Consider the following 144179-nt stretch of genomic DNA (forward strand, 5'->3'; position numbering starts at 1 on the left):
AAATTTAACTGTGAGGTAGTAGAAAAATCCTAGTCGAGTAAGGCGGATGGATATGGAACAAGCCATTTCAAGGAGCAATTTCCCAGGATTTTCAGCTTTGCAACAGCAGAAGTGTATCTCTGCAGAGATAGATCATAACCTTTGGAAAGGTGTAGTAATTGTCAAAGGGAGGAATGAGCCAGGAAACTGATAGACTATGTTGCGAAGTCTTTAATAAGCTATACTTCACTAAAAAAAGGCTAGACGTTTGAGAAATGAAGCAAGAACTAACACCTCTCACCAATTGCATCATTTTCTTAGTTCAGTTGATGTGATGAGCTTGTTCTACCACCCACACAAACACATTTGACATCATTGTTAAAGAATCTCTTGCAATCAAACTACAGATTCTAACTACTAGAATAGCTTTTGGCAGGAAACACATTTCAATACTGCACTTTTCTTTTATATGAGAAGCCATCAAAGTTACCTCTTCTGTCATAAAGTTCCTAACTTCTGTTGCTTGGATAATCTTCCACTTCTATGACTTTCCTGACATAATCTGGTTCAAGAGAGTTAATGAGAGAGAGAGAATAGGAGAAAAAAGAAAGTACAAAGAGATTTGGTTGAAATAAATTACATATGACCGACTATTTGTGTCGGCATCTAGTAAATCACCTTGCAAAACTAGACAGTAGAAAATGGAGAATTAAAACTTTTATCTCCAATTTTCAAGTGAAGCTTTTGTATGATGTCCAGGACGATTCTCCCTTGTAATGTTTATCAAAAACCCAGTTGTAGTTGCATCAAATGAGAAACCCCTTCCAGCTATTTCCTTCATGAAAGATGCCATTTCACTAACTTCATTGCACCTGAGAAATCCTCGCACAACATCATTGTAAGTGACGTTGTTGGGAAAACAACTATTGTCTTCCATCTTCCTTTGAATATCTTTAGCTTCATCCAAAAACCCTTCAAGACTATTTTACTATGTCAACCTTTGAATATAATAAATACAATGTCTTGAAAAATGTGATAAGGAAATGACTATGATCAATGGTAAGGGTAAATTAGGAACTAAAGAGTTGTTTGGTGGTCATTAATCTTTTGTTTGGTTGCAAAGGGTGGGATAAAGTATCCCAGGATTGTAACAACCCATAAATTTTTGAGCTAAACTCGAACTATACTTTGTTGTTAGTAGGATTTCCTGAGGAATTTAAAATTTTTTTAAGTGTCAAAGTCAGTAGATGTATCATTGTAACATCCCGCCTTAGAAAGAAACTATTTTTGGAAAGACTAAATTTGGAAATTTTGGAAAGTTATCCCTCCATGGGGGTGGAATAATAATCCAAGGATAAATTAGGTAATCCAACCCAAATCTGAAAAATACTTATGATTTCCTATCCAAACTTAAGTCTACTACAAGAAAATAAGGTTGAGAAATAGACACCAAGCTGGATTTATCGATTATGGCGCAACAAATGGGTTGAATGGGCTGAGTTGAAATCCCATGGCAGAAGTGGTGGCATTCTAATACATCGGCGAAAAAAACAATGGACAGTCCGAGAAATTCATACGGGGAGTGCACCATTTCATGTTTGATGGAGAGTACAAGAGGAGTTCAGACGGGGTTTCACAGGTGTCTACGCACCTCACAACAATCCAGAAAGAGAGCTATTGTGGTATGAACTTGCAGCAGTAAGGGATTTATGGAATGAACTTGCAGAGGATTTTAATGTTTGCAGATACAAGGGTGAAAAAAACAACGGTAGTAGAAGATCCAGCGCAATAAACAACTTCAGTGAATTCATTCTTAATCTGGTATTATTGATTTACCTTTACTAAGGGGAAACTTCTCTTGGTTTATGGGTGAAGAGACTCTCTGCAAGCCTCCAGAATAGACAGATTTCTAATCTCCCCGGAGTGGAATGATACTTTCGACTTAATGAAGTTACCAGAAACAAGTATTACATTCAATACTTACGCATTTTAATATTTGAATACTTTCCTGAAATATCAATTATAGAAATAAAAATAATGAAATAAGGTAATGAGAAGTTGTTTTGCTTTCTACAGCAAATGTTAATCAATGTATTACATTAACTGCCAAAACTGTGATTTGTTTAAAAAGGAGGGAGAGGTTGGGTTATAACCCATTGTTTGACACAGTAAAAATATAGGAAATGGTTTACCTTTTCAATAAGCCTGCCTGCAAAGCCCAAGCAAAGTTCTAATTAGCTTTTCTGCTTCCACGACTGCATTAGAAAGCATTTCTTTTGCAGTGCTAAAAGGAAATTGTATCACAATGATAGTGTAGCCGAATAAATCAGGTCAAAGAATATTCACTTCATAATTTTTGAGTGAAGATCTAGTATCATGTCAAGGACGGACGGACTCTCCCTTAGAACTTCTAACAATAACTCCGTTGTAGTTGCATCAAATGAGAACCCCCTACCCGTCATTTCCTTCATAAAAGTTGTCATTTCAGTAATTTTGCTACACCTGAGAAATCCCCGCACAAGGGCATTGTAAGTGAAGAAGTTTGGCAAAATACCATTCTCCTCCATTTTTCTAAGCATATCATTAGCTTCATCTAACAACCCTTCAAGACAAAATCCATTAGTGATCTTATTGTATGTTCTCGCATTCGGAAGCAATCCAATTAAATAAAGCTTCTCAAAAATAGCACGAGCTTCATCGAGTTTACCAGTTTTGCACAATCCATTGATGACAACATTGTAAAATTCAATATCATTAATTTCTCTGTTTCCTTCCAACTTATTAAAGAGCGACAAAGCCTCTTCAACAAGTCCATTCTTAAAATAACCATTGATCACAATGCCATGAGTGTAAAAATCAGGTATGAACCCTGCAGATAGCATCTCAGCAAAGAATTTTCTCGCATGGACTATTCTTCCAACTTTAAAAGACCTTGCAAGATAGTATTGTAGGTAACGACATCAGGTTTTGATCCCTTTTGAGAAATTTCACAAAACAATTGCATAGCATCATCCACTTCCTTTGTCATACAGTATCCATTTATTAGTATGTTATAGCAAAAAATGTCAGGCTTAATGCCCTTATCAATCATGATATCGAAAATTCTCCTCGCTCTATCGACTTGACCACGCAAACAATATCCATCCATTATCACATTATATGTGATTATATTAGGATCTATACCTTTTCTAACCATGTGTTTCATTACTTCCTTGGCATCTTCAACTTTTCCTTCTTTGCACAGTCCATCTGTTAGTATGTTGAAGGTGTACACATCTGGATACATATTAAGGTTCACCATCTCCGAGAACAAAGTTTTAACCTTTTCCCACTGACCGAGCTTACACAAACCATCAATTATTGAATTATATGTGACTATGTCTGGAGGAATGTCTTTCTGCTTCATCTCGTTCAGAATTTTGATAGCAGCATCAAAGTTTCCATCTTTGCAAAGAGCATGTATAACAATGTTGTAGATATATATGTTGGGCTTGGTATTACCTTGTTCCATTAACCGGAGCAAACTTAAAGTCTTCTGAGTATGACCCCTTTTGCTTAGCCCATTCATTACAGTTGCATACGTGACTTGGTTAGGCTCACAAATCTTCTCTTTCACCAATTTTTTGAAGAACAATTCAACAGCATCTTTAACATTATTTTGAGCAAAGATTCCCCTTATTAGAATGGTAAAGGTGACAGCATTAAATGGAATTCCATTTTGCAAGTAAATGGGTAACACCGAGAATGCACAATCAACACGATACATCAGGCAATAACTATTAATCATGATATTTTAGATGAACCTATCAATTGGTATACCTAATTTCTGCATTTCTCGGAAAAGAGAAACAACATTTGAGTAATGCTTCCTATTTATCAAATTCTTCAATAATTTAGAGAAATCGACAACTGAAGGAAGAGGCTTCATTGTAACCATTTGATGGAAGAGATTCACAGCATCATCTAAATTGCTACTTTTTACACAAATTTTATCCTTAACTGAAATTGATTCTTTACTATAATGGAATGAAGAACAAGTTCTTACAGTAATTGCTGAATCAGCAAAGAAAGAGAGAAAGGGAATACCATTGCCACTTCGCAGAGAAATTCTCCTCATCTTCTTCGATGGCTGTATCTCTGGAGAAAATTAAGGGAAAGGTGTTTTTGGTGACAGATGGACCAAAAATGGTCAAATATTCTTAATTAAGTAAATATAGGACCAAATTAATATTTCTAAATTTTTTTAATCTTTTATAAAATATAAAAAAAGCATCACTTTTATAATTCTCTTCAAATCAAATTATTCTTTTTTAAAAAAAGAATCTTTACATCTTTTCTTTTTTCTTGGGGATTGTTTTTCTTTTACTTTAAAAATTCGGAAATCCGTCTATTTCTCCTTCATTATCTTCCTCTCCAGTCGTTATTTTCTCATCTTTCTGAACTGAAATCATGTTCGATTAAAAATGGATAAATTATTTTTAAAAATATTTTACAATTTTTGATGTTTTTTTTTCTTGGATTAATGAACAATGTAAAAATTGAATAATCAACTTAATGGTGTCTATCATTTATTATTTTTGAAAGAAAATCAACCAATCCAAAAAATCCTCATTTTGAGGAAATGTATATGTGTTGTTATCATTCAGTGAAAAGTTATTTTTTGTTGTTGTTATTGTTCTTTTTGTGGCCATTTTGATGATATGATTTTAGAAATTTAGTCTTGTTCAGTTGTCCAACATATATTTCATTTGTTGAAATATTTATCGTATGTTGCTATAATTTAGTGATATGTTGGTGCATATTCAAACAATCATCATATGTTGTGTTGCTTCATCTTCTAACATGAAATGCTCTTTTTGTCTTTGAGAAGAATGTGAGTAGCAACATTATTATTTTATTAATCGTGTTGAAAAACTCACTGATATTTTTAAGAAAATGTCTCATAATATTAATGTGCAAAGATCCAAGAAGATTCACAGCCTTTGAAGTGTAGGAGGTTGAAAAAATCTATTTTTCGAATACTTTCTATAATTAGTGAGAAGAAAGAAAAGGAGAAGAAGACAAAGGAGGAGAACGAGAAGAAGGGAAAGGAGGAGAAGGAGAAGGAGAAGGAGAAAGAGAAGAAGGCAAAGAAGGAGGAGAAGAAGGAGAAAAAGGCAAAACAGGAGAATGAGAAGGAGAAGAAGAAGAAGGCTAAGGAGATGGAGAAGCAGAAAGAGAAGGAGAAGGAGAAAGCGAAAGAGGAATAAAGAGAAGAAAGTCGAAGTCGTCAGTTGTGATGTGAAGCGACAATATCCATTTGAAGGTTTTAACATTGACGGCGAGGGTCCAAATGAACTAATGTCATCCTTCTCGCAACGGATAAATGAGGATCTTTACAAATATTATGCAAAAAAGTAAGTAAAGTAAAGTCGTTCAACTATTATTAGTATTTCTTCTTGTTGTCCACTAAATAATTATTTATAATGATAGAGGAAACAAGGACGATCACTACTTAGCCAATTGCTCAAAACTTGATTTTGTAGTTGCATTTTCAAGGAATAAGGACTGGTTCTATGTAATGTCTCAACCCAAAAAGTGTTGAAATGATGAGGTAAATCCATGCCAATATTATACAATTAAATTGATACACTTGTTTGATACATGTGTGCAGTATATGAATGTCATATTTTACTATTTGCATAAGAAGTCGAAGCAACAGATTCAGTCTAATTATCAATATATCACCACTAGTTGTTTTTTCAAAACATACATTGACAATGCTAGTGAATATGAGGATAAAATCGTTGGCACAATGAAAAGGTTTGATATACCTTGTGGATTGCCTTGACACTTGGAAGTTGATGTTTATGTCCCTGTAAATAGTAATGGGAAATTCCCTTTGTGTCTTAGTAGTCGTTGCATTGAATAAGTTCCTAATTTTATTTTATTTTGTAATAAGTTTTCATTTGGCGTGATATAGGTGAGTGTGGGTGCCCTAATATATACTACATCCGGTTACTTTTAATTGTAACTAGATAAATTGTTCGTGTTTTACATGGGATTGAAATCTTTTATTAAGCTTAATTATGTTTATTCAATAATATTCATATTTTTGATACATATTTTACATTGTCAATAATATTTTATTAATAAATAAAATATCTCTGAAATCTTAAAGTGTTGTATCAATAACATAAGTATAAACTAATCACAATTAAAAAAACATATCAGAATTTGTAACAGTAGAATGAAATAGAAAGAAAAAAATTGAGCATACTGATTCCACAATGTCCCCTTAAAGAAATAATTCTCCTATAGTACCCGAAGTTTAAAGGAATAAATTCTCTCAAGATAGAACGATTATATTCATATACTGATACATAAAATGCTGTAGTAAGTCACTCAACATGAGCAAAGTACACAGATATTTATTTGTGCAGAAGAAGAAGATGAGCTTCAAAATTTTCGTTGTTTTAAAATGAGAGGAAATCTCTCAATAGGCTATGCTATTTAGTCTTTGGCAGGCCTGGAAATTCAATTAAGAAGAGCAGTCTAATAAATCTACTGTTGATAACATCACGCCATCTTAGATTAGGGATGATAATTCAATATATTTGAAAAATGCTAGGCAAAAAGGTTAGTAAGAATAGAAATTGTTAGATTTCTTGTACCGGAGAGAGAAGCTGAGTCGGGATGAGGGAATTGTTTTTATGCTTTTCTTAAATAATGTGACCATTTTGAAAGGTAACAACCTTTCATAAAAGTCACAATTTTTCATAAAAAGTCGCAACTATTCATTAAAGTGTCAACCATTTATAAATGTCATAATTTTTCATAAAAGTAACAATGTTTCATGAAAGTGGAATCTTGATTTGTGGTGGCACCACGATGTCGACTCATCACATCATGGGGTTGAAGAAGGTCCCAAGGGTTTGGTTGTTCGCCGATTCAAGTGGTACGTGAGTTGGGTTTAGAATGTCGTGAGACAGTTCGGTTCCTATCTACCGTTGGTGTTAAAGGGAGAACTGCGAGGAGCCAACCCTAGTACGAGAGGATTGGGCTGGGCTAACCTATGATGTACCGGTTGTTATGCCAATAGCTGCGCCGGGCAGCTAAGTTGGTATGGAAGAACTGCTGCGCCGCGGAAAATCCTTCTCTATACAAGTTCTCGGACGAGATTTTTGAACAGAACGATATATTACTAATTTCATTTTCTTTTATTATATGTATCTGTACTTTGATGAATTTTTTTAATGATACATCGAATAAAATGTGCCAAGTTCAAAGGGAAAGGTCCTACATGTTGTGGCTTCTTCTTAAAGGGACCTTAATTCGAATAGGAGATTTTAGAAATAAAATTTGAAATATTCTTTAGATATGCCTTTTTTTTTTAAAAAAATACTAAGCTTTTGATACTAAAACTCAAAGGCAACTAATAGGAAATCCAATCCAATCTAACTCCCCCTTACGTGCAAGAATTTTTTTTTATACGCAAGAACGTGCACCCAGTGATCTTAAAGAGCAAAAAGGATTAAATATGCAATAAACTATTTGAAAATGTTTAGAAATATTCCTGTTTTGAAGTTTGACTCGCCCATGCCTTCGCCGTCCAATTTTTCGCATAAATATGTCATTATGGGCGTTAGTTGCTTTGCTAGAAATATCAGCTCATATTCCTTTGTTTAAATAACAAATGAAATGGTCACATCCCCTTTTAATTACCACATGACATTTATATTAAAAATAAATAAATTAATACATCTCTTTTAGATAACCTACTCGATCTCTAAATCAATCCTTTTAACTGACCTATATGTCGTATCCTACCTAAAATTTATCCCTTTTAACCCATTATCAAAGCCTTAACATTTTCTATGTTAAAGATTACCAAATACATATGACAAAGGTTAGAAATTCCTATTTCATCACCCAAAATGTAATGAATGTTGCATAACAACACCGCAATATAACTATGACAATCCACATTTTACAATCTTTTTTTTAGATTTTTGAATCTCATCATTATTATCAACAACCTCCTCACTCTTGGAGACACTGATCTCATCTGGACATTCACAATTTTCTACAATATCATATGTAAAATATTTTTCAAAATCAACCATCCTCCTCTTCAAAATTTTCTTTTCATGATGAAGATTATCGTTTTCCTTCTTTAAATTGTTGTTGAGATTTACAATTCTAGAATGTAGCGGATCATCAACCCATTTAAATAATCACATTTATAACCCTGCACTATTATAAACTTGAACTGAACAATGACCAAAGATATAAAAATTAATGACATTATATGATTAATTTACACAGGCTTAGAACAATTATAAACCGTAAGATATGATATACACGTCAATTAAAAGGGACGATTTACGGAATAGATAGGTTATTTAAAAGGCAAAATGCATAAATATGTTCATTAACTTGGCTTCAAATCATATTTATGCCCTTCAACTTTGGATCTGTACAAATAGACACTTAAATTTGTATAAAATTGAACAAATAGAGACACATGTCCTATGTCTTACGTGTATTATGTTATGTAGGATTCATGTGTTTATTTATTTAGAAAGTTGAATACTTAAAGTGTTTGTTTGTGCATTATAAAAGTTGAAGATCAAAGTTAAAATTTGAAGTCAAGTTTAGAATCTAATATATGTATTATGCCTATTTAAAAGGGGAGTACTAATTTTAAAAAATATATATAAATGTCATGTGGTCATTGAAAGGAGATGTGGCAGATGTCGTCTACAAGATCACATCTATGTGAGAAGTTGGATGGCGAGAGCAGGGGAGAGCCAAACTTCAAAGAAGAGGTATATCTAGACATTTTCGAATAGTTTAGTGACATATTTGACTCCTTTCCCATCTTTAAATAACGTGGTCTTGAACTTTAGTCCCCGTTTGTTCCATGGACAAACCTTCCGAGCCAAAAGTCAGCTTGTTGAACTTGAAGTTTTGCTCGCGGGACAAATGAGGTCAAAAGTTCTTGCTAAAACACCAGACATTTAACCAAGTCTAGATTAAGCCCAAATGGTCAAAAACTCATCCAAGTTAATTCCAAAGAGAAGCTATGCAAGTAAGATACCAAAATCTATCTAGAAATGTTCCACAAATACATAGTAATCATGAATGTAAACCACTCATGCAGATGCAGCAACCAATCCTTGTCACTACTCCAATGCAACTACAGCAAGATACTATTATGAGCCTGCAGCATAACAAATAGGTCAATTAGTTATCCGGAGAATAGGGGCACAGGGAGAGTAATAGCTACAGGTTCGGGCGAGCCCAGTAGCTATTGCTTAGACCCTGTACTTGTGTCAGGAATTTTATTAAATATATATCATTATTTAAGTGCGAGCCCACTAACTAACACAAACTACCAGGTTTTGGTGACAAACTCAAAACCCATGAACTTCAAATCCAGGCTCCACCGCTTGAGTGGAACATGTTCAAATCCAACAAACTGAACATCAAAGATGAGTCATCCGTCCTCCAAGAAGTAAAAGGAAGAATAAACTTGTCATTCTATCATCTTAATAAATCATGGAGTCAAGTTCTGAGGATTCAAACCGAATCAAAACTATAGATATCTTATGAAGAAAAGCAGTAGCGTCTGTTAACAGTATAATGTGGCACAAACAAAAAGGTAAAGACCATATATAATTCGTCAGAAACTTATGGAGCAAATTCCCAAAGCACATTCAAATTAAACTGGGAGGTGGTAGAAAATAATCCTATTAAAAATCCTATTCGGGTAAAGACAGATGGATATGGAACAAGCCATTTCAAGGAGCAATTTCCCAGGATTTTCAGCTTTGCAACAGTAGAAGTGTATCTCTGCAGAAATAGATCATAACCTTTGGAAAGGTGTAGTAATTGTCAAAGCGAGGGATGAGCCAGGAAGCGGATAGACTATGTAGCAAAGTATTTAATAAAGCTTATCTTCACTAGAAAAAGGCTAGAGGTTTGAGAAATGAACCAAAACACAACACCTGTGACAATTGCATCACTTTCTTGCTACAGTTTCTGCTGCGACTGTAATGATCTTGTTCTACCACCCACACAAACATATTTGACATCATTGTAAAAGAATCTATTGCTATCTAACTACAGATCTAGCTTTTGGCAAGAAGCACATTTCAATACTGCACATTTCTTTTATATAAGAAGAGCCATCAAATTTACCCCTTCTGTCATAAAGTTCCCAACTTCTGTTGCTTGGATAATCTTTCCCAGTTCCGTAGACTTTCCTGACGTAATTTTCAAGAGAATTAATGAGAGAGAGGAGGGGACAAAAGAAAGCACAAAGAGTATTTGGTTGTAATAAATATTACACATGACCAACTATTAGTGTGGAATCTAGTAAATCATCTTGTAGAACTAGACAGTAGAAAATGGAGATTTAAAACTTTTAACCTAGCACTTGTCTGTATTAATGTCAGCTGAATATTCATAAACATTAAATGTACTATATTATGTTGATGAAAGAGGGCAACTCATACTTCTGGTTAAACAATTGGACAGGACTGTGTACTTTATGTCAAATCATTCCACCAAATTTTGAGTGTGATCATACAAATATACTAGTCAAAGAAACAGCTGAAAGGGGGCAATGGCAAGAAAATACACTCAGAAGAATTCTTCCTCAAGGGTTGGCAGGACATATTCTAGAAAAGGTGGACCCACCTAAAGAGGGGGAGGAATTAGATAGAGCATACTCGAAGCTAGAAGCAAGAGGAAAACTCACAGTTGTGTCTGCATTCCAGGCAATGAGACAAAAAGGGGAAGTCAATGAAATATATAAGCTGATGCAGGAACTTATACCTACCTGCAGGAACTAACATATAGGAAATGTAATCAAATCTATCACCCCTTGACATGCAGGAACTTACACCTACGTGGTGTTGGAACTTTTGGCTCCCGGCTGCTTGCTCCATGGACAAATCTTCTGGGGAAAAAGTAAAAAATTGTTGAACTTGAAGTTTTTCCCATGGGACAAGTGAAGTCAAAAGTTTAAGACTAGTCGCCTCCAAAATCATCCTTGTAAATCACCCCTGACACGTGAGCAAGTCTGGATTAAGCCCAAAATGGTCAAAACCTCATCCAAGTAAATTCAAAATAGAAGAAGCTATACAAGTAAGACCTCAAAATCTGACTGAAAATGTTCCAATTTATCCAAATTATAAGTTCTCCAACATCATAATTTTAACATATTCATGAAATAAATTTCTTCAAAAATATTTTAGGTTTTCCACAAATACATAATTAGTCATGAAGGTAAAACACTCGTGCAAATACAACCACCATTCCTTGTTGCCGCTCCAATGCAACCAAAGCAAGATACTATTACATTAACTGCTCCAATGCCGATAAACAAATATTTGCCTGCAACATAACAAATAGGTCAATTAATTTTTTGGAAAATAGGGGCGGAGGGAGAGTATTAGCTATGGGTTCAGAAATACCCAGTCACCCTGTACTTGTGCCAGGAATTTCATTGAATATGTATGAATATTTAAGTACGAAGCCAATAACTAAGACGAACTAGTGGGTTCGGTGACAAATTCAAAATACATAAATTTCAAATCCTGGCTCCGCCTCTTGAGAAGAACATGTTCAAATCGAACCAACTGAAATTGGCACATGAAACTTAAACTTGTAGAAGCAGCAGAACCAAATATGAGGGATCCCTTATCCAAGCAGTAAAAGGAAAAAAATCTTGTCATTCTACAATCTTTATAAATCATGTTGTCAAGTTATGAGGATTCAGACCAACTCAAAACCAAAGATATGTTATGAAGACAAGGCAATAGTGTCTGTTTACAGTACAATGTGGCACAAACAAACAGGTAAAGACAATATATAATTTGTCAGAAACTTATGGATCAAACTCCTAAAGCAAATTCAAATTTAACTAGGAAGTGGTAGAAAATTACTATTCGGGTAAGACGAATGGATATGGAACAGGCCATTCAAGGAGCAATTTCCCAGGATTTTCAGCTTTTCAACAGTACAAGTGTATCAGTCTCAACAAGGATAGAACATAACCTTTGGAAAGAAGGTGTAGTGACTGTGAAAGGGAGGAATGAGCCAAGAAGCCGATAGACTATGTTGTAAAGAATTTAAGCTTATCTTCACTAAAAAAAGGCTAGAGGTCTGAGAAATGAAGCAAAAACTAACACCTGTCACCATTTGCATCACTTTCGTACTTCAGTTTCTAATGCGACCATGATGAGCTTGTTCTACCACCCACACAAACAAATTTGACATCATTTTAAAAGAATGTCTTGCAATCTAACTACAGATTTAACTAGATTAGCATTTGGCAGGAAACACATTTCAATACTGCACTTTTCTTTTATATGAGAAGAGCCATCAAATTTACCTCTTCTGTCAAAAAGTTCCCAAATTCTCTTGCTTGGATAATCTTCCCAGTTCTATGACTTTCCTGACGTAATCTGGTTCAAAAGAGTTAATGAGAGAGAGAGTAGGAGAAAAAAGAGAGTACAAAGAGCATTTGGTTGAAATAAATTACATATGACCGACTATTTGTGTCGGCATCTAGTAAATCACCTTGCAAAGTTAGACAATAGAAAATGGAGGATTAAAACTTCTATCTCCAATTTTTAAGTGAAGCTCTTGTAATTTGTATGATGTCAAGGACGGAAAGATTCTCACTTATAACAGTTGTAGTTGCATCAAATGAGAAGCCCCTTCCAGCTATTTCCTTCATGAAAGATGCCATTTCACTAATTTTGTTGCACCTGAGAAATCCTTGCACAACAATATAGTAAGTGACATTGTTGGGAAAACAACCATTGTCTTCCGTCTTCCTTGGAATATCTTTAGATTCATCCAAAAACCCTTCAAGACTACTTTAATATGTCACCCTTTGAATATAATAAATACAATGCCTTGAAAAATATAATAGGGAAATGACTATGATTAATGGTAAGGGTAAATTAGGAACTAAAGAGTTATTTGGTGTGATGGATAAGAGAATTTAATCCAGGGATAATTTTGAAGTGGTCATTAATTTGTTGTTTGGTTGCAAAGGGTGGGATATCTTATCCTAGGACTGACCATTAGTCCAAGGATAAGTTATCCCTCCATGGGGGTGGAATAATAATCCCAGGATAAATTAGGTAATCCAACCCAAACAAGAAAGGAATATTAGAAAACAAAACTGAAAAATACTTATGATTTCCTATTTGGATAGAAATTCTATCCAAACTTAAGTCTATTACAAGGAAATAAGGTTGAGAAAAGGTCACCAAGCTGGATTTATCAATTATGGGGCAACATATGGGTTGAATGGGCTGAGCTGAAATCCAATGGCAGAACTGGTGGCATTCTATACATTGGGAAAAAAGACAATGGAAAGTCAGAGAAATTCATAGGGGCAGTTACACCATTTCATTTTGATGGAGAGTACAAGAGGAGTTCAAATGGGGTTTCACAGTGTCTACGGACCTCACAACAATCCAGAAAGAGAGCTATTGTGCTATGAACATGCGGCATAACGGGATTTATGGAATGATTGGTGGGTAGTTGGAGAGGACTTTAATGTTTGCAGATACAAGAGTGAAAAAAGCAATGGTAGTAGAAGATCCAGCGCAACAAACAACTACAGTGAATTCATTCTTAATCTGGTAATTATTGATTTACCTTTACTAAGGGAAAACTTCTCTTGGTTCAGGGGTGAATAGACAGATTTCTAATCTCCCTGGAGTGGAATGATACTTTCGACTTAATGAAGTTGCCAGAAAGAAGTATTACATTCAATACTAATGCATTTTAATAATTGAATACTTTCCTGAAATATCAATTATAGAAATAAAAATAGTGAAATAAGGTAATGAGAAAATGTTTTGCTTTCTACAACAAATGTTAATCGATGTATTATGTTAATTTCCAAAACTGTGATTTGTTTAAAAAGGAGGGAGAGGTTGGGTGAGTTGGGTTATAATCCATTGTTTGACCCAGTAAAAATATAGGAAGTGGTTTACCTTTTCAATAAGCCTGCCTGCAAAGCCCAAGCGACGTTCTAATTGGCTTTTCTGCTTCAACAACTACAATAGAAAGCATTTGTTTTGCAGTGCTTAGAGGAAATTGCATCACAATGATAGTGTAGCCAAATAAATCAGGCGAAAGAATCACTTCATAATTTTTGAATGAAGATCTAGTATCATGTCAAGGACGGATGGACTCTCCCTTAGAACGTTTACCAATAACTCAGTTGTAGTTGCATCAAATGAGAACCCCCTACCCGTCATTTCCTTCATAAAAGTTGTCATTTCAGTAATTTTTCTACACCTGAGAAATCCCTGCACAAGGGCATTGTAAGTGAAGACGTTTGGCAGATAACCATTCTCCACCATTTTTCTTAGCATATCATTAGCTTCATCTAACAAACCTTCAAGACAAAATCCATGTATCATCTTATTGTATGTTCTCACATTCGGAAGCAATCCAATTAAAGAAAGCTTCTCAAAAATAGCACGAGCTTCATCGAGTTTACCAATGTTGCACAATCCATTGATGACAACATTGTAAAATTCAATATCAGTAATTTCTCTCTTTCCTTCTAACTTATTAAAGAGTGACAAAGCCTCTTCAACAAGTCCATTCTTAAAATAACCATTTATCACAATGCCATGAGTGTAAAAATCAGGTATGAATCCTGCAGATAGCATCTCAGCAAAGAATTTTCTAGCATGGACTATTTTTCCAACTTTAAAAAGACCTTGCAAGATAGTATTGTAGGTGACGACATCAGGTTTTGTTCCCTTTTGAGAAATTTCACAAAACAATTGCATAGCATCATCCACTTCCTTTGTCATACAGTATCCATTTATTAGTATGTTATAGCTAAAAATGTTAGGCTTGATGCCCTTATCGATCATGATATCGAAAATTCTCTTTGCTCTATCGACTTGACCACGCAAACAATATCCATCCATTATCGCATTGTATGTAATTATATCAGGCTCTACAGCTTTTCTGACCATGTGTTTCATTACTTCCTCAGCATCTTCAACTTTCCCTTCTTTGCATAGTCCATCTATTAGTGTATTGAAGATGCACACATCTGGATAAATATTAAGGTTCACCATCTCAGAGAACAAAGACGTAACCTTTTCCCACTGACCGAGCTTACATAAACCATCAATCAATGAATTATACGTTAATACGTCTGGATGAATGTCTTTCTGCTTCATCTCGTTCAGAATGTTGATAGCAGCATCTAAGTTTCCATCTTTGCAAAGAGCATCTATAACAATGTTGTAGATGTATATGTTGGGCTCAGTATTACCTTGTTCCATTAACCGGAGCAAACTTAAAGTCTTCTGAGTATGACCCCTTTTGCTTAGCCCATTCATTACAGTTGCATACGTTACTACATCAGGCTCACAAATCTTCTCTCTTACCAACTTCTTGAACAATTCAACTGCATCTTTGACCTTATTTTCACTAAAGAGTCCCCTTAATAAGGTGTTAAAGGTGACAGCATTAAACGGAATGCCATTTTTCAAGTAAATGGGTAACACCGAAAATGCACAATCAACACGACACATCAGGCAATAACTATTAATCATGATACTCAAGATGAAATTATTAATTGGGATACCCAATTTCAGCATTTGTCGAAAAAGAGAAATGGCAGCAGAGTAATGTTTCATCTTTATCATAGTCTTAAACAATTTAGAGAAATCGACAACTGAAGGAAGAGGCTTCATTGTAACCATTTGATGGAAGAGAGTAACAGCATCATCTAAATTGCTACTATTTACACCAATTTTATCCTTAACTGAAATTGATTCTTTACTGTAATCGCATGAAGAACAACTTCTTCCAGTAATTACTGAATCAGCAGAGAAAGAGATAAAGGAAATACCATTGCCATTGCCATTTCGCAGAGAAATTCTCCTCATCTTCTTCAATGGCTATTTCTCTGTGGGTGAAGGGTATTAGAAAAATAACCTAATATACATTAACTCCGTTTACATTTAATTTTCGATATTTTTTCTTTTATATAATTTTTAAATATTTAAAAAATATTTATTTTAATTAGTAAATATGATATTTAACTTTATCAATCCAGAAGGTGAAATTCTAATTATTTAACATTTAAATATTGCATGTTATATGAATTAGTACGGCTAGATGAAATTTTATATGTATTATATTATGTAAAATATATATATTTATTTATTTAATTTTATACAAATTTATTTATGTATTTTCAATATCAGAAAGCATAGATGTTAGTCAAACCCAAGTTTTAGAACATTTTATGCATCATGTCTTTCCATTTTATTTCAAATTAAAAAGTGGTATTTTCCATTTTATTTCAAATTAAAAAGTGGTATTTTGTTTTTAATTAAATAAATGAATTTTATATAATCAAGAAATTATTTTAATACTGCTCTGCCAATTTTTATCAATTTTACATAAACAATAAATTATTAAGTAGCTATATTTTTTCAATGTATTTATTAAGAATAATTAGTAAAAACACTCTTTTTTAGAACTTAATAGTTTGCTAAGCATAGACGAAGTTAGGATCAAGAGTTTAACGGTTTTAAATTTTCTTCAATTAATTTTGTTAAGGATACATAAATTACTATACATATATTAAATTAATTCTAGTATTAATATAGAGTCTATGAAAAAGATATTGAGTTCGTCTGAACCCATGAACCCCCACCTAGCTCTGCCTCTGTTCCTAACACGAGTTCCAACTTACCTCTATTTTACATCCATTCTCTATATTTGAAAAGTAAAATAGAGAAGGGCTCTCCGAATAGACTTTGATTCACTCTTTATTCTCCATTTACGTAAAGAAAATAACAATTCTCCAAATTTAGAAAACTACTATTCACACTCTCTATTTTAAATTTTTTATCATTTTATAATTAACATATTACTTTCCATACAATATTCATATTCCTTTTTAAATGTAATATTAAATTTCAAAAAATATATTATTTAATATTTGCTACTTTCATCCGAATTAATATTATTTCCAATTAAATTTTCATCATTTTTATATAATTTGATAATATTATTATTTTATTTTCACCGTCAGAAATGAATAAAATTAAAATGACAAAATGAAATCAATTTAAAAATACAACGTAACATAATAATTTAAATAGAAGATAACAATACGACGTGTGACATGATAATATTATTACAAAAAATTTTCTTGCAATTAATTTGTATATGATATAATATTTGCTTGCAATATATGTTAATTGAAAATTTAGAATAATATATAATTTTATATTAAATAGAGAATTCAAAAAATTATATTACATTAAAATTATATAAATTAATTATTTGAAAAAAGAGAGAGAGAGAGAATTTATATAAAGAAATAAGAGGAGTAACTTTCACATATAGCAAACATAAAAATCATATATGTATGTTATAACTATACTTTGCATAATTACGCTTCATAACAAACATAAATATGTATATTTCGCTATATATATATATACAAAAAAAACAGGTGTACGATTCGTTAATCATATACAAAAAACCAATTGTATAATTCGTTATACATATACAAAAGAAAAAAGTTATATACAAATCAATTGTATTTATGTAGATATAAAATGAGAAAGAGAGAAAGATAAAAGAAAATTGGACAGAGAAATATTTGTATTGATTATTATAAGTGTATAGAACGAAGATATATGTAATTGCAAAATTACATTTCATTTCTATTTATATAAGCGATAGAGGCGAAGGAGGCGAGCGAGATCTCGGATAAGGAAGAGAGGGAAACAAAATTATATTATATTATATATATAATTTTTTTTCTCATTTTATACAAAAATAAACACATTTTATACATTTGTGTTTGTATGAAAGCGAGAGGGAGCGAGAAAGGGAGGCGACTAACAAACAGTACTACAGTGCACAAAAAGTGTGGTTATAACATTTAATTTGATTTATTAGTTTGTCATTATTTATAATTTTTCCATAAGAAAATAAAAATGAAAAAAATAATAATAATATAATATTGAGTAAAGAGAATAATTTTGTTTAGAGAATAAAAATAAACAACTATATATTTAAAGATTAAAATAAATGATAGTGTTGGAGACGCCTTAAATAATTTCAAATGATAGGGGTGTGTTCAAAACTTTAAATACCACTTAATTTGAAACAAAAAGAGTAATAAAAGCACCTACAAAAGCATAATTTCAAGTTCATGTTCAAACACCTACTTATAGCAACAATTGCCACACATTTACAAACATGCTGAAAAATCAATCTCTTGCTAACACAATTTTGCAAAATAGCAAATTAGAGTGTTATTACATGAAACTTCTAACAAGAACTAGAAGAAAAATAATGCATTGTTGCTGTTGTCAAGAGTGGACCTAGAAGTCCTGACATAAAGTTCAACCGGATTCAGTAACTTTTGCTCAACATTAAATCTGTGTTTTCTTCATCGAACAGAATGCGTTTTATCTTAGAAAATTAAAATTTACATAATTCCCATCTTAAAAGGTTGTGTTTTCTTTGTTTCTCATACACTGTGAAAGACTAGCAGAGTGCAGCAGCCTTATAGATCTTCCCTACAACTAGCAAGAAGGGCTTCTGCTGCCGAATCCAAATCATGAGGAAAGAAAACCCTGAAAACGTTCACGTGAATGAGCTCAAATCTTCATGAGTGACTCGAGAACATTACAACAACAACAACCCCAACATAATAGAATCCCACTTGTGGGGTCAGGGGATAGTAGAGTGCACTCGAACTTTACCCCTACCTTGAGAAGGTAGAGAGGTTGAAAAAGAAGAGAAGTAATAAGATGATTAGATAACCAAGGCTAAAGGAACATGCAGTAATAGAAATCTAAAAATAACAAGAAATAAGACTAATACTACTCAAGTGAAAGGAAAAGAAATACGTCCGACTACCTTACTAACGCTCTATCCTAATTCTCGACCTCCACACCCTCCTATCAAAGGATCATGTCCTCGTATAGCTAAATTGTGCCATATCCTGCCTAATCACTTCATCCCAATACTTTTTTGACTCAAGAACATTATGTAAAAGAAATTGCTTAGACATGGAAGTGCAAGCAGAAAACTGCCAGGCTCTTTCCCCAGTAATCAATAATATCTGAGATGCCTAAAAAGAACCAAAAATTTGGATTACTGAGATAATCCCAAAATTTTGTGTTACTGAGATAATCCTTTGGCTAAAAAGAACCGAAATTTTCACATCCTACAATAAGAAAGCATTCTTGGCCCCAAAAGTATGAAGAAATTTTCACATCCTACAATAAGAAAGCATTCTTGGCCCCAAAAGTATGAAGAACGGGAATACCTTGAAAGGCATCCAAGTTTTGTCTTGGGAAATGAAAATTAACCCTCATTTTCCAATTGTTCAGCATGTCTTTAGTATAAGAAACCGTCTATTTTCTTGCCGTACAAGTATAGAGATGTGAAAAAGAGGAGACATTGTAATCACCTGCACGTATTATGGTACAGTGTCTGGCTCAGTTGGTCTATGTCAGCGATACCTTTAGTGCCTGCAACAACTTCAAGCACTTGCCTGGGAAGAGGGAGTCGATATTTTTCAAGAAATCAAGATCAAACTCGAGATACAGAGAATCATATGCAGCTAGTAGTACTGCTATATTGCCAAGGCATAAGTAATGGGAAAATATCCCACAACAGAAACAATATAGAGAGAACTAAAAGCATCGGGAACAAAGTAAAATTACCAAAGAATGCATCAGACTGAACTCTAAGTTCAAAATCAAACCCTACAACCCCAAACCACACCTCATTGTTGAAGCAAACAGCCACTTCTTCTAATAACTAGTAATAGTAGAAAGTTCAAAATACGTCTGACAATATTGGAGGCGTTTGTGATGACAGATCATAAATAGAAAGACAAATTTCATGAAAGGTCAAGTATCCCAGATTGAATAGTTAACACTTTCTTTGAGTTTTCTATCTTTTTCTATATTTTTTAAATTTGCTTTTTGTTTTTTAGTTTATTATCTTTTTGGACTGTGGCACTTGCCAATTTGAAGTTCAGTGGGCATGTTTTGTAAGGATAGCTCTTCTACCCCTTCCCTGCTTCCATCCACATCTCAGATATTCTGCTTTTCCAGTTCTACTTGGAATGAGTTTGTCCAAGTCTGTATCCTTTCCCGACTCTAAAATTACTTTTTTTGATTAAATAAGTATTGAAAGTAGATCTTTAATATTTAAAAGTGTATTTAAGGGATAAAAGAAGGGAAACTAATCCAGACACTGGTATCCTACAAAGAATATCTAATTTAGAAATACAAGGAAGTTGACAAGTTGTAGCTTTCATGTTCAATCAACTTCAATCCAGGAACACTGTTTGAATTGATGTCTATTAGAAATGGAAAAAGAATCATATAACTAGCAATAAGAGTGCTATGACACTCACCGAACTAAGCAAGGCTCGTTGCGACCTTTGACAAGGCATTCTTGATCATGCTTATCCTTTTTCTTTGAAGGCCATGAGGATTTCACATACCTTATCCCAGCATGTGTATTCTTAATATCACAGTATGGTGAATCTGTTTCAATCATCATTCGCTCAACAGGTATACCCTTTACAACTTCAAGGTTCTCAGCTGTCTTGAGAGAGCAACCATTTATTCCTAAGATAAGTTGTTCAAACAGAGTGACATAAACAGATTTAAGTAAATCAGTATCGAGCAATTTAAGTATCTCATGGAAAACACATGAACATGACAGCTTCTAAATTAAAAGATAGAATACAATGAACCAGAGATTTCACCTATAAAAACATTACTAAATGAAAGAAGTTTATCACAATCTTCAGCACTTCCAGTGAAAGAGTGTGCAATGCCAGCAACAAACCTGTTCAACGCAACTGGTTTATCAGAATGCCATTTATATCAGTGTTGTCAAAGGCATGCTTAAGCCCTGAAGCAAGGCCAAAACGTATTGAGTTCTTCACGTCGCTTAATGTGCGCTTCAGTGTCATTATCATGGTTATAAGGCATACTTGTCTCTTCTGAAGAAGAGGTGACACTAAACAATTGAATTTCACTTCATCATAAATATTTTTCAATTTTTTTGTTCATATATTTGTCATTCATGCTTATAATTATTAGTCTTGAACTAAACACACACACACACACAAATATATGTTCTCCCTTTGCGCCTTTTTATAATCAAAGCCCACACTTTATTGCGGTTTACACTTAAAGCCCCAACAGACCTTAGAGCTTTTGATAGCACTGATTTATATAAAGCTGCAACAATGCATCAAATAAACTTGAACCATGATAATGTTGTTTAATATCACTTAATCAAACAAAACAAGACTAGGGTACTATCTCCATTCCATAAGACAGATTATCCAGTCAAACAGCATTTGAAGTTTTACATCAGTGTTGTAGCATTAGCAAATCTCGGCATAAGTTGGCCCCATAACAAATTTTGACATGAGGAGGTAACGCTGTCTACATCCGCTTTTCCCTGAACCCACATAGGCGGTACCCTTCTAGTAATGGGGGTCCGGCTCCATCCCAAAAGCAGTGAGATATGGGAGTCAGACATACAGTTGCGAAATCGTGAGATACTGGAGGTTTATTACTTTATTAATTCTTCCCCCCTTTAAGCTGGCTTATGGAAAACCTAAGGACTACAAGATTTTAGATTAATTAACTTGATCTTTCTGCAATTCTTCTGCGGAATACAAGGTGAAAATTAAAGCCGAGCCATTTTGCTTTATCTCCAACAAGTACAAAATGTTACCGATCCTTATTTCGTTGAAGAATGTCACAGAAATCCTGAGAAGCTGCTCGCATGTGAAGAAACATTGGCAGCTTCATTGTATATGCCAACTCAAACTGTTTTTCAAAGTACCTATATTTCAAAATAGAAAGCAAGAGCACATCAGCAAAGTGGAAACAAGGCGAAACTACAAAAAAATAGTCACCAAAAGGTACACCTAGGCTACAAGTTGAGGAAGAAGTAACTCCTTCAGCTAAAATGTCACCAAACACAGGTTTTTTTTTTTTTTTTGGGGGGGGGGGGGGGGGAGTCGTGCGGGGATTGAGCAACACAGCTTCGCCACTTGCTTTTGCTTGGGGGTTGTGAGAGAACAAGAGTGCTGTAAATTAAGGAAGAACTCATTGGGGTGGGTGATTTCAAGCAGATACATACTTCTTCTGAATGTCAGATGGACAAAAGTGAAGTCTATCATAGTCCAACCCACATTCGCCAATCGCAACCACCTTGTTTGAAATGAATTTTGTCGTTAGCAAAGCAAGTAAATAAAGATAAGCTACTGTTATTTTTTAGGCACCAAGAATACATAGTCACAATTAAAATAGATCCAAAAAACTTGCTAGCCAATAAAGAAAAGATTTATGCAGAAGTGTATATTCACGAGAGAAAAGGAACGAATCACATAATGGGTGACTTGCTATATCATTAGAATGCATTACAATGCGCATCTTATAAACAAATCTTTTGTCATTATAAGCTTCTTACAGCGTTCAATGTTTGTTTGCCGTCTTCCTAGCACAATGTAGGAAGTTAGCCCAAAAAGTAGATCTCCAAATGTTAGAGCTTGTAAAATTCTTAAAATCTTCTAAGCTCTTTTAGGGGAAAAAAATTTTCTTCCTTGATTTGGAGTCAATGAAACCTCAAAGCAGTTAAAGGATGAGCTTAAATTGTTAAAAATATCACATCTTAAAAAGTGTGCAAATGATTCAGTATTCTTTTGGATATACTAGTGTCATTATAGGAACAAATCCTTTTCAAAAAAGTTTGGAGCAATTGAAACATAAGATCAGTTAACCCAGGAGCTTAAACTGCTCGTAGTTCACACATTAAGAAGTATAGTATTAAAGTTTCTCAAAAGTTGCTAATTTGAACAGGGAATTTACCAAGAAGGTGTAGTTCAATAATTCCATAACCTTATATACAGAAAAATTGAACATACTTTTCCTTTTTCTTTTCCCTCTTTAGCCAATGTCAAAAGATCCTGCAAATGCTTTTCTGGATCCCCACTGTCTTCAAATTCCTGATTGAGAATGGAAGAAGAAATGACAAAGCATCCAACATATATGAATGGGTAGGGTTTTTTCTGTAGGTCATTAAAAAACAACAAGAGTGAAACCCACTTTGCATCTTGTCGGGTGCACTCCCACAGTACAGAAAAGTCTTGCTGCAAAAAAAGAGTTAGTTCTCAAGGTCAGACATGCCAATATATTTGAGAAGCCAACTTGCTGCAAAAGAATAAAAATAGTCAGAGTAAATCAGCTAAATAAAGACATATGGACAACCATCTGTTTCAGCAATGGCAAGAGCTTCCTTTGATTCTTCAAGAGAGCCACCAGTTACCTGGAAGGAAAATTCTAACCAAATTATGATCTTCAGTAGAACAAGTGAAAGGCAAGTTCATAGAATGGCTGTAAGACCATAAATGTAAAATATGGGAGTTGAATGATTTTTGTTTAAGAAATGTTAATGGGAGTATGATCACATCATGTAGAAGGTATCAGTAGCACATATAAGAGGATAAAATGACAGAAGGTCACTTGAGATAGTTTAGTCATGTCCTATGTCAAACTCCATACAGAGCGATCCATAGACGTGAAACCATGATGATTGAAGAGGGACAAGGTAGGCCTAGAATCACATGATGGTAACTATATCGAAAGGGTAACAATCTGTTGGAAGCATGCAGACTTAGCATAAAAAATATTTGGGTTTACCATTGGGAGACAAACACAAATCGATGAAAATTTGAAATGACGTCCTTGAGAAGATGGAAAAGAGGTGGGCAAATTGGACGAGACAATATCTCTCCTTGGGTGGTACAACCACAATATAATTAGCAGTGTTCTTGGTGCACTACCCACCTATACAATGTCTCTTTTTTCAGCTCCTTCTTCAGTGTTGAAGCACATGGACAAATTAACGAGAGATTTTTTTTTGAGGCAAGCTAATGAACTAACGAAACCTATTTGTCTTGTAAGCTGGAAAACAGTCACCAAAGATAACAGGAAGGGGAATCTAGGAATTAAAAATGTAATACTGAAAGCCATAAGTGGCATTGGAGATTTAACATGGAGGGTAATGCACTTTGGAGGAGAATTTTACTGGAAAAGTTCTCTGGACAATCCATGGCACGCCAAAGAGTCTATAATGCCTCATGGCATCGGGGTATGGGAACAAATTAGAGGGCTTTGGAACAAGTTCGAGACAAATATGGGGTTTACTCTTGTAAATGGAAGGAAAATCAGATTAACATATCTCACTAAAAGATCATTTCTTGGTTTTTTATTATCTATCAACATGTCACAATGGAACAACTGCAGAATTCTGTATATCACAGGCTGGACTTCGAGTTTGAGAAGGGATATATATGATTGGGAAATGGAAAGATTAGGTATTTCAAATGCTAAGCAACATTGTTTAGGACGACTACAAAAGGGACTCTATCAGTTGGAAGGGTCATTCCAAGGGTATTTTTTAAGTTACAAGTGGAAGAAATAGATGTATCTTGGTCTGTGCGCTAGTAAGATATGTAGAGAACTCTTTTTGCTAGAGAACCTAATCTTCAAGTATTTGATTGATTCCAACTATTGAGTAGTAGTTCTCGTTCTTGCTGTAGAACAAGTCCGGTAATTAATTAAAACAAGATCTTTTTGGTACGAGTATAAGCTAATTGAACAAATTCTTTATCACCCAAATCACAAGGGTCTATTCCACGCAGCCTTACCTTGCTTTTCTACAAACAAACAAAAAAACTGTTCTACAGCTCGAACCCGCGATCGTATCGTAATTATTTAAGAAACGTGATTTTACAATGGAGTAGTCCATCTTTTAGTACACACATCAAGGGGTGAATCTTTTGGATTTTTAACACATCAGAATTGCAAGTCAGATTTGATATAAAATGTGGAATATTACAACAAGATAGAAGAAAACCAAAACTTGGTAAAAAGCATTGTAAGATCCTTCAAAAAGCTCCACATTGTATCATAGTCTTCACTGCAACAAAATTCAAACAAAAAGGGCAGTTCGGTACACTAAGCATCCCGCATTAGCAGGGTCCGGTAAAGGGTTGCACCCTGAAGGGTGTGACCTAGACAGTCTACGTCCCCTAATGCAAGCAATCATTAGTGGCTGCTTCTATGACTCACTCGAAACCCATTCAAGCAAATCAACTAAATAACAAAAGAAAAGTAAGTGTGAAGGGTTTTTACTATTATTCTTTCAACTCCAGCACTCCACGCCCTTTTCAACACAGCTTGAATGTCACCCATATGATACTGTTTTCCATTGTATATCCCTTTGAACATGCTATCTGAATTGTTGGGGTTTCTTCAAAATTTAGAATGAACACAAAAAAATTGAATCTTGGAAATAGTTATTGCATTTTGCTGCTTACTTACCAGTGAAATTGACGGCTATATCTGCTCGAATTCAAAAATTTAATTAGATAAAACATCAAAAATTTACTTCTGATTACGAGAAATTGACCCGGAAAATAGAAGGGCAGTAAGATTTTACCAATCATTCGTACAGTCGCCATTGCAGCTGAAGATGTTTTCGTCTGAAGAACAAGTTGGCTTTGTGAAATTTGAGAAAAAGAGACTGAGATAGTCCTTCTCTTATACTTCTCTATTTTTAAAATTAAATTATAAAATTTTTAACTAATATTTTAAGATATATTTTTTCATTATAGTAATATGTAAAAAATTAAAATTTATTGTACTTTTTATATAATTTTAGAATGTCTAATTTTTTTAATTGAAATATTAAATTAATGTGATCTAATTTATCTTTAAAAATTAATTATATTATTTTTTAATAAATATAACATGACAAATAATTTTGGACGGAAAAGTAGCCGTTTTTCCCTTATGTATAGTAGTAAATGTAAAACATCCCTTATTTTTTAAAAAATGGACAATTTCAGTCCAAAGTTCACAAGATCAAAAACAAAGGAGTCGTGAGCTAATTTTCTAACAAAACTAGGTGTGCTCGTTTAGCCAAATAATATTTGTTTGAATATATAATTTTTATTTAAAAAGTTTTACCGTGATTTATGTATATTTATGGATCATATTTTAATATATTTGTTAACGTTAAAGAATATATAGACTTCCTCACATTTTTGCTCTTCTTTCTCTTTATATTTTCTCCAATTTAATTTATAACAAGCTTAAATTATTCATAAAAAAATCAAAAACTGCTATATCTACTCACTCTCTAAAATTCAAGTTGAAAATGCAAATTTTATATTATTGGCCGTATAACTAGGGTTTCACATTTCTTTTTGATCCATTACTGAGTCATTTAACATTATCGACATTGAAAATTTATTCTTCCCTCCATTTGATCGTTAAAGAATTACTTATCTACTTTATTGTATCATGATAATATCACATTCAAAAATATTTTCAAATCATATCATGAATCAAAGAAGATAGCGACTGACCAAGATAGAAGCTATGCATGGCCGATGATGATTAATGGAACATACTTTAAACCCAATAACCTCAAAAATTGAATGGTCTTCAAAAAATTTGACCCCCACCGTTTCATGGACAGACATTCAAGATCAAAAGTTGGTACGATTTATATTTTCATCCATGAGGTAAACAAGGACAAAAATTTTAGAACACTCACCTCTCAGGCCATTCTCGTGATGACCCCGTAATCTTGACAAGTAACTGAATTGACAAAATGCAGAATATACATACAAAACGAAAGCAGGTTCAAAATATAGCGAGGCACCATCAATGGGCATAGTAAGAATCAAAGTTGCTACGGAAAAGAATCTTGCCGTGTATCTTATATTATTAGAACATAGAGACTGGAGGATAGTGCATACAAGATGATGTATGATCCTGAACTTCGAAACCAATACTGGAATTGATTACCAAGAAAATTCAACGGAAGTATACAGACACCAGAGGAATATCAACGTCTTCGTCGTTGTCGTCATCACAGGCAACAACAACATCCAAGTGACGGCGGTATGGTGGTATCTCCATCTTTGCCACGTCCCTCGCCAAATCTACTACTTTCTGGTCCATCCGTTCTTTGTGCCGGGGGAACATGCTGTTAAAGAGCAGGCAGCTTCCACATGAAATGCTGTATGCATTCAGTCCTTTGTCTGCAAGCCATTGGATTAGTTCTCTCAGTGTAGGATTGTCCTTGATGACCCACCTATCCCAAACAGTCCAGCTCAGGTCATTATGTTTGATGATCTTGGGTGGTACTGGCTCAGCTATGGAAAAAAGAGGTAGAGCAAGGTTGGCAAACGTGTTCCGGTAGTCCTCCAGTTTGTGACTGCCATCTAGAACCTTATACAGCTCAAGGCAAACCAAACCTGTAGCCATCGCAGTAGTAGTTGCGATTGCTGGGATGATCCTTCCCGCGATAAACTTAGCTTTCAGTTTGTCAACTTCGGGGATACAGTAGTTCCTTGCTCTCATGTTGGCAAGTGCAGCTATAAGATCCATATGGAAATTAGTGTCATCGTCCTGCAATCAGATGAAACATCAGCAACCGAGACAATTCATCTAAGCATCATGCAAATTTTTAATTAAGAGTTTAAGGGAGAGGGGACATCACAAAAATGCGACCTTCTCAAATTGAATAGGTTTCATCCTGAAGCCTGGTGGCAAATTCTTCCTACCGCACTCCAGCTTTGATATAAGTTCATCGATAACCGCAGCATCATCTATAGAAGCTGATGAAGAGAGACTGGTTGCCTTCTCATCAGTCACAATTTTCGCATCTTTTCTAGGTTGAAAACATGGGACCATAACCTTGTGCACTGCTTCACTCAATTTCTGTGGGTGCTTAACCCAATCAGGAATAGGTATACCAAATGTTTCAGCACGCAATATGGATGCAGCCATGATAAAATGGAGATGACTTGGGTCGGTAGAAGAGAACTGCAAGGGGCGAGGGAAGCGCTTGGGGGCTGACCAAAAAGGGGCTCCAGAGCTGGTCACTGCATCCTCCGGGAATGTGAAAATCAATTGTTTTACTCGGTTTGCAAAATATTCTTCAAACCTGGAAAAGAACAAAGATCAGAAACAGCAGAAATAAAGACAACACGCTACGATATTATATGCAGAAGGACAAATCAAAATGGTAGTGTACTTACTTGAGACGTGCCCATGCAATGCAATCTTCAAAAGTTTCACAGCTTTCTCGATCTAGACATTCGAGAATACGCTCCAAATTGTCTCTGGCTTGAGCATCCCCAGCATTTGTTTGTGCAGATGTATATTCGTTTGGATTAGAAAGATAAGCATTCACTTCGGCTGGTGTTTTCTCAAGCAAACCCTCAAATTCGGATCGTGCCCATGTCAAACAATGATCTATATTATGTGGGAAGGAATGCAAAGTGCACATTGGTGCTTGTTTCTCTGGAGGATCTCTTGATGCACCATAATTCTCAGTCAGATGGGGAATCACCATCTGAGTGTTACATTTGGCTCCAAGGGTCCCTGATTCAAGCAGTGGCTTCTGAAAGTACAAGCATCTCTGATCGACATAAAGTCTTGCATTGACATTGTCAAGTGCGTTAATAACCACACTAAGATTCTCCCAGAAAGTGTCATCAAACACATTTTCAGTTTCAGGACCCACACGGTTCTGCAAAGCTTCAACCCGGAGCTGGGGATTTATTGATGTTGCAGCAGCAGCAGCAACAGTAGATTTTGCCTGGCCGATGTTCCAATCACGGAAGAGAAATTGTCTACTGAGATTACTCTTCTCAATGACATCATCATCAGTCACTGTTAATTTCCCTTGCTCGGTGCATGCAACTCCCATTAAAGCCAAGTTCTTCAGGAACTCACAACCCAGGGCACCAGATCCCACCATAAACACCTTGGCATCTTCTAGTTTCTTCTGGAATTTCTTCCCAAAGACTGAGATTTGGGCATCATACCGAGTATTTAATGGCTTCAAATCACTAGGATCAAGTGGTTCAGTTGGAAGTGATTCCAGGGAGTCAAAGTAAAAGAACTGTAAACAAATATAACAAAAAAACAACAACTAAAGAAAGTCAGTCTCCTTTAAACCCTCATGCATAAATCAAAAAAAAAATAATAAAGCAACCAAATTAATTGTTCAATGTAATGCCTCCTCCACCCCACCCCCATCTTTCGTGTGGGGAATTGGGGGGGGGGGATGGGGAAGGACCTCTCAAAAAAGAACCAAATAGAAAAGAAACCGACAGAAGACAGTAACAGCATTTGTAACCTGATAAAGTGGATGAAACTTCCCAGAGCAAGCCTTCACAACCTCCTGCCCGACAATACCACCAAACATAGCAGCCATGGGATTAAGTTCGGCACGTGCACCATAAGAGAACTTCTGTAGAAGTTTTGGGTTTATATCGTCCAGTTTGACATTCCCATTACTTTCATTTAAATTGGTCGCAATAGATATCAGCGTCTGAGCATCATCTTCTGAACCAGCAAGAGGAAACCGTGCCAAATCTGATCTGAACTTGTCTAATGCTTGGAATGCCAAATGTAGCAGAGGTGGGCGGTCAAACTTTGAAAAATCACTAAGAAGGAAATCGCCAGGATCCATGATAGATTCCCTCAGTGTCTTGAAGTTCAAAATTTTGGGTGGCTTCACCTGAGTAACAATACCACCTCTTACATAGGGACCAAAGTTCGTTGTGTCTTCATCGAGGGTAAAGGAATAAGGTCTTGCACTGCTAATTTTTCTTGGCTTGCCATCATTAAGTTCTGTCATGCCCTGTACTTCTGAAAAGACAACTAGGTCCCCATCCTGAAACTCAAGCCTTTCATCATCCACACACGAAATTAGGGCAGGGTTATCATTACTAATTGATGCAATAATACCCGTATGAGGTTCTTCACCATCTACATCAAAAACTGTAAACTCAGGGCCAAAATCACAGAAGACATAACCAAATAGACCCCTCACTTCAGTTCTGATAAATGCAATAGGGGGTTGATGGTTGTGGCAGTAGTCATTGAATTCTAGTGCGTCCTCTAAGCTGGTGTTAGTAAATACCACAGCCTGCATTAAAACAACATATCGTTCAGTGTTTGGCAGGAAACTATCTAGCCAGACGGCCAGATTGGAATTTTTTAGCAGTCCAAAGTTCAAATGAGTTTGCAACAGGAGATTAAACACATAGCAAATTGATATTCTTCAACAGGAAAAATTGCAAGAATTTGGCATGATTAAAGTAGTGAATAAAATGCACACTACATTCCCAAAAGTCCAAATGCTTATAAACCTTAGCAAATTGATATTCCTCAACAAGAACAAATTGCAAGAATTTAGCATGTTTAAGAGTTAAGGCAGTAAGTGTGCACTACATTCCCAAAAGTATTTCCACAAAGTGGCCAATGCACACAAAAGATGCAACAACATTGATCAACTGATAATTCAAGATGAAACAGTGAAGGATCCAGAGAGAATTAAAGGGGAGATTATTGGTTTTTATCAGAAGCTTTACTCAAAAACATCATATAGAAGACCTTCCAGCAACCTAATCAACTGTGCAATGGTCACTGAAGCTGAAAACGAACTGCTACAAAGGGAGTTTGAGGAGCAAGAAGTACTAGCATGTCTGAAGATGTGTGCCATGGACAAAGCTCCTGGTCCAGATGGTTACACAGTTTTTTATCAAGTGTTGGGATGTAGTGAAGAAGGATATCATGGATACCTTTTAAGAATTTCCATTCTCACAATATCTTCGAGAAGAGCTTTAATGCCACCTACATTGCTTTGATCTAAAGAAGAATGGTGCCAAGGAACTGAGAGATTTTAGGCCCATCAGCCTCATCAGAAGTGTATATAAGTTGTTATCCAAAGTGCTGACTGAAAGGCTGAAGAAAGTGGTTGACAAGCTAGTGGATGCTCAACAGATGGCATTCATCAAAAATCGACAAATAATGGATGCCATTCTAATTGCAAACGAAGTAGTACATTCAAGAATTACCCAAGGAAAGGCAGGAATTTTGTGCAAACTGGACATAGAAAAGGCATATGACCATGTGAACTGGAAGTTTTTGTTGAAGATGTTTGCATGTATGGGTTTTGGAAGGAGGTGGATCAAGTATTGCCTCTCTACTGTCAGATTCTCAGTCCTTATAAATGGTGCACCAGAAGGTTTTTTCCCTGCTCAAAGGGGTCTGAGGCAGCGAGATCCCCTATCTCCTTTCCTTTTTATCATTGTTATGGAAGGCCTAAATAACATGATAAATGTGGCTGGAGAGAACGAATGCATCAGGGGTTTTGAGGTAGCCACAACTCAAACCTCAATATCAAATGGCAACATGGAAGCCACTCATCTACAGTATGCAGATGACACCTTAATATTTTGTGATGCTAATGAGGGACAACTTTTGGTTTTAAGATCAATTTTGGCGTTGTTTGAAGGAGTCTCAGGTTTGCATATCAACTGGAGAAAGAGTCAGTTGTATCCCATTAATAATGTTTCTAATATGGATAAACTGTCATGGATTTTGGGAGCGGAAGTAGGTTCTTTGCCTACCATTTATCTGGCATGCTTTTAGGAGCCAAATCAAAGGCTTTGAACATCTGGAACCCAGTGACTGGAAAGTGTGAGAAAAAGCTTACCAGATGGAAATCTCAATATATCTCCTTGGGAGGCAGAGTCAATCTCATTAATTCAGTTTTGGATGCCTTACCTACTTACATGATGTCCATCTTCCCTATTCCTAACGGGGTGATACAAAGACTTGGACAAAATTAGGAGGGATTTCTTATGGAAAGGGACAGAGGAAAATGATTCCACTGTCAAACATTTAGATAAGTGGAACAAGGCTCTCTGGGGGAAGAAATATGGGGGTCTTGGAGTAAGGAATTTGAAAAAGTAGAGCACAAAACCCTTAGACTAAAGTGGCTATGGAGGTATTCTCAAGAGCCTCAACCATACTGGGGGAAAGTAATTCAAGCAAAATAAGGAGAAGAGAACAAGTGGATGACAAAGGGGGTCCTTACACCATATGGGGTAAGCCTATGGAAGTCCATCAGAATCTTGTGGCCTCTCTTGAAGATCAAAGAGCATCAGAGTAGGAAATGGCATCAAGACTTCATTTTGGGAGGATAAATGGTTGGGGAACTTTAGCTTGAAGAGTATCTTTCCACAGATGCATGACTTGGCAGTGAATAAACAAGCGAGTGTAGCTGAGGTTTGGACACAGCATGGATGGAATTTCCAGTTTAGAAGGAATTTCAATGAATGGGAAATCGAGACCGTGACTGATTTTATTGGTAGGTTGGAAGTTTTTACAGGAACAAGGGATGAACATGATAGATTATGGTGGAGCAGAAATAACAAAGGCACATTCAAGGTAAACTCTGCATATAAGTTGCTAAATCAAGATGCAACAACCTTCTCTTTGGCCTTGGAAGCAGATTTGGAAACCTAAAATCACTTTCAAGGTGTCATGTTTCACTTGGCTTCTGCAAGAGAAGCAATTTTGACACATGAAAATCTCAAGAAAATGAAGTTCTCCATGTGTTCTAGATGCTATTTATGTGGGGAAGAGGTTGAGACAGTCAATCATCTATTTCTCCAGTGCAGAATAACATCCCAGCTATGGAGGATTTTCATTAGTCTCAGGGGTTTTGCTTGGGCTATGAATAACAGAATCACGCATCTTTTATACAGTTGGGGAGAAGTAGGGGTGGGAGCTGCAGATAGAAATAGATGGAAGATTGTCCCAGCCTTATTTGGTGGACTGTTTGGAAAGAAAGAAATGCTAGATGTTTTGAGAGCAAGAATAGTGATCTCCAAAAGATCAAACTAAATTGTATCAGGCTTTTTTGTTTCTGGTGCAAGCAAATGTATTTAGAGGACACTGAATCCATTATAGATATCCTAGGTTCCTGTTAGGATTCAGATTTAGTTTTCTTACTTTTGACAAGCTGTAAATATGGTTTAGTGCAAACCAAGCACTGGTTTCAATGAATATACACAATGTTACCTTCTCAAAAAAAACTACATTCCCAAAAGTCTCAACAGATATAGATTTCTCTGGTTGAAGCAACTTGTTTCTACCGAATAAGTCATATCTCCTTATACAGAAATACTACCTCAAAATCCACGAGTCTATTTGGATAGTCAGGCAGCACCAGCCAAAAATCATACTAACAGTTCAAGTACAGATCAACACGAACGTATGCAAATCAACACAACATCCAAAGATGTGAGCATATCCACTTCCACAATTACAATTACAAACTAATAGTTTCAACCCCAAACAAGTACCGTCAGCTAATATGAATCCTCCCTGACCATGTTTCTTCAATAAATGTTCATCTCAGGCCAGCATAAGGATAAAATACTCTCCTGAATTGTTCCCATATTGTATTCGAAACATTGGGTCTACAGACATCAATCATGTATCATTTCCACCTCTCAAAAAAGTTCAGCCTTGTTTTGATCAATAACCAACATCCATAAAATTCGAGGCATCTCACCAAGAGAAATGATGAACATAATTCAGACAACTATTTCTATTAATTCAAAGAGAGATCCACCACAATACAATGTCAAGAGGCGAATAATAGTCTAGTCGGACAATTTGACCTGATAACTCACTAGATAAACATACCTCCCATCCCAACCAACTTCACTTGGATGGATGACTTTCATGAGGGGACCAAGACGAACGTTTGAACAACGAATATGGTATTCATATTATCTAATAAGTATCTGTGACAGTCGTTCTTACAAGATGCATAATACATGTCAAGTTAAAAAAATACATATGTGCCAGTACCAATAGTTTTTAGTTATTCCCTTCGTTCCTAAATAAGTTGTGTTTTTAGCTAGGGCACATCCCTTTAAGAGAACTACACATTCCTAAAAGTAAGATGTACTTTTACCAACTTACCAGTATTAACTACCTTGAAAAAGACATAGCTCTCTAATAGTTCCTTGGTTATGTAAGACTTCTATTATTTATATAAAGGTAGAATTGGAAGAACATCATAATGACTTCTTGGTTATGTGAAACACCACTTATTTTAAAACACCACATACTTTGAAACGGAGGGAGTAGATTGTTCAAAGATAGTAGGGCCATTCATTGGGGACAAGCGGAAATAGAAATATGGTTAATGAGAATATGGATTAGTAGTTGACAGGGTGATCATAATAAAGGGAGTATCAACACTTACTTCTACCTTTTTATCTTCTAGCATCTTAAATATATACGACAGCAGACACCCTTTTTTTTTTTTGACAAGTAGGATCCACCTTTTGCACGGAAACGCCATACATATCTCGGACTTCTTTTAAACTTTGGGTTGATCAATCAAAGACAATATTATTAATTTGCACCAAAGAACGTCCAAAGGTCTATCACATCTCTTAGGAGTTACCATGCATCAGTGAGAACATATAGTTTTCGTTGAACAACCAAACTTGTTCCTTGAAAAAGCTAAACACAAAGATGAAAGCTTACCTGGAAATCAGAAAGCTTTTCTTTGGTCAATTTTGTCGTAAAACTTGAGACAACCACAGCATTGTTGAGTTCTTGTAGCTTTTGAACAGAAGCAAGCGCTCTGTTCATGCCAACATCACTCTCTGAGAAAATAAAATTGCTAGACAAATCCCACAACTGCACTTCTCCTTCATCATGCAGAGTCACAGACTTTACACCAGCAAGTATAAGATTCTTTGCTGCAATCACATGGAAATACATATATCACACAAATGCAAAGAAACACTAAAATACCAAAAATAGCCTGATCGACAAGACCCAACAGAAAAGGTCCAGTATTCAATCTTATATAATCTACAGTTGTGCTATTGCAACACCGGTTAACAAGTGCAAGTACACATAACTTTTGTAAAACTTTATATTGCATTACACTTTTTAAGAGTTAGTAACAAATACCTATTTCAGCACCAAGCCCTTGGATTCCTGAGACAAGAACGTTAGAAGCAAAGAGCCGCCGCATAGTTTCACGGCCATACACGGCGAGCTGTCTGCTGTGGAGATCCTCATCAATATCATGTGGATTTCCATCATCAAAAGCCATTTCAGTCACTGACCGTTCACCAACACTACCGCTGCTAGTGTTACCGTTTGTATTATTACTTACGACCTTGTTACTACTGCAACCACTGGTATTCTCTTCGGTACCGGAAGAAATCACGCAACTAATTTTATGCTTTTTAAGAGAACTTTCTGGATCACAACTGCTACTGTTACCTTCAACTACCACGCCTTCTGCCGGTCTCTTTCTAGGAAGCATATAGTGCAACAAACTGCTAAACGCTCGTCGAACACCCATTGGAACAGCCAAAATCAGAAAGCAATTCAAAAATGCAAAATCAAAAGACACGAAATGCATATATCTAATGCAGGATAACTATACTATACCAGTAGTATATAAATTCGTGTAGTTTGTAACTTATTCCAAATACAGTATATCAAGCAAAGAAGAAACATAAAAAAGCAAAATAATCCAATATATCATAACATCATAAATACCTAACACTAGCATTTACTTTGTGTCACCTGTAATCTATTCCAAGTACAGTATATCAAGCAAAGAAGAAATGCAAAAACTCAAAGTACAATAACTCCATATATCATAACAATATAATGCCTAAAACTACCAATTACTTTATGTCATTTGTAATTTATTCCAAATACAATCTATCAAGCAAAGAAGCTTGCACTGAAAGACAAAAGCATATTCTTACAACTCAGTTGATCGTGACAACAACAAATATATATAAAACTATCAGTTGCAATTGATTCCAAACTCCAAACACCATATATCAAGCAAAGTCGTTTACACTGAACACACAAAGGCATGACTTATTTAAGTTTTTTCTCACACAAATCCAATGGATCCTGACTGATAAAACATCAAGTTCGCAACTAAGATATGATTACACAGGACAACGATGTGGATCCTGAGAGAAAAAAATATCACAGATTGCAACTAATTCCACAAGCAAAAAAAAAAAGTATGATCATATGGAACGACTTAATCTGAGTGGATCGTGATAACATAAAGTAGTTTGCAACTACATATATCAACCAAGGCAGCTCGCACAATCCAAAAAAAAAATGTAAGATTAATACGTAGTACACAACGACGCTAAATCTCAGAGTATCATAGTTTGCAACTAATTCCAAATACATAGCAGCTCTCAAAAAAGCAAAACAAAAAACTAAATCTCAGTAAATACTCTCAACATCTCAATGGATCGTGAGATATAAAACAGCGCAGTTTGCAACTAATTCCAAACACATACATCAGCTCGCACTAGCAAATAACCAAAAACAAAAAAAGTAGGACTAATATGACAACAACAACGACTAAATCTCAAAAAATCGTAATAACAAAATTCAACATCTCAGTAAATCGCCATAAATTCAACATCGCCAACAGCGAAATTCAACATATCAGTGAATCGCCATAGCAAAATTCAATATCTTCTTAGATCGTGATTTAGCAAAATTTAAAGCGGAGATAGAGAAAATTACCGATTGAACGAGAAGATATGAGTGAAAATGATTGATCGGAAAGATGGAGAAGTAATGGAGAAGAATTTTCATGTGTAGAGTGAAGAAGAAGTTTCAATAGTGAAGAGGTGAAGGGGTATTTATGGATTTAATTTTTTTTTCTCGGTTTAGAGATTTTGAGGGGTTTACAGAAAAAAAATGGGTAGCGTTTCGATTACGTGCATCTCTCTCTGTAATGGAGAAAGAGAAAAGGTTGACTGTTTTTTTTTATTATTATTTTGTGTGTTGTGTTTAACTGGTTCTAGAAACTACTAAAATGGTGATGATTTAAGGCATCACCGCTTATACAAGTTTATCAAATCTAAAAATAATTAATATTAATCTTTTTGTACACTATACTTTGTTGGTCTTAAATTCAGGTGATCTAGTTTAATTTTTATTTTATAAGTAGAAATGATAAGTTTGTTATATAATTGTAAATATTAATATTTTGTTAAATTTTATAAGATGTGTTTAATTTAAATTAGAATTAGAATTTTTGGACATTATTCAATCTTAAATTATATTTTATGCCTAATTTTTAGGTTAAAGTAAACATAAAATATATATTTGTATATTATAGTTATAGTTCAGTATAATTGCGTCTCATAGCAATTTATGTTTGTTCTGGTTGTTAACATGTATATTCGGTATATATAGACATAAAAAATATTTATTTGGGTCTATTTATATAATTTGATATACAAATGAGTTCTGCAATTGTATATTTTGATATATAAATAGGTCCAGCATTTGTATATATGTTGGTGTACAAATGGGTCTTGCATTTGTATATTTTCATATACAAATGGGTCTTGCATTTGTATATTTCGGTATACAAATGGGTTCTATATTTGTATATTTTGATATACAAATAGGTCATGTATTTGTATATTTTGGTCTATTTGTATATTTTGATATACAAATGGGATGACAAAAACCATGAAATGTTTGTTGCAAATTATATTAAAAGACACTATAGCTATAATATTTAACTTGAGTTAATAGTTTGTTATTACATGAAATTTTTTCATTTAAGAAATACGTCACTAACGGTCATCAAATTATATTGATCAAGTTGAAATCATTTTATGTTTGAGAAATACACTACGAACGGTCCTTAACTCGTGGATAAATTATAGGTAAGTAAAATCAAGAGATCAACAAAATTGTACTCTTCGCAATCTTGAAAAATAAAAATCATATTTGTATGTTGTAGTTATAGTTTGCACAATTGGCTCCATAACAAACTTTATGTCTGATATGGAGCATCATATTTGTGACAGTCTCTCATTTGTATAAATAGCTGGAATTGAAATAAAAACGTTTTGTATTTTAAATCTCTCTCTCTCATTTGTGTTTGTATAAAACAAGAAAGAGAGAAAGACAAAAAAGAATTGTGTAGGGATGATCTATGTCCGTATAATTATAAGTGTGTATGACAAAAATATATGTAATTATATTTGTATTCGTACATATAGTTTATTCTTGCTTTATACAAATACAAATGCATTTTATATATTTGTGTTTGTATAAAGTGAGAGAAGCAAATGACAATTATTTGCTATAAATTATAATTAAATCAAATTATAATTTTATGACGTTTAGTTTAAGTTAATAATTTATTATTTTATATCATTTTTCTTAATTAAGAAAAAACATTCCTATTTAGAATATACTATGATAATGGGCCGATAATTTGCATAATATCAACGTCATTGCCTGCATAGTGCCGTGTGCCAATTGCCAAGACACTTTTCAAAACTTGGGCCAAAAGTAATAACATAATGGCCATTCAACAAAGTTGAAGCAGTGAATTTTATATTATATAAATAAAATAAAGTAGTATATAAATTTCACTGTCTCATTTCGTAGATTCATAAATTATTTCATTAAGAATATTTATTTAAATTTAATTAGAATTTAATTATAATAAAATATTAATATATTAGACAATTTTTTTAAAAAAAAACAAGCGTATAAAATGAGATAAAGAATAGTTTCTGTATTATCCATTTTAATAAATTCGAAAAAGTTATTTTCTTTCAGTATACTTTTTATTATTATTATTAAGTAATTATATCAAAAATTCATTATTAAATTTAGAATTTTAAATCATAGTTAATAAAAGTTAAATTCCTAATAAACATTCTCTTGTGGAAAAAGTAAATTGAAACCAAGAGGATATATTAAAGCTTTCAAAATAAACTGTAGGTCAGCTGTCATTTTTCCATCATATTATAAAGGATAAATATGTGAGCAGCCCTCGATCTATTTCAGAAATTTTAGAGACACATTTATATTATATTAAGATTTTATTATTTTTTAAATATATTTTATGAATAATGTTTTATAAAAAAATACGAGTTGATTGAGTTCGCATATTTCCTAAAAGTTTTTTCGCGGTCATCACTCAGCTTTTTTGAATTTTACTACTAATAAATTGATTGTTCTTCTTTAACATATTGTTTGAAAACTTTATTTTTTTAACTTATAGTTTATCTTTTATTTTCTTCAATTGTCATGTTATACTTTCGAAAGTCAATTTAACTAATTTTTAAGATTAAATTAGAGTATATTTATTTGATATTTTAAAATAAAATTTTAAATACTCAAAACTATACCTAAAATATTATAAATTGCAGTTTTCTTTTCACGTAAATATGATAAAATTTTGAATATGAACTGTAAGTTGACTATAAATAACATCTGGCGTCTGTAGCTCAGTGGATAGAGCGTCTGTTTCCTAAGCAGAAGGTCGTAGGTTCGACCCCTACCTGACGCGGTTATTTTTTTTAAAAAAAATCAAGTGGGAGATTAAGCTATTTTATTTGAAAAGCTAAATATATTTTATGTTTGTTTTCGTACTATTATTCTTTTTTGTTAATTTTTTTCTCTTTGCAATAACTCAACACTAAGTAAGGGTCTCAAAATTTAACACTGTAACATGAACAATTCAACATCAGTCGATAATCTCTAAATCCAATAATAACATGTAATCATGTATTTTTATTATATAACATTTATAGTTTGAAAATATCTTTATAACAATTGAGATAAATATTTGAGCGTAATTTCTCCTGTACTTTTACTATTCTGCTTATTTCTAATTTTTGTTTAACTTACTAATTAGCCAAAATAATAATTAAAATAAAACTTGGTGAAGCTTTAGAAGCTCATCCAGTGAGCGTGCCGGAGTGGTTATCGGGCATGACTAGAAATCATGTGGGCTCTGCCCGCGCAGGTTCGAATCCTGCCGCTCACGCCCCTTTGTATTTTAAAAAACATCAACACGAGATTTTTTTTTTGATATCTTATTCGGTGTTCGATATCTGCATTGAATCTCGACTAAGTTTGAAATCATGAAAAGTTCCACTCTAAAGATAAATTGTTTTCTAACAAAAACTTCATATGGTGTTCGATATCAACATTAAAGCTTGACTAAATTTGAAATCATGAAAAGTTTCCCTCTGAAGATAAATTGTATCCTAATAAAGACTTCGTATTCAGAGAAACTCATACATGAAACCTCTAATCAAAGATGAAAAAGTATTTAAAAATTTATCATCTACCAAATGCAAAGAATTTTAAATGTATAACGATTAAATATAAATTCTAAATCCGACAGCAAAATTGCTTACTTGGAACATAATAAGGCAACGGTAAGTTAGTTTTTTGTATGTGCTAAATAGAGTGTATCTTTAGATATATATAAATTGCTTTCATTACTTTATCCGATAACATATAGTAGTAACATTCATAAGGGATTACGTTTAAAGGATACACATATATTAAATTCATAATAAAATACGAAACAAACGTTTAAATGTTAACAGAGAGAAAAAATATTATTAAAATAATCTCTTTTCACTTGTTAAATCGTCTGTTTTAATGGGCTATCGATTTACTCAATAATATTTATTATTAAAAAAGAAAAAATTAAACAAAAAATCTGACTATTATTATAGAACCGTAATTATCCGTTAAACTAATAGTTTAATAACATTTTTTCAGTTTATTTATTTATTGATTCTCTTTTTGCACAACCCTAACTTACAGAAAAGCTCCCAATATTATTTTCTATTTCAAACTTGAACAATTAAAAATACTCAAAATATTTGCACACCGACATTCTTTAAACTATTAAAAACAATAAAAAAATTCCTAAACACCCATTAATATTCAATAATAATAATATAGGATATTTTTTAATATTAGTCGCATGGTAATTTTAGCAACAAAATATATCCCATATCTAATAATAATTGTAATTGTTAAAATTAGTTTAATTTAGTTTCCTGAATTGAATTGTAGAGCTATACTGTTTTTACTGTCCTAATTTGAGTTAGTCTAGGATTAATTTAATTACCTAATTTGAATTGTAGGACTAATTTTTATTTTCCTAATTTGAGTTGGTTTAGGATTAATTTGCTTTCTTAACTTGATTTGGTTTATTGATTTTTGATTTTCAAATATGCTAAATTAATAAGATATTTTTTTTATCGATTTTCAATTTATCGAGTTTGATACTTAACAGTTCGATTTCGATTTAATTAATAAAAATACTTTAAAAATAAATATATGACATCTCCAATAATTTCGGTGATACGACAATGACTTTACAAAATATTCATAAAATAGAAACAATAATATCTAACATGAAAAGAACTACACAAGTGCAACACAAATACGAGATTTAGGATAGTAACGTGAATTGAAGGCTAAATGACAAAGGTAGTAACCAGAAAAGTACTAACATTAATATTTAATATATGTAGGGATAAAGTAATAAATTATTATCGTCCTCGGGGCGGACCAACCCTTACCAAAGGGGTGTTAAGCGATACACTCCTTCATTAAAATTACATTGTATATAGAAGTCAAATTGCCTGTTCTAGTCCTACTAGCCTCATAATTATATTTTTTATTACAACATTGACACTCCTTAACGACAATTATGGGTCCGCTACTGCACATATCTATGATATAAAATCATATATAATATACCACACAAACAAGTTTTAGGTGTTTTAGTACGATTCCATATCTGTTACTTAGATTTTATTGTATTTTATGCTAAATTCATCGTTAATTAATCACAAACAATCTTATTAGAGAACTGAACAGCTTCATTATCATTCAAACTATGATAAATATTTTACAAATGCAGTTCATCATTTCATAAAACATAACCAGCATCAAGTAGCTCTATTATATGTTGACATAACCTGTGGATTATGCAGATGCAGCAAGCTTAACTCTCTGTGCAACAAATGATGTAATTGTTGAACTGATAGTTGATAACTTGGAAGTGAAACTTATAGAATCAGATGAGCTACAACCGGGGATAGGCGCGGTTCCTTTGTAAGCTTTGCAAATGTAGCTTATGAATTCCCTGTAGTCCTGCAATGACGAAAATACATAGTCATCGCGTTAGAAGGATAGTACTTTTGAGGGCTAACGGTCCTCCTTTGGTCTATGTTGTTCAAACACTCAATTGCTAGTAGCACACAGAACGTCCAACGTCACAATGCTACTTTTGAAGGATCCAACAGACACATGGTGCCATTTTTTAAGATTGACCATAGAGCAACATAGCATTTGGATGGTTTAACGCGATTAGCAGACCAAGTCGTGCTCAGAGGCCATGTACTTCTAGGAAACTTTCGGTTCCCCTCCCTCTCCCGACACACGGAGGCCATTTACATTAGTCACAAATCGTACAAAACAAGACTTCCGGAAGCAGATAGATATAGAAAAGACTTATGAAGAACTGTTGAAAGCAAAAGGCAATATCAAAGCAACCACAATATATCCCACAAGGGGAGTCTGGAAACGTAGACGTTATATCTACTTTGGAAGTTAGAGAGGTTGTTTCCGACAGGGACTCTAGCAGGTATATAATATTGCAAATTGCAAGGAATATACAGGAAGAATTAGAAACTAACAGTGTAAAGCGGTTGTCCATCAACAACAACCCATGGCACAAATTTATGCGGAGGTGTCTCAGCTGCGTGGCGTAGTTCAAGCTGCACATAAGATTTAAGCGACGTTTAATTCACACAGCATAAGATATACTACTGCTAAAAAAACATTCAATCAAAGTTCTGTTTCAATCGTAGTTCTTTACAGCAAGAAATGAGGGATACACTACGATGTGAAATCAACAGCAACAACATCAACATACTCCTAGTATCTTCAGAGTTAGAGAGGTTGTTCTCGACAGACCCTAGGCTCAAGGGAAAAATAGAAACAGAAGTACAAGAAAACGAGTTTTTTCTTCAAACAGAACGGGATTAGATGTAAATCAAATCAACAGAACTAACCTCTTTGCCTCTGTCACTGCCAACACAATCAGTAACGAGTTTTTTCCTCAAATTCAGTTTTTCGAAACACGTTTCCCATTGTGTATAATTCTTATGGTAGATCAAACTTTCCACACAGTGAATAAAAGGGAAGTGTTCATTCTGCATCAAATATATCCAATAAAAATGTAACCAGACTTTATAGATATAGTCGCAAAATCAATTTTCAATAACTGAACTAAGTGAAAGTGAATACCGATAACTTACCAAATTTGGCCAGACATCAAGAGCACAAGCCTCTACAGTGTCCAGAAAACATTCAGCTGGACCATGCTGCAATCATTACAACAAAGAGTACATCAAAAGAAGCTTCTTCCGGGACCGTTTTGACTTACCGCCACACCTTGCTTTTCTATTACGTTCTGCCCTTACATCGTAAAAGTAAGGGTGAAGCTATAGAACTAGATACGTAAGAGAAAGAGAGGAGAGCAGAACTTTACTTCTCTGCTGAGGCATAAACAATAGCAAACAATCTCTAACTAAGTAGTTTTTGAGGTTCACCGGATTCCCTCTGGGATTATTAATTACGTATACATAAGGAATATTTAACAAAGCAGACCAGCACTTTTTATTCATTAATAGCCGTTACATGGGAATAAGGAAGCTTACACAACAAAGACACTTAGCATAGGAGTAGATCTCCACTAAACAAAGAAAAAGAAGAAACACACTACTTTGCGTCTACAGACATCCCGTGAAATACCTCCGATTCCAAATCTGATTTTTGCTTTGAGTTGGGACAACCAGCTTAAGTAGTTCCGGTGATAGGGGGTAAAAGGGGCATAGACCCACGTTATAGCTCTCGTAACTCGGTCATGTTTCATACGTTTCGGATATAGCACGCCCCCCCTTTTTTTGACTATATTAAATCCACACTTTGACACCTGAGATTCCGTAACGAGTAGATACTTCCGCAGGAGCATAATCTATTTTCTGGTTAAATACATTACGAGATGTTTTTCCATACTTTCCGCATTCAGTTCTAGCTATTTCTGCACCTTCTAATCGACCTGAACATAAGTCCCTTCCCTTCTTCTTTACGCGCAACTCAACTAATTTCACGAGATACCTAACACCTCCCACCACCAACAGGTACCGGATAAGTGTGCTAGCTACCCCTTATAAAGTCAACCCACATTTGCATCATCTGACTTTTCACCTAACTATCGATACACTAATCGAAACAGAGGTTTTTTTTAACCGCGAATTAATACAAAATTTATGTTATAAAACATGATTTCTTAGATTCATGGAATCAGTTCAATCTTTATTGAAACGTTTTCTAAAACTATTTTTACCTCGTATCCTACTTTCACTCAATTCACAGGGTTCAACAAACAATCAATATATTAACAATCGAAATATGGTCCAAAGAAAAAAAATCTCTACCGAACCAGCTCACTAGGAAAACACAAGGTGGAAAAGAAATTCTCATTGAAACATTGGAAAACTTCTCAACTTTTCGTATGAGAACACTATTGTTTATTATTTTCAAGCTGATTCAATCAAAATATCTACTGAAGCATTTTTTCAGTATGAAATAGTGATTTTTATGTACAAAAGAGATTGATGGATTACCTGGCATTTGAAGGTGTTATTGGGTAGAATTTTAGTATTTCCCCATGGAACAAGTTTAAGATCAACAAAATCAATTATCCCATTTCTGAAAATCTTAGGTAAATAATTAACAATAAAATTTGAACAACCAGGACAAAGGCTTTCATAATACAAAGCTAATGAAACTTTTTTCTCACAAGAAATGGAAGAAAATTGGATGAAACATAGCAAGGAAAATAATAAAAATGATGATAAAATTTTTTGGGAAAAAAACCCCATTTTGAGATGATGGATTTGGGATTTTTTTTTTTTTTACTTTTATATGGTTAGATAAAAGCTGAAATCAATCTTAAAATTATCTCTTCACATTGATCAGTGAAAACAGTCCATACTATTATTTATTATTTTATATAATAAATTGTTAATTTTTTTCACTTTTTAATTAAAATAATCACTTAAAAACATAATGCGAACGCCGTAGGAAATAAGAAATTTTAAAATAATATTATTTGCACACGATTTCACATGACTATTCGTAAATTTCGATTATATTTTTTCATATACTTTTTTCTATTGGAATAAAGTAATGTCATTTTATTAGCTGTCCTGTAAATGAATAATAATTAAAAAAAATCCACGTGAATTATATTTTATTTAAAAGCTAATCAGATCTCATCGATATCACCTATAGTCAAGTGCCACTTTCTAAAAAAAAAAGTTAAAGTCCTTATTTAACTCAAAAAAGAGCTTCTCTTTTTTTTTCTAAATAAATAAATAAATAAAAAGAACGTGTTTTGATCAAATTTTAAAGGAAAAAAAAAGTGATTTTAAGAAATAAAATAAATTTATTTATTCATTTTTGAATTAACACATTTATTAAAAAATAATTATAGTTATAATAAATTTAACATTTTATTCCTATTAATTATGAATCAACTTAAAATTTTCAAAAAAAAAATTGACTTTTATAAAATAATTAATTAAGGATATAATATTTTTAAAAAATCATTCTTTTTTTATTTATCAAAATTAACAAATAATTCGAAACAATTAAAAAAGAATACCTTTCAAAATAAGCTAATATTAGAAGGTTAGCCAATAGTCAAATTTAAAACCCAACTGAATCCCTTATTTTCACCTTCAACTGTGTGCAATGGGTACTAAAAAAAAATCAAAATATAAAATAAGATCATATTAATTCAGAATCAATTTCATGGCTACTTATTAGATGTAGACAACTTATGAAAACCCACACTTTCTATATCCAAATCAAAAATCAACCAACGACTACATATAGAGTGAAATATTACGAATAAAATCTGAAGAGGATAGAATGTACGTACGCAGACCTTATTACTAACTTTTTTTCTGTTTCCGAGTTCTCATATTACCACATTTCCCATCAACAGCTGATTAGAGAGAACTAAGCACCTTCTTCATTATCATCCATCATGACAAGTATATTACAATTGCATAAACCAACTACAGTATCTCATCATTTCATAAAACGAAAAACGTGAATCTGCTGCACCAACGAGTTCTGTGGACTGTAGTATTATGCAGATGCAGTGAGCTTAGCGCGGTTCAACCATGATGTGATAGCCGAACTTACAGTTGATAACTTGGACATGGCTGTCTGCTTTAAACAGAAAGGATTAAACTTCCTTCCAATTTTAATGACGTTAATGGATGAGCTGCAACTAGGGACCGGGGTAGTTCCTTTGTACGCTTTGCAGATGAAGCTAATGAAGTCCATGTAGTCCTGCAACAACGAAATATGTTGTCAAGGGTAAAGAGTTTTTATACAGCAAACCATAATACAATCTCTCAGCCTTCACCAGGTAAGAGGGGGTAAGACGGCGTACACACCACCCTCTCAAGACCCCACTTGTGGAATTACACTGAGTATGTTGTTGTAAGTTGTACAAAAAAGAAAATTTCCATAGCAGATAGATATTGGAAAGACTTCGAGGAACTGTTGAGATCCAAAGCCATTTCGGAGGTAGAGAGCTCTATATCAGGCCAGAAGGTTGAAGTCCGCTCCTTAAAGTGTAATGCTGGTAACTTTAATATTATTGTGAAACAGTATTCAGGGGTAATGCTGGGTGTGTGTGTGCGTCGGGTGGCAGGAAGGAGTTTTTTGTCGGCGTTGATGCAGGAAAAGAACTCGAAAAAATATTTTGACAAACAGTGAGAAAAGGACAACAACACTAGATAATAAACAGTGCAAGTTCTGAAGTGTAGAGTAAGAAGAACTGACATCGTAAAGTGGTTGACCATCAACAACAACCCACGGCACATATTTATGTGGAGGTTGAAGGGCATTCGTCTCAGCCGCATACTGTAGTTCGAGCTGCGCATAAGATCAAGTAACATTAATTCACAGAACATAAGATGTTACTATAAGAAACAAAACATCGGACCATAAAGCTCTTAATAAATCAAATTTGTTTCCGATAACCTCGATAATAATGATTTTCAGTTGTTGGAATTAAAGCCAAACAAATGGAAGCTAGGATTAGCTTTCTGAGTAATTCTACTCAGACTCACCAATCTCAAACAGAGCATGTGAGTAACTTAAATCCTCTCCGGTCACATCATAGCAAGAAACGAGGAAAACGTTATTTGTTGACCTGCGCCACTACAAATTTCTAGATTACTTAACCACTATGTTAGCAATTTTGTCTTGAGTTTCTTAATTAACTCGACTCACTTCCCCTCTATATGTTTACTCTCATAAGTCCTCTGAGAACAAGGTTACAATTACAGTTTTGTTAACCAAGCTGCCACTTGTTTGTCAGAAACAGTGGGCCTATTTCTTGAGAACCAAAAACTAGGTGTTTCAAGTTTTTTCAGAAGTTCCTTGTTCTAGTGGAAAGGGAGAAGTTGAACGTTAACGCATCTCTGACCTGACAACGGAGGTGATTGCATTTCAACAGAATTTGATGAGTATTGTTCAAGTCATGGGATCATACGTGAAAAGACAGTTCCTGAAACCCACCATAGCACGATGGTGTAACTAAAAGGATGAATTGAGTCATAGTTGAGAAGGTGAGAAGCATGCTCACAACGGCTAAATCGCCTAAACCGCCCAAGTCATTATCAGATGAAGCAGTTTAGACTTCAGAAAACCTATTACTTGATCAACAGAACTCTATCAATTCACTTGGTTTAGATATCCCAAAAAGTTTAGATGAATGAGGTGGTGTTCTACTCCCAAGCTAAAGGTGTTCATGTGAGAACTTCTGAACATGAACTGTACGGGCAACGAATGAAGTCGGACAATAAGTAGCTCCTTACATATTCATCAGTTACACATTGTGGGATCCCGAAAAAGAAGAAAGTCATCAGAAACATAGATATACTGCTCCGAGAAAATGGTGTGGAATTGCTAATAATCGGTCAGCAATTGCCAGGGGAAAAAAGTAGTCCATAATCTTGTTACATTGCTTCTACTTCTAACCATCCTTTAGGTGGAGAAAGCACTATAGAAAGAGTAGAGAAGGTTGCTGAGAGAAAGAGAACCCTGATGCAGATGTTGAGGAAGGGAAATCAAAAGGCCAGAGAGTAAAATCATCCAAGTATGCTTCCTTAAGTATGTCCTCATTACTGATGAGAGCAGCCAAAAAGTCTTAAGAAGGTATTGGATGAAAGTCATGCAAAAAGAGATGGAATCTCTACCAAAAAAAAAGTCTCTTTTGAAATTTTCGAACACAACTTTATCATTTTGTTGTAACTAGTATGTGGATAACATAATTATTATATGACAAGGCAAGAAGTTGATCAAGTTGAAGGGAGATTTGTCCAAATCATTTGACATGAAGGACTAGGTTGGCCCCGGCACAATCAATTCTAGAGTGAAGATTGATCGAGATAGAACAACTAAAAAAGGTGTGGTTCTCACAAGCAAATACACCGAAAGTATACTTGAATGAGTTTAACATGAAGAATGTGTCTTACAACAAAGGAAGAGAAAGATAGCATGGGAAAAATCCCTTATTCCTTTGCCATCGGGAGTCTAATTACACAACAATTTGCTACAAAGATGACATTGCTCACGCAATAGGAAGTCAGGGGGTCGAAACAGAACACTGGGAACTGTAAACTGGATAGTCCATATACCAGAGAGATATCTCAAGTGACTGCCTATATTTTGAAAGATCTGATACTTTCCAGCTTTATTTCTTTCTTTATTGAGAATGATTTTCCACATTGGGATCTTGGTGTTGTTGTTTCTCTTTTTTATTCTCGCTATCACGCCCGCTTTTATTCTCGTAATATACCCTGACTAGTATTTTTATGTGCTATTTTTATCAACACATTGAAGGGTATATCCAAGAGGGGGAGAGAGAAGGTACATCCAAAAAGGTGGAACTATAACTATTACGATAATGCAGCAAGACATAACAGAGAATACTTTCTTTTTATTTTTTACAACTATCTACAAACTTAATTTCGTGAAGAACACATTCAAATTCAGTTACTTCTATATACATAGATCCATAACGCAAGCTAGTATGCTCAAGAATGTATATATCTGCAAGCTGACTAGTCGACTTGAAAAAAATCCTCTTTTTCATATTCATATGTTCAACATCTATTGATTAAGGATATAGCACAACAAAGGAAAAGAAAGTTTTTTTAGTTTTTTTTTTTAACATTAGGATGTGAAATTATAAATTTAAATACATCTTTACAGCAAGGTAATTCAGAAATAATACCAACTTGCCACGAAATGCTCAAAAACCCAAAAAAACAAAAACCAGAGAGAAATATAAAGGACATGATTTTATGATTAGCTATAAATCAAACAAGAGAACTAACCTCGTTCCCTCGCCCACTGAGGACACAATCAGTAACAAGTTTTTTCTTCAAATTCAGTTTTTCAAAACATGTTTCCCATTGGGTATAATTCTTGTGGTAGACCAGACTTTCCACACAGTAAATGAAAGGGAAGTGTTCACTCTGCATCAAAAATCCAATAAAAATGCAACCAGAATTTAGAATAGCCTCCTTAAAGAGATATAAAAGTAACATGCTACCTATCATTTATCAAGTAACTCTCTATGTAGTGCTACACATTATCTTTTAAGGGGTTGTTTGTTTCAAGCTATCTTTTAAGGTTGTTTGTTTCAAGCTATGTTGCTCAGACTCTCCAAAAAGTTTTTGACGGTTGCGTGTAGGGTACTCCAAAAGTAGTGCATTTTTGGAGAATAAATGACATTTTTGGAGAGTTCGAGCAACATAGTTTCAGCACAAGTTCTGTAAGGATTAGTAATACAAATATTAGTAACGTATGGATTATTTCCTCCTATACATCAAACTGAAACGTGCTCTAGATGAAATGAGCTGTGATGTTTTTAAGCTTTTCAACTAGCAAACCACAACTTATCGAAACCATGCTCAACGACTTTAATTAGAAGCTCACCAAATCTGGCCATGCATCAATTGCACACGCCTCTACAGTATCCAAAATGCATTCATCTTTTCCATGCTGCAACCATTACAAAGAGAATTTCATAAAATCTCTAGTTTTGCCTGATGCTATGCATTATACAAATATATACTTACGTAACAACAACAACAACAACAACAACAACCACTGTAATCCCACAAGTGTGATCCGGAGAGGATAGAGTCTACACAGACTTCACCCCTACCTTGGGAGTTAGAGAGGCTACTTCCGGTATATATATATATATATATGTATACACATATGTAAGAACCACAAAATAACGTAAACTTAACAAGCCAAACTATACCCCGGATACAGATTTAGTCCTTCTCAAATCTCAATGGGTTCAACTCCACTCACTCTTTATTTGTTCAACCATTATAGTTCATACATACACAAAAATATTACATAATGTATGAACATCATACTCTAAACTCAGCATAGTTTACTTGATTCAAATTTTAACTTAAAGTTGTGTTTGGACATGCATTTTACTTTGAAAAAATTTGAACTTTCATGAGTGGAAGTCCCAGAAATCCAAAACGTCCTCTAAGCCCATTATTGCTAAACTGTCAAACATATAGTTAAAATGTAAATTTTTTCTGAAATCAACCCCTTTAACATCTATGGTCAAACGCTAGCTAAATTTTAGATCCAAATCTAGTGATTTGATGAATATGTACAAATTAAATCCATAAGCTTCAAATTTCAAATAAAAATGGGAATCTTGTATTACCTGGCATTTGAAGGTATTGTCTGGTTGAAGCTTAGTATTTCCCCATGGAACAAGCTTAAAATCAACAATATCAATCATCCCATTCTTGAAAATCTTAGGTAAGTAATTAACAATGAAATTGGAACAGTAAGGACAGAGACTTTCATAATACAAAGTCAAAGAAACTTTTTTCTCACAAGAAATTGAAGAAAATTGGGTGAAACATAGCAAGCAAACAAGGAAATATGAGATTACATTTTTTTGGAAAGAAATTTCCATTTTTTGGAAAAAAATCAACTAGTATTTTATGGGGTTTGAGGTTTCTACAAGATTGAATTTTGGGGATTAAGTACAAAAAATAATATTCTTGGTTCTTGAAATTTCAGGGCAGAATGAGAAACACGTGGAACGAAAAGAGAGGAGACACAAGGAGACTGGTGAATGATGAGGAAACATGACTGACTTCAAGAACCCAAACATAGGCCGCGCCTATTGTTACAGTGTTTCACCCTTAATTCTGATTATATGAAAGAAAGATTTATTGGAGAAAGTTATTATCGAATGAGTCTTGCAAAGCGTGATTCAAATTTAGTCATAGCTCGATATAGACTCTGGACACTTGAGAAACAAAGAAAATGAATTCTAAGGGAAGGAATATATAACACTTTGTTCAGATGATTTTTTACGTATTGTTTCATAATATATTATAGGAAAAATTGTATATAATAGCAAACTAATAACCTAAAATAAATGGAATAGCTAGCGTTCGATTTAATTGTGCTCTTTAGCAAACGTTAGCTAAAATTTGCCAACGTCTCTCTCCCATAAATCTCGCTCGCCTCTTTCGCTTTATACAAAGAAGTGTATAATTCTGTTTTTGTTTTGTATAAAGCGAGAGAAAATTGTATATACACATGCAAAAATATATATATCTTCGTGTTATACACTTAATTATACAATTTACAAACATTTTACTTCAAATATTGCAAAGAAAAAGGCCAACGAATTATATAATTGTGAATTATACAATTGCAGTGAAATACAATTTTCTCTAGCTATATACAACAGAAGTGTATATATTGTGTTTCTGTTTTTGTATAAAGCGAGAGAAAATCATATATCTTCTTGCTATACATAATTATGCAATATACATACATTTTAATTCGATTCAACTGTATGCAAAGCAAATTTTATAAAAACATTGCAGCGAAATAGGCAGCGAATTATACAAATGTGCATTATACAATCGTAGTGAAATAGGATAGCGAATTATACGATTGCAGCGAAATAGGCCAGCAAATTATACAATTTTAGCCAGCGAATTATACAATTGTATATGTATAGCGAATTATACAGTTTTATGTTTGCTATGGAGCGCAATTATGCAAACTTTGCTATAACATACAAATATGAATTTTTTGTTTGCTATCTATGAAAGTTGCCCATTATATATTATCTTATAGTTATTATATTATTTTACTGAATATAGTGTTTTGATAGATTGTATCATTCTTTGTCGTTATACAATCACATATCTATAATTTGAATGATAGATTTATAAGAAAAATAGGCCATGAGATAAATTATTATAAAAAGGTAAGGTCAAAAAATGAAACATATATAAATAATAAATAAAGATAAAATGATCCAATATATATAATTATTAAATAATAAATAAAAATAAAAGATATAACAAAAAAGATAAAGTGGGAAGAGTATTAAGATAATGATGTAATGACATTGTATGTGCCTAAAGTTACAATTATGAAATATAGCAAACAAGAAAGGAAAATAGCAAATATACAATCATATTTGTTAATTTCTTAAAACATGACTAATTAATGCTAATTTGATAAGTATGTTATTAGTTGGTAATAGTATAGGAAACTTACATAAATATATTATAATAAAAAAAATATTTATCATTTACAGTAATAATATTTATTTTTTATTTGATCACTTTTAATTCATTTATAATACAAATTTAATACACATTACAAAGAACATTTTATTATTCACATAAAATACAAGTTTTAATGATAGATAATACATTTAAGACACATTCTAATACACTTTTAATACAATGTGTCAAATTCTTACCAAACAAACATAATATATTTCAAAAACAATTATAATTCATATATATTGCATACATAATTCACTTTTAATTCATATTGCAGATTTAACATAGTATTACTATAAATGATCATAAATACAAAGTATCGCTAAAATCAATAATTATTTATGAAGAATTGACACAAACTTAAAACTATTGAAAAAATCTTTTTGGCCAGAAAATTTTGGCCATAATTTGGAGGAAACCGCTCTTGGATCTTTATATTCCTCTATCATATTTCCAACATATTAATAACAATTAATTGCATCAATTATTGAAAATTTTATAGTGAATTATGTACTATAGAATCCCTATGTCAATTATATATATATTATTAACATGAATTTTAATTGTCTCCTTCTGTAAAAAATTCTGTATTAAATGAATAATTTTTTGAACATGTATATCCTGATGGGAAAATCCTTTTGGCCATAAAAATTTAATGTGTTATTTGTTACGTAGTTATAAGTATCTTATCATTAATTATTTTAGGAATATCTAATTACCAAAATAATATTATTTTTCTCTTGAAAAACATCCATTATATTATAGACTAATCTATTTAGTTGATTATATTTAAAGAAAATTCAATTATTTGTTTTTGAATCTACGCTTAACAAAATAATTAAGTATAATCTTAAGTAGAAAAGATAATCATTTGTACTTATTATTAATGAGAAATTTAATTATTTTCTTTGATAAAGAGATTTAATTTAAATGAAAACTAATTTTTTGAAGGTATGCATTAGTACCTTATGAACATCTTTTTAAGGTACAATTCAAAAATACTTTTTAAACTAAAACGTGCAATATTTTTATTAACTAAATAATATTTATTTTTTTAAAATAAACAGAATGAACTATATAAATACAGAAAAAGATATTCTTCTTATTAACTGAATAAAATATTTAGATAATGATAAGTAAATAAATCCACAAATAGATGTTCAAGGCTGAAATTAATCATTAAAATAAAAATATTTTTTAAAAAATTACATGTCAGTAGTATCAAATATATTCTTATTTTTTATTTTTTTTGATACATAAAATTCATCTAATTATTAAATTTCTCCCACAAAACCTGTCTTTCCATATTTATCACATAAGAGTACAAACTTTATTAAAAAAGATTTGCTATTATCATGAAAAATATTTTATTTATTTTAAAAGACGATTATGAGATATAATATTCGAATGAGTATAGTAGTGATGAAAAAAATAATCAAACCATATTATTTTAAATTTAGTATGATAGTGCATTAAATATACTATAAAGAAATTAAAATAAAGAAAACAAATGTGTATTCCCACAAAAAAAAAATTGTATTATGAAGTTAGATTTTTTTTTGTGTGTTCGATTTGTGTGTCAACGACTTTTTTATTTAATAATTCAATCCATTTTACTCGTCCATATTCAATTCAACTCATCTATTTGACACCCTTTAACTATAGATCATTTTAAAGACTCTACCTTTGAATAGTTGCATTCAAGGGTTGTCCATCGAAAGAGATATATGCAAATATTAATACAAAAAACAAAAGAGGAGAAATGAATATATATATATATATATAAATATATATCAGCTTCATATACCAAACAAAAACAGTAAAACATTGTTACACTTGGCATTTACAAGATGCAGAATCTACTCGTATTAGTTCCGTATCGAAAATAATAGATCATATTTCATAACACTATCATCTCTTGAATCGAACGGTATAGAAAAAAAACGAAACAACGTAAGAGGCCAGGGGGAGGGATAAGAGTCAAATAGACCAGGCTTGATCGATCGGGGAAGCCAAATGAAATCGACATGTTACACTTGGTATGTACAAGGTGTAGCTTCTACTCTTATTAATTCCCTTTTGAAAATAATAGATCATATTCCATGACACTACCATTTCTTCAATCGAATGAAACGAATTTTGTCGACACAAGTGTATACATACTATATAACAAGTATAGATCAACTGTATATAAGTGTATGATAACTATACAAGCAACGTATACTGTATACATATTTACTATACATAGATTATATCGTGAATACAACAATAACAACAACAATATAACAACTACTACTACTATTACAACATCTCAATCTCAAAACAAGTTGGGATTGGCTAAGTTTTATTAGAGATATACAAATTATAAAGTGATTATGTTGGCTAAATTTTGCAAAAATAAAGATTATGTTATTTTATAAAATAATATTTTTTAGATGTTGCCTATTAGCTTGTTATATGGTGTAATAATCTCATTCATATAGAATTATTATATAAACTTTAGGAGCTAATTACTTAGATACCGTCTAGTTTGCAATATTATAAATCTTCTAACATTTTGATGTGTATCGATACATGTATATCGGGATACATGGATCAACATTAGGTGTAATTTGTTCTAGATATAGTGTATCTAAAGGAACTCGCATGTATCTGGGATACATAGGCAAATCTCGCTCACCTCCCTCCTATCTTGTTCATCACTCTCCTATATATTTGGTATCTTAGATTACATGTGAATCACATCAGATACAAATAGATACATACATCTAGTGTGATTCACATATATCTAGGATACAATATGACTACGTCCCTCCCCATCTTGCTCGACTCCCTACCCATCTCGACTCTCTCTCTATCTTAGAGTATATAATAACAAAAGTACGCATATTGTATCTTTCTCAATATATGATGGAAAATTCTTAGTTAGTGGTAAATAACATAATTATTTGAAACCATAGATATAATTAGTGTATATAACATGAATGTGTGTAGTTTTCCTTGGCAAAATTGTTATGGATTTGACCGTGGGCTAAATGTGTACCGCAAGCCCAATTTTACCACTTGCTTTTCTATGTATCTTTGTCCTTTGCCATGAGAATATGAGTGTTGCCGATAGCATTTCGAAATGGATTTAGTTACATACATAATCGTTCAATATAATTTTATAGTGTTATGATTTTATAGTATATGGAGTATATATTTAGTGTTGTAAGTCGCTTGGTGCATATGAAAGTGAGGATTGATACTTAAGTCAATTTAAAGAGAGGAAGTTTCAAGAAGAAACTAGGGAGATCGATGAGGATATTACCTATTGTATTGGAACATAGTGAATGAAATGGAGGCTTACATCTGGGGTCTTGTGTAACAAGAATGTGTCATTACCAGACTTAAAGTACACTAGATCTACATAGTGGTTGTAATTAGATCAACTATATATTGTATAAAGTAGAGTGTTGGCCAGTCAAGCGCTAACTTAATAGAGAAATGAGGATATGTCGAGATAGATGCATGTATGTTCTAGTACTAAGAGAGAGAATTTGGAGGAAAAATATCTTGGAGAAAGTGAAAGTACTCCTCGTGGTAGACAAGATGAGGAAAGAGAGGTTGAGATGGGTCATACATATAAAAAAGAAGACAAATAAATACCCCAATGAGGAAGTGTGAGAGGAAGGTTGTGGTTAGGGGTGTACAAAATCGAATCGAAAATCGAATCAAATCGTAAATCGAGTCAAATCGAGAAAAAAAACCCGACTAGTGGTTGATTTGGTGTTAGAAAAAGTAACCCGACTTAATTTGGGTTGGTTTGGTTTTAACTTAAAAAAACAACAACCCGAGACCAAACCGACCCGACATCATATATATAATTTAAAATTTTATTATATACATAAAAATATTTACTTTGATATAATTTTTAAATATTTCTTATACTTTTTCATAGTTTTAACCTTTTAATATGTTATTTCAAGTTTGAAACTTAGATTTTTGAATGTTGGTAATTATAATAAAACTTAAATCAAAATCAAATTAATACTAATGCAAAAAGAAAATCAATTTAACCCTAAGAATGACAGTAAGATTGAATATTTGTTCTTTATTTTTACGTTGATTTCGACAATTAAAATACATAATATATTAATTTCCTTTAATATTTAGTCATTGACTAATATTTATTAAACTTATATTAGCATGATTTTAGTACTTTTAAATTATGATCATTTTCATTATGACTTGTTAATTTACAATATTTGTTTTACGCGATTTCATTATTATTATATTTTTTTGGGATATTTTAGTGTCATTAAATATATCATTGTTTGTGCTATATTCTTAAAAAACACATTAGATAGTTGTATTTTGGTAGGGTTGAAGAAATATTTGAAGTTCAATTAAATTTTATGTTTGTATATACATTATTTTCTCAATACATCACTTATAAAATTACACATGATATATTGTTGTCGTCATTGTTTGGTGGTAACGACTCAATTTAACCCCTGCGCCTTCCTCTATATACAGTGGCGAAGCCTGAAATTTCTTAAAAAATGTCCAGAAATAGCAACTTGTTATGTTAAAAAGTGTTCAAAATAGGTTATTTAATCATTTCGTATATCATTTTACCCTTGATAGTATGTGGCTACACCACTGCCCATATGTAATAGATGTAACACAATTTAAAAGCTTAAAAAGTCTTATTTTATCTCTAATAAAATGATTTATAACAAAAAAAATTATTTTATTTTCTCTTATAATTTTACAAAATCTTCTTTTCTTAAACTCCGTTACTCGATAAATCATGTCCATAAAAATTGGGAGTAATGATCACTAATTTTGAACTCAAAGATGCGATAAGCATAAAGTTCTTTTCCTAGTTAGGTAGCCCTAGGAAGTGGTGCAAATTTCTGTTCAAGCACATTCTATACCTAACATGAAACTATATAATATAAATAAAATGTTGTTTTTTAATAGTATATAAGTACTAAAAACAGTAAAATCACAAGATTGAAGATAATGTAAACAGGTGAAGTGGTTTCATTGTCTCCATACAGTAAAACACCTAATGTGCCCTAAAGTAAGATCAAACTTCTCATAATTCAATTATAATATACAAATCACTTCCCTCAACCCCCCTTACATATTTATAATATTGATCATTAGGATTATTAAATCAGCTCATGAAAATATCACTCGTTTGATTTGTTACGATAATTTATTAGCAGAAAATATGGAATTAGCAACGGAGATGAACTAACTTAAACCCCATGCTAATCTTATTTAGCTATAAATTATTAAAAAAAATTCAATTAGCCATGAGGGTTTCAACGACTGCTTAACAAATAAATTTTTATAGCTAATTTCATATTTAAAAGATGTTAATCATTAGAGTTATGAAATCAACTCATGAAAATATAACTTGTTTAATTTGTTATGATAATTTTGTTAGCAGAAAATATGGAATTAGCAACGGAGATGAACTAACTAAAACCATATGCTAACCTTATTTAGCGTATAAGTTATTTAAAAAAAAATTCAATGAGCCGTGAGTGTTTCAACGACTGTTTAACAAATAAATTCTATAGCTAATTTCATATTTTCATATAGTGATTGACCCACTTATTTGATTTATTAGTTTAGCCTATTTCAGATTATAAAAAATCTAGACTCATATTTAGCGAATAATATATATTTATCTTTGTTGAAAGCTACAAACATACCAATAAACACACGAAGAATCAAAAGATTCAATATCAACAATACTTATATAAAAGAAAAACTTATATATAATATAACTTTCGACTAAATATTCATCTAAACCCTTTCATTGTACTCTTAAGTCTTAATTCTATCACGATTCACAATCTAAAAGATAAAATACTATAAAAAATAATAATTTTACTCTATGTATCAACATATGTACGTATATTTAACTTAAATGCATATCTTTATATGTAGATCTTATCTTTTTTTTAAAAAATAGTTTAATAAAGCAAGGGAAAACGTGACTTAAACGCTATGGAGTCAACATCTAAATTAAAAGGCCTGCAATAATATTTACGTCAATAGGCAAGTGGATGCTAAGCTAGTAAAAGCATATAATCATTGTGTTTTTTTATTAGCTGGCGTTTTAGCTCAAAATAATTGTTATTTTAAAAATTCGATCTTGATTAATATTTTTAATGACATATTCTTAATCATAATAAAGAAATACGCAAAATATTTGAAAGGAAAATATAGTCTATCCAGGAGCGGCTCAATACTCAAAATATATCAAATTTCTTCTAATAATTCCTTCGTTTTTTCATGAAATGTTTACTTTTTCTACAAATAGTATTCAATATTTGTTAAGAGATAATAACTTACAACCTATTATTATAAAAAAAAATGAGGCCCCTTAAATTTGAAAGCCTAAGATACATGTCTTTTTTTAAACACTGTCGAATCAAACCCCGAATCTACCATTATTCTACATGGATAAACCTTAATGTAAAACTATAATTTATATTTATCTTCTTTTTTTTAATGAAAAATGAAAGGAATCAAAGCGATAGCTATAATAATGATTGAATTCTAAATTTAATATTGTACGTATTAAATGAATTATTAACATTTATTTGAGTAGAATCTATTAAGTTTGACCGAACTTGTATGCAAGCTTTTAGCTCCATGAGATTTAAGCATTATTTTTTAAAAAAATAGTTATTTAGCATAAAAATATAATTGAAAATTGTTTTTAATTATTGTGTCTTCAATTTTTGAAGTGATAATTATATTGATATAATTTTTTTATTAATTTTTAAGTTAGAGGACTAATGTCAAAACCCTAGTCACAACTCACAACTACTTCATCTTTATTGTTCTGCATAACAATAATACTTCATACAATTAAACCTCTCAGTCTCTCAGAGTACTATATATATATATATATATATATATAAAATGATGATAATAGTAAATAAATAAACAGCTATGCATGAAAAAGAAAATAAACATTTAAGAAGTTACCAGAGACACAGACTGAAAAGTCATAATTTTAGGCTAAAATTGAGAAACCTATTATGAAAAAGAGTTTAAATGATAAAGCATGAAAAAATAAATTATGGAATAAACTCAAAAGCTAAGTTGATCGCGTTTTTATTTATTTAATTACATTCTCAATATATTTTTTTACGTATGGATCTGATTCTATTTATTTTCATGGATCAATTAACTCATCAATTTTTTTTATTTTTTTTTACAAATCATATCAAAGTATGTAACTATTTTATTTAAAGACAATAAGTAGAAGAAACATACTTTTATTTGGTTAATTATATTTTTCTAACCCATAATAACTTAAATATCTTAGCTAACATATAATTGCTTACTAAAGTATGATATGAAAAAACAAAAAATAAAATTGGACTTATTTCAATCTCCGGATCGATAAATAATAATAACAATAATAATAATAATAATAATAATATATATATATATATATAAAGAAGAAAAAGAAAGATATATTACATACCTGAAAATTGTGAGTGAATTTTTGTGAAATTTAATTACTTGTATTTTATAGCAAAAAGTATGAAAGAGCCGTAGAACTCAGGATGGATAGCGCCAAATATAATTGATGAATTTATTATACCGAAAATAATAACAATTAAAAAGATGAATTTATGTACCAATAAAATAATTAAAAAGAAAACATCATATTATTTTTCATGGCGCTATCCCTCCTGAGCTTTACAGATCCCTCGACACTCTTTTTCAAGTTAATATCACTTGTATAACTACTATGATACAAAATATACATGTATGTATATATATATACACACTCACAAAAAAATATTTTTGTTTGGTGGTGAAAGAAACTAGAGAGTCCAAAAGTGTTTATATAGGAGGAGAACTTATGGGGTGTTTTATGTTTTGGTGGGGGGGTGGGGTATTAGGGATGGGGTGGGGGTGGTTAAGATTTAAGAACATAACAAAAATAATTAGTATGATACTACTTTCGTTTATTTTTATTTGTTATATTTCGTTTTTCAAAAATTGAATTATTTGAACGTTAATTAATGTATTAAAATGTTTGTTTTTTCATTGTATTAGTGTGTGAAAGATTGCAATTGATCATAGTATTTTTCAACAGTTTATGAACATTTGAATTTAGAGTTTGATCAACATGGATTGTGGTGCACTGGTGGAAGTGTTTCACCCTTAATCAGAGGTTTCGGATTCGAGCTCTGGATATGGAGAAAATCCTGTTGGGAGCGCCACCCCCAAATGGGCCTTGTAGTGCGCGATCCGAATTTAATCGAAACTCTAATGTGAGCTCCGGACACCGAATGAAAAACCAAAAAAATAAAAATAAAAATTTGAAAATTGAATAAATCTTATTTAATTAGACTAAAAAAATTTATCAAATTAACTCTCGTTAAGCAACATGTGAGAAATAAAAGGTAAACCGGGGTACTATTCGTTTTGGGTTCAGTAATCGAGAGTATGTTTGAATGAGTTTTTTATTTATAGTTTATATGTTAAAAGTCATAAAAATATTATTTTTAACCTATAATTTTGACTTATTTTTATTATTTAATTTTAAAATAAGTGTTTAGATTGTTTTTTTTATTTTACCCAAATATTATAAAATTATTTTACGTAAAGCACCTAAAAAAAAGTCAGTTTAAACATGTTATAAAAGGTTAAAATTAGATCTAAGTTTAAAGTGGTTTTAGTTTTGGAGGGACAGGGGATTTCTTTTTTAAAAGAAATAATTCCTTTAAATGTATTGTATTAAATAAATCATTTGACACCATAATTCAAATCTACATCATAAAAGTATAGTAGAAATCAGTGTTTTAAAAGACGATGATTTAAAATAATATTTTGCTTAATAAATCGAGAAATCAAGCTTAAATTTCTAATTTTTTTAAATTATAAATGAATTAAATAACATAAAAACACAATTTATATTTATAGAAAATACACTAAAATTTTAAAAGAATTAAGGAGACTAATGGGAGAAAAATAAATTTAGAGCAATGCGTGCAATAGGAAAACGTCTTAACTAATTCCAAATAATTTAAAATTCAAAGAAAATAAAAATATATAAAAAATAATGGCATTATGCTAAAATATAGTATCATCAACAATAACCATAATAACAATTAAAAAAATACCATTTTAATAAGTGATAATAAAAATTGAGCATTGCTTTACTTGAGTTACTCAATATTCATGAGTTATAATTTTATAAAATCATATTATACCATCAAATAATTATAAGGTCAAACTTAAAATAACATTTTAACAAAATGTTAGTATTTTAAACTATAAAAATTAAGAAGAAAAATAACATTCATTCTAAAATAGTACTATTTTTTGAAAAGGATAAATAATTTGAAATGTTTGGGAATTTTTTATTTTTTTTACATTATGTTTTCTTCCTTTATACGTTTGCCGATTACGTTACCTAGGCTCTCCTCGAGACACGCCGTATTGTTGAATGCCACTTTAGTTTGTACAAAAATATATACTCCCTCCTCCGTTCGATATTATTTATCGTAGTTACTATTTTTAGAGTCAAATTATATAAACTTTGATTAATATTTTAAAATATATTTTTTCATCATACTAATATGTAAAAATTTGCAATATATAGTACTTTTCGTGCAATTTTAAAATATCTAATTTTTTTATTTAAAATATCAAATTAATGTGATCTAATTTGGCTTTGAAAATTAGTCAAATTAACTCTCGAAAAGCGCAACATGACAAATAATTTCGGACGGAGGGAGTAATACAAATTAATTATCAGTTGTGGTGTAGTGGTAAGATTTCTTCGTCTTTAATTAAAAGATCTCGAGTTTTAGCTTTAAGTATGAAAAATATTTTTTTGATACGCGATCTAAATTTTATCAAGACTTCAATGTGAACTCTGAATATCGAGTAGGAAAAAAAAAGACTTTGAAAACACAAATAATATAAAAAAAAAATGGAATATTGATTTATTTTTTATAATTTAGTGATAATTTATATGTGAAGATATATTTTTCATAAAGTAAAATTTGATTTCGTATGTATTCATTGAACTAGTATACATTAGTCACTATATTATAATTTTAGCTACATTGCTTCACATAAATTTATACATCTTATATATCAAGATTATTTTGGATTTAAATGAACCTTACCATTATTTACGATTATCGTCTTTAATTGATATATTATCTGAGAAAATGTAAGATCAATTTTTCGTATATCTAAATTTTTTTAGATAATTTTAATTAATATTAATTTAATATTTTTTTTAATATTAAAAATTATTTGGTGAATCAATATCGATCGAAAAGCTATGAATATAATAGTAGGGTAGGGTAATACATATTACATAGTATAGTGAGTCGTCCATGGTATAAAATTTTGGGTCAAAGATCACAAAATCATGGCTTCGATTGTTGTCTTTCACCATCCCAACATTTTCTTTCAAAGTAATCATAATTATTTTATTATTTTATCATATTATAAAGTAGGCAAAACAATAAGTTCCATGGCTTTTCCTTCGAGTTATTTGTTTATAGTCATAAATATAGTTGTTATACGATTGAATTTGACTAATTTACATAAATCAAAATGAAATGAATTTATAAATGAAATGGATCATAGGTCAATCCACACAATCATAACTATGTATCAATCTTCTTTTTTTTTGACCTTTTTATATTAATACGCAATAAAATAATCTTTATCATCACTATATAACATATTCCTTCTGTCCCTTTTTATTTATCCACTTTTGAATTGATACATTTATTAAGAAAATAATTAATGACGTAGTGAGTTTACTATTTTATCCCTATTAATTATGAAGTGGATGAAAAGTATTATATTTTTCAAAGTAATTAGTCATTTAATTGTGGGTATAATAGGTAAAAAATTTGTTCTTTCTTGATTTATCAAAATGAACAAGTAATTAGGGACAGTTATTAAAGAAAAAGTGGATAATTAATTAGGGACGAAAATAGTACTAGAGAAAGAAAATATTGAAAATATTTTGAAGATATAAACTTTGTATTTTATGTTAAACATAAATTTTAATATATATTAGCTAATCAATATACTATTTCTAACAAGCAAAAATATACTTTTACTTTCTTAGTAACCAATCATTATACAAAGACAAAAATTAGTTAGTTCAATTCAGGTGAAAAAAATAAATAAAATCCTGATTATCATTATTTATCACATTACCAACCATTGCTTGAGATTTGTTCATAACTATTTCATCATTAATGACTTATTTGTATAAATAAAATAATTTGTGTACTATCAATATATACAATTTATTTTTTAAAAATAAAAATTTAAAATATAACAATTATGCATTCGAAAGTAGAGATGAGCATGCAGTGGAAAAATAAATGATTTTCGGAGAATATCATGTTAAGAGCAGTACATGCGAATGAATTTTACAGTGCGTGATTCAAAATTTAATCGAGACATTAATATAGAATTTGAACACAAAGGTGAAATATTATCATAGGTCAGTCAAACTATTATAATTATTTATTTAAATATTTTTGTTATATTATTCTTCAAACTCAAAACAAAATTAGTCAAAGAAGGATTTTGGAATCTTGAACTTGAAATTATCCAGCTAGAATTAAATCATTAATCATCAAATACCAACACACCTTTTCAAAGACACAAAGATTAGCATCATTGCAAATTCACCATAATTCATAAGCATATTAAAACACAATATTTAAAGGAAATTTATACACAAACTTAAATGAGGTATGCAACATTGTCATAATTAATTCTTGTATTAGCTACGACAATAACAAATAAAATACTAAGAAATGTATTTTTTGTTTCTTCAAAGTTCTTTGTATTGTCTTTTTTATGTAATTATGGTGTTATATTTTTATTTGTCATAATTAATGTGGGGTTCTAATTTATCATTTGTTTATCTAATAATGATAACCATAAGTGGATAAAGACACGAGACTTCGAAATTCCATTAAAAGAAAGGTTCCGGAAGTTTCTATTAAATATAAATAATATTCCAAATAATAATAATAATATAATATTTAATAAATTTTATAAGTAAAATGTGAGAAGAGAACAGTATACGCATGCTTTATATCTACTTGTGCCGCAATAATAGAAAATTAAAAAATAAAGAAAAATGGTCTGATAGACTCTTGTACTTGTATCGGTTTGTATTTTGAATTTTTATATTTATATTTTGATCATTTGAACCCTTAAATTCAATAAAACATAATTTAATAAATCCCTCTGACCATTAATCAAGCTTATGTATCTTTAAAATGACTAAGTTAACAAAAAAGCGTGACATTACGCATTTTAAAGGGAGTAAACAACTTTTTCTAGGTTAAAAAAAATAAAATTATAAAAGATTTTTTTAAAAAAAATAATTAATTAAAAAGATATTTTTTCTTCCCAAAGCTAATTGCTTTCCTGGCAACTTTAACTTTCTTTTCTTTCGTATTTTCAATCTTTCACAGCAATTTCTGGATGAATTTTTTAACTCAAGAAAATCTTCTTCTAATCCCTTTAATTTGTCTTTTTCTAATCTCTTTCGCTTGCAATTTTTGGATATCTTCTTCGAAACTCAAGAAATCTCCTCCAAGTCTCCTTCTAATCTCTTAAACATTTCTTTTTCAATCTATTTTGATAACTCAAGAAGCTTTCAGGCAAAATTTGAGTAAATTTCAATGAGTTTCATGACATATATTGGTGCGAAATTGTATTTATAGGCAATTTAGAGTGTGAAAATAGTAGTCGGCGTTGGATTACGAAAATATTTTTGGCCAGATCTGGTCGTGCGTGGCCAGATCTAATGTGTGGTGGCTAGTTACGCCAAATTTCTGTTTCTGTTAAGATTTTCCAAACAAACCTTAAAAAAAACTTCAACACTCTCAAACCCCACCAGCAGCTGGCGACCGAAAAATGGATGACAACAACATTCTAGAAATGATCGGAGTGGGGATCATCGGAGTAATACCACCAATATCCATCTGCATATTGTTGTTATTGTGGAGGTTGGATGAGGAAAGAAAAATAGTGATGGTGTGCATCTGAGATGAAGACGGGTGAGGGAGAAAGTATATGTGATTTCGCCGGCAAAAATGGTGATGAGTTGGCGGCGTTGACTTTCTTTTGGTTGTGAAATAGTGAAAATAAGGAGAAATAGAAATACCAATAATAAATTAAAATGTTATTATTTTCCATTTTCTAAAATAATTTTGATCAATAATTTTTAAAATAGTTATTAAATAATTATGACGTGACATTAATATATATGACGTGGATATGACATGTCAATTATATAAAGGACAGTGGGCTATACACATTGTCGGAGGGGCTCAAAAGTCTCATTTTAATTGAATTTAAGGGTCCAGATGACAAAGGAATAAATAGAAGAGTTCAGAATACAAACTGATACAAGTATAAGGGTCCACCAGACCATTTCGCCAAAAAATAATAACAATACTATTGGTAAGGAAAAGCAAAACGCAAAATTGTTTACTACTTACGACCTTCTATCCTAATTTTAGATTTGTCATGTCTTGTTTAATCGTCTCTCCCAGTTATTATTTATCTTCAATATCTACTCCTCTGTTCGAAATATCATTTATCTCTCTTCAAGTCCTCTCGTATCAGTATTTACCATCTCAATAATAACTAATTATTCGTTTCAATTTATAAGATACAATTCAGATTTTAAGGATCAAATTTCTTTATTTTGATCATGCATCTCGACATATGATCGATTTGATATTTGAAAAATAAATCTAACATATTTAAAAACTACACAAAATATACTATAAATCATATGAATTAACAATTTAAAAATATTTAAATTGCAATAAAAAAAGTTCTTATTTATTGCTCAAAATTCACACTGTCATATAAACAAGGACAAGGAATGATACATAATAAATCAAATAGTATATTTTTTTAAATTAAAACAAAGAATAAGAGCATATTCATTTTCTTACACCACAGATTTCATAAAATGCTTATACATTTATTATTTATTATATTATATTTTACACAGCAATAGAACATATCAGTCGTCTTAGCTCAGTGGTAGAGCGCGTGGCTTTTAACCACGTGGTCGTGGGTCGATCCCCACAGACGGCGATTGTGTTATTTTTTTTTCATTTTTATTGGTCCAACCTTAGACTATGATAAATAATGGGTGATGAAATGTGAAAATTATTTGAGAAACATAATTTAAAATCATATATTCTGAATATATTCTCAGCCCAAGTAATAATCACCATCTTAATAAATAATAATTATTTTTTTTCATTTTAATTTATTCGTTTGACTTAGACATGACGTTTAAAAATAATAATAATAATTTTAAATCTTATACTCTTAGTAAAGATATGTAAAATATGCTAAATTATTCTTTAATTTTGTAATAAAAAAATCTTTTTAAAACAAATTTAAAATATAGTAAGTAGTTCTTATAATTCAGGTGGTTCGGAAGGTAGTAGTCAGTCATCAACATGGATGATCTTGGATCGTGTTAAATTAGATGTCTAACTTACATTCTAAAAGCTAATTATAGGGGAAGAGAATTGTCAAGTATTCTAAGGAGTCTACGTATATTATTTATCACCAATGTGAAACTTTTGCTATTCTTTAATGCATCACACGTGCCTATTTCACTTTAAGAGGAATGAGAGTGACATTTTGGGTAAAAACCATTGAATTTCTGCTAATTCTCTTGCTGTATCATGTACATAATGATAGCAATCACGTATAGTGCTTCTAATGTGGTGCATCGACAATTTTGATTTTTGAAGGGTTCAACATTGGGTGAGATGAACCTTGCTCTGATGTCATATTAAATTATGTCTTAGGTCTAACTTACACCCTTAAAGCTAGTTCAAAGAGAGGAAAATCTTTCCGACCTTATAATGAGTCTACCCAACTCATTAACCTTAAATTTGAGACTTTTATCATTTTTTAACATATCAATCCCCCTTAATGCCTTTTGGGTCAAATATGTCTCATAAAATTTGTCTAGTATGATTTATAGGCTTTTACACTGTGAAAATTTACCTAATGTGCATAAAGAATTTACCTGAAGATTGTGACAAAGATTATATAACAAATTATCTTGGAGTTTCCAAAAAAATAAAAAATAAAATGGAGTAGTGTGACTTATTTAATCGTAGAACTAGAAAGTTCTAATGCATAATTACAGTATAAAATTGAAAGAGCTCCATCAAAGACCAGATTATTATTATTGCAAGTTACTAAAGTCAATGATTATATTATATTATATATATATATATATAATTTGAAAGCCAGAGACTACGTACACGTCTATCCATACTAATAATAATTTTAATTTATCTGGCTGATAACTGATACTAATTTGAAGAATGTTCTTAACATTGGTTTTGTTTATGTTTTTGGCTTTCCAATTGGTCCAAAATTATCAACAACGATCATGTCTAATGAAATTTCACGTTTTCGAAAAATCCTTTGCTCAATTAACACATAATAGATTGATATAAAAAAAGGCTAAAAAGGATATATATTTCAAAAAATATGGAGGTGATTTCATTCGATGAGTTCTAACCACTTTGGACGCCATGTGAAGCGTCAATCCTGACATTAACTTTAATAGCTTTTATTTGGTGTTTATGAATTTAATTGAAGTAACATGACATATTCATATAATCTGATCAAATTATTTATACATAACATGAATAGTTATATATAAACAAATACAATGTACATGAACGCAGTAGCATGGGAAGTATGATTTTGACATACTTTTGAGTTATTTTGAACTTGATTCTTATAGATTTGTTTAAGTAGCTTTATCTACTTTTATTAAATAATGTAAAACACAAAAAATAGAGCTTAAAATAAAATTGCACCAGCCGGGAATCGAACCCGGGTCTGTACCGTGGCAGGGTACTATTCTACCACTAGACCACTGGTGCTTCATTGAAATTATAAGTGTGAACCCTGGTTTTTACACCAATTTTAATATTTAAATCTTATCATTTCAAAATTATATTTGAAATAAATGAAAAGTAAATTAATAATTAATAATTAAAAATATTAAAATGAATCTTGTGAATTTAATGTATTTGTTTTGATCCTTTAACTTTTTACTAGTTTAAGAAAAAATAATAATAATAATAATAGTATATATTACGAAAAGATAGAACAAAAAATTCTTTATCAAAATTATCCTCAACTACCTTAACGAAAATTCTCATTCCATCTAGTTTATGTTATTTTTATTCTATTTTGTTTTTCTTCTTTCACGACTTTTTTTTTTAAAAATAATAATCTTTTTAACATCACACGTTCATCTTCTTTTTATTTTTATTTTTTGGTTTTACTAATATTATTGTTCTCATTTATTTATTTAATTACTTTATTTTCTTCCTTTATCTTAAACTAAAAATTCTTTAACTAAATTTTAAACTAAATTCTATTCCCATTCCATCACAGTTCCTTTGAATTAGCACGACTTACACCCAGAAATATTTTTAAAACACAGACTCATTAGAGAAAAAAACATATAGACAGATATACAAACATATAGACAGATATACAAAATATACAGAAAAAATAAGCAAGAGCAAAAGTAATGAGAAGAAAAAGTGAGGGTTTTTTCTTTTAAGAATTAAGTTTAGAGTTTAAGGTTTTGTTCGTGGTTCCAAATTCGTGGATCTTAAAGTTAACGTTGCTAAACTTTGGAAATCTATAGACTTTTGCATTATTCTTCATTGTTTAGTCAAAAACAATTTGAAGGTGTATTTTTTGCCTTAACCTATTTATATTATTTTATTTGAAATTTCTTTTCACGTAAACTATGTGTTTTCTTATCCTTTTTTATAAAATCATGAAAAAACTTGTATCCCAAGCATTTCTCAATTTTTCTTGAACAATATTTCATGTTCTTCTTTTAGCTTCATGTTATTTTTTTTCTTCCATAATTTGAGAAGATATAAGTATGTTTTGTTTGTGATAATTAGATGTTAATTCTATGTATTTTATCGCATGCTCATTATTTAAATTGTCTAAATATTGATTATTAATCGATGTGATTAGAAAATAATAGTATAAGCTAAAGTTTAATTGATTAGTGATTGAAAAAGGCTTTGTAGAACATATTATTTTGAAAAATAATAATTATATTTTGTCTTTATAATAACCAAGATGACTATAACTTTCATTCAAATTATTAATGTATATAATTAAGAGTATATATGAATATTATTTAGAGATTTATGAAAATAAATAATGAATGATAAAAAAAATAAAAAAGGAACAAGTATAAAACAAAAGAAATAATAATAATAATAATAATAATAATAATAATAATTTGAAAACAACATTAATGGAGAAAAGAGCAATGAAACAAAAAAAGATAGAAAACAAAAAGAAAGCAAAAAAAAAAAAACATAGCGTAAAAAAAGAAAATAAAACAAAAGGCACGATAAAACGAAGAAACAAAATATAATAAAAAAGGAAAAATATATAAGAAAAATAAAACAAAAAGTAATAATAAAAAAAAGAACAGAATGTAAAAAAAGATTTTTTAAAAAATATATAAAATAAGAAAAAAATAAAATTAAAAAATTAAAAAAAGGAAAAAATCTTCCTAAAAATAGTTCCCGGTTTACTTAAATTTTTTTTACAAAAATTAATATTAAATATTGAAAAAATGTATTTCTATTTTAAAATCTAACTAAAAATATAATTCTAAAATACTAAAACTCTAAAATATCAATCTTACACAAACTCTAATTCTAACAACTAGATATCTATATATACTCTACCTATTTATAATAACATATAAAAAATAGTTTAAAAAGTACAAATACAAAAGCAGAAAAATTAAAAATTAAATGATAAATAAAAAAGAAAAAACGGATGTTTCCAGTTTCACATTAATAAAGCACAACAATTAAAAAAAAGATTTAAAATAAATAAGATAATTCGTTCAAATAAATCTGAGAATAAGTAACATATGCTAAGCTAATAATATAATATCCAAATATTAAATCAAGTCATGCTAAAGTCAATAAAATGACCATAATAGAACACGAGATTCGAGAGGCGCCTAATACCTTTCTCTCGTTCAACAGAATTCTTTATCCGATCTTTATTTTTGCAAATCAATAAAAATAAAAATTAAATTTCTTTTAATTAGAGATTTAAATAAGGTGATTTGAAACACTAAAACTGATTCTAAATAATAAAATTATCCTTTTCAAAATGTCATTTTAATTCAAAAAAATTCTTTTTCTTTCAAAAAGAGGAGTGTGACAATAAGTCACTATCCTATTAAGCTAATACAATTTAATAAAAATGACTTTATTTTTATAAATTTTATTTTTAATATCAAACTTAAATAAAAATACAAAATATTAAAATAATTTCATACAGAATAGAGCAAAATTAACCCGAGTTAAAATCTATAAACATAAATTCCTTTTCATACCTTACTTGCGAAAATGAAAAATCCAAAGCAACCAAACGTGGCCAAATGACGTACTCACGTCCTCTGAAGAAATCACATTTTTTACACTGTTAGCCGATAGTGTTAGAAAGAGGTTTGAGGAAACGGAAAAAAAATGGCGATTTCCATTCTCAGGCCTTCGATTTCTCTTCCTCAACACTTTCTCAATTCAATGAATCCCCAAAAATTTAGCTCAATTTCAGTAATCAGAAAGAAACAGAGTTTTCTTCATTGCGTTGCATCGGATTCTGCTCCTTCTCCGGCTAGGTAAATTCACTGTTTTTGCTTAGTTAACAAGTAATCATATCATTTATTATAGTAGTTTTTTTAATCTTAGTTTGTTGTATCCATTATCGTGATGAATTAATGGTTATTGTGTATCTACATTTGTTTATTTGCAGGCAAGAGATGTCATTAAGTGTTGGAATGTACCTAATTCCTCATCCCAACAAGGCAAGTAGTAAAATCATACTCCGTCGGTCTATTTTTACTTGTTCAGTATTGACTTGGTCTATATTTAGTCGTTCAGTATTGACTTGACGATAACACTTTGCTATCCCGCCCTTTGAATATTATAAAATTCAATGTTTTGAGAAACGAGTATAGTGATAAATTATCTTTTGATTTTTCGAATCGAACAATATCAGTAACACTACTTCCCTCTTGTTTATTTCATTTGAGACCGGGTAGTTTTTGTCCTGTGATTTATGCTTCGGTTATTGCACTCTTTGTTGTTGTTGCTATTCCTTTATTTTGTTAATGTCATGCAATGTTTTTTTTTTTTCTATTATTTACTGTGTCCTCGTTTCTTTTAATATTTTCTTTTCATATTGCTTTGATATGTGTTACTTGAGTTGAGGGTTTTTTGGAAACAACCTCACCACCTTCACTGAGGTAGAGGTGAGGTCTGCATGCATTCTATTCCAGTCAGAATTTACACTAAGGATGTTTTAAAATGTAAATAAGTAAACAAGCGAAGAAGAGAAAGGGGGTTAAACATCTACGATGTAATTTTCCTTATGAGGGGGTTGATCAGCCGTACCTGGCTCCACCCCTGCTCTACCATCCTCAGGCTTACTTGTGGGATTACACTAGGTATGTTGTTGTTGTATATTTGATTGAGCATGGAGTTCTCATTAAAAAAGACTTTTGGAACATACTATTAGTAACCTTAAAAGATTTTGGCTCTTGTGCTATATACTGAGTATTGAATTTAATATTTGTACATATTTAGTGGATTTTTAGATGCATATATAAGGTTTGGCCAAATCTACTCATCAAGCTCACACATTCAATCCTACATCCACCCCTGGTCTATGTGCCAATATAACATTTCCTTGATTATAAGGGCATGTAATCAAGTCTAAAATGAGAAATTTTTAGTTAAAAGTGTTTTCAAATACAAAACTGTGTTATTTGTTTATGGAACAGACTATAAATGTAAGAGTGATATAGAATGGATTAAAGGGAGTGTTGTGTTAACTCTGTGTCCACCATTGGTGGTGTTTTATATTTATGTTTTGAAGGTTGAGAAAGGTGGAGAAGATGCATTCTTTGTGAGCAGTGATAATGGAGGAGTGATTGTTGTTGCTGATGGTGTTTCTGGGTGAGATGCTTTATCATGGTTTCTTTTAAAGATACTTCCTCAGTTTGCAAAAGCATGTCATTTTGTTTATCAATAACTCTTTGGCGTAATTTTCGTGAACATACGATTAATGTTAAACTATCTTTAACTATGAAGACTTGTGGTTCATATTAACTTCATGTAATTTCTAAATGTGTAGAACTTTAAGGAATCAATTTTTGTATTATACAAAAAATTATGTGCCATGACTTTCTTTCTATGATCACGTATTTGTGTTGTGGACAAAGAAAGTATGAACTTTGTAGACAATGCTAGTCTGGCCTTCAACCTCACAAGTAAAGTCGGACATGAGACGGCTACAGCCTACATGTATTGTTCTAGTGTTCTCAACTCCTCTATACCTGTGATTTTTGAGGTTTAAAACTAACTGAAATCCCATTTGGAGCTGTCTATAATCACATGCTTGCACCACAATAAACCAACATATTAGTATAACTTCCAAGTCGTATTCGCTCGCCAAGTAGAAACTCTCATCTCAGGTGAGGCAAGAAAATTGAGCACTATATTGGATTTACTGGACCATAGTAATTAGTCAACTATGCCTCAAATCTAGACTAACTAGAAACAAGCTTTATATCCGCTTTACGGCAGAATCAATTGCAGGACCTTCTTTTGAGTTCTTTTTCTTCTGTACTTTCTGGAGGGGAGAATTTTGGAAAAGGTTCATACTAAGAGCTCAATCACATTAACAAAAATTATCTGCGGGCTCGTTGCAAGTTTCGAAGTGTTAAACTTCTTTTTTTGGAAGTAACCGGAGTAAGAAAATTATCTCTCCGTTGCACCTTTTCGGTAATATAAGGTGCACCTTCGAATAGGGCCATATATATATATAAGGATGAACATTACAATACAATATTACTTAAGTTGAATCTTCTAAGTGATACCATCAGAATCCTGTTTATCAACCTGCTGCCTGAAAATTCTTTAAGTTGAACCTCTCTACCTGGTCTATGACTATAAGCCATCAGAATCCTGCTGTATGAAAAATCTTTATTTCAACTTCTGAGTGGTATATTTTTGAGGATTGAAATTTCGTCTTTTAAGAATTACATGCATATATACAAAACTAGTGCATAGACAAGGTTCTCTAGAGAGGATTATGCAATGAAAGGATATTAATTAACTCTCAGGACTAACCTTATCAGCTAATAAGGAACTATGATGATTCCGACTGTTATTCTACTTACACTCAGCAATCAGCAAATTGAAGCTCTTATATCAGTTAGAGTGCAGGCATTATCTCCAAATGACAATGCTTGTGGCTCAGAGTTGCATAAATATCTAAAATATATTTTGTTCCCTTAAATGTTCTGTGCAGTTGGGCTGAAAAGAATGTGGATCCTGCACTGTTCTCCAGAGAATTGGTGGCTAACGTTTCTTCTTTGGTGGGGAATGTGGAGGTACCAACATTATGAAGCCAAACCATCCTGATTTTAAAATTACTTTCATGAGTTTTGTCACAGTAAACAACAGTGACCTGTGTTTCCGTTTAAGTAATCACTTAGATTTAATCAATTGTTATGGATTCTTCGTTGAGACATTCTGGTTTACTAAATTTGCCAGGTCAATGATGATCCTCGGATTCTCATAAAGGGAGCCCATGCTGCTACATCATCTATTGGTTCAGCTACGGTGTAGGTTCATTTTATCTTCAGCGCTATTGTTCTTGAGCATTCATAGTCATCCAGATTGAGGAACTTGATTATTATCATTGAATGTGGCTTTCTATGTGGAAGATAGAATTGTTTCTGTATTCGAGAACGGAATTTTGAAGATAGCTAGTGTTGGGGATTGTGGACTACGGGTTATTCGTAAAGGTGCTAACTCATATTTTCTTTTGTGTGACTTTAAGGTTCAATTTCATCTGATGTCATTATTGCCTATTTGGGTGCAGGTCAGATGATATTCTCCACATTTCCACTCGAACACTATTTTGACTGCCCATACCAGTTGAGCTCAGAGGCTGTTTCTCAAACATACCTTGATGCCATAGTATGGAATGTTATATACGGTGAATCATATTACACTTTTCTTTAGAGTAAAATGAACTTGGTTCTATTTTTCTTCCTGGTCATTATTGGTATTTGGTTAGGTAAAGAGGATAAACTTTATAATCTTTTCTCAGCTGTCAAAATTTTACACAAAAAGCTTTGACCTCCTTGATTTTCTAGTAACAGAATCCAGACTAATTTGGATAACAGCTAATTAAATTTACTCTTTTCCCGGTCACCTGATGGAGACTCTAATGCGCACTTTGGTATCGTTAGAGATCTTGTTACTTGTCCAATAATCCTACATGTCCTAGGGAGTCTTTTCTATCGCCTTACCACATAAATTTTGTGATGTTGTATTTGACTATTAGAGTAAACATGCTCTTTGTCTCGTCTCTGTGTATGTTCTTTTCACAGGTTAGCACGGTGAACTTGCAAGTAGGAGATACAATCATAATGGGCTCAGATGGCCTCTTTGATAATATTTTCGATCAAGAGATTGTTTCAGTTGTGACCACAAATGATGATGTCTCTAATGCTGGTACTTGTTTTCTACTTAAATCTTATTTCTGCTTGGAAACAGTTGACTCATTTCTATGGTATTCTTAGTTGTTTGGTATCAATGTTAGCAAAGGCATTAGCTGATTTGGCGCGCAACCATTCTGTGGATACCAAATTCGACTCCCCTTTTTCACTGGAGGCTAGAGCAAGGGTAAATTTTCAGTCTGATTCAACATATATATAAATTGTCCTCAAATGCATTGTCTGTCACGGTATAAAATGATACTTATTATTAGCATTACTTTGACTAACAGGGATTTGATGTTCCTTGGTGGAAGAAAGTATTTGGAATGAAGTTAACAGGCATGACTAGCAAGAACGCTTTTTGCTTCTTTTTCTATTATTTTCTTGATGACATGCCTGACAAGGTTTCTTTTCCATGTAACCTTGAACAGGAGGAAAACTCGATGATATTACAGTCATTGTTGGAAAAGTGAAAAACACGTGAGCAAGCTGGCCTTAACACCACTGATATTTTCAACAACAAATAAAGGTCGTGAACAAGTCATATATCTTTGGTGTCAAGACTTCGGCAGCATCCCCTCTTCTGAATCTATGGGCAATCCAATGGCGTTTTAAACTACGAGTTGAAGTATGAGGTAAGACGAGAAAAACTTCAAAGTACAGTCAATCATTGTTTGTGTATTGTGTATTGTGTTATTTCAAGATACCTTGTGGATACACCAAACATTTAAGAGGCAAAATTTTATAATATCACAGTTTTTTTTTTTCAATTGCTGTATGTTTACTATATATGCTTATTGAAGCCTTTTACAACAAAGGGTATATATTTTGTTGGAATTTTTTTTGGCCTCTCTTTCTTCGAGGTATGCCTACACGGTACACCTATTGTCCCTAGACCTCACTTTGTGGGATTACACTGGTATGTTGTTGTTTTACTATAAATTTTTCCTGTGCTTACACTGCCAATGTATTAATCTGTATTACATAGCAAGACCTTGGCTCACTAGTTAGGATTCTCATTTGTATATTTGTGGATTATGTCCCATCTAGTGGTTATTGCTTTCATCTTTTCAATAATTTAACTTCCTGTTATGTGTATTTTCTTTGTCTTTGTGCTTTGCTAATGACATATTCAGCATAATGCTATCATTTTTTAAAAACCAATTTTTTTTTCTGCTCTATAGATAGATAATTAACAACATATGCCTCAGCTAATTCCATGAGATACATGTAACCCCTCATCAACATAGGCACCAAATTACTCTGCATGCCAAAAAAGGGACAGACAAAAAGAAGTTCTGCCTATGTTGAAATTAGAATAGGGACATAATATTTTTTCTTCCAAAGTTATCCTTGTTTTAGTGTATGGAGTTTACACCACAAAAAGTCATTTCTTTCTCCAAACTAAAGACGTTAACTATGGAGCCAGTTGGACCTGATGGCCAAAACGACTCATGTTCAAGATTAAACGAGCCCTGAAGTAGGTATATCCCATTTTACGATTTTCATGCACTATAGTTCATGAATTTGGCGGCTGGAGCACCTAAAATTTTTTCTCTAAAAACTTTATGAGAATCTCTGTTATGAGTTGGGAACCTTTACGTATACTCACACTATTTTTTAACACCCATTTTCATTTTTGCAGGCCTTTTTAGAATCTCCTAAATTTTTCAATTTTCTGTGTGTATTAGCCCACGGATTTGGCATTCTGAGCATCTGAAGTTTTTTTCTCAAAAAAATTATGAGGACCTCCTTAATTAGTTAGGAAACCTTAAAGTACACTCACACCATTGTTTTAATAATTATTATGACATTACAAGCCCTTTTTGAAGAATCGTCCAAATTTCGCAATTTTTCGTGTGTATACCCATGGATCTGGCGCACGAAGCACACAAAATTTTTTCGTCAAAAAATTTATGAGGACCTCCTTAATGAGTTGGGAAACATTCACGTATACTCACCCCATTTTTTAACACCCATTTCCATATTTACAAACCCTTTTTTAAGAATAGACCAAATTTCCCTATTTTTCATGTGTAATCACCTTTTTCTCAAAACTTTTTTGGCCTATATCTCTCCTTAAACTCATGATAGCCAACTTATCGCACTTTTTCATTGGGGCATGCACCTGTGTATATTTTCTTCATATATCTGAATTATCTCAATATCACTTTTCTCATCTTATTCTTCACGAAGGTCGGTCTCACTTTATTATGAATATCTTCATTCTTAATTATTTTATCTCTTCTACTATAGCAAATTTCATTAGCTATTTGCCATCATCGTGTAACTTTCTCCAACAAAGCTTCGATAAATGAAAAAGGGATTACATAATCTCTTATACTCATTTCACAATATATAATCTCTTATGCTCATTCACTATAAATAGAAGAAAACGACTCTATCAAGATCTTACATGTTTCACTTCACATATTTTTTGTATGTATTATTATTACTAATCTCCTATGAAAAAAAAGATTTTGCCAATTCAACATCGTTTGCCTCCAGTTTTCCTCTTTCTCTGTAGCCGTAGGATGAGGGCAGCACCTGAAACGCGCCTTTCTGGATATCAGTCATGATTTCTGTCTCCCTGCTGCCTCGAGCATCTTGTCCACTTGAATTCGAGCAACACCAAAGTTTGGAATCTTGATTGACTTGTCAGCAGCAATTAGTAGATTGTCGGATTTCAGATCTCGGTGAATAAGATTCAGACCATGCACATGCTCCACATCCAAGACCAGCTTAACAGCTAACTTCAATGGCACAACTTGGTTTTGCAGGAACTAACACACTGATCCCCCTCTTGTATATTCAGTCACAATACATGACACATTGGCTTTACGACATGCACCAACAAATCGTATAATATTTGGATGCTTTAAATTTGCCAACATCGCGACCTCATGCTGAAATTGCTGCTCCATAAAGTGAGCCTGTCGCAAGATCAAACATAGTGCAGGACGAGATAGTTGGCATGCACCTCGACTGATTCCGGGGGATATCTGTCACTTTCCTCCACCAACATGTACCAAGCAACTCTTTACCAAGGCTAGGACAGATGGAAAGAAATCACCTAGTGTTAAACTTTAATTAAAACACAGAATATTCATAAAAATGAACGATCAAAGGCAAAATCAAGGAAGAAAAAAAGTGAAAATTAATTTACCTCGATTGTGATTATGACTCTACTTGTTTTCCGACGCCGATCAATTTTCAAACTACTGGAGATTTGAAGAAAGATCGAAGTAAAAACTAAGAGAAGTAACACGAGAAAAAAAGAACACATAGAGAGAGTAATGTATGAGTACGAGTTACATGTGTGAGTACGAGTTTATATAGGGACTACTTGTATTAGAATTGTTCGATAAATTTCATTTTGACCCTTGAATTATGGTTTATTTCAATTGAACATCCAAACACATGAAATTGTGTTTTTATTATATACTTTTAGTTCAAATTTTAAAAGAAAAAGAATTACTTTGTCAGGCAATAATAACTATTATAAATATTCTTAATTATTTATAAGCCTAGTAAACATCAAAGAAAATACATGTGCCTGAGATTTTTCCTTTATTTTAACTCTAGTTAATTAGGCAATAAGTTCACACTACAAATGAGATTTATGAGATGTAGATAAAAGTCATACTACAAATGTGAATGTATTTGGTCAGATTTAATGATTTTTCCACTTTTGATTTAAGGAATATAATCATAGTTATCACAATAAAGCTAGTTTTAATAATTTTTTCCACTTTGAATAAAAGATAGTAGTAACAAATAAGAAGAGGCATGAGATGAATTTGGTGGTTTGACTATTGTAAGCTAGATTTAATGAATTTTTCCACTTTGAATCTAAGAAAATAGAAATAAATAAGAAGAAACACGAGACAAATTTGGTGGTTGGACAACTCAAATATTGCAAGCTAGAATTAATGAATTTTTCCACTTGAATTTAAGGAAAATACTAAGAAATACAAAAGAAAAAAAAAAGGCAAATTTTGTGGTTGAACGAATCAAATATCGTATGTGATATTTGATGAATTTTTCACTTTTAATTTAAGGCAAAACACTAATAAATAAGAACAACAAGGCAAATTTAGAGGATGGACGAATCAAATATCTTAAGCTATATTTAATGAATTTTTCCACTTTTGAGTTTTAGAAATTACTAATAAATAAGAAGAGAAAAACAAAATAAAATTAGTGATTGAACGAATCACGGTTATATTTGAATTGACATACTTCCCGCTTCACTAAAAACTTATATCACACCACCCGCCTTCTTTCTCAAACTCCTGATTAGAAGTGTATTTCATATATCATATTTCTAAATATTGACAAGGAAAGTCTACCCTTTCCTCTGGTTATGTATAATTCGAAATTATAATTATTATTATAATTTGTCTGAAATTCAAATTGATAATAGTGATAATAATTTGCAACATGGGTACGTAAGCTTGTTGCAAATTATTAATAATACAAATTAAATAACTTGTTTTGTTCATTTTGTTGTAACATGTAACACAATGTTTTGGACTTCTAACAAATTGATGAAATGTATTGTAGCCTTTTTGAGTATTGGTTAATGAAATTGATTTAAATTTTATTTATTAACCGCGTAAAATTGACTTTTTTTAATTTCTAAATAATTTTTTATGTACGTTTTGATCTTCTTCTTTGTCAGTAGTATTAGTGTTATTTTATTCTTCAATTTCAATTATCTTCGATGTCTTTTGGTGTTTTAATTATTACATTAGTGATTTGTTATTATCGTTCTTTTTTTGTCTGTTGATTCACTTCCTAATATTTCAATTTTATTAATGTTTTCACAAATGTTTCTCGTTTTTAAAATTGTTTGGCATGCTATGATCTATTTGAAACCTCTATATTTTTACGAGGTAGATGTAAGATCTTCGTACACTTTAATTTTTTTACGCCTCATTTATGACATTATACTGAATATGTTATCTTAAAAAGACTATAAATAAGAAACTCAATAATTTTAAAATAAAAATAAAAATTATTTTATCAATTCACTTTATTCGCTTCAAACATCATATATTGTGGCAACTAGGCCTAGCTAATTGAAGAGAAAGTGTTTATTTGCATATATCTACTTGTATATTTGTATATATGCCGTTTATATACATCATATATAATTGAGGATGCGTGAATATATTAGGAGAAATGGCTTTTTAAGTCGATGTATACATATCCTCTTGTTTATATTTTATATGACTGTATATCAATGAAAATTTACTATCATATACAACAATATATAGACAATATAATATTTTCTTACTTATTTCGTACAAGTACTTTTAATGAATGCATTTTAAAAAAATTCAATCCAAATTTAAATGGTGATATTGGTGTTTTGACAAATTGTTCAACAAATAAATCAAGAGGATTTTGTAGTAGTCAAATAAAATTGCAGCTATATACCAAAAATAGTGGAGTTATTCTTTCTTTTAACCAAAAGTCTAAGTTCGAGCCTGAGTATGAAACCAATGCTCACGAGGAAAATCCAACACCCCATAATGCAAGACATAACCTATAGCATTTGTTGGATTAATCAAAATATCAATACGAGTACCACAACTTTTCGAGGAAAATCCCACTTCAGATACATAACATCTTCCACCCTTTGAATCAAAGATTTACTCGCTGCCAACAAAAACATACTATATTTGCTAGTTTAAATCGATTCACTAAGCTAGTTAAAAGCCTTATTACGCAATTCCAACAGTTCACTAGAGGGACGTGTGTCACCCAACTGTAATAAAATGAGTTGGGCGAGTGCTGGTGGAAGATAGCAACTACCTGTGAGAATGATCAAAAAGGTTCAAAGACTCCAAAGGATCCGTCCTAACAAGACCTAAGTGATCAAAAATGCAGAATCTTGACATGCTATGCTCAATGCAGCAAATACAAACCCTCAGCATCTTAACTACTACTCTATGGCTTAAAAGAAAATAGTAATGGAGAAACACTTTCTCAAATCTGGAAATCAAAATGAACAAGGAATGATCCGTAAAGGAGTTTAAAAAACTAGGCATGCTAAAACTAAGAACACGAATATTCAGAAGGCTGCTCGCAGAATAAAAAAAGTGCATCACTAAACAAAGCAAACATTTAGAGCTCAAACTACAAAACTTAACTTTATCACGCTGTAAAGCGTGAAATTGACTTGAACAGTGGATGAAGCAACAAGGACAGTTTGTTTAAGCAGGGGTGGCAGATTGAGCAGCCAGCCTCTTCCTTGCCTCCTCGATGATGGTCAACTTAATTCCTTTACCTTTGGGTAGTGAAACCCACGGCTTAGTACCCTTACCTAGAGTGAACACATTTCCCAAACGTGTAGCAAATTCATGACCCTGTGAATCCTGAATGTGGAGGGTCTCAAAGCTACCCTTATGCTTCTCCCTGTTCTTAATAACACCAACACGTCCCCTGTTTCTACCTCCAGTCACCATCACAACATTCCCAACATCAAACTTGATGAAATCAACAATCTTATTAGATTCCAAGTCCAGCTTTATGGTATCGTTGGCCTTGATGAGAGGATCAGGATAGCGGATTGTTCTTCCATCGTAAGTGTTCAGGTATGGGATCCCCTTCTGACCAAACTGCACAGACCGGACCTTGCAAAGCTTAAACTGCAAATAGGAAGAACCTAACTCAATAAGAGCATTATACAAACCAATAAAGTTTACAAGGTTAAAAGATGAACCTAACAAAGATATACATCACAAACACACAACTTAAAATATTAATCTACCTTGGATTCCTCATCCCTGACCGAGTGAAGACGGAATCGGCCCTTAGTGTCGTAAAGAAGACGGAAGTTCTCATTAGTCTTCGGGATTGAAACAACATCTGAACATAGAAACTAGCATTAGTCATTTTCAAGGGTGAAGAAACAAGCCATACAGACTAAAGAAAGAGAATGTCACGTGAAAATTGAATTAACACTTTTATTTACAAACATACCACCTATCCATAGATAAGTTGTTCGGACTCCAAAAATGTTGTCGCACCCGTGTCAGATCCTCATAAATGCACTATTTTTGAAGGATCCGACACACACCCGATGACATTTTTGAGGAGTCCAAGCAACATAAATCCATAGTACTCCAGAAGTTCCAATTGATGTGACTTTCCCTACTTTAGAATGTTCCCTCGAAATATTTAACACAATTCTCTTTCTACACAATGTTAACAAATCAAATTCAATCGATTGTTCAAAGAATTAAACTTTAATGTGATGTTTTATCTATCAAACTAACTTATCAACCAGTATTTCAGTATTCTTTTCAAGTATTTACTAATAACAAAAGACACATGTTTAAACTCTGTAAAAATCACATACCATTAATACAACATGAATTGACAGTTCATTAGAAAAGATACCAAAAACAGAAAAACGAAGAAATAGAGCATTTACCCATGAAACCAGCAGGATATGTCTTATCTGTCCTTACTTTCCCATCAACCATAACTTGTCTTTGCATCAGAATTGAGATCACCTCTCGGTATGTGAGAGCATATTTCAACCTGTTTCGCATGATAATGACCAACGGCAAGCACTCTCTCGACTTGTGTGGCCCAGAGGATGGCTTGGGAGCCTATAGAGCAAAAGACCAGAATTTTATTAGCTAAAGCAGCTCAAACCATCTCGAGTTACTCGGAAAATACTCAAAAGACAATTCACTTACAAATGCTCCACCAAGTTTATCAAGCATCCAATGCTTTGGGGCATTGAGCCTCTTCAGATGCTTCTTCAAACCTCTAGCCTGTAAATAAATGAAAGAAAGCGCAAGTATTTATATAAATTTTCTTTTGATATATCTTCAACATGCATTTTGTTTCTAAAAATGTAAAGGAACACCAAGTATACAATATGATGCATAACACAAAACCACTTAATGATCTAAGGATCAATAGACATGCGGTAAGGGACAGTTATAGCATCAGACCCATTGAATTGATCCTATCCAAATACCAGTTGGAGAAAATGGCCAAAATCATCACAGAACTATAAAGCAAGCCATATAGATCATGTAAACGGCATTGTAGCAACCACGAAGAAACACTCCATCTTCCGCAAATACGTCATGAAAAGAGTACAACAACGAGACAGTAACGGAACTAAAAATTTTTATTAACTAACATTAAAAGAGATGTACATAACCAATACTCAATCCACAACTACAAGTAGAAACACTAAGCTTATTGCAACCGATCTGGGACCCTATAAGTTTTCAAGTCAACATCTCTATAGCAAAACTACAATACAAGTTTAACTATCAAACAAGTACATTTGGACATCAATAAAATGAAACAAAAGATAACAAAAAAATGGAACAAACCCAATGTTCCTTTCACAAATTTGTTATATTTCCATCGACCCATTAATTAAAATATGTTTCTACATGATATAATCCATGAAAATAAACTGGCCTTCAAATTCTATGATATAATCCATGAAAAAAATCGTACCAACAAAACTCAGCAAAGCATATAAGATTGATAAATAGATACATCACTGTACATACAAAAAAAACTTAATCAGTAAAGAAGGGAAGGTTAGAAGAACGAACCATTTTGTTGGTCTAAGAATTTCTCTTTATTTTATTTTTTTTTGCTGCTTCGATGAAGAACACGAGAGAAATCCTAAAATCCTAATTTTTTTTGGTTTTAACCTTGCAAGCGTATGGGCTATGGATAAATTGGGTTGGGCTTTTAATGGGTTACTAATTTGGGCCTCCACCTACAATAGTACTAGGAGAAGGCCAATTTTCACATATAACAAATATAAAATTTATATTTATATGCTATAACAAAGTTTGCATTAATTGCATTCCATAGCAAATATATAATTGTATAATTCGCTATACATATACAATTGAAACGAATTGTATAAAATGACGTGTATAAAACGAGAAAGAGAAAGAGACTTGGGCTGAAAATTATATAAAAATGAATTGTATAATTATGAGTGTATAGAACGATTATATACAATTTAAATTTGTATAAAATGAGAAAGAGAAAAAGGCAAAAAACACTTGGGCAGGGAATATACAATTGAATCGAATTGTATAAAACGAGAAAGAGAGAAATTATATACAATTTGAAATTGTATAAAACGAGAAGAGAGAAAGGCAAAAGAAATTGGGCATGGGAGTATTTTTATTGTATAATTATAAGTGTATAGGACAAAGATATATGTGTTTGCATGTGTATATATAATTTTCTCTCGCTTTATACAAACAGAAAACAATTTATACATTTTGCTTCCGTTTGTATAAGCGAGGGAGGCGAGGGTGGCGAGCGAGATCTGGAAGAGGGGAGAGAGGGGAACAAAAATAAATGTATTTATACAATTTTCTCTGCTTTATACAAATAGAAACAAATTTTATACACTTGTGTTTGTATAAAAGAGAGAGAAAGTGAGCGAGATATGGAGCGAGAGAGGAGAATGGCGTGCGAGAGTTTGAGGGAGAGAAGTGACTGGCAAAAAGTTTGCTACGAGACACAATTAAATAAAAGGGTGATTATAACAATTAATTTGATTTATTAGTTTGTCATTATATATAATTTTCCCTAAGGAAAAATTACGTGAATTAGTACATTTTAATAAGGAAAAGTGTAACGACCTGTTTAGTCGTTTTGAGCAGCAGATTTTATTTCTGGAAAAACAGGCTGAGACGACGGAACCCACGACGGACCGTCATGAGCACGACGGACCGTCGAGGGGTCTCGTTTCAAAACACTTAGAAATTCTGAAATTGGGTACTGAAAAATCGACTCTCTGAACTTCGTAACGGAATGGCAGGACGGACCGTCACGGGCGTGACGGACCGTCACGGGCGTGACGGACCGTCACAGACTCTTTGGTGGAAATTGAGTCTCTGAACCTTGCGACGACCTGCAGGACGGACCGTCGCAGGCACGACGGCCCGTCACAGGTTGCGTAATCCCAGTCTGGGTCGGATTTCTTTACACGTTTTAAGAGACGTTTTGGACTATTCCTACTTTAATTATAAAGTTAGTGGGTTTATGTTAATAAGTCTAATTACTTGGGGGTTAAAAGAGGTAACCTTGAGTAAATTAGTGGGTTATTATTGCCATCTTTTATTCTTAATTATATGCTAATTAGGGTAAAAGAAAGAGGGTTTGAATAAGAAAAAGAAAAGAACAGAAAGAGAGAGAAGGAGAATCGACAGAGAGAGACGAACGAAGAGAAAAAACACAAGGCTTTGGGAAATTCTTGCTTGATCACTAGTCTTCGGTGGAGGTAGGTTATGGTTTTTACACTATTCGTAGTAAACTCTTAATAGCGAATGATATGTATTGGGTAGTGTTGTAAACCCTTCTATATGCTTAATTGTGTGTTTGCATGTTGTGATTATATAATTGTGATGAAATAAGCATGATGAAGCTATTGAATCTTAAATCTTGAAAAAGAAACCCTAATCTACTTTGTTAATGATGATGTCTTAGTGTAAAAGAAGGCTTGATGAACGAAAGTAGTGAAATTAGGGGATCGGGTGCCACGTTCCGGTACCAGGATAATATATGAGGATCGGAGTGTCACGTTTCGACACCAGGATAGAATATGGATCGGGTGCCACGTTCCGGTACCGGATAGTATATGAGGATCGGAGTGTCACGTTCCGACACCAGGATAGAATATGGATCGGGTGCCACGTTCCGGTACCAGGATAGTATATGAGGATCAGAGTGTCACGTTCCGACACCAGGATAGAATATGGATCGGGTGCCACGTTCCGGTACCAGGATAGTATATGAGGATCGGAGTGTCACGTTCCGACACCAGAATAGAATATGGATCGGGTGCCACGTTCCGGTACCAGGATAGAATATGGATCGGGTGCCACGTTCCGGTACCAGGATAGAATATGGATCGGGTGTCACGTTTTGACACCAGGATAGAATGAGGATCGGAGTGTCACGTTCCGACACCAGGATAGTATATTGAGGAGCGGAGTGTCACGTACCGACACGAGAGGAATAAAGATAATGAATCTTGAAAGATGTTAATATATTCAATCTAATGAACCTAATTCCCAAATGAGTATGATGAGGAGGCGTGAGTCCTCATTGATGAGCTTGGTGTTATAACCAAGGTTATGGTAATTGTAAATGCTGCATGCTAAGGATATTAGTTGATTTTATGATGTTATCTGATATATACTGTTTTCTATTTTGAGTTGGCCGATGATATCTACTCAGTACCCGTGTTTTGTACTGACCCCTACTTTTATGTTTTCTTCTTGTTTAATTGTGGAGTGCAGCAAACGTGCCGTCATCTTCGACTCAACAGTAACTCTAGCCAGTCTTCATTACTCCGGATATCAGGGTGAGCTAATGCTTCTAGCTTGGACTGGATCTTCCTCTTCATGTCTTAATGCCTTGAAGTTCCGGCATGGACTAGCTTTTATGTATTTTTAGCTTCTTAGAAACTCTTAGATTTAGTAATTTGAAGTAGATGTTCTTGTGATGATGACTTTCAGATTTTGGGAAATAATAGTTATTGAATTGGTTTTTATAAATGAGTTTAAGTCTTCCGCATTACTTTATGTTGATAGTACATTGAAATGTTAAGGTTTAGATTTGGTTGGTTCGCTCACACAGGAGGGTAAGTGTGGGTGCCAGTCGCGGCCCGATTTGGGTCGTGACAAAAAGTTATATGAATAAATATATTTTTAAAAATAATTATTGATTTTAGCGATATTTTTTGTTTATTATCATTTATAGCAATATTGTGATAAATATGTAATGTGTATTAAAAGTGAATTATGTATGCAATATATTTGAATTATAATTGTTTTTTAAATATATTATGTTTGTTTGTTAAAAAATTATCACATTGCATTATAAGTGTATGATAAATGTATTATCCATCATTAAAACTTGTATTATATTTGAATAATAAATTTATTTTTATAATATGTATTAAACTTATATTATAAATGAATTAAAAATAATCAAATAAAAAATAAAATATTATTACTATAAATGATAAATATTCTTTTATTATAATATATTTATAGTAATTTTCCTTTTTCAATAACTCCAGTATGAAGCTCCCTTTGAAAGGCCTTTAAAGATCTTACCTCAATAGAAATCACTCGAGTTTTAATTTGTGGTTTGCCAATAAAATAGGGGGCTTTAATTTTTATTGCTGATTCACTTGATCGAAATTGGAAAACTATCTGATTCACAAATATTTTAATTTTTTTATAGATAAAATAATTATATATTTCATATCAAATTTCAAGTTAAATATACTTAGATATATATATTTTCACTATTTGATACATTTTGAAATATAAATACATGAATGTAGAGAGGAGAGAGAGAGAGGAGGGAGACGAGTGTGACACAAATACATGCGAATCATACTAGATATATATTTTGAAAATATAGACACACACACAGAGGTGAGCAAGAGAGGATAGAGACGAGCAAAAGAGTAAGGGATCGTTGGTAGAGTGTACTAGAGAAAATAATGTTTACATTTAGTACTTTGTTTGGTACACTTTTCTAACCTATACATAACTAATACCATCTACTTTTATGCATTAGTAATGCAATGAGTTCTAATGCACCCATTAAAATTCATAAAGACACAATTGCCCTCAAAAATATTTTTTTACATCCTTTACATTATATTTGCTGAGGGTTGTTTTGTAAACAAATATTTTTTCTAGAAAAATTATGTAATGCTTTAACACCAAACCAAACTTTGCATAAAAGAAATCTTATCATATTAATGCAAGCCTAGCTAATATAAGTGAATCAATTTCGATACAATATATCTAAAATAAATTATACCTAATTTTGATCCACATGAATCTGAAAGACTTGTATTTGAATGTGCAGATACATTTATATCAAAATTAAAATTTGATATGAATAATAATTTCACAAATCCATTAGAAGAAATATAATTAAGCCATAAATTAGTGAAATTTGTATAGATAATATTTATTTTCAATACAAATTATGTAATATCAAATTGACAAGACATAAAATTAGTGAACTTTTGCCTATTTTGTTTTATCCAGCAAAAGTTTCCTTTTTAAGGATTTTCATCTTGCTCGATATCAATATTTACTTTATATAATTATTTTCAAAGCCTATGGTATGTATCATTTTAGAAAAATATATAATTTATCTGCACTCAAACTAGTTTCTGTTCTCGCCCCAATGTACGTGTAAAAAAATATATCGATAAATATGAACTTTCATTAGTTTATTTTTTTCTATTGTTGGATCAAAAATTTAACGGATTTAGTAATAATTTTTCTTATAATAGTGCATTCACTCTCCTCGTATTTAATACGATATAAATATAAATATTTTTTTTTGATTAATAAAAAAATATAGTGTTAAATATTTTTTAGAAGGTTCTTTGCCACTACTTTTAAAGGGTCCAAAACTAATATAAACCATAGCGTGTAGAGTTGCCAGCCTAGTTAATATCATATATGGGTCATAGAAATATTTGGACCTTTTTGATGATATGTACCTAATAACTTTATCTTTTAAAAAGTAGAAAATCATGCATTATGCATATTTTATGCAATAAATATACAATATATTGCATTATTGTGTGTTGTCTTATATTTCTCATTTTTTTTCGTAAGCCAATAAACATTATTTTTTGTTTTTTAATGATTCTAATATGTACATTTGATTCAAACTCTACATTTCTTAAGTTGTTAGAGGTTCATTTCTCAAAATAATAATAATAATAATTTAAATAGTTTCTAGTGATTATATATATAAAGTTGATTCCTCAATTGGCCATTCAATAGTAATATTTAATATAATTTCAGAAAGTTACTTTTTTGTTGAAGCAAATTAAAACTAAAAAAAAAGTATGATTTTGTGCCACTTGTAGCTATTTATTATAATGTTTTTTCTAAATGACCAATTTTTTTTTAAAATTATAGTATCTTTTTTATTTTAAAATAAACTGATCTTTTTTCCATTTTTAGTTAAAACTTATTAAAGTAGAAGGATAAAAATGTTCAAAAATAAATAAATAAATAACATAGGCAAAATATCATTTTGGTCAAATCAAAACTAAAAAAAAAGTATAATATTGTGCCACTTGTAGCTATTTATAATAATGTTTTTCTAAATGACCAGAAAATTTGGCCAGAAATTTTTTAAAATTATAGTATCTTTTTTATTTTAAAATAAACTGATCTTTTTTTCATTTTTAGTTAAAACTTATTAAAGTAGAAGGGTAAAAATGTTAAAAATAATAAATAAATAACATAGGTAAAATATCATTCTGATCAAATTGTGGCCAAATTTTTTGGCCAAAAAGGGATTTTTCCTTACAAATTTTATTTTCAAAAATCTTTTTTTCCAATCATTATCTTGGTGGATCCTTTAATTTCTTCAAAATTAACTTCACTTTTTTGCACAAATTCATGCCACACAAAAAATTATAATACCTAGGAGAAAACATGGGATTTTGTATGGTGTTCCAATAAACATTAATATAGTTTTTAGCCAGGAAATAAGTAGTTGTGCTAGTGAAAGGAGGAGCAATATTTTAATTAAAAAGTGGACACTTTCACTTGTAATTCAATTAACTTATATAAAAAAAATGATATATCAGGTTTAACATTAAAAATAAATAAATCAAATAGTATTTTTAGTATGTTACACATACTTTAATTTTTAAAAATTTTGTGCTTAGTCAAGTTAAGACACGTGAAGTGAAAAAAACGAGGTGTAAAATTTTATTGATAAATTTAAAGGAAAATCTATAATTTGAATGTTATGAATTTGTAACAATATCAAGTTAATATACAATATAGAATATTCACCACCCTTTCATTTACATGATTTTGCCTTCAACACGCCTATTCCAGTCTAAAATTTGATTCTTTTTATATTTCAAATATATGATATATATTTTTTATAATGATAACGGTGAGACTCAAACCTAGGTACTGTTTATGTCATCTTAAAATGTATGTGTTTGTAATAAATTTTAAACATATGAAAAATAAACAAATCATATAAATAAAATATTTAAACATATGAAAAATAAACAAATCATATAAATAAAATATGAAGAAACATAATTTTATTGATTAAGATAGCGGGTACAATTCTGTTGATCCTTGATTCTATTCTCCTAGGATTTATCCATAATTCGAGGGCCGTTAGTGGCGTATTTCTCGAACTAGGATGATTTAGGATCTTGATCTCTTTATGGAATTTCCGAGATGGAATTTAGTACCCTTTATATAGGCATAAACTAGGGTTTAGGGTTGAGTGGCCTCCAAGAATCCTTATCTGAGTTGAACACAATTAGTAAAAGTCCCAACTCAAATTGAACGCATCTTATAGAGTCTTACAAAATTTCTATGTCTACTGTATGATTCTCATTAAAACAAAATTATAACTTAACCTAAGTATCATTCAAATTAACTAAACAAGGTTTTAAAAAATATCTTATTGTACATATCTCTAACTAGCAAACACCAATTATCTTTCTAGGGGTCCAAAAATAATTTAATCCACTGATTGGTGAGAGTATATTATTTCCAATGGGTCACACTGACATTTGGAATTTTTTGATAATTTTTAGGGCACCAAACTATTGATGGGCCATATAATTTAACGTTAGTGTAGAATCTTATGGCCTAATGCATATTTTACAATTATTAGCTCATGATTCTTTAATTTTATATTTTTATATCATCATTTAATTTATATTTTTTTTGGTGCAAAGTATTACCTTAGATATGTGACGTCTGAAGTTATACTTAATACTTGATAGAATCAAACTTTGGACATAGTATCTGAAGTTATATATAGCTGAAGTTCAATCATTTTTATCTGTATTGATTATTTTTTTTTCGAAGCTTAGAGAAGAATAAATGACCGGACTTCAAGTCATGATTTTAGTTATTTCTTTTCGAAATTCACCTACTTACGATAAAAATTCAAACAGTAATAACTTACTTCAGCCACATATACCTAATCGTAGCTACATGAAACTACGATTTTACCCTCAATAAATAATTTATAGCTACACAAATACATATGACTTGTTTTAGATCGCAAATCTTAATATTTTTTTTTCTCTAAAAACTTCGTGCCAAGCTAAATAATTACGTCATATAAAAGGAAGTTTTATTATCATTATTACGAAGCTTCGTAGCACTTAGGTTTTGGCACCGACCACACCAAAAATGAGTTGAATTAATTTTGTTTTTAAGAACACATGAGGTTTGCTGTGTAAGAGATTCTAAAATTGTTAAATTGAGTCTTAATTAATGATAAGAGTTAAATACGTAATTATTTTTTTTATTATTAAGACTTATATATGAAGTATAACTTTTGCTAATTTTGTCTTTGTTATTATAAGAGCCAAGGTAGAAGCTCTAATATAAGCATTCTAATTTATTTCGAAATTTTAAATTTATGAGTTACATTCTAAATTATATATAATCTTTATCGTTTATTGAGATTTTAATAAAAATATAGTACATATAAAAATGATTTTTTAATATAAATAAAAGGTTTTTAAAATTCTATTGAATACATAACTTTAGCTTAAATGTGACACTACTTTAATCATATCGTACGTACTTGTATTATCATATGTTAGAAAATACTACATATAAATTAATTATGAAGTGGTCCAAAGTCTAATTACTGCAAATATTATAATTATAAGAATAATTAACTGAATAAATGTATAAAAACTATAATTAATTATTGTAAGTACGGTATCACTATATTTTTAATCTTATTATGAAATTATAATTAGTTTGTTATTATCTCTAGGTAATATTTAACTAATAAGACAATCGACCAGTATATTTATGAGACTTTATTGCTTGATTTTTAACCTAGATTTGTAATTAGAAAATTCACGATTTTACCTAAATTATGAAAAATACTTTACAATATTTTGAACATAAATTTCAATTATGTGACCAAAAGGTTTGTCCCAAATTCACATAAAATAATTTGTATGTGCCTTTTGATATGTGTGTGGGGATCAAATGTAATCAAAATTAAAGTAAGAACATGTATTGTTTGGCTATATTAATTAATTACTTGAGAAATATGTCTAATGCAAAACATGTATTTTTCCTTCATTAATTTAGTATAAATATTGTTTATGAACTACATCTAGAGATAATTGTACCATTTATAATAAACTAAATGTGTTTTTACACACAACTTTTTTCTTAAGTTGAATTAATTAAGAGGATCGTAATATACACAAGTACATAGGTAAATTAAAGTTTAGACCACATCTCAACTTGTATTAGTTTGGGACCACTTCTTAATTTGTACTTTTTATTCTTTCGTACGTAAGGATTATGTCTAATTATTTTCTATATGACTTCAGTTTTATCGGATATTGTCCCTAAAAAGACCGACTTAAATTTAAAATTTGAAATTTATACACAAAAGTAGCAATTAATACGCCGAAAAAAGTACAAATCTATGAACTTAAAATGGTTATATTAATAAAGTTTCCAACTTGGTTTTGGTGTCAAGACAGACTAATCACATGTTATAGTACTTAATAAGTCTAATTAAGGCTTAAGCACATCAATTTAATTCTACATGAACTCTATACATCATTAAGAGTCAATCTAACTATTTAATTTATAATCTTTTGCATGGGAAACATCATGCACATTATTTTTGGTTAATTACTAACAATTCTTGAAAAATAAAAGGAACTACTTAGCTAATTTGGTTCACGAATAAAATTATCTCAAAATTATAGTGCTGGAATTATAATCTTGATTTAATTTATTCCATATATTCTGGTGAAATAAAATAACACCAACTTTGAGGTGAAAATTTATCTTTGTTAATTAGTCGTTATATCTTTAACCAAATTAAATAAAGTACTCTCTTCGTTTCATTTCGTTTTACTTGCTCTCTGTAATAAAAAAATAGATGTGTCATTTTACCTTTTCGATTCCTTTTTATCTATCCGCTATTCTTGAAGTAGTTTTTATATATCAAGGAAAGATTTTAAAAAAAACATTCACGTTTTACCCTAGATATTCTTACTTATTCGTCAAATCATTTTTTAAAAAATAATGCTAAACATCGATTAACAACTATAACGTGACAAAATAGTCATGTTAATAATTGTTTTCTTAATGAATGTGTCAAGTCTGAACGTGACAGAGAATTTCATTTTGTCTTTCACATACCATCCTTAGTAATAAATAGTAGCTAGCTATTTTTAAATAATATCAAATTTAGTGTTCCGAAACATTATTAATAAGGTTGATTTAGTAACTATTCTTCTAATTAAAGCTTTTTTAGGAGGTATCTGATCAACAAGGGTCAAGTAATATAATACAGATGAAATATTAATTTAATATTTAATCATTAATACTACACCTAATTATATATGCAATGAACCCAACAACCTCATAAAACCTTAATTAATCAGCTCATTTTAGCTGTGGTTGGTGCCAAAAACGTAAGTACTAAGAAGCTACGTGCTAATCAATATTAAGAGGCATAATTAATTATCCACACGAACTAAAATCTAAATCTAGGTGGTGATAAACTAGATAGATTTAGGTAAATCATAGTTAGATTGGCATAATTGGTTAGTATCACAAGTTTCCAAAATTCACACAAAAAAAATTAAATAAATACATATTAGATGTCACACTCAAAATTTCTACAAATCACCTATCTGATTGGAATTGGTATAATTAGTAGGATCGTAATTATCAGCCTAGTAATTATATTATCTAATAATTACATTGACATGTTTAATTGCCACATTGTAATTACTTATGATACTAAATTAAATGTTTAAGATATATATTCTTTTTTGGAAATATATTAATTAATAACTATTTATGTAAATAATATTAGGAAAAAGTAATTGATTTATATTATTTTAAATTAATATATTTCAGTTGAATTGATTGTAACAACTAGAAGGATGAAGTTTCTACGGACATCGTAAAATACATGTTTCATAAAAAAATAATATATAAATAAAATATCATAAATTATTAAATATTTGATAATCTATCAAATCTAATTAAAAGTTGACGTGCAATGTTAATTCAATATTACTAAAACAAATGTAACTGAAAATATAACCTAAGTTATAAATTCAAAATAAAAAATATAACATAGTACTCTTATAACAAGTTTCAACATAGCAATAAAGATGATTTATTTTTATTTTTTCTTAATAAAGAAAATATAAGTTTATAACCTTATTTAACAATAAATTATATTTTAATTTAAAAATTAGAATACTAATAAATTATGCTAATGCGAAAATAAGCATGGCATAAAGATATATTTGTAATCTTTCTACAAGTAATCTAATTATATATATATATATATATATATATATATATATTTAATTGTTTTAATTTTTTTTATTGGAGATGGGCTCGTAGCACTATGCCCATATAAACTCCTTAAAACCTAACGATTATTTTTGCGAATTTATCGGTTTGACAACAAATCCAATGATTAACTTTATTGAACAAAGTAATTAGATGACTCTTGGACTAATTGAATGACCAATTTTTATGTTTTCAATTAATAATGGTTCAAATTGTCACAATTTGTTCAACTTCCATGTAGTACTTGATGTACTATAGTTTAAAACACAAGTCACTACTCACCACAACATTTGAGATTATTTTTTCTTTTTAAAAAAGGTGGGGGGTGGGGTGGGGGTGGGGTGGGATGTGTGTGTTAAGCGTCGGCTGTTTGAATTCATACTAATAAGTCTTATATTAAGGCTAAAGTGGTTCAGTCTCTAGCTAATAAAGGCGATCTTGCACCAAATAGTATTCGAACTTGTAAAAATGAAGAAATATTTGCAACTATATCACAACTTTTGTTTGATGTATATTAACATCAATTATACTAATTGAATAAATGAAAATTACTTTAGGGATCGTTTTGACATGTGATAAAAATAAATAATGATGGGATAAGAAAGTAGTGATGCGATAAAATTTATGTATCTTGTTTGATTGACATGTTTGAAATAATTTATCCCACTATTTATATCACAATGATCAGATAAGTTATCAGATATACATGGTGAGATAAGTTATCCCAAAATAACTAATCCAAAGATAACTTATCGTGAAATAACTTGTTCCCAACCAGAATAAGAAACATTCATATACTAAGATCATTTATAAGAGATAATTTTAAGTAAACTTTTATGATAAATACTAACTATGCTAAAATAAGACTAACATATTAAAATATTATTAGGCAGGTTCAATGCATTAAACTTTCGTTATACATGACTTTAGGAAAGAATCATATCATAAGTATCTATTAAACTATAGTAGTAATATAATTTTTTTTTCCTTTTTACACTATTAATAGCACATAATTTAAAATTCAATGAAATATAGTGGTAACTATAGCTAGGTGAAACATGGGATTTTGTATGATTTTGCTACAACAATAATATTGAATTCAGCCATAAAAAAAGATGTAATGCTGGATAAAGGAGGTGCAACATTTGTTGTTTTTCCCCCTATTTTGAGAACCAAAGTAAAAAAAAGTGGACACTTTCACTTGTAATTGAAGGTGCAATTCTAAATCATGTATGATATTTAACTATGGTTTGAAGTAAAAATTAATGTTAACACTTTTTTTGTAAACATCATTTGATATTGCGAAATGAACCGTTCAACCATTTCAGATTCATATTTTATAGAGTCTATTTTTTTTTAAAAAAAAAAATTTACTAGAAATTTCTACATTCTCAAAATTCAAATTTAGAAATTTTAATTAAGAGTAAAGGAATCAAATTTTATTCATTCAATCACATTTTTTAATGATAGAAAACGTATCGAACACTAACAAACAATATTATGATTTCATGGCCAATCGAACGAAAATATAATATATCATAGGAAATAAAGGTTCAAGTCTCATTAGTGATGCAAGAAAATTAAGTGATTTGCTCTGATTGATTGGTTTGGGATTTAATAGATAAATATATTTAAGAGCTATAATTAAAAATAAGTATTTAATAAATTAGTCTTATTTAACTGCTAAATCTGTTAGAACCTGCACTATTCGAAGTATCTTCTCATCCTTACTAATTTAATAAGATGTGTGGCGGAATAAATATATTTTTTAATTTTTATTTAGGGTTATACGTTTAATGGAATTTAATTTTTTCATATTTTATTGGTTAATTCTTATACAAAATAATTAATTTTTTTAAAAAATATGTTTTTTAAAAATAAAAAAAGGTTTTAGCGAAAGTAGAAAAAAATACGTTCTATTAGTGTCATTTTACATTGATACTTAATAACGTAATATACAATTGATTTTTTAGTATAATGTTTTGGAAATTTTGCTTACAAATCGAATAAAAGTAAATAAATAACAAACACACTTATTTTTCTAAAAAAGAATAGCATTTGTCCCTTAGTGATCTTTACACGTATAAATTTAAATTAATCGAAACCCAAATAAAAAAATATCTCACCATTTTACTCGAAGACCAAGATGCTCAAATTTTCAAACTGATCCCATCTTTAATCAGATTATTTGATTTCAATCTTTAATTAGAATTAAACCCTTTGGAATAATTAAGGATTATTTATATTACAAATCGTCTTAACTTTTATTTTTAATTTTTAAAAAAACAAGTATACGTCAGAGAACAGTTGCAATTTTATTTTTTTTATTTATTTATTTAAAAAGAAGTTATTTATTTTTTTGTTAAGAAAAAGAAGATATTTATTTATTTTTTAAAAAAGAAGATATTTATTTTTTTCCTTTTTCCGTACCCAATGACTGACTGCAGAGTTGTAATGCCTATATTCACGGTGACTTGCAGTTGGGATCCATTGAATGTTATTAACACTAGGATTAATTTAATTTAATTTATTAAACTAATCTTTTTCCTCCTAAAATTATGAATTCCATAAATATCCCTATTAGTGTATAGACGGATTTAAAATGTGAAATTTTTGTATTATTAGTTATTACGATAATGTCGAATGAACTAGTTTGACAAATAAATATATTTATAAAATATGACCTTATTAAAAATTATTGTGTTCCCGTGAACTCGTAAAGTTAATCTTTAGTTCTGTCAATGATAGTACGTCCTAAATTACTTTTCAATATTGATGGTAAAAATCAAGAGAAATATCAAGCAATCAGAAGTTAAAGATCGTAACTTATGATACAAATTTGTATTTTTCTAATATTTAAACAAATTAATTTATGCTTATTTGGTAGGTCAATAAGCATATATACACGCTTTGATATGTTTATTAGGTAGGTGCTAAATTTGGTAATTTAAGTAGAGTTCCAAGTTATATGTACCTTAAATTATTTACAAATTAGTTTGGTTACTTAAAAGGCATTTACATATAACTTATGTTGTAAACTTTTTCTTATTTTGTTAGATAAGAAAACTTCTACTCGTTATTCTTCTAGTGTGTATAAGGTAAATTCTGTTTTAGTATAATAGTCCACGAATAATATAGAAGAGCTAAAATGCATTAGATAACCTGTTATTATTCAAATTATTTATTTATGTTAAATAAAAGAGAACAATAAATAATCATCCATATATAAGGGTTCAATAGAATCGGACCATTTTTATTCAAATTATATATTTAGGTTAAACTTCACTGAATATATACACACAAATTAAATCTAGAAAGTGGATATTTAACATTTCAAATCGTCATCCTATAAAATTCAGAATGCATAAATTTAAATTTTTGACTTCGCCTCAAATTATATATTTAGGTTAAATTTCACTGAATATATACACACAAATTAAATCTTGAAAGTGGATATTTAACATTGCAAATCGTCATCCTATAAAATTCAAAATGCATAAATTTAAATTTTTGACTTCGCCTCAAATTATATATTTAGGTTAAACTTTACTGGAATATATACACACAAAATAAATCTAGAAAGTGAATATTTAACATTTCAAATCGTCATCCTATAAAACTCAAAATCTAGAAAGTGAATATTTAACATTTCAAATCGCCATCCTATAAAACTCAGAATGCATAAAATTTAAATTTTTGACTTCGCCGGGTAGTTATTGCTCAAATTATAGTTAAATTAGATTATTTCTAAAGGGGTATTTTGGTCATTTCTTTACACATTATTGTTTGTCCACACATGAGTATGATTGTTGCTATATAACATGCCCCTTTCCAATCCAATCAACTCAATGTTATCACATTCAAAAAAAGGATATTCATTCATTATATTTTTTCTCTTATCAACAAAAAACTTTGATTTGATTAATTTCATCAAAAATTATGGGAAATAGTTTAAGGTGTTGTTTGGCTTGTGTTCTTCCTTGTGGTGCACTTGATTTAATTCGTATTGTACATTTAAATGGTCATGTTGAAGAAATTACAAGTCCAATCACAGCCTATGAAGTTTTAAAAAATTACCCTAATCATGTCTTGAGTAAACCATGCTCTCAAGGTACAATGGCTCGCCGGATTCTGATCTTATCGCCGGAATCCGAGCTCAAAAGGGGTAGTATATACTTCTTAATTCCCGCATCTTCTGTCCCGGAGAAGAAGAAAAAATCCGGGATCACATCCTCCTCAATCAACAGACTACCAAAAAATAATAATAAGAAATGCCACGTCACCATCAACGATGGTGATCGCGATTTTTCGAGTGATAGTACAATGCCAAAATTAAAGAAGTCATCATCTCACCGGAGGAGTAAGAGCGGCAAGGTGGTTGTGTGGAGACCTCATCTCACCACTATCTCTGAAGACTAAAGTTTTTTTTTTTTTTAAAAAATAATCTTTTTTCTTGTTTTTATTATTATTACTTTTTATTATTTGTAGATAATTTTTATTTTTATTTATTTTCCACTCTGCATTTAATAGTAGCAGATTTGGATTGAAAGGGGGATATTATAAGCCCAATGAAATTTACGAGAGAGAGATTGAAGAGTGCTTATGGAAGTTGTACTCAAAGATGAGGAGATTGTACTTTAAACTCTCTTTCAAAAAATGGAAGAGGGTGAAAAGTATTGTTTTTTTTTTGTTTTTTTCCTCTTTCTTGTAAATTTTTGGGGCTTCACAATATGAACTTTTTATAATGTTATACAAGAGTTTCCTCCTTTTAAGAAATTAATTCAAACTTTAATATATATGTATACTTTAATATATATATATATATATATATATATATATATATATATATACTTGTATTATGTGTATATGTTTGATATGTTATTTCGTATTTAATTTCTTTAAAGTATAATTTTGATGTATATACATATTGGGACTTTTAAAATCTAGATTAACGTCGCGTAAAGTTTAAAATTTTGACACAAGTTCACAAGCGAACACATTTGGATTGTTCTAATTTCTTGGTTCTAAGTCCCTAAGCTAAACATAAAGTCGGTTTTAAGTTGGATTTGAAATAAAAAGCAAAATTTTTGTTGCGCAAAATGACAAATCTAGAATCTACATATTGTAATTTTGAACTGAAAGGGTATTAAGTTCTAAATAATCTATATTTAGCTTTGTTCATACCCCTTTTAACACATATCTATCATTTCAACACTGATATATTGAATTTTTCACATCATTTCGACACTGATATATTGAATTTCAAACATAACTCATAAACGAACGTATTGTCTATCCGTAACTCTATATTGTGTGTAATATTCTCTTCATATTTTTCAGATTGGGGGGGGGGGGGGGGGGGAGGGGTTGTTCATGATATGAAGAAATTAAACTAGTAACATGGTTTGAAATACTTAATTAATATCACTAATTGTCAAATTATATTAATCATAATTAACTAGGGGGGATTTACATTATTTTATGATTTGGATGATCTGGAAATAATTAGTTATGTAGTCGTGTCACGGGCACCTATGTAGGCCAAATGGGGGAATTAAAACCATGGAACTATTCAATGTTCTCTTTTTCTTTAATCCTATCAAATTTAATTAATAATTTAGTTGTCATTTAATTAATAAAATAGGTTTACTTCAATGATTGTTTTGTTAGTTAGCTTAGTAAACAATTTCCTTCTTAATTACCTTTAATGTAAAGCAATTAGTTTTTATTAATTTCTTGGTTTCTCATCTAGTATTCGATATTTTATATTGAAGTCTGATTAAGTCTGGATTCAGGTAGGAAAGTCGTATATTGAGAGGTAGAACATTCTCTAACAAACACAATTCTGTATACACGAAATCGAAACGGCAAACTCAAAACCTTTAATTAAAAATAAAGGAATATTTCATCACGATCCTGATCGATAAAACAATTAGTTATATACAAAAGAAAAAGTTAATTAATTTAATCTTTAGTAATCATAGTGTCATTAATAAGCATGTGTAATGTTGGTCAAAGTGATAACCAGCTGCGATGGCTTACGCTAAAGACTTATATCTAGGAATAATTAACATAAACATAAATGGCAAAATGTTAAAGATTTTATATTATGTTAATATTTGATATATCATCTTATTTTATGTATAATATTGAATCGTTTGGTACATGTATTAAATTATTTTGAGATTATAATTTTGAGACTAATTTATCTCATCCGGAAGATAAGATAAATGATGTAAATACAATAATGTAATATGAGTATTTATAATCAACAATTAATATAAATGCCGCTAAAGATTTTAACAATTCTGGATATAACGACAATGACTCAATTGTCACTAAAAGAAAAATCTATTGCTTTAGTAAACTCTAAATTTAACTATTGCTACGTATATAGTTATTTAGTATTAAAGGGTAATATGAGAAAAAATACTAGTAATAATATTCTCTTAATTTACTAAAATGAAGAAGTAAAATGAAAAATCAATTTTCAATATAGAAGCTAAATAAAATGATGAACTAAATGGAGTATAACTCATGGTAAATAATCTGTTATAACAAGTTCAACAATATTAATATGACATTTTTGTTAAAAAAAAAATTGATTCAATAGCCACTCACTTAAAAATATAAGCATTATACTATATATTATATTATATATATACACGTTTGTTAAATACATTGACAATGTGTAATGTTACTCAAAGTGATATATTGCTTTTTTAGCTTGTGTGAGATAATTACTTTAGGTTTTTGCAATAAAAGATGTTATTTATTATCGATCGTAAAGTCAGAAGTTATATTAAAATAATTAAAAATATAAAAAATATAAATTATATATCTTACTTGTAAATGGAATCGATGGTAGTTCAAACTTTATAGCCTTATCTATTATTATATTTTTTATTTTTATTTGAAAAGTCTATTATAAAGTATATATATATATATGGAGTAGGAATAAATACAAAATAATTGAAGATGGGACAAAAACGGTGCAAAATAATTGAACCGTACACTAATATACATGCATGTATGTATACTTCCAAAATTAGGTCCATGTTACAACCAAATAATTATTATAATTTGTAATATAAGATAAAAATAATAATAATAATAATATTAATAATAGTAAATAGAAAATGACAAAAATAGCTGGCAAAATACCAATTAACTAAATAATATGTCTCAGATCTCACATGATTCCCCACCCTCAATTCGGTGAGATTATAGATATTTTTTCGTTTTAATTGATGTGATAGTCAATAAAAAAAGTTTAAATTAAAATTTAATTGTATTTTTAAAATATTTTAAAATTATTTATTATAATTTATAATATTTTTATAAAAAATTTCTAATATATTAATATTATTACAAAGAAGTTAGTTTTTTTTAATTCAATATCATGATCAAGATAAATTTTTTTTGTACGTTTTAAAATATTTTAAATTTTTAATTATTTACTCTGATTTATAATATATTTACAAAAATTTTAAAAATATTAATATTATTACAAAAAAAGTTAGTTTTTATATGCAATTTCTTAATAAAATTTCAATACCACATAGATTAAAATAAAAAAAATATAATATTATTAATAATTTAAAAAATCAATTTATTTCTTTGCGAAACATATTTACTTGATCGCAAATATTTCTTAAAAAAAATTAGCAAATAGTCAATTTAAAAAGAATTTATCCTCAAATTTATATGTAGTGCGCACGAACATATTATTGTGTTTGTATTTTTTTTATAGATAAATAACACTTTTGGTCCTCAGTCACTAATAAGTTTTTATTTTGGTCCTTGTATAATTTAGTTAACTACATTTAACTTTCAATTAACTAAAATTTGTGTTTTAATCCCACGTAAGAAATATGTTATATTTATTAGACCATTTTTGTAACTATATTTACCTTAAATATAAATTAACAATATAAATTTAACATAACATATAATTGTTAAATAATCTAATACTTAATGATTCGTTAAATTTATGGAGATACATCAATAGAAGAATAAAAAATACGCATATCAATCAAATAAAGATTACATATGCTCAACCTCAAAAGTCGCAAGGACCAAAATATTAATTTGTTGATATTTGAGGAACTAAAAATGCTAAGTTTCCTTCGTGTGGTTGGGTGGATTGCTAGAATTTTTGTTTTATAGAACCTCATACGCTGTGTCTAAATCTATATAATGTTTGACTTGACACATCGAATAAGAAACAAAAAATAATTTTTGAAATTTATTGTTTGAAATGAATGATATATTTATTTAATTATAAATCATCTTATCAAAGGTAAAATATAGATTTTAAACTTAAATAGTTTTTAAATATAAAAATGTATCATTTTTTTCGCGACTAATTAAAAGAAAAGTATGTTATATAAATTGAAATACGAGAAGTATTTGTTGTTGTCATTCCAAGTATATTATGTATATATTATATGTATATCATATAAATTTACTTGTTATTTTTTGCAAGAGAGATCATCCAATGACATTGAATTGTAATTCTTCAAGAAGTATAGTTGTATATTTTTTATTGATTCCAAGAACTTTGGCGATATGATTATTAATAAACAAAAAGGAAGAATATATAAGTTGGGATTATAAAGATTTTGTAAACCTAAGTTCACGGCCTTCATCCACAATTCACAACTCACCTCACACTTCCCAAGGAAATTAAGAACTTGGATTGACTCTCTTAATATATATGTGGGGATGTACATCTCTAGTAAATACTATTCTATACATTTTGTAAATCTTGACACTTAGTATCATATCTTTGATAGGAGGAGATTGTTCGAATGGTGACAAAGTCAAAAATTTTAATAAGGAAATTTACAAAGTACATAATATAAAAATGTCAGATAGGTGGGGTTTGTTTTAGTTAGCAATTATCAGTCAAAAATTTTAATAAGGAGATTTACAAAGTTAATAATATATGAATATCAATAAGTGAGATATGTTATAGTTAAGATTTATTAGTAAGATATGGTTCGAGTTTGACGGATAAGTGAAAATATTATTTATTTAGAGTGGGATAGAAAAACGAATATGTAAGAATGTCACACTTGAAAACTATTTTTGTTTCATAAAAGTTGTTGAGTATATATACTTTATCTGTTCTTTTCGAGATTTAAATAATATAAGCTTTGAACAACATTTTAAAATGTATAATTTTTTTATCGTGTAAACATGTATAGTATTTTTGAGCTAGTTTTTAAATGTTTATATTTTAATGTGACGACACGAGTATGTGTTAATTTCTCACAAGCTACAATTACATTTTGACATTGCGTGCATGCCATGTTAGCTTACTCGATATTTTTGAAGAGTCCAAGCAACATAGAGGTCTATTCAACTATAAGTTAATCCTTCTCAAATGTGTTAGACTCTTTAGAATCTTTGACATGCACATATCGTCATTTTTGAAGCGCCTGAGCAACTTAGGTCTATACTTTGAACGCATTCCTCGACACTTACGAAGAGTCCGATTAAACATAAATTTTATACAATTATAAGTTGATCCTTCTCAAATGTGTAGAGACTCTTCAGGATCATGGAGTCCCCATAACCTTGTTTGTTGCTGCACTACCAAAGCTGAACTCTCACTTTCAAGTACTGAGGCTGCAAGAACTCCTCCTACAACACCTAATTCACTATCCTCATAAGGCCAATTCTATCTTATGTTGCTCGGACTCTTAAGAAATGTTATCAAATATGTGTTTGATAATGCGTTTGGAGTTGATGATCAAAGCAAAAGAGAAGGTGCATCGCGTAATGGAAATCTCCAGAAAAGAACACAGAGAATCAAAGATTACCATTTCATTAATCAAACTACCATTGATGTACAAAAATCCCAATATCTCTAAGAGAAGAATACAATTCCAAACATTGTGTATATGTCTTATCATATCTTTTACTATTATAATGACATTTAAGAAACAACTCATCAATCAAACAAATTGCACCATTCTCAATCAACTTTTCTATCAAATGAAACTCACTCCCTTTCACATCCATTTTCACAACCAAATAATCCCTTTCATCATCAACCAAACTCATCAACCATTCACCAAAATCGAACCCCACAATCTTATTCGAATCCCATATGAAATCCAACGACGATTGTGCTGATTGTACTCTCCCCAATCCTCGACCCTTCTCTACGTTCTTCCTAGTTTGAACCCTACCTATCTCAAAGAACAACGTCTCGTTCCTCAACCAAGCTACATAGGGCAAAAGATTCACACCCTTTCTTTTATACTCGTCGTGGTATCCCCTATCACCCTCAATCGCGTAGACCTCAAACGTCTTGTTCTGTTTCGGATACTGTTTCTTAAACCAACTACCAATGCTTGAACTATAACTCCTTGCTCCAACATCTACATAAATGTACCTTTTCTTGAAGCTAATATCAACCATTGAAGACAAATACTTCACATTTCTCAAGTGTATCCATGGTTTCAATGGCTCTTTTACAACTAACGACTCTGCTTTTCGAATTAATTCCCTTTTATAATCAGGGGTATAACAGTAATTTTTCGATTTCTCTAAATCAACACATGTACTTTTCGTGAATATAGGTTCGAATCGTGTCACCTTTTTGAAAATTACTTGGCGTATCGGAGGCTGCCAAGTTGCAAAACTGTCAATTTCAATGGAGCTGATCAATTTGAAGGAAGTGAACAATTGAATCAACGAATGGAGACTGTAATCGTCTTTCGATATAGTGTGAATGACGAAAATACCCCCAGGCTTCATTGTTCTAGAAACTTCTGTAGCGAATTCCGCTGGTTTTGATGATCGGTCGAGTACTCCATTTCCGGCGAACTCGAAATGGAAAGTGTTGTCATCGAACGGCTGGTGATGACCGTAACCGTATCGAATCAACGGCGGAGATGATTTGTGGAAAATGCCGATGGAATCTATGACTCCGACGTCGATCAATGCTTCTACGTCTTGGCCAGTGAGGGTTTCGATACACAGAGAGTGAGAGTTGGGCGAGAGGAAGCCGTCGGCGATGAGATCTTCGAAAACAGAGTAGTAGTAGTTCCGGATATCGGAGGCGGAATCCGGTAAATCAATGGAATTAGGATTTGAACCGGCGATGTTGAGAGTTAGAGTTTCCGGCAAGAAGCAGAAGTCGCCGGAGTTACATGATTTGCCTTTGACGGTGAAGATGTATGCGAAACGAGCGAGGAAAACGAGAACCATGAAAGAGACGAGTCGCACCAGAATATTTCCCAGAAAGTTTAGCTTAAGTGTGAACGCCGCCATTGAAGGAGCTTGATTTTGGCGCCAAATGAATATTCTGAAAATGAAATGTATTGGGCTTTTTTTTTTTTGCGGGTTAGAAACCCATTATAAGCATTCAATTTGGGCCTCAATGTGTTCGCTCAAATTCGTTGTATCAATGTATATAGTCGCGATGAATACAATCAATATAGATAGTTTATATATGTCAATTATTTCGCTTAATTTCGTTGTCTTGATGATTAAAATCGTGTTGGATATAGTCACAACAAGATGTATCCGCGCGCTCAAGAAGATACAAATTTATACATACAATATACAATTGTCTATTATTAAAGATATATATAATATAGGGATCACTACAAAAATGTCTTAAAGATTTATGCTATTCTCTATCATCCAACGAATTATAGTGATGTTACATACTAAAAAAAAGAGAAGAAAATGAGCCAAATCTATACATACAACAATAATTATTTTTTAATTATGAGTTGAAAGTGCTTTAATTTTTGTCCTACAAAAATACCACTTGATAGAACATAACATTCGGTTTGCTTTTCTTTCACTCTAATGGTAAAAGAAAGAACTATCCGAAATGAATATAGTTTGAACTTAATTAGAAATTAATAGTTATAATTTATTTCATTACAATTGATAGTTGTATGTTAGAAGGAGGAGAGAGACGGAGAAGATTGGAAGAGGAAGGAGAAAGACGAGCGAGATCTAGAGAGAGGAAAGAGGCGGGAGAGATACAATTATATCAAATGTATATTTCATCAATAATTGTATTATGAATGCATTTGATACAATTAATTTACATCAATGAAAACAATTGTATCACAAGAAGAACAAAGTGACCCAAATCAAAACATAGAGTAACTCTTAATACAAATAAATTGTATCAATTGTATTGACGAATATAATTTGTACTAATATATACAATTACATCAATGTTATATTTCATAACAAATTGTATTTTGTGTTCATGTGTATTTGTATTCATCTATTACCTTGTGTATATGTATTCATATTTGTATGTGTTACCATTTGTTTCCTCGAGAAAATTACCAATTGTATTTGTATCATTGAAATATATCATTTGTCCTTTTGAATTATAGACAAGAATCTATATCATAAAATATCTCATTTGTATTTGTATCACTGAAATGAATATTTCATTAAGTGTTACCATTTGAATATGTATCATTGCCACATGATCTGTATACAATTGTATTATGTCAATCGCAAAGAGAGAGGAGAGACTAGCGATAGAGGGCAGAGAGAGAGGCGAGAAACGAGAGAGGGCATAAAGGAGAAAAGAATTGCTATAAAATCCTAACTAAAGCTATATGTTTTAGTTCATTTAAACTATAATTTTGTATCGCTGGCTAATGCATAAAAATATTTGAATAAAATTAGGTAGTGTAGTTTGCCCGTTAAAATAATTATATATATACATATACTATAAAACAATATATAGTTTTTACATATTTAACTAGCAGATAATGTAGTTATTTTAATTAATCGATCAAATATGTAACTCGGAGGCTGTTCATATTTTTGGTCTTTTTGTTGATTCTGTATTGACATTTTTATTTATAATTATTGAATTTGAAACAATTATATCATAAAAGCTATTTTCAACTAAGACTGGGCAACAGACCGAAATAGAACCATTGGATCGGAACGAAACGAGTTGATCGGTATCAAGATGAATCGGATCAGAATTACCGGGATGGATACTCGGTTCCATCCCATCCCACTATATACCGGGATGAAATCGGAATGGAATGGGATGGGATAAACGGGATAACACATATAGTTATATAAAAAATGATTTTTTTGAATTATGAAAATATGAAAAAAATTTATTTTTCTAAGTTTAAATTAATAGTTTTTAAATTTATAATGTAATTTTTTACTTAAGTTATTTTAAATATATTTTTCATAAAAAGTTTACTTATTAAGTTTGCAAGTTAAGTCTAATTAAGTTTTCAAGATTTAAATTTTTGAAGTTTATAAGTTATTACTTATTATTTATTAATATGTTATAATTTATAAGTAATATTTATAACTTGTAATTTAAATAGATTAAATTTGTAATTTTACAAAATTAAATAAAAATAAGGATACAATAATTACACAAATTAAAAAAATATCAATTTAATTTATTTAAATTTGTATTTCAAATTATAATTTCAATTTACAACTACTAGTAGAGTGCATACTTTACGCAACCACCTTCTAGGAAGGGTTTTGTTTCAACTAAGTCTCGAATGTAATACTAATAGGGGTTAGTTGGGTTACTTGGGTAGTATCTATTATTTAATATAAAATATAAATTATAATTTATAAATATATAATATAAATTAATTAAGAAATATATAATATAAATTAACTAATAAATATTAATTAATTGAAATCATACCGAATCGGACTGGAACCAGAATAAACCGGTACAAGTGTTTCGTTCCGTTCCATGTCCCGATTCAGGATGTCCCGTTCCGTCCCGTACGCAATCGAACTAGGACGAACCAGAACGAACCGGAATAATTATGTCAATCAAAGATTATTTTAAGTGATATAATTTATATTGATAGAAATATAGATGCTACTTTCTCCATTTTCAAATATCTTTCATTTTAGAAATAAAAAAAAAACTATCATTTAGAAATTTAAGATTAAAAAAATTGTATTTTCTACGCCCAAAATAATTAAGTGTCTGCTTCAGCAAAAAAAAGTTATACCAAAGTAATTATTTTCAATTATATCATCGTATAATAAAGAAATATTTCCTTTTTATAATTCTCAAAACAAAAATCTTACTAATAGGAATAATTTAGTAAATAACACCTTATATAATTTTCTTAATAAGCTTAATATAAACTAAAACAGCACTTGTCTTTGAACAGACAAAGCAAATTGCTAAGATTAATCTTAATAATTAAAATATATGGTATTATTGGATGATCCAAGAATTTATTAATTATTTGACTTATCTGAAAACATTCGTATTAGAGCTGTATTAAATTAATTGTTATAGTTTTATGTGAATAAAATCTCAGTACGTAAAAATAAGGTTTCTTTTTTTATTTTTTGTATTTTTAATTCCATAAAAAAGAATCGTTCAAATTCTATACTTGTGTAGAAAAAACGATTATTTGATATATATATATAGTAATAAGCAAAATAATTGCAATTCAAAAATTAAAACTCATAAAATAAAATACTAACGCCAATGTGATAGCAAAATTCATTGCATTAACCACTTTAGTTTGCAAAACTAATTTTATTAGCCTTGTTTTACACGCCAATTAAGAAATATTAGTTTGGAGAAAAAGTATAATATATATATATATATATATATATATATATATATATATATTTATCGCAGGATATACAAAGTCAAAATTAAGTATAATTTGTTCCAGATATATTTATTCAAGTTGGATTTCCATGTATCTGAGACACATACACAATTTTCGCTCAGCGCTCTACTATATATTTAGAATACCTGACAATCTTGCCCGTCTTTATCGTTAGTTTAATATATATATATATATATCTAATAAGATAGTTTTTCCGAGGCGGGTCATCGAAAATATTCCTTCACATTTGGTCTCACCACGTATGTTGTATGATTCACTCTTTTCACGAGACTCGATTTTGCTTCATATAATTAGTACACCTTAGATCTAAATTTGTATTGATATAATATAATTGCGAAATATTAAAGTTGATTCTTTTGAGGTATAAAAAATATATTAAATATATAGTAGAATTTTTTAGAATTTTGTAGAGGTATTAGATATTTAAAGGGCATATTTGCAGAAAAATTAAAATAGTCTGGATCTTTTGTACCTAGAATTATTCTAAATAAGTACTCCCTTTGTTCCAATTTATACGACACATTTTATGTTTTGAGAGTCATACAGTTTAAGTTTGATCGAAAATTTAAGCATGTAATTTTCACTTTTTTTGAAATTAAATTTATATATTTGTAAATTACGTAAAAAAAAATATAATAATTCACAATAATTAATAATTCGAAATGTTTAAAATACCTATAAAAAATTTATGATCAAAGATAGATTTGTTTAACTCTTGAATCTGAAAAGTGACATACAAAATGAGACAGTAAAGGTGACCTTAGTCATTCATAACCAATCCAAAAACAATTCAAGTTCATGAGTCATCTTTCATAAACAAGTTTTCATTTCTAACTTTTTCTTTCTTAGTAGAATCTTTTCATCTTAAATTAACGATGTTGGACTAGCAGAAAATTTCCAGATTATACTTTCTTATGATATTCTCTATAATAATTTATAGCTCTATAAATATTTGTGACTATCTTATAAATTAAAAATTGAGAATATTTAAAAAATGCGGGAAAAATGTGCATTAAATGCATACATATAGTTATTATTTTTTTAACTGATTATATTTGAAAAAGAGACAAGTTGGAGAACCATTCTATTTTTTTTGTCTTGTTTATATGGTACAGTCCATTTTGTATGTACACAAAATGAGTACATAAGACTTTAATTTTAGGTTTTTAATTATTTAATGGCACAGACTTGCATGATCACAAAAAATCAGTACATAAAACTTTAATTTAATTAATTAATTAATTAATTAATTAAATTCAGTCAAATGCAAAGAGCCAGCTATACCCACACGTGCAGTCACCTATTTTTCTTGAATTATGGGTGATTTTCTATGTCAAGTCACAAATGCATATACGCAAAACAAGGATCAACAAACAATATGAATATAGCGGTGTAATTTTACGAGTAAGATTTAAAGAAAAAAATATTTTATTTTTTACTTTTGTGAAATAGCAAGATTATTTTAAAACTATTTTATTTTTTAGATTTGTAAAATTGAAGACGAAGTTGTATTTGATTGAACGCTTTGCATACAAAATAAAGAAAATAACATTTAATTCGGAATTTATGAAGAAAGAGTACGAAAACAAGTTTAGAGATCTTTTCAAATTGAATTTCGAAATTTTATGGCCAATCGTTGATTTTAAAATTGAGTGAGTAATTATTCGTAAGAGAAAAAAGAATAATTCTCACGATCAAACATCTTTTTATAATATTCCTTCTGTCCCTATTTACTTGATCATATTTCCTCTTTTATTTTTCTCTATTTATTTGTTCATTTTGACAAATCAAGAAAGAATAATTTTTTTTCTATTATACCTTCATTTAAATTTCTTGAAAATTTTCAAGTTTTAATTCATCATTTTTAAATCATAATTAATAAGGGGTAAAATTATAACTTCACTATACTAATTATTGTTATCCTAATATGTGTGTCATTTCTAAAATAGACAACTAAATAGGAACAAAGACAGTACTATTTTATGACTGATTTAAAAGTAGAAAATATTTATATCATTATTATATAAAAGTTAAACTCGAAAAACAATCGTCAAAATCAGAGCTCATCAATTCCCCTTCCTTCCCTTCAATTTCCCCATCTAACTTAGATTTATACCTAAAAAGTTTATTAAAATTTCAACTAAATCTGAATCGTTCACATTTCTAGCATACAATGCATTGGAGTGCTAAAATTGTTAAAAGAATATTATTGAATTCATCTAGTTAAAATAAAATAATAAAATGTGAATATGTCCCTAATCAATAAGACTAGAGACAAACCCTAATAAAGGTTGAGTTGGCTTTCTCTATGAAAAGAAATGCCAACATTAGTATATGTTTTTTTCCAAAAGAAAATCATTCATCAAGTGGTTGAACTTGTATATCATTAAGAAAAACATGTGAACATGTGGACAAAATTTATAGTATACAATTTATTTTCTATCACTTTACGTAATAAAAACTACAATAATAATTCAAAAATAGATCTAAAGGGATTTATATGCATTAAATTGAACTCAGAATTTTCAATTCAAACTAATGTATACGTATATCGAGAGCACATAAAAAAGTTTAAATTTATTAATTTTTAATTTTAAATTAAACTCTGCATCGATCATCAAACATACTAGTCAAAATAGGGTACATTATTGTTTGAAATAACACTAAAGTTTGCTCTACTAGAAGGAGTTGCGTATACGGATTGAGTTGAAGGAGGAGAAGAACAAGAAGGGACAACAAGCCCAAAAGACTCTTGGGGAGGCGGTGGCCGTGGTGGATGGGTGGGAGTAGAAGGAGCTTGGGGCAACTCAGCCACGGCCACCGTGGCTCCAATACCCGTGGATGCAATGATTAGATTATTCGTTACTTTTCTATATTTATATCTCAAAATTTCAGCCCTTGTTGCGTTAAGCTCGACTTGTAATGATTGAACTTGTTGATTTAAAGTTGAAATTGCACCCATGCACCCATAGACTGGATCCCTTAGCCTCACATTTGCTTCATATACCAAACTATTTGCTGCATCTGCCCTTTGACTTTCTGGCACCTCCTACACATTTTTCCACACACAAAAAAATAATTCTACATAAATATTAAATAATAATAATAATAATTACGTCTCAGTTCTAAGCTAATTAAAATTATGTGTAAGAATCTCATAAATAGTTTTCTACTCCATATTTTATTTCTATAACAATTACACCTCAATTCAAAGTAAAATGTTGTCCGATAATTAAATTTGTAAGGTTTAACAATAGTTATAATAATTTCTACTTATATACAAATATAAATAAGTCAAATAAACGATTCTTTTTTAAAAAAAAACGAACTTGGTAGATTTTGCTATCCTTTAATCAACTTATTTGAATCGTATACTTTAGTGATAGATCTAATAATAAGTTTGCGAGTTTGACAAAACTTAATAGTTCACAATAAACCTTGTGTATATGCACCAAGAATATAAGTATAAAAAGTTAGAAACAAATTCTAGATCCAACTATTTAACTTTAAAATCTATAACTTCTAAATTCTTGATCTATAGATAGACAAAAGGTAAAAGGATAAAGTCAATAGGTTAGATGGTATTATCATTATTTCCTCCACTATTTGTTTTGTATCGGTAGATTCAACAGGTTCGACATAATTCAGTATTTCAAAATTGAATTTATATATAAATGTTAAAAAATTATAGAAAATCGAACTATATTCTCAATTCAGAATTTGTAACGTCTAAATTTTAAACCTAAGTACTTACCATGAGCAACTTAGAAACATTGCTAGCACCAAAGACTTTATGAACAGCAGCAAATTTTTGTGGTTCATGTGGAGAGAAATAAGGAGAAAATGGACATTCTTCAGCACATTTTCTTCTCAAAAGCTTACAAGCAGCACAAGGTATAATAGTATTCAATTTTGTGCATGAAGGTTCCAATATTATATGTCTTCTTCCCATAATTTGTTGCATATGTAACTTTGAACTTGCATCAATATTCTCTATCTTTAACTTCTTCCCAATAATCTCATCCAATCTCTCCCTATATCCACACACACACAAAAAAGAGTATAGTATGTCTATTAGAACTAAACTACTCGAGGATAAATTTTATAGCTAAACAGAAAAGTTTGTTGATAATATCTTATATATCTAGCAATGGATTAGCGATAGAATATTTTTTAAGAAATCATGTTAGATATAATCAATATGACAATAAATTAGCGATGAAATTCGTAACTAATTTGTGAGAAAAGCAATTTTGATCATGTATACATACCTTTTTGTGGACATGTAATAATACTCTAGTATTGCCTTTTGATAGAAAGATATATGGATTTGGTAGAAGAAAAAAAAGGAGAGAGAGAGAGAGAAGAAAGTAGAGAGAGGGGGGGAGAAATGAATGCTTAATAGGTAAGACAAAGACTATATGAAAGAGGCCAAAAGTAGGTCAAAGTTCTTTCATAAGATACCAACAAAATATATAGCTCACCTTATGTTAGAGAAGTTTGATACACTTTCTTGTTTTCTAGTGTTTGATGTTAGATATGAAAGTTTAGTTATATTTTAATTTACACATTATATGATTTATTTTTCATTTGATATTTAATTTTTATATTGATGCTCAACTATATATTTGAATTTATGCAATATAGATCATAGTAATAGAAACAATGCTCCCAACAAAGTTTGATATTTTCTTAGGATCAATTATGTGTCATATATAGTTCAATCTCTGAAAGTCATTTTTTAAAAAAATTTCAAGTGTGAATTTGAATACGTATTTTGTTAAAGAATGACAAAAAGTTTCATATAGGTAATTAATGAGATGGATGGACTTCTTATAAGAATTGAACAATCCTTCTCCCTTTGAGCTAGCTTTTGGGGTGTGAGTTAGGCCTAAGATCTAATTTAACAAGGTATCAAAGCAAGGTCTGTGTCACCCGATGTTGGGGCCCCTAAAATCAAAATTGTTCACTCATCAAATGTCAAGTACGGGATGTTAGGTGGGATGTCAAACAATGACAAAAAGTCTTACATCGATGATTAATGAGATGGGTGGACTCCTTATAAGACTTGTACAATCCTCCTCCCTTTGAGTTAGATTTTGGGGGTGTGAGTTAGGCCTAAGACCTATTTTAACATGGTATCAGAGCATGGCTCGTCTCACCCGATGTTAAGGCTCCCAAAATCAAAATTGTCTACGCACCAGATGTCAAGTACTGGACGTTAGGTGGAGTGTTAAAGAATAAAAAAAAGTCACATATTGGTGGTTAATGAGATGGGTGGACTCCTTATAAGGCTTGTGCAATCCCCCTTCCTTTGAGCTAACTTTGGGGTATGAGTTAGGCGTAGGACCTAATTTAACATATTTAGTATATAAAAATTACATATTTGGTGGTTAAATAAAAAATACTATAAAGTGAAATAATTAATAAATTTAAAATAGAGCAACTTTCACATATATCAAACATAAAAATCATATTTGTATGTTATAACTATAGTTTGCATAATTGCTCTCCATAACAAATTTTATGTTTGCTATGGAGATTTTGATTTTGTATTATTCGCTACAAACATCTAATTTTATACAAATTATTCAGTTTTGTATGAATTCATTTACACATCGTACTTCGTAGAATAAGATTTATATTTGTATAATTATAAGTGTATAGGACGAAAATATATGTATTTATATTTGTATGTATACTTTTATCTCGCTTTATACAAACACAAACAAATTTTATACATTTTATACCAAAATGTATAAAATAACTAATTGTATACCGAATCAGATTGCAACGAAATAGCTATTTGTTGCGAATTATAACTTAAATAAACTATGACTATAACATTTAATTTGAATTAATAATTTGCTATTTCATACAATTTTCCATTAAATAATTCAAAAGGGCATATAAAAATAGTTGCCAAGGTTTTAAAATGACATATCATTTTTGATCGATTACTTACTAACAAATTAGTATTTCATTCTTTTAAGTTCTTATAAATGAGTAGTATATGTTGACGTGTGATGACAGGTTAACTACAGTTTACTCGATTTATAATTTTTTAAAAGTGTGCAAAGTTAATAGTAGATATTATTATTGAACTTATCACAAAAGAAAATTAATGACTTATTTTTTCTTATTCTTATTATTTTCTTTACTTTAGTTAAGTAATTGTAAGATTGAACATATATCATTCTTCACAATTTTTACTTATAAATGTATTAAATATGTTATTCTTGTTATATTTTTTATGATATAAAATAATTTAATAATTTTAATAATAATAAAATCAAAATTGAGTAAAATTGTTCTGAGCCACCAAGTAAGGTTTGGTCCACACGTAGATTATATATATATATATTTATAGAAGTCAAGGCAACTATATTTATGTATATTATCTCGTTTTATTATTTTTATTTTTATCTCTCCGTGTGCGCGCAGTTGTATAATAGAAAAACAGCCCTTTGTTGTATACTAATATACAATTTTCTTCTACACGTATTTAGGAGCAAAAAGAAAAAAGAAAAAGAATTTGAGTGACAAAAAAAATTGAATTTGTGTGAAGGGTAATTTTATTTTAGGAAAAATTACATGGAATTAATACATTTTTAAAAAATAATTATTGATTTTAGCGATATTTTTTTGTTTATTACCATTTATAGCAATATTGTGATAAATCTGTAATAAGTATTAAAAGTGAATTATTTATGCAATATATTTGAAATATATTGTGTTTGTTTGGTAAAAAATTGTCACATTGTATTATAACTGTATTAAAATGTGTGATAATGTATTATCCACCATAAAACTTGTATTATATGTGAATAATATATTGTTCTTTGTAATATTATATTAAACTTATATTACAAATGAACTAAAAGTGATCAAGTGAAAAAAAATATTCACATTGTATTATAACTGTATTAAAATGTGTGATAATGTATTATCCACCATAAAACTTGTATTATATGTGAATAATATATTGTTCTTTGTAATATTATATTAAACTTATATTACAAATGAACTAAAAGTGATCAAGTGAAAAAAAATATTATTGCTATAAATGGTAAATATTTTTATTATAGCACATTTATGTAAGTTTTCCTTTATTTTATTCGGGTGACATGAATTTAGGATTGGATGTATACTAATCCTATTTATACTTTCAAATAATTATATTTGTAATATTATATTAAACTTATATTACAAATAAACTAAAAGTGATTAAGTGAAAAAAAATATTATTGCTATAAATGGTAAATATTTTTATTATAGTACATTTATGTAAGTTTCCCTTTATTTTATTGGGGTGACATGAATTTAGGATTGAATGTATACTAATCCTATTTATACTTTCAAATAATTACATATCCTATATTCCTATTATTAATTAAGAGTTTCCTAGTATATACACACACACAGATATATATATATGTGTGTGTGTGTGTATATATATATATGTATATATATATATATGTATGTATATATATATATGTATATATGTATATATATATATATATATGTATATATATATATATGTATATATATATGTATATATGTATGTATTTTTGCTACCATATACACTAAAATAGGAAAACATGAGAGTAAGATGGGGAGAGAGGCGAGTGTGATAAGTATTTATTTCTGATACATGTGAATCACACTAGATATATACATGTATATATCTGGTGTGATTCACATATATTTGAAATTCCAGATACATAGAATAGTGGCGAGCGCGATAGGAGAGAGGCAAACGAGATCTGTTGTGAAACTCAAATACATGCGAATCCACTTGGATACAATGTAACTAGACCAAATTACACCTAATTTTGATCTTATGTAAACCGAGATATATGTAGCCGGACACATAAAATCTGATAAAATTCGTAATATTGCCAATTAACTCCTAAAACTAGTGAATTTATGGTAGTTCCCCTATTATCCATACGTTTGTGCGTGACAATCTAGTTGAGGTTGGAGGCACGTTAGATAGCATACCACCAACTCTTTAAATTTATTAGGAAATTTTATTTAGACATTTACGACATATTTCAATTGAGCATCTTTTATTTCATTAAAGCGCGGATCAAAGATATGTAATGGTACTGGGACTTCTTCTCTTGATTCTGAATATGAGTAATTTGTCACCTATTACTTCCTTCATCCATCATCTTTATTTGTTCTGTTTTAATTTATAAAATAATAGCATAAACAACAATTTTACTATATGAACCGTAAATAAAATAAATACAATGTAAATAAACATATTGAAAATAGCGATTAAGAGGTAATAAAAAAATGAACGAAAGGAATATACTAATTAAGAAGTCTTTCTATATTGTCCTGGAAAGGTTATATAAGTGTATATCTTCCAGTTGATGTCTTGAAAATGTTGTTTTTAGGGGTGACAATAATTGATCGGGTGTTGAATATGTAGCAAGAATTTATGAGAAATTGAGGGAAAGAAAGGAACTTGAAAAGTTTGGAACTTGAAAAGTCCTCTTTTACTTTGATAAAATGGCATTTGTTCCTCATCGGTGGTGGAAAGAAAAATAGGAGAGTTTAAATATAGAAATACTCCTATCAATTGTTAAAAGGGTTGGAAAGAGGGACCCCCTCACGCCATCGTCGCTCACTCGGCTCGGCTTCGGCTTCGGAAAATGATCGATCAAGAGATTATTTTTTGAACAAAATTTGTTTTAATTATTTAATTAATTATTTACATTAAATGGCTAAAATGTTTTCAATTAGTTAGTTGATAACAGATACGGGCTACCCGTTTGATTAAAAAACTTTGCCGTTTTATTTAAATTTTCCGCCGTTTTGGAAATGACTGTTCTGAAAGATTGCAACTTTCAGGAACAGTCAGTACCATTTGAAAGATTGCAAAGTTTCATCAATGGTCGTGTGGATTCTGAAAGAGTTGCAACCTTTCAGAACATGTTCCTCTTGCCTATAAATACTATTCACTCTTCAGAATTTTTCTTTACGAACTTTTCTGATCTCTTCTTCTTCTTCTGCACGACAATTACTTCGTGTATTTTATTGTTGTTGAGTGGTTCGCTGACACCAGAGTTATTGGTATCTAACTCTGGTGATTGAGATCATTTTACCCTCGGAGGTCATATTCCAAATCAAATCTTGGATACTACAGGGGATAATTTCCTTAAGGGGGATACTGTGAGTTCAGTGGACTTGATCTTTTTCAGTTCAAATTTTTCTAGATTCTAGTACGTTACATATTTTAGTTTTTCTTAATTAATTTATGTTCATCTCTTGTACTGATTCAGTAAACTTTGGCTACTTCGTGTTTCTGCAAAGTTTTATCATAATCAATAATTCTATTTTTCATACGTATATTGGCAACAACGGATCGGGTCAAATTTGAGCGGGTTATAACAAGTTATGATAATAATTGGGTCAAAATCCAATTCAATTTAAATTTGCTCGAGTTAAAGTGGATTTGGTCAAAAGAGTTCGATAATGGGTTATATAAATAAGGCAAAAGTATTCATTACCCCCCTGAACTTGAAGCTTTTTATTCAATGTACATCTAAACTTTATTTTGTTTTAATTACCCCCCTGAACTTGCTTATTCATCCTACACGTACACCTTTTCCGTCCACCTGACATAGAAACTGAAATCAAACTCTAGACGGCGCGTGAGACAGCAATTTTTTGCCACATCATGAAGTTACAACGGTAATATAAGTAAAAATCTATTTTTCTTTAATATTTGGGTTATTTTAAGATTTTTTTCTCTCTCTATTCTCTACCTATTTATTCTTCTTTATCCCTTCTCACTTTTCAAATTTCAGATTTTTCTCACTTTCTTTGTTTTAATTGTTATTGCTAAATTCATGAACAATAGCAGGAGACTTGTTTGTTTATGTGGGGCTCCTCCAATTCTGAAAATTTCATGGACAAATGACAATCCCGGACGTAGATTTGTCGGTTGTAGACACTATGGGGTATGTATTGTTACTCCTTTTTTGCTTTTTATTTGACAAGTTCGTATTATGCAATTTCATTTTTTTAACTTTGATTTTATGAATGCAGTCCTCATTTCAAAATTCTTGTAAGTTCTTCGATTGGTATGATCCTGAATTTCTGACCCAAGCGAATATTGTAATTTTGGGTTTGTTGAAGAAAACCAACAAACAAGAAGAACAGCTCAAGTGCGAATGGATATTGAAACTGATTTTGGGTGTTAGTTTGATATGCAATGTGATATTGTTCTTTTATTTAGTGTGTCGTTGAATTTTTTTTTAATGCAATTGTTATTAGTTTGGTTTGGTGTTCCTTGTTCAACAGATCTAGGGTACTCATTTTGTGGATTAGTTTGGTTTGGTGTTCTATTAATGTATGTTTTTGCTGTTTTTGTTGATCAATACAATTACATGTAATGGGTACTATGATACCATGAAATAATAACATGAAGGCAACAAACATAATATAACTAGTGCTTTCTTGATCATAAAAAAGAAGCATCATAGTGTTTCATTGTTTCAACCAACAACCACAATAACTTAAGTTAACTAGCAAAACATAAAACAATCACTACTTTAAGGTTAGTTGAATAACCACACAATCACCAACCAACAACCACAATAACTTAAGTTAACTAGCAAAACATAAAACAGTAACTACTTTAAGTTTGTTTGAACAACCACGGATTCATCAACACATAAAATCACATAAAACACTGTTTCAAGTTTGGTTGGACACTTACAACCACACAACTAAGAAGTTTTCTTTGAGAGTGATTTTCCTTTGGCTTGTGACCATGTTTGAATGCCATCAGCTTTTGATCTGGTTTGAAACGACGCATAACACTTTCGACTTGAAGTTATCTTTGAGTCATGGCCTGTTTGCCTTTCTACTTCAGTCCCTTGGTAGGTTTAAAACCAATATCACCTGTCACATGTGCAGAACTCACCACACCAGTATTAACCCTCCTTCTGCTAGACAATCCTTGCTGCAATATCAACTACATAGTTATTTTGGGATTCACATTTAGAAGACAAATATAATTTTGACAGTTTATAAGACACTTACATTAATACACGTATATCCAGTATCAGCAACAAATACACCTTGTCCAACAACTTTAGGCCTCTTCTTGTAACCACTTCCTGCACCTCTTCTTGTACCAGTCTTACTGGTGCTTGTTCTTTCATAATGACCTCTACCCCTCTTTTTTCCAGTGGTGGACTAATATGATTGGAAAAAGAGCACAACAAGACATTAAATTTAATAAGTAATCTAACATAATTTATAAAAGCAAATTAATATGAATGTACCTCTTGAGTGGGTGTTGGTGTAGACTTAGGTTTAGGATTTTTTGGACAGTTTCTCTTGTTATGATTTGGTTCTTTGCAAAGTGAACATGTCATTACTGTCCCCATTCTTGGCAACTTTCCAGCTTTTCTCACTTCACCAATTTCTCTTCTTCTGTTCTTTGGTGGCCTACCAGGCATTTGTCTTGCCTCAGGTGGTTCAACCATTGGGTTTCTACTTTCAGGCCACATTTCCATGTTTGGGACTGGTTGAATGAAATGAGAATATGTCTTCATATATGTGTCTTTTCTATACCAACTAGATATTGCTTGTGATGCATCCATGTTCAAGTGGTTCATTGCTGCTATACCATGTGCACATGGGATACCTTTTAATTCCCATGATCTGCAACTACATTTTTGTTGACCCAAGTTCACAGTATGCTTGTATACCCCTTCTAACACTTCAAATCCAACATCACCATTCCATTCAATGTTGCACTGCATTGATCTTGTTACATTTGTATTGAATACCATCATTTCCATTGGAGATATTCCATCTGTCCATGTTTCAGCAAATGCTTTTGACTTACTCACTCTACTCATCACCTTAACTCTAATTTCTTCCAACATAGTTACAATGGTCTTGTTCCTAGGTCCCAAGATCCAAGAATTGAAACTCTCTGCCATGTTGTTATCTATGCTATCACACTTTGAAAATGTTTGAATAAAAGCTTTACACCATGTCTCCTTGTTGTATTTGATAAGAGATTCAACAATACCTATTCCCAGCTTGGACAGGGCATTTATATTGTACTTAAATTGTGCCTCAAATGTTGATCTAGCACAAGCCCAAAATTTCTTTCTTCTCTCTAAGCCTCTCAAGTTTTGTGACCAATTTGCTAATATGTGTCTAGCACACATTCTGAAAATAGTTCATCTATAGCAGCTATTAATCCCTGTAGTTGCAAAGCAAAAAAAGTAAATTAAATTTTAGTCAAATTAAATTAGCAATTACATGAAACATAAACAAAAGAAAGATATTCAATTACCTTTTGCATATCACTAATGATAGTTAGCTGGGAACCATTTCCTAGATTAAGATCATCTTTAGGAATGGTCAATGAACCATTTCCATGTCAACTTGCTTTCAGTATCAATTACTGCTCATGCTATTGGATACATTTGGTTGTTTGCATCTTTAGCAACACCTACCAAAAGTTGACCCCTGCAAATTCCCTTTAGAAAACACCCATCTAGCCCTATACATCTTCTGCATCCTTGTTGAAAACCTTTTTTCATAGCATCAAAACAAATATAAAAAGAGTGAAATTGTTTCATCCCATTTCCTGATTCTGAATCTTTAAGCTTCACAACACAAGTCCTACCAGGATTTGTTTGGAGTAACATATCCTTGTAGTCTAGGATTATGTTAAATTCTGCCACATGATCTCCCATAATTTCCTTTAAAATAATTTTTCTTGTTTTTAAAACAAACTGCCTTGCCTACATGAACATTCAACTCTTTCCTCACCAATTCTTGTATCTCTCACCCTTTTATACTAGGTTGAGAAATAATCCTATCTTTCAGATACTTGCATAAGAACTTTGAATTACACAAAATATTATTGGTGGTTCTGGTACATTTGTGCCTTGGATTGTATGTCTTGATAGTAAAGTTTTCACTCCTCCCTTCCTTGCTTGCATACAACAGCCATGGACAACCACTTTTACACTTCACTCTCACTCTAGTACTCTCATTCACATACTTATCTAACTCAACTCCTTTTTTTATAGCATATTTTGTAACTGCCTCTCTAAATTGCTTTACACTTTCAAATATCAAACCACACTGCCATATTACAATATCGCAAGAAGAATCATATACCACCCTATTACGCTTCTTTCTCCCCCTTAAACTCCCTCCTTCAAGTTCATCATCAGAAACAAGTTCTTCTTCATCACTTTGAAAACTATCACAGTCAGAACTGTCATAGTATGGCTCATCCTCTGTTAGCTTACCCTTGAAATTCTTTTTCCCTTTTTCAATATCCTCATACCCTTCATCAAATCCAACTTCACCTAAAAAAACCTTTTGGTTTTTCCTTCTTCTTTCTCCTCCTACTTTCTCTAAGTTTTCTCACATCTTTCTTAACAATTCTCAACTCCTTATGCACATCACTACCATAGTCAATAGACTGGTCAGAACAAACAGAATCGTTGTCTATGTCTTCCTCTGCATTTTCTTGGGTAATTGGCTCAACTTCTTGTTGAATAGAAGGTTCAGTTCCTTGTTGGATAGTTGGTTCAACTTCTTCTTCAGTATCAGTCCAATCTATTGAAGAATAATCATCATCACTTTCTTGTTGGCATTCTTGTTCAACCCTTGCAATCCCATCATTTTCAAGTCTTTCAGTAGCTAGAAAGGAAGAAGAGGAACCTAAACCTAGATCTGATTTTTTTGGTTGTGCAGTTAGAGATACCCCAGGTGAATTAAAAGACTCAACCACTTGACTTAAAGATTGACTAATTTGACCTTCACTGGGACCCACATCATCCAGAATAGTGTTATCACACACATAAATATCTATTGTGTCCACATCATGCATAAATAATGCCATGCTACAAATGTCCATGTCATTTTTCAATTCCACCAAATCACCCCCTAGAGATGGAGCTGCATATGTTTTTCCTAAGTTACTAATCCCAAAAGACATAGCATAATCTGCAAGTTCAGGAATTGATAAATGATCTTCATCCACATTGTCTACATATTCAGTCCTACCCCCAACATATACTGGACCTACCTCACTCACCAACATACCCCCAAATTTGAACCTTAAATTGAGGTACTTATTAGTCATAGTGTCAATCTATAACCACAATAATAATCAATATATTGTACAATGCAAGCAACAAAATCGAAACATATATAATAACACCAAAACATAAGCAACAATTGGTACTTAGGATAGTAGATGTATTACTCAACAACATACAATAGGCATCCCACACAATATATTTAAACAAATTATAAAGGCTGCCAATTATAAAATACCCCACCATTTAACAATACCAGAAACCCTAATACTTAGAACCTTAATTTTACCAAATAGCCTAAATTTCATGCATGAATAAGGTAAAAAGCTTCATAATAATACATTCAATAAGTGAAAATTCTAGTTGAAAAGTATTAGACCCCTAATCGGAAACTCAATCGAAAACTATGGCGAAACGTTAAACGAAATAGGCAAAATAGGCAAAATATGTATGAAAAAGTAAAGAAAACAGACAACAATACATCAAGACTACGCGAAATCGAGTGGATAATCACTTACTTATAGGCACAATTTCAGACAAGATCCAAAGAAAATCGACCAAACACTTCACGAACTGCAACTGGCACAAATCTATCGTTACTTTGTCGATTACACTTGCCAAATCTACTCGTTACTTTGTCGATTACACTTTCATGAGAGGTTTAGAGAAAATCAAAGAGAGGTTTAGGGAAAATTAAAGAGAGGTTTAGAGAAAATCGACCAAACACTTCACGAACTCTCTAATGGCACAAATCTACTCGTTACTTTGTCGATTACACTTTCGTCAGAGGTTTAGGGAAGATCAAAGAGAGGTTTAGGGAAGATCAAAGATAGGTTTAGGTAAGATCAAAGAGAGGTTCAGAGAAAATCGAGAAGCTTCTTTCAGAAGTTTACATTTGAAGGTCGGTATTATCTAGGTAACATAATATTTATCTAGGTGGCAAATTATTTATCTAGGTGGTAAATTGTTTATCTAGATGGTAAAATATTTATCTACGTGTCATGCGCGTGTAGACACGATCATATTGAGTGGACAGAAAAGGTGTACGTGTAGGATGAATAAGCAAATTCAGGGAGGTAATTAAAACAAAATAAAGTTTAGGTGTACATTGAATAAAAAACTTCAAGTTCAGGGGGGTAATGAATATTTTTGCCTATAAATAATGGGTCAAGACCCAATCTAACCCACATTTTACTAACTTCATTCTTGTATTTGGTCTTTTAAAATATTGTAGTACCTAACAAACTTATTATTATTATTTTTATTATGGCTATACACACTACAACAAAAATAACTTTCAGCGACAATAAATATTGACATTAATAAAGAGTGCTTAAGTTTTTACCAGCATTAGTTAAGTAATATTAGAATCAATATCGCTAAAGGACTTAGGGACATTTACGAAGAGTGCTAATTGGCGCTAAAAGTACATATTTAGCGGCAATTATCAAATTGATTTTTTTTATATATATTTAATAAGATTTTTCATAAAGCAATACGAATTAGATATCAACCAACTTTTAATAGTTGAAATGAGTTAGGTTGAAATGGATTGAACACAAGACGGATCAATAACCCGCTCATACTTGAACGGATTGAACAGGTTTGATTTTGATTTTGTTACCCTTAGCCATTTTATGTACTACTGGATTGGTCTTCTGAAATTCTCTCCTCGTTCATTTTTATTTATTTATTATTTTATAAGTAAACATTTATTCTTACTTGTCATTAATAATACTTTAAGAATTTTATTTTATTTTTTAATTTTACCTTATTTTACCTTCAATGTTAATTACTTAATTAGTTTTGAATTATTTTTTCAAAATTAAAGAGTATACCTCCATAATCCATTAATATGAATACATCATTCTTAACTTCATCCCAATTTGAGGTTGGACACCACCATTAAGGCCTGTGGTTGACACTGCTAAAACAAAATTGTCAAAAATCGACCTTTAAACGATATTTCAAGTGTCTGATAAATTTTATAGGGATAATGTCCAAGTACCCCTTAATCTATACCCGAAATCTCAGAGACACACTTATACTATACTAAGGTCCTATTACCCCTCTAAACTTATTTTATTAATAATTTTTTACCCCTTTTTAGCTTACGTGGCACTATCTTGTGGGCCCAACGATGGTTGACTCTTTTTTTTCGAACTAGTGCCACGTAGGATAAAAAGGGGTAGAAAATTACATTTAAAATAAGTTCAGGTGGGTAATAGGACGTTTAGTATAGTATAAGTGTGTCTGTGTGATTTCGGGCATAGGTTGAGGAGGTACTTGGGTATTTTCCCAATTTTATAAGGAGATTATTCAACTCATCTTTATTTATTTTTTCCCATATGGTATAAGAAAGAAAAATTCAAAAATGACTTAGACGGTATTCTTTTTAACACTTAAATGACCTTTATAAAAAATTAAATTGTGTAATATGATACTCCAAAATCTAAAATTGAAACACTATTATTATAAATTGTTGATAATCAATTCTAATTAATAATTCAAGTAATAGATAGAGTGCACATTAGGGCATGTTGTTTCATGTGATGGGAATTACCAATTAGAATTTAGAATTTAGAATTTATGACAATTTATAAATATCAGAAGAATCTCACTACATTTTTGTCTAAATGTTTCTTCTTAATTCACATGCTTCATTTAAGTCATCGAACGCAACACGTGGGTCTACACGTTATATAGTAAGATTAAAATAATTTCTTATATTTTCATGTGTTTTATGTCCTAGTTTGACACTTAATGCTGATAAAGATTTTTTAGCACTCTTTATTAATATATTTATTTATTGTTATTAAAAATTATTTGTGTTGTAATGAATGTATCGACATTTTATAAATAGTGTATGATCGTGTATATATGATACATAAATCAAATAAGTACATACATTCATGATTGTTTATACACTTTAACAGTCCACTTCCTCGTACAAATTGGATTTTTACTTTAATCTCGATTAACTCAAATATCCTTTAAACAATTTCAAATTTTGAATATAACTTCTTGTTAAATTATATTTTAGACCTAACTCACACCCCTAAAGCTAACTCATGAGGGAAGGTTTATTTAAGTCCATATAAGGAGACCGAATTTTCATCCCTCTACCGATGTGGGACATCTTAACACTCCCCCGCACGACAAGACCTCAAGTGGAGCCTGAACACTTTTAAATGGGGGCCCATTATCGGTGAACAACAAATTGAGATTGGCCTAGTTCTGATACCATGTTAAATTAGGTCTTAGGCCTAAATCAAACCCCTAAAGCTAGCTCATGAGGGGAGGTTTGTCCAAGTCCATATAAGGAGATCGAATTCTTATCTCTCACATCGGTAGAGGGATGAAAATTCGGTATTCCTCCTCCCTTTGAGTTAGCTTTTGGGGTGTGAGTTATGTCTGAGACCTTATTTCACATGGTATCAAAGCAGGATCCGTCTCACCTGATGTTGGGAACCCCAAAATCAAAATTGTCCACGCACGCACTGGGCTGAGGTGGGGTGTTAAAGAATGACAAAAGTCCCACCCTCCTCCCTTTGAACTACCTTTTGGGGAAATTAGGTCTTAGCCTAACTCACCCAAAATCTAGCTCATGAAGGGAGGTTTGTCCAAGTCCATATAAGGTGACCAAATTCTCTTCCCTCTATTGATATTGTGAGACATCTTAACACTCGTGTTAATATGTTCTGCTAATATATATTTACTTAAAATGATTCGCATTAAGTAAAAATGAATGCTAATATATATTTACTAAAAATGATTCACATTTAATAAAACGTAGAAGAAATCAAATGTTTGTAAGATACTTTCGTTTCATTGTACTTACTTAGAGATGGACTCGTATAGTAAGTACACTAAATTATGAGATAAGGTAACATGTCAACGAATTTCGAGCAATGAATCAAATTTTAATTATGTTACTCGTTAAAAATTTGATTCATCTATATCATTTTTGTTTGAGAAAATATTCATCCATGTTATTATTTATTAACTGAAATGACATATATTAGCCAAACTTTTAACGAATGGCATAGATGAGTCTTTTTCTCAAAGTTCGACGGCATATTTGAGTCTTATTCCTTTAAAAAATAATTTAATTAATAACGTGGCCGAATCATAATTATCCACGTGTAGAAATTAGTTTTGCAAAATGAAAAATATTTTTAGTTTACAAATAATGACATGGATAAACCTTTTATCAAATAGAAATAACATATGAGTCAAACTTATAACGAATGACAGTATTTTCTCAAAATTCAGTAACGTATTTAAATTTTTTCTCTTAAATTATATAAGTTGGACTTTTACTTTCTCTACTTTTCGATTCACGCAATTAAATTTTTTTTTTTAAGGTTCATTTATAACTTCTCGATTCTATGCGGTCAACTTTTAAATTTATTAATTATTTTCAAAATTCCATAAACATGATGACCCTAATTATACATAGATGCTTAATTTTATATTTATTAATTATTTTCAAAATTCCATAAACATGATGACCTTAATTATACATAGATGCTTAATTATAGGAAAGAAGCACATGAAGAATTTGGTCAATTTGTTGTATTTCACGTGACTTGTTGAATCTGAAAATTATTTTGTTAGTAAAATCCAGTTATTAATAACTTAGGAATATATTTTCACTTTTTTGACTTAATATACTTCTAATACACTAATGGTATACTTTTAGTTCTATACAATCAAATTAAGTTGACTTACAATAACGTGTAACCCTCTATTTTATACATATCTAATGAATACATAGCATGTCTTATCTTACACTCTTATTGACGTTAAACAATAGTTAAACCATATGTTAATCTAAATTCTTTATGTAATCGTGAAAAATAGAATGATCTGATGTAGATATCGAATGTCAGATAAACTTCTCCTTTATTTTTTTTCTTTCTACAATTACCAAATGCAATCACATACGAAATTGCACAATCAACTTCTTAATATCCTTTCATAATCATACAATGTGAAATCAAGTTACATATTAATCGTACAATCCCTAAAAGGATATTTAAAAAAAAAACCCTAGGTTCTCACATCTAATCTTGGGCATTTAACTTGTACATGCTTGAGACTTAGAGTGTATGTAGACAAAAACGGAACGAAGTTAATTTACTAAGTTCAACTGAATCCATCAATTCGAATCAAAATAATGTATACATATAACTTGAAATGTATACTTCTGAACTCACCGACTTTAGAAATTAGATTTAACTTTGCACGGAGATGCAGGAACAGAATATGACCAACACCTAGGCGGTGAAGAAAATGACGATGATGATAATGATGACGATGATGAAGAACTAGTTGGAGATGGTTGTAGTTGACTTTTCCTAAAGTTCAATTTGGGAAGGAAAAAAAACCTTTGTAACAATTTGCCCTTTGTTTGCTTCTTTATAGCATTTTTCATCTTTTTCTCAAGAAATGATGGTGGAGGAGTAAGAGGAGGAAGTGGAGTTTCAATAATCTTGACTTTTGGTGTTCCTGGTTGAGATTCCCACTTAAATGGAACAGCCAATGGTGCATCTCCATAATACACTTCAACATTGGACAACTTGTTGTTCATCGAAGAGAGCGATTTTCGAGACAAAAATTGATCATCATTTTGTAGATTCGAGACAAAACTTTGATTCTGAAACTCTTCTTCGTGATATAATTTTTCATCTGATATCTTTTTGATTGGCTTGATATGAGGAAGATCTATTGTAATTTTGAGATTTTGCATTTTTTTGCTAGTTTCAGACTTTTACAAGATCATATGCGTAACTAAAGAAGTATTTGGAATTTCTAGGTGAAAAACAAAAAGTTGTACTTAGGCAAATATGAAGAGTGTGTATGTGTATAATATATAGTTAGATTATCACAAGATAATAGAAGATCTAAAATATTCAAATACCACTCATCACGACCTAACCACTCCTTTTTCCAATTTTTTTTTTAAGTTTCGATTTTTTATTATTATATTGACGAAATTTTCAATGAAAGTTGAGAGGGGAAGTTTAAAAAGTCAACTATTACAATGTTTTTTTTATAAAAAAAAATTATTTCTTTTTAAAATGTATACATCTTTACTGAATCAAAAGAATAAATTTGGTGTTTGAACAAATAAATTTGATAGATTAGAAAAGCCATGTGCCCTTTCCTAGTGTCAAGCAAAGAAGAACTAAATTTAGGTTTATTCCATTTTAATATATAAATATTACTATAGTTTTACTATCACAAATTCATATCCAATTTATGGTAATTGATTAGTTAATATGTTGGTTAATCGTATTCTGAAACACGAAAAAAGTTATTAGCATATTAAATTATCTATCGAGCCAGTCTGCTTTTCTTCGAAATCAATTTTTCATATTATATTTTACTTCTCGATAACAATAATGGCAATTATTATAGTCATAACTTCATGAGGAAAGACAACTGATGTTTTCCTTTTCACATTTCATAATCTTTCTAGTTTTGCATACTGTTGTTTAATTTATAGTAATAACTTAATGACAGATTGAGATCTAAACATCAAATGCGTGTGTATATATAACAACACCTCACTTAAATAGTTATAAAATTTTCAAATAAACGTTTATCACTGTAAAAAGAAGTTTGACGATATAAATCTCTCTCGAAAACAAAGACTCCTAACAAATATTAAACCTAAAGAATAGAAGGAAGAAAAATTGGGGTGCATAGTTCTCTATTAATGTGAATTCAAGATTCTACAAATAATAATTCAAGAAAAGAGTCATAGAATTTCTAGCATTCTATCCTATTTTATTTAGGAGTATTTTTGTTAATGAATTATATTACTAAACTTTAAACATTGATTCAAAAGGTAGTTAGCTCACCCAAATTTTATCGATACATAATTCTTTTTTTCGAGTTAAGGGTCTGTTGTAAACAATATTTCTATGTGATTAAAATAGATACAATATTTACGTATGCCCTATTCTTTCCTGATTTCATTTATGAAATTATGTGATGAGTACATTTATGTCATTAGCCTTGGTCAACCAATGAATATAAATTCATCCATCAATAAATATATTAAGTATCTAAGGTTGTTAAAGAAGGCTAATGAGTGATTGAAAATGTAGAATCCTATTTTGAGGGTGAATTCACGTGTGGCCCTCATGGGTCACATGACATGGTGATTCAAATCTCAAAATTTGCCAAATAAAAATTTCATTAAATATTTAAACTAAAGTTGACTTAATATAAGACATGTCTTAGAGTGATAGCATTTGAATATATTTAGCTAAAATTAATTAAAGGTCACTCAATAGAGTTTCTAAGATCGAGTCTATTATAACCAAAAAAAAAAAAGAATTTTAAATATACTTGGAATGTGTTTGATACGAAGGAATAAAAGTTCTAGAAAATATTTTTCAAATCAACTCATTTGCCTCAAAATTAATGAAAATGATTTTCCTTCAAAAATTAAGGAAAACATTTTTCAAAACTCTCCTCCAATTTTAAATTACATTTATTTTTGGAAAAAAATAACAATTTAAAAAAAATCAATTTTAAAATTTTGTTTTTTTACCTGATCCTTGACCCCCACCCATCCACCACCGGTTAGCACCCCCCCCCCCCCAAGAAAAATAATTTTGCTTTTTAAAAATATTTTTCAACTTTCCAAATTTTTATTTTTTAAACTCTAACCCCCTCCCCCCCGGCCAGCCCCCATTCACCCCCAATGCGCAAAAAAAATAATTTTTTTTTAAAAAAAATACTTTAAAGTTCAGATTTTATTATTTCACTCCTACCCCTATCCCACCCCACCACCATCCCAAATAAAAATTATTTTCAAAAAACATTTTCAATTTCATTAATTATTTTCTACTATAGTAAAAATAAAAGATGTCTCTCAAAAATATTTTTCATTCATAAATCAAACACAAAATTATTTCACGAAAATATTTTCTATTCACCAACTAAACATGAGAAATAAGTCCAAAATATACTTATTTTCGAGAAAAATATTTTTTTAGAAAAACATTTTCCTTCGGACCAAACACACCCTTACTTTTTAAAGACGTGTTGTACTCAGATATATAAGGTGTATACGAAGCACATTCATGACCTCATAGATATGTATGTGAAAATTTCCTAGAATTTCAATGAATATTTTATTTAAATTTTTATAATCTTTAAAATAAGATAGATTCATTATCAAAAGTTTCACGAATCGCATTCATTAAATTTAAATTTTAAATATATTCATTTATAAATACACAAATACTTAAAAGTAGATTCGTCCATATGGGCTAGGCCCATTAAGCCAATCTGGCCTAACCCGAGATTTAATAGGGTTAGCCTAAGATTTTTGAAGCCCCTTTAAGAAAAAGGTTTTTTAGTTCAACGTGAATAAGTCTGCTGATTTGTGGGGCTTGCGATATATCGGTAGTGCCGGCCCGTGGGCCAATAAAAATTTATTAAAAAATATAATATAATATTAAAATTTAAAATTAAGGGGAGTCCGAATTCAAAACAATTAGGTTAATATTTTTATTTAGACATTTATACTTTTACTTGAAAAAAATTTAATAAATATTATAAAGATAATTTTATTCGTGAATTTGATTAACAAGTAGTAACATTAAAATTATATAATATTATTTTGTCGATACGTATGATAATATTTTCAAAGTATAATTTATAATATAATTTAATAATTATAAAAAAGAATACAATTTTTTTTAAAAATGAACTGACCCGGCAAGCCTGTAGCCCACGTACTTGTGAATTGAGCCGATCATTTTCTAACTTATATCAAAAATGAACTAACCCGACCTGAGCCCGTAAAATATAAAAATCTATATGAATCAACCTGAATAGAGTGGGCTAGCCCATATTTACAGCTCTTACTTAAAAGCGTATTCTATAGAGCTAGCTAATACAAAAGAAAACATATTCCTTTCTGATTGTTAACACATGAATAAATTGTCAGACAACAAATTAAACGGAAAGGGGCCTAAAATACTCTCAAAGTATTGAAAATGGTACAAAATTACCCTTCATCCACCTATTGGCTCCAAATGCCCTTCCCACCCACCTATTGGGTCCAAAATACCCTTGTCATCCACCTTTTGGTTCAAAATTGACAACTTATTTAACGGTTTTATATTTAAACTATTACAATATTTTTTAAAATACGTGGCGCTCAACTATTTGTTATAATTTAACTTGTTAGTGTAATTTATAAATCAATCCACTACCCACCCATTACTAATTAAATCCGTCTAAGTTAATGAACCCGTCACATTATTAATGCAAGCTACTGCCAATTGAGTGTTCTTAAAAAATATAGAAGTAAATTATCATACATTCAAGTGGCTACATAAAAATCACCGATAAACTTAAAAGTCTGACTATGTTCATCTTAATTATTCTTACGTCTCAATTATGTGATGTTACTTCATAGGTAACTTTTTTTCAAAATAATATATTAAAGGTTTTAAAATAAATCATAAATATTTAAAAAATTATATTTAAAAAAGTGCATTAATTAATTTGGGATGTATTATTTCTTTACTTTTAATCATAAATTTCTAATTCAATTTTGAAAGAAAGTGTCCTCCTAAATAAGCGGCTCAACCTAAATTTAATTGGGGCTTCGATTCGGACTCGAATAATTTTGAATGTCATTTTTAGTAATCTATAATTTCATTGTGTTTTAGTAGTGTTTATGATGATTTTGATATTATAATTGAATTATTAATTGAGTGAGGTTTAGTTAATAACGAGTGGGTAGTGGATTGGTTTATAAATTATATTAAAAATACAATTATAATTAATAGTTGAACGTCCAGTCTTTAAAAAAATATTTAAAGAGTTAAATTTTAAAACAATTAAAAAATAATCAATTTTGAACCCAAAGGTGGATGACAGGGGTATTTTGGAGCCAATAGATGGATGAAGGATAATTTTGTACCATTTTCAATACTTTAAAGGTATTTTAGACCTTTATTCGCAAATTAAATTCTAAAAAAGTTTTGAGTTATACCATGAGAAGGCCCAATATCAAAGTTCAAAGATCCAACTGTTCCATAACTACTCAATTTTCAAATATTGTATGTGTTATACGTATATCTCATGTTAATCAGTAGAAATAATTTTTTTAAAAAAATATAATTAATCAAAGGGGACCCAGAAATTAATTAGGTTAAGGGAATTACAATAAAACTACATAAACTTTTTGTTCTTATTCTTTTTGGATCCATGCAGTTTGGTGCATGTATGTATTATAACTATGATATTCTTAGGGTCTAGTCAATTTTCATAACAAAATTATTTGGAAAGGGACGTTGTTATTGTTATATTTGATATTAAAATAAGTAAAGACGGTGATATTATAATATATTATCGTGATATCGTAATTATTAATCTAAAATTTTTAAGTAAAAAATTTTTAGATTAATAAATTTTTAAATTTTACCTATCAAATTCAGATATCAGATCTCAATTTTTTTTAAAAAAAGGTCGATGATGGTAGGACTTTTGTATAATTTAGCCATTTTAGCCTAAACATTTATTCTCGATGTATATGGTGTGTTATGTACGTAAAATTATATTATAAACAAATAATTGTACTAAAACTATATGTTGATAGATATTTATGTAACAAACATGCTTATGTACTATTGAATTAATTTCATTAGACATAAAACACTTGAAAGGAAAACACTTTCACAATTAGAATATGTGAAATACGTGGTTGCTTAATGCGATTGAGCCAGAAATTTTAATCGATACAAAAATTAATTAAAACAGTTCGTCAATTTACATGTATACAAAATAAAACAACACAAAAAAAATACCTCTATTTTTTTCTATATATATATATAAAATCATACATATTCGCAATCCAACCTGTTCCATATTAATTTTTTCTAAAATCACTTCAACCCACCATATATCCACCCCGTCACATAGTCTTAAATCCATCCCACTGTAACTGTCCTGTCCTATTGTCATCCCTCGCAAATGTGTGTGTGTATATATATATATATCACATCACACTATTGATTTGTATCACAAATCCATCACATTCGTCATAATTTTGTGATAAGCTTGTCCCACACACAAAAATGTCACCAATTTAATATTTGTCATTTAGCCAATTAGGATGGAGCTAAACAGTTAATCGACCCTCATCTTTTTAAAATATCACATTTTTTTGTATACATAAAATAAATAAATTTTCATGTATGTTTTATTTATTCAATCAATAATATTATTGATTAAATAGTTGTGCTTCACTATAAATACTGGATACCAATATAAAAAATTATATCTCTTTTTGTCATCGTTTATATCTATTTTTTTAAATATATACTGTTTTTATTTTGTTTGGTCATGGATTAAACGTGAAATAGAGTAAACGTGTAAATAGCATATGGTAAGTCCCAAAAAAAAAATATCATGTTAAAACGTGGCATTGTCTGGTTTTTTCTCGTAACTTCTAATTACTGTTATGATCGACAAAATATATAATTTTGATAGTTTTAATTTATTTATTTATTTAAATATTACATAAATTTCATAATTTTAAATTAAATATATGTGAAATATATATTATTTAATTTCATAATTTTAAAAACTATAATAGATATTAGAAAAAAAGGATCAATATATATTTGAACTATCGTAAATGGTCTGTAAAATGTCCTCCGTTATACTTTTGGGACATTAATGTCTCTGCCGTCCAATGACTATAACATATATACCCTTTATATTATGGACATACATGTGTCATAATCTTATCCACCGATTCGACATTTATTGACTCCTGTTAAGTGAAAGACATATATGCTCTAGTTTTTGAATGACAGGAGTATCAATGTCCCAAAAGTATGATGGAAGGTATCTGCATATTATTTTCGATATTTTAAAGATATATTTATCTTTTTTTCTTAGATATTAACCACGAACGAAAGAGAAAAATAAGATAAACGAATTGATAACGGTGTTGAGATGGGCCCATCTCACACAGGAACATGTCTCTCCTGCCGTATTAACAGCGTCCTAAAATCACATACAACGTTGCCACTTGTGTTTTTTCCATTGTCTTTCTCAAATTAGGTAATCAAAAAAAGAAAAAAAAACTTTATTTTCTACAGCTACAAGGGGCTTCTTCTCTCTCCCATTTTGTTTAAAAATCTGTATTAAAAGGTAAAAATTTCATCTTTTTTGATATATTTTTCATAAAGATATCATTTTTGTATTGTTTTCATGATTCTTGATTTTGGGTCTTCTTTGTTTTGTTGGTTTTTTGAGATAATATGATTCAAGATTGGCCCTTTCATGTGATATTATACTAACCCTTCTGTTTGGATTGCGGATCAACAGAAGGGTTGATTTGATTGACGATACGAGTAGCTTAGTTGGTTGAATAGCTGAACAGGGTTCAATTTTCATTTCCCCTTTGCCTACCTTTAATTTTGGGGAAAAATGTTTTTTTTTTGTTTATTGATAATATATTTTAGTTTAAATTAATAAGTACTCAATTGCAGGATTTTTGTGATTTTTATTCATGATGGGGTTTTGGTGAAGAAACTTTACAGCTTATTTTCAGGAAAAGAAGAGACCTTTACAGCTATTATGGATAATTTATTTGAGTGTTTGGCTGATTTTTGTTTATATTGATTTATTTGTATGTACTAGCTGTGGCTTTTTAGTTTTTGAGTAATTTAAATGTTTAAGATAACAAACACTAACTTTGATGTTCTATAAACAACATGTTCTTCTTGAAGTAGGTACTATCACTTGTTTTGTGTTTGTTCTTTTTCTTAATGCTCGAACATGCGATATTTAGGCCCGAGGGTCTTTCAGAAACAACATATCTAACTCCACGAGGTAGGGTAAGGTTTGGTTACAACATATCTAACTCCACGAGGTAGGATAAGGTTTGGGTACACTCCACGCTTCTAGACCCCACCTTTGTGGGATTTCAATGTGTTTGTTGTTGTTGTTGAACTATCATTTGTTTCCATGGAAGTAGGAAGTCCCGAGTAAGTGTCATTATTTCTCGAGCCTTCTTTGGGATTTGTGCATTGATAGGAAGCGTAGCTTGGGATCTACCGATTATACTTTCATTTTGCAAGAGGTTACTTCCATATTTTGACTTCGTAACCTTCTGATCACACGGCAGCAACTCCGTGTAGTTTTGCCAAAGTTTCCATTCAAAAGTTTGTTCATTTACATTTCACATAAAGTTAGATCAACCATATAGTTCCTCCATTGCACCTTGCTTTATAGGTTCCTTGCAATATATGTTCTCTGTTACTTGTTGTTTAAATTGATTTGTTTGAATACAAACATGTATAACATATTCGGAGTAAATATACATATAACATCTTTAATTTCTGTAGTTAGAAGCATAATACTCTGTGGCTACTGAAATCGTTTCCTCGTATTTCATCTTTTCCAGGGAGGCGGTGGAAGTTCATTTAGTTGTTTGATTACACACTTTTTCAGCGTTTTCTAGTGGTAATTGAGAAGAGATAATCCTAGGAATGCTGAAAAATGTGTTTGAGTGTCTCGAATTCTAAAAGTGATCATCTCGAGGCTTTGGGCTTAGTAGAGCTGACAATTTTCGTTCTTGAGAACATTGATCCTAGGTGCAACGGCCATAGCATCATTGCTTGCGCCAAGATGCAAAGTGCATGGAGTAGCTGTACATTGTGTGTTGTGTTAATAAACGATAATTTGTGCGCGGATGGTTGAGTGGCTGTAGTTTATAAGGTTTTGCATCTAAGTTTGTATGTACTAGAAAGAGATATATAGATAGATTTTTTTTAATGGCCAATAAAGGAAGCATACTGATGGAGCGGTATGAAGTGGGCAGATTATTAGGTCAAGGTACATTTGCTAAGGTTTACTATGCGAGGAATATCAAAACCGGACAGAGTGTTGCCATCAAAGTCATAGACAAGGAAAAAGTTGTCAGGGTCGGGCTCATGAATCAGATCAAACGGGAGATATCTGTTATGAAACTAGTCAGACATCCAAATATTGTGCATCTTTACGAGGTCATGGCGACAAAAACCAAGATATACTTTATCATGGAGTATTGTAAAGGAGGTGAGCTCTTTAACAAGGTAGCTAAGGGAAGGCTAAAAGAGGACGCAGCACGGAAATATTTTCAGCAGTTGATAAATGCTGTAGATTTCTGCCATAGTAGGGGTGTCTATCACCGGGATTTGAAACCTGAAAACTTGCTGTTAGATGACGATGAAAACTTAAAAATTTCAGATTTTGGTTTAAGTGCTCTCGTTGAGTCAAAGCACCAAGACGGACTCCTCCACACGACGTGTGGGACTCCAGCTTATGTTGCTCCAGAGGTGATTAACAGAAGAGGCTATGATGGGACTAAGGCTGATATCTGGTCGTGTGGGGTTGTCCTATACGTTCTGTTGGCTGGTTATCTTCCATTTCAAGACTCAAATTTGATGGAAATGTATAGGAAGATTGGGAAAGCTGATTACAAATGTCCGAGTTGGTTTCCACCAGAAGCCCGACGTCTACTTTCAAGAATGTTGGATCCTAATCCAAGTTCAAGAATTTCCCTTGCAAAAATTAGAGCAAGTTCGTGGTTCCGGAGGGGAATTTCAACTTCCTCTAAATCTACAGTAGTAGACGACGTAAGCACGGATTTAGCTTCAGCAAATAAAGAGGACAAGCAAGAAGTGGCTTCGATTCCAAAGTTGAATGCTTTTGATATCATTTCCCTTTATGCTAAGTTTGATTTATCCAGATTGTTCGAGGAACCTTGTTTAAAGAAAGAAACTAAATTCACATCCCGGAAAACTGCATCAGTGATCATATCCAAGCTCGAAAATATTGCTAAACATCTGAAGCTGAAAGTTTGCAAAAGGGATGCAGGATTACTGAAGTTCGAAGGAACAAAAGAAGGAAAAAAGGGAACTTTGAGCATTGACGTGGAGATCTTTGAGGTTGTTGAAGCTTTTCATTTGGTGGAAGTTAAAAAATCAAACGGGGATACATTGGAATATCAACAGATATTGAACGAAGGCCTAAGACCGGGTCTTCAAGATATCGTTTGGACTTGGCAAGAAGATCAACAGCTGCCTCAGCAGTCGGAAGACCAGCTTCACGAGCAGACACCAAATAATCAACTTCAGCAGGAACAACATTTAGATAATCAGCAACAACCTCCGGAGCAGCAGCAACTGCTACTCCAAAACCATCTGATACAGCAAGAGCAGTTACCTTGATTACCACACACTTCCTTGTTCAGATTTTGTCCTAAATGCCGGGGCTGAGCTAGGTGCACGTGAGGGATTCCACTGAATCCCCTTCATCGGAGAAGTCATACTGGGAAAATAGGTAGGCATAATACATACATAAACACCTTTAACTTAGCCTCAACTTTGAGAAACCTCAACTCCTCTCCGTTGTGTCTCATGGATGTTTGACACCGATAAATTTTGGAGTGTTCAACTGACACAGTGGAGATTAGGTGAGGTTTCTGGACATGTGCATTTCTCAAAGTTGGATTGTTCAGTTGTCGGTTGAGGCCAAGTTAAGATGTCTTATCTATGTATATGTCGAATCCTCTAGACATATTGAGGGAAAGCCGGTTTAACTAGCATGTTCATCAGATCTCAGGTATGGCATTCTTGCATTTTATTTTGAGTTCACTTGTTAGAAACCCCGGTTTGTTCATCGTGTAGCCTCTTGATGTTCATTTTGTAGTTGAGGCTTCCTAATCATGGTGTTGTTTTGTACAATATATCTCTTAAAGTATAAGTGATTTTTGTTCTCATAGATACATACTCTTGCTTCTGATTTTCTCTTTAGTCTGCTGGTGTTTCATGAAGAGAAAATCGTTATAAGGAGCGATGTCGTGTTTAATGGAAACTATGCAGCGTAAATCTGATTTAGTCGAGCTAATAGATTTTGGATACTAGATGCCTACGAGGGCAGTCTGGTGTATAAAGTATCATGCGTTCATTTAGAGTCTGAGCAAGGGTCACAAATCAAGGTGTGTGATGTAGACAACATATCCTAATATAAATATTTGTAATTCTGATCGAAGCTTATATAGTTTGATTATTAAAAAAATGAAACGTGACAAATATTTTGGGACGAACTATTATGCTAATGCTAATTCATGACCAAAATATTGTACTAACTAGTGTATCAATTTTCAGGGTACCATTTTAAAATCTGTTATAAACAACTCTGCATTTTTACACAAACGGTTAGGTAAATTTACTTCTTTTTTTCAGTCCAACATGGATTATACATATATTTAATTTAAGGGCAACTTTCACATATAGCAAATAAAAAATTATATTTGTATGCTATAGCAAAATTTGCATAATTGCGCTCCATAGCAAACATAGATACTGTATAATTCGCTATATATATACAGTTGAAGCAAATTGTATAAAACGAAGTGTATAAAACAAGAAAGAGAAAGATACTTGGACAGAGAACTGTATAAAAATTAACTGTATAAAACGAATTGTATTATTATAAGTGTATATGATGACTATATATAATTTGAATTTGTATAAAATGAGAAAGAAAGAAAGGCAAAAGAGATTTGACAAGAAATATACAATTGAATCGAATTGTATAAAACAAGAAAGAGAGAAATTAGATACAATTTGAAAATTGTATAAAATGAGAAAGAGAGAAAAGACAAAATTTTTATTGTATAATTATAAGTGTATAGGATGAAAATATATGTACTTGCATGTGTATATACAATTTTCTCACGCTTTATACAAACAGAAACGCAATTTATACAAATTCCTCTGTTTGTATAAAAGTGAGAAAGCCGAGGGTGGCGAGCGAGATTTAGGAGAGTGGCGAGCAAGATCTGGAAGAGGAGAGAGAGGGGAACAAAAATATATGTATTTATACAATTTTCTCTGCTTTATACAATCAGAAACAATTTTTATACACTTGTGTTTGTATAAAAAGTGAGGAAGCGAGCGAGAGATTGGAGGAGAGTGGTGAACGAGATATTTGGAAGAGAGGCGTCTGACAATTTTTTGCAAACATTTGCTATGGAGCACAATTAAATCAAATTCTAGCTACTCCATTTATTTTAAATTATTAGTTTGCTATTATATACAATTTTCCCTTAATTTAATGCATAGATGGACCGCTATTAAAATTAATTTTCTTTATAGTAAATTTACCATATTATAAGCCATACAGAGCACGCATTTGCAAAAATAAACATGAAAATAGTGAGGTACTTTAATATAGTTTCACCCATTTTATAATGAAGAGAAATTATATTTTAAGATGTAAATAAATATAAGAAAAATATTTTTTTGATCATATTCTCAAAAAAAGCATGTAAAAGAAGAATAATAAATAATACTCTCTCTGTTGTTAATTACTTGCGTATAGTTAAAAAAAAAAAGTGGACAAATACTATATTAGATCTCAAATTTCAATGTAAAGAAATAATTTAATTTTAAAACGCTTATTTTTTTTATGAAATAATTTATAACTATACAAATATTTATGATTTATTTTGAATTATAGATATTTAAAGATTTTATTTTTTTTGTTAAATTTCGTATCAAGTTAAACTAAAACATATAAATTTTCAGGAAGAAAATAGTATATCTCAAATTTATGAATTTGGCTTTTCTCGATTTTCCTCTAGTTCTTATTTGGATGAGAAACACATATCACAAATTTAAATCAATAGTCGAGATTTAATAAATTAAAGATAATTAGAAAAGTACTAACTACGATTAAGATAATAAATTACATTCACATATTTATTTTTTAAATATATTTTAAAAACCCCAATTTTAGTTGCACATGATATCTTTCCTAAATATATAAAAACTTTTCTTACTTGTCTTCAATTAGTTTTAAAAATCGTACTTAGTTACCTGATTTTAATATAATACAAATAATTAAAGATACATATTATAAGCCTTCAAAGTTCACTAATTAAGACCTCATTTGTTTCTATTAAGATTAAGAGATTTGAATTTGAATAAACATTTAAATATTAAGATTTGCATTAAGATTATCTGAATACACATTTGAATATTAAGATGTGGTCTCTAAATCTAAACACTAAATAATTAATACTGTTTGTTTTCAATATCTGAATGTGCATGTGAAATCAACATTAAATTAATAAAATATCATTAAAATTTTATTTCAACAAAATATATCGCTTTTGATAAAAAAAAAGTTTTAAAAGTTTTATAATCATTATTTGGAAGTACAATTTTTTTCATTCAAAAACCTTGATAAACGTCAATACACCAACAGTGTTATTTGACAAGTCAATATAAGAAAAATTATTAATATAAAAAAAAAACTTTAACTTGAAAGGATTTATGAAAACTTACGAGTTCAAGAGGGAAAAAATGGTGTTTGATTGAGAAAAGAGAGAAAGAAAATTTTTAGTTATGAGATAAAAGATAAAAACGATGATTTATTATTTGATAACTTATTAAATGAGTCTAAATGTTGTTAAGAGTCTCTTACAGATCCGATTCATTCATACCTCTTCAGACCCATTAAGAGACTTTTTAAAAAATAAAATAAATGAACTTAATGGGCTGAATCTGAATGATTTAGATATAGACCTTCCTTAAGTGCAAACAAACGAGGCCTAAGCTGATTTTTAAAAAAAATAAGTTAAAAGAAATAAAAATTAGTGGCCAGAAATGTCGAATTGTCTAATATTTTGGGGAGTAAATATATAATATATTTATTATAAGTTTTATCTTTAATTTATTAAATGTCCGTTATCAATTTAAATCTATAACATATATCGTGCATCCAAATAAAAACTTATAGAAAATGGACGACGCAGGATCCTCATTAAGGGAGGTAATGGTTATAGTAAAATAAAAATTCATTAATCGGTGTCAATCATTATAAGTAAAAAAATTTATAAATAGGCTATAACATATATCGTGCATCCAAATAAAAACTTATAGAAAATGGACGACGCATGATCCTCATTAAGGGAGGTCAATGGTTATAGTAAAAAAAATCTTCATTAACGGGTGTCAATGGTTATAAATAAAAAAAATTATAAATAGGCTAATAAACTTGAACACCCGACCTCAAATAGAGTTTTTAAGCCCATAACCAATAGACTAATTCAACTTGTTTCAAGAGGTGTTAATTTATGTATTTATATTTATAAAACTAAAATTTAATCACTATGTATAACGTAATTTTCCAACGAATGAATATTATTCGACATCCCTTCGAACAAGATAAGTCCGCCACCGAAATGAATAGAATAAAAATGAAAAGGAGTCTGAATCCCAAATTTCGTAATAGAGCATATCCATACAAGTCAAACATTAATATAGGAAACAAGTGGTAGAGCAAGAGCAAAACAAGCTTTAATGATGAGTTATTTGTGCGATCCTTACTTTTTCGATAAGATATAATAAATATTATTTTTTTTATTTTTAATAATTATTGAAATAATTAAATTTAAATTCATATAATTTATGATTAACTAAAAAAAGATATACTATTTTCAAGCCTCAAACTTACCGCTTCTTCTTTTCTTATGAAGAAACTATAAGAAATATTTTCTTATTAATTGAACCCAAAAATTAAATAAGAATAAGTCAAAAATTGGAGGTTGAAGAGACAAAGATAACAAAGATCTCTCTTCTGTCGGCTGATAATTAAAAGTCAAATTTTTAATTTTCATAGTAAATTTGAAAATAGAAGTTTTATTAAAATAACTTACTTAAAAATTATATTTAAAAATATTATAAATTATATTTCGCATGAGTTAAAGATGATGAAAGTATTAAAAGAAACACGAAAAAATCACTTGGCCAACAGCAAGGGGTAGACTTTTATTATTCCAAGAGACAACACGACCTATTCTACTTTATTTCTAATTAATACTTTAATAATAATATGATATTTTATATCTACTTATTCGATTAAATTTAAATTAATGTTTAGATAGAGATATAGAGCTAAAACTTATTTAAAAGAGTAACATTTTTTTTAGTTATCATTCACACTTTTTACCTTTTTTTAAAAAAAAAGTAAAATATAAATAATTTAAGTTATATACGGACAATATAAGAGATTTTTCAATCCAATTTAACACATGCTAAAGATTTATTAATCATTTTTAATTATTAGGTTACCAACTAATTTTTACACACACAATAATAGGTGTAGTTTTATTTCTCACAACAAAATTTTCAACCCACATACAAAAAAAAATAAAAATACACAGTATATATATGGGTAAGTGATGAATAACTTTCCTTTTACACACTTTTTTTTAACGCTTAATATACTCTCTTTTATTATGTACAAAGCACACTCACTTGTGATTAAACATAATTATGAATCCACTGACTCTAAATTATGGATCCATCTCTGTCGGAACCAATACTTCCATCGGCTCTTGGCCGAGAATTATTGGCTTTATATTATTCTTCAATATTTCTTTGTATGTATCAGTATCACCGACTTTTCGACGAACCTCAACGACAACAAATCCATCTATCACTCTACTTATTTCCATGTTCATAATCAATTTACCTTTCTTCAACTCTATTCCCCCTTCTTTTTTCTTCTTTAACCTCATATTCTCCTTCTTTGCCATTTCTTCTACTTTCTCCATTACTATCTCCAATGATTCTTCAACAACTAATCTTTCGAAATCCTCTAAAGGGTTAAAACCGTCATTTAACAATCCGGAGAGGTCTAATCCCATAGAGAATG

General features: G+C 30.7%; 12 protein-coding genes, 4 non-coding genes and 1 pseudogene across 42 annotated transcripts in view; 6 read left to right on the top strand and 11 right to left on the bottom strand.

Annotated features, from left to right (window-relative positions):
- Nucleotides 1-4172, bottom strand: part of LOC101244588 (putative pentatricopeptide repeat-containing protein At1g12700, mitochondrial) — a 4790-nt pseudogene extending 618 nt beyond the window's left edge.
- A 4808-nt stretch (nt 4173-8980) lies between these two features.
- LOC101244875 (putative pentatricopeptide repeat-containing protein At1g12700, mitochondrial) lies at nt 8981-17560 on the bottom strand. Of its 24 annotated transcripts, XM_069298982.1 has the most exons (7): nt 13989-17560; nt 12553-12743; nt 12365-12437; nt 11284-11364; nt 10808-11033; nt 10165-10229; nt 8981-9184 (listed from the first exon to the last, which is right to left on the bottom strand). In XM_069298982.1, exon 1 carries the CDS (start codon nt 15912-15914, stop codon nt 14136-14138), a length of 1779 nt encoding a protein of 592 aa, XP_069155083.1. In that variant the 5' UTR covers nt 15915-17560; the 3' UTR covers nt 8981-9184; nt 10165-10229; nt 10808-11033; nt 11284-11364; nt 12365-12437; nt 12553-12743; nt 13989-14135. The 24 variants fall into 24 exon arrangements, with proteins under 24 accessions (XP_069155083.1, XP_069155081.1, XP_069155079.1 ...); XM_069298980.1 differs by having other exon boundaries at nt 8981-10229; nt 10872-11033; nt 12658-12743; XM_069298978.1 differs by having other exon boundaries at nt 10165-11033; nt 11281-11364; nt 12658-12743.
- A 693-nt stretch (nt 17561-18253) lies between these two features.
- On the bottom strand, nt 18254-25664 carry LOC101245169 (uncharacterized). Its single transcript, XM_004240367.5, has 12 exons — nt 25549-25664; nt 25431-25451; nt 25242-25342; nt 23313-23370; nt 23151-23194; nt 22970-23050; nt 22186-22256; nt 21775-21885; nt 20789-20871; nt 20432-20648; nt 19475-19558; nt 18254-18632 (listed from the first exon to the last, which is right to left on the bottom strand). The coding sequence occupies exons 1-12, from the start codon at nt 25568-25570 to the stop codon at nt 18563-18565; spliced, it is 963 nt and encodes a 320-aa protein (XP_004240415.1). The 5' UTR covers nt 25571-25664; the 3' UTR covers nt 18254-18562.
- A 1055-nt stretch (nt 25665-26719) lies between these two features.
- On the bottom strand, nt 26720-36863 carry LOC101245462 (ubiquitin-activating enzyme E1 1). Of its 2 annotated transcripts, none has more exons than XM_004240368.5 (7): nt 36537-36863; nt 34929-35302; nt 34494-34711; nt 29269-30063; nt 28163-29031; nt 27633-28068; nt 26720-27530 (listed from the first exon to the last, which is right to left on the bottom strand). In XM_004240368.5, exons 2-7 carry the CDS (start codon nt 35287-35289, stop codon nt 26934-26936), a joined length of 3276 nt encoding a protein of 1091 aa, XP_004240416.1. In that variant the 5' UTR covers nt 35290-35302; nt 36537-36863; the 3' UTR covers nt 26720-26933. The 2 variants fall into 2 exon arrangements, with proteins under 2 accessions (XP_004240416.1, XP_010321768.1); XM_010323466.4 differs by having other exon boundaries at nt 34929-35305; nt 36537-36833.
- Nucleotides 36864-39266: 2403 nt separating this feature from the next.
- TRNAR-CCU (transfer RNA arginine (anticodon CCU)) lies at nt 39267-39339 on the top strand. The gene has a single exon. It is a non-coding gene; the product is annotated as a tRNA-Arg (tRNA).
- Nucleotides 39340-39737: 398 nt separating this feature from the next.
- Nucleotides 39738-39819, top strand: TRNAS-AGA (transfer RNA serine (anticodon AGA)). The gene has a single exon. It is a non-coding gene; the product is annotated as a tRNA-Ser (tRNA).
- A 1843-nt stretch (nt 39820-41662) lies between these two features.
- Nucleotides 41663-44899, bottom strand: LOC101246059 (gamma-interferon-responsive lysosomal thiol protein). Its single transcript, XM_004240370.5, has 5 exons — nt 44498-44899; nt 43127-43192; nt 42881-43021; nt 42503-42583; nt 41663-41957 (listed from the first exon to the last, which is right to left on the bottom strand). The coding sequence occupies exons 1-5, from the start codon at nt 44753-44755 to the stop codon at nt 41790-41792; spliced, it is 714 nt and encodes a 237-aa protein (XP_004240418.1). The 5' UTR covers nt 44756-44899; the 3' UTR covers nt 41663-41789.
- An 816-nt stretch (nt 44900-45715) lies between these two features.
- On the bottom strand, nt 45716-51274 carry LOC101245763 (gamma-interferon-responsive lysosomal thiol protein). Its single transcript, XM_004240369.5, has 5 exons — nt 50668-51274; nt 49905-49970; nt 49301-49441; nt 46737-46829; nt 45716-46238 (listed from the first exon to the last, which is right to left on the bottom strand). Exons 1-5 carry the CDS (start codon nt 50923-50925, stop codon nt 46032-46034), a joined length of 765 nt encoding a protein of 254 aa, XP_004240417.1. The 5' UTR covers nt 50926-51274; the 3' UTR covers nt 45716-46031.
- A 15355-nt stretch (nt 51275-66629) lies between these two features.
- On the top strand, nt 66630-66700 carry TRNAK-UUU (transfer RNA lysine (anticodon UUU)). Its single transcript has one exon. It is a non-coding gene; the product is annotated as a tRNA-Lys (tRNA).
- Nucleotides 66701-68458: 1758 nt separating this feature from the next.
- Nucleotides 68459-68529, bottom strand: TRNAG-GCC (transfer RNA glycine (anticodon GCC)). The gene has a single exon. It is a non-coding gene; the product is annotated as a tRNA-Gly (tRNA).
- A 2322-nt stretch (nt 68530-70851) lies between these two features.
- LOC101246535 (probable protein phosphatase 2C 26) lies at nt 70852-75997 on the top strand. 3 transcript variants are annotated; one of them, XR_011221899.1, is made up of 11 exons: nt 70852-71333; nt 71468-71519; nt 72593-72672; nt 74030-74111; nt 74275-74345; nt 74452-74528; nt 74606-74703; nt 75120-75243; nt 75312-75414; nt 75518-75566; nt 75659-75997. XR_011221899.1 is itself a non-coding variant. In XM_004240372.5 (11 exons), exons 1-11 carry the CDS (start codon nt 71182-71184, stop codon nt 75709-75711), a joined length of 921 nt encoding a protein of 306 aa, XP_004240420.1. In that variant the 5' UTR covers nt 70852-71181; the 3' UTR covers nt 75712-75997. The 3 variants fall into 3 exon arrangements, 1 of the variants encoding a protein (XP_004240420.1); XR_002027992.3 differs by having other exon boundaries at nt 75337-75414; XM_004240372.5 differs by having other exon boundaries at nt 75332-75414.
- Nucleotides 75998-81206: 5209 nt separating this feature from the next.
- Nucleotides 81207-83948, bottom strand: LOC101246828 (small ribosomal subunit protein eS4). The gene is made up of 5 exons (XM_004240373.5): nt 83831-83948; nt 82946-83023; nt 82675-82855; nt 82009-82106; nt 81207-81886 (listed from the first exon to the last, which is right to left on the bottom strand). The coding sequence occupies exons 1-5, from the start codon at nt 83831-83833 to the stop codon at nt 81452-81454; spliced, it is 795 nt and encodes a 264-aa protein (XP_004240421.1). The 5' UTR covers nt 83834-83948; the 3' UTR covers nt 81207-81451.
- A 14542-nt stretch (nt 83949-98490) lies between these two features.
- On the top strand, nt 98491-99430 carry LOC101247128 (uncharacterized). The gene has a single exon (XM_004240374.5). It carries the CDS (start codon nt 98594-98596, stop codon nt 99071-99073), a length of 480 nt encoding a protein of 159 aa, XP_004240422.1. The 5' UTR covers nt 98491-98593; the 3' UTR covers nt 99074-99430.
- A 5070-nt stretch (nt 99431-104500) lies between these two features.
- LOC101260538 (uncharacterized) lies at nt 104501-105943 on the bottom strand. The gene has a single exon (XM_004240575.5). The coding sequence runs from the start codon at nt 105941-105943 to the stop codon at nt 104501-104503; it is 1443 nt and encodes a 480-aa protein (XP_004240623.1).
- A 5927-nt stretch (nt 105944-111870) lies between these two features.
- Nucleotides 111871-113752, bottom strand: LOC101260823 (LOB domain-containing protein 15-like). The gene is made up of 3 exons (XM_004240576.5): nt 113580-113752; nt 113063-113342; nt 111871-112357 (listed from the first exon to the last, which is right to left on the bottom strand). Exons 1-3 carry the CDS (start codon nt 113591-113593, stop codon nt 111935-111937), a joined length of 717 nt encoding a protein of 238 aa, XP_004240624.2. The 5' UTR covers nt 113594-113752; the 3' UTR covers nt 111871-111934.
- Nucleotides 113753-135368: 21616 nt separating this feature from the next.
- LOC101247430 (CBL-interacting protein kinase 2) lies at nt 135369-139232 on the top strand. Its single transcript, XM_004240375.5, has 2 exons — nt 135369-135614; nt 136873-139232. The coding sequence occupies exon 2, from the start codon at nt 137243-137245 to the stop codon at nt 138677-138679; it is 1437 nt and encodes a 478-aa protein (XP_004240423.1). The 5' UTR covers nt 135369-135614; nt 136873-137242; the 3' UTR covers nt 138680-139232.
- A 4368-nt stretch (nt 139233-143600) lies between these two features.
- The window catches only part of LOC101247723 (CBL-interacting serine/threonine-protein kinase 11), a 2355-nt gene continuing 1776 nt past the window's right edge, over nt 143601-144179 (bottom strand). Inside the window, exon 2 of the mRNA XM_004240376.5 lies at nt 143601-144179. This exon is cut by the window's right edge and continues 391 nt beyond it. Within this exon, the coding sequence (XP_004240424.1) occupies nt 143818-144179 (362 nt within the window). The 3' untranslated portion in view covers nt 143601-143817.

This window comes from Solanum lycopersicum, chromosome 6, assembly GCF_036512215.1.
Source record: "Solanum lycopersicum chromosome 6, SLM_r2.1".
In the NCBI taxonomy this organism is placed as follows: domain Eukaryota; kingdom Viridiplantae; phylum Streptophyta; class Magnoliopsida; order Solanales; family Solanaceae; genus Solanum; species Solanum lycopersicum.

What these genes read in the sequence shown, in the direction of transcription:
- LOC101244875 (XM_069298980.1), bottom strand. Translation starts at nt 15,914, where the DNA reads ATGAGGAGAATTTCTCTGCGAAATGGCAATGGCAATGGTATTTCCTTT.
- LOC101245169 (XM_004240367.5), bottom strand. Translation starts at nt 25,570, where the DNA reads ATGGCGACTGTACGAATGATTG. An exon ending in TGCACCCGACAAGATGCAAA is followed by an intron (nt 23,051 to 23,150) that starts GTGGGTTTCACT and finishes ATTCTCAATCAG; the next exon opens with GAATTTGAAGACAGTGGGGA. An exon ending in CTTCAACGAAATAAGGATCG is followed by an intron (nt 20,872 to 21,774) that starts GTAACATTTTGT and finishes TGCGTTGAACAG; the next exon opens with GTTTGTTGCTGGCATTGCAC.
- LOC101245462 (XM_004240368.5), bottom strand. Translation starts at nt 35,289, where the DNA reads ATGCTTCCTAGAAAGAGACCGGCAGAAGGCGTGGTAGTTGAAGGTAAC. An exon ending in AAAAGCTTTCTGATTTCCAG is followed by an intron (nt 30,064 to 34,493) that starts GTAAGCTTTCAT and finishes GTTTTAATGCAG; the next exon opens with GCTGTGGTATTTACTAACAC. An exon ending in AACCTATTCAATTTGAGAAG is followed by an intron (nt 27,531 to 27,632) that starts GTCGCATTTTTG and finishes ATCTGATTGCAG; the next exon opens with GACGATGACACTAATTTCCA.
- LOC101246059 (XM_004240370.5), bottom strand. Translation starts at nt 44,755, where the DNA reads ATGGGGTTTTTTTCCCAAAAAATTTTATCATCATTTTTATTATTTTCC. An exon ending in TTGATGTCTGGCCAAATTTG is followed by an intron (nt 43,022 to 43,126) that starts GTAAGTTATCGG and finishes TATTTGATGCAG; the next exon opens with AATGAACACTTCCCTTTTAT. An exon ending in GCAGTGACAGAGGCAAAGAG is followed by an intron (nt 42,584 to 42,880) that starts GTTAGTTCTGTT and finishes TCTTATGTGCAG; the next exon opens with CTTGAACTACGCCACGCAGC.
- LOC101245763 (XM_004240369.5), bottom strand. Translation starts at nt 50,925, where the DNA reads ATGGAAATTTCTTTCCAAAAAAATGTAATCTCATATTTCCTTGTTTGC. An exon ending in TTGATGCATGGCCAGATTTG is followed by an intron (nt 49,442 to 49,904) that starts GTGAGCTTCTAA and finishes TTTTTGATGCAG; the next exon opens with AGTGAACACTTCCCTTTCAT. An exon ending in TCAGTGGGCGAGGGAACGAG is followed by an intron (nt 46,830 to 49,300) that starts GTTAGTTCTCTT and finishes TCTTATGCGCAG; the next exon opens with CTCGAACTACAGTATGCGGC.
- LOC101246535 (XM_004240372.5), top strand. Translation starts at nt 71,182, where the DNA reads ATGGCGATTTCCATTCTCAGGCCTTCGATTTCTCTTCCTCAACACTTT. An exon ending in TCTGCTCCTTCTCCGGCTAG is followed by an intron (nt 71,334 to 71,467) that starts GTAAATTCACTG and finishes GTTTATTTGCAG; the next exon opens with GCAAGAGATGTCATTAAGTG. An exon ending in ACTACGGGTTATTCGTAAAG is followed by an intron (nt 74,529 to 74,605) that starts GTGCTAACTCAT and finishes ATTTGGGTGCAG; the next exon opens with GTCAGATGATATTCTCCACA.
- LOC101246828 (XM_004240373.5), bottom strand. An exon ending in ATAAACTTGGTGGAGCATTT is followed by an intron (nt 82,856 to 82,945) that starts GTAAGTGAATTG and finishes TTTGCTCTATAG; the next exon opens with GCTCCCAAGCCATCCTCTGG. An exon ending in ATATCCTGCTGGTTTCATGG is followed by an intron (nt 82,107 to 82,674) that starts GTAAATGCTCTA and finishes TTCTATGTTCAG; the next exon opens with ATGTTGTTTCAATCCCGAAG.
- LOC101247128 (XM_004240374.5), top strand. Translation starts at nt 98,594, where the DNA reads ATGGGAAATAGTTTAAGGTGTTGTTTGGCTTGTGTTCTTCCTTGTGGT.
- LOC101260538 (XM_004240575.5), bottom strand. Translation starts at nt 105,943, where the DNA reads ATGGCGGCGTTCACACTTAAGCTAAACTTTCTGGGAAATATTCTGGTG.
- LOC101260823 (XM_004240576.5), bottom strand. An exon ending in ATGTTTCTAAGTTGCTCATG is followed by an intron (nt 112,358 to 113,062) that starts GTAAGTACTTAG and finishes AAAAATGTGTAG; the next exon opens with GAGGTGCCAGAAAGTCAAAG.
- LOC101247430 (XM_004240375.5), top strand. Translation starts at nt 137,243, where the DNA reads ATGGCCAATAAAGGAAGCATACTGATGGAGCGGTATGAAGTGGGCAGA.